Here is a 121,896-nt window from a genome sequence, read left to right as displayed (position 1 = left end):
GTTTATGTTTATATTTATGTTGAAGTAAAAAAAAACATGGACCTTCTTTGAAGTGATAAGTCTGTAATTTTAACCAAGAGATTTGTTGCGACTCCTGAGGCACGCACTAATGACGCTGCTGTGTTGCAGTCACCGCAAGTCAAAATGGAAAAGTGCATACACCGGCCTCAGACCTGTCGTGGCGATTTCATCTTTCCTGCGCTCACGATGGATTTGATAAATGCCAACCTTTGCGCAGAAAAGAACGTACACACGACCTACGCACGTTTTTCGTCTTACGCAAGTTTGATAAATGAGGGCCAATAACCCCAATGCATAGGGGTTTTTGAAAATTTCTAGGGGGCGCCACTGAGCCATTTTGCTCAGCCCACACACAATACCCTTTACATACGTACGAGGTCGTCAGGGTGGACGTGTGTACCAAGTTTCATGACTTTGAAATGATGATAAGGCTTTCATATTACAAACTTCATCACACGATTTTCACCGCCTGGCCACGCCCACACCGTTCAGAGTTTGGAAAAGTTTCTCCATGAAGTTTTGCCCTCATGTCTTAAGAGTAACCTGGCCAAGTTTGAAGATTTTAGCATGAAATATGTAGGAGGAGTTTGATCAAATAAGAGGAGTGGAAAAAAATGAAGTTTCTGACCACCATTAGGTGGCGCTGTAGGTGGATATCACTTTTTTATATGTGCACATTCAGGCTGGGTCCAGCATTCACCGTATGAAGTTTGGGAGAGATTGGATAATGTATGTGGGAGTTATGAGCGACTTAATTTTTTTATGGCGCGTCATAAATTTAAGGCGTCGCCACGGCCACGCCCTTTAAGTTTTGAAAAAGTTGGCCTATGATTTTTTCGGCCCATGTCCTAAGAGCTACCTGGCCAAGTTTGAAGCGTTTAGCATTAAATATGTAGGAGGAGTTCGATCAAATGCGAGGTGTGGGAAAAAAAGACATTTCCAACAGGCAGGAAAAAGGCTCCTAACTCAAGGGATGAACCAGTGTTGTGTCCACACAGAACAGACAATTTAGCAAAGAAGCCATTTTAAACTGGATCTTTAGGCACTTTGTTCCCAGCAGCCTGTCACAGAGACACATCATTTGTTCCCATTTCTTTAGCTGCATGTGTGAAAAACAGCTTCATAGTTTAAGCTTTTTTGTACATTTACGTTAAAACTGCTTTCAGTTACCAAAAGAGTCAAATTAATATAAGAAATTCAGTTTAAAAAAAATCCTAATCCCAAAAATATGAACGTTATTATGTCTAAAAGTAGGGAAAAAAACAGACAATAATAAGAAATTATGTTATTCAACATCAAGAAAAAGTAAATAAGATTCACTTCAAAGCTTAAAAAGGAATATAAGATATAATCTAATGACTAATTATGGAAAAATTTATATAAATTACATAATTAAACTGTTTTATGCCACCAAAAATGAATAATCTAGAAGCTCTTTGTGGGTTTTAGACTGGAATTAAGATTTGTTCCCATTTCTTTAGCTGGATGTGTGAAAAACAGCAAAGATAACAGTCTGACAGACAGAAAACAGGATTTCTGCAGCAACAAGGTGATTCCCAAAGAGCTGTTAGCTGAAAACTTGGCATATCTCAGCATGGTGTGCAGATATTCACTTTAAAGCTAATCAGAACTGAGCAAACAGTTTGTGTGATGCTACCTTTGCTTGCCTTTTCGAAAACATGGCATCTTAGATATAGAAATGAATGTGCAAATGGTTGAAATTAGGGATGATTGTGCTATAAAACTGCACAGTGAGGCTTTACACTAACATAACCCATTATGGATGCAACAATAATTAGTTTTATGGTCAAATTACAGCATATTATTATATTATATAGATTCAAGATAGTTTTATTTTCATACGCAGTACAATGTGCAGTGAAATTCTTCCTTGTCCTGCTACCAATAAAAAGATAATTACAATTAAATATGAAATATGAATAAAAATGAATAAAAAATATTAAAACAAAAATTTTAATAATTTTTTTTAATGTTTAAAAAAATTAAATAAAATGAAAAAAGTTTTTAAAAATTTTTACTTTATTTCTTTAAATGTTAAAAAAAATGTTTAAAAAATACGGAGCTTAGAATCAGTACTTTTATTAGCAGTCTTCACTCATTATACTCATTACTGTGTATTGTTGTACACACCTTGTACATATATTTTTATTCTTTATGTTTTATCATAATTGTAAGAGCCATTCTTTTGATATATTGTTTTCATATCAGAGCTCCTGAAAATGTTTATGTTAAGATTTAGAAGATTTAGATTAAGATTTTATATTTGAAGTTGGACCAAACTTTGTGTTTCAAGCTGGACACTAATTGCACCTTGTTAGTATGGTGTCATAATTATTCCCTGTAGGTGGCGGCTAGACTGCTACTAAGATGGTGTGGTGACGAGGCCCAGATGCTGTAGGGGTGCAAGGCAAAACAGTCATTGAACGTGGACGAGCCCGTGCGCGCAACTGTGCCAGCCTGAACGCGGTCTGTTGCATCAAGCCAAGCCAACCCCCATTGCATTGGACTGAACTCGGCTTTTTTTTTGTTGCATTTACAACTTTATGTTACCCTTTTTGTTTATTAAACCAACCACTCATCATCAAGGAAAAACAATACAGCATCCTCGTCCTTTCACGTGTCAAGTCTCTTGCATTCTCTGCAGTCTAGGAAGTGAACAAAATGGGAAAAGTTTAAAGAATAATGGAACCAAAGGAAACATGGAAACTCAACCTGTTTTAATCACTACAATTATATCCTATGTGATATGTTTGCACCTTACGCCGCAGCAAATTCCTAGTTAGTGAACACTGTTCATTAACAATGGCAATAAAACGAATTCTGATTCTGATTCTGATTCCGATTCCGACCTCCTCTGTTCGGACTTTTGGAGTTTCTCCAGGAACTTTGTGACCACCTGTGAAAGTTCTGGTTCTGATGGTGACTCCTGCTCCTAGGCTCGGCCGTTGTGGGCAAAGACGTCGTCGTTTCGGCCAACGAGAAGAAGAAAGGTGTACTGCTGATCCAAGGCTTCTCTGGTTGGCAAACACAGAGTGCAGAGGGTGACTGTGGTTGTCCATTATAGAGAAGAGTCTGCTCAGTGTCCTCTTCTCAGCTGTGGAAGTGAGAGCCTCCAGTTCTGTGCCTACAACAGACCCAGCCTTCCTCACCAACTTGTCAAGGCTTCCAGCATCTCTCCTCCTAATGCTACCCCCCCAGCATGTCACAGCATAGGAGAGCACACTGGCCATGACAGACTGGTAGAACATCAGCAGGAGTCTGTTGCAGACATTAAAGGGTCTCAGCTTCCTCAGTAAGGAGAGCCTGCTCTGACCCTTCTTGCATAGTGTGTGTGAGTTTGCAGACCAGTCCAGTTTATTGTCAAGATGTACCCCTAGGTACTTGTACGTGCAGACTGTCTCCACTGTCTCCCCCTCGATAGAGACAGGCACCAGGGACGGGGTGGTTCGCCTGAAGTCAGAAAACAGGTGCAGAAAACCCTTCAACACCACCTGTCAGCTGATGTGTTTGCATCTATAAAACCTTCAGAGCAGACACTGTTTCTGTCCCTCTGCGTAGAATTTATGTCATTTGTGCCTCCTGGGAGCAGAAATTAGATGCTGAGGTTTGCAACGCTGTTCGCAGGTGAGGAGGTGCACATCAACGGCATTCCCTCGAAATGTTCGGGCGACTGCAGCTTTGAGTGGTCAGAGCAGGAAACTCCAGTGGTGACTGGGATCAGCCCGTTTTCAGGTGTGTTGGAAATGAGACTCACGCATGTGAGGCATGCTTCACGCTGTGTGTGCGCGCCTATTAAAGCTGGCTAAATACCTGGCTAAATCTACGGTTAAATACCGCTGATGGTTTCAGGATTCGAGCGGCCTCGGGACCCTTCTGACGGTCACTGGGACGGGCTTCAGGAACGACAACGCAACCATCGTGGTGGGAAGAGCCAGGTGTCGGGTGGAAGAGACCACAGGTGAGTCGGCCTTACCCCGGTAACAACACAACAACATATTATTTGTATTATTTTATTATATATAATCTTAAATACAAAAAAGGTACAAAAGAACTGGACCTTATAATAGATATCACCATGAAACTTCCTCAGTTGATTACTTATACAAGTATGAAAAAAAATGTATTACAAGTTTTAGAAATTTGTATGTTTATGCAAATATTTCCGGAAGATAGATCTGACAATATGATAAAGCCAGATGCAAAATTCTTTTTCCATTTTGTTTGCACACAAAATGAAAAGAACATTACAGAGGGATTTCAGGATATCTGCTTTCATTTCCTAGGAAATCAAAATATACCGCCCATAGCCTAAAAACCATCAATTTTCGCCATATTTTTTTATTATAATGTCACATAAATCAGGCCAGAAATTATTTATCAACAAATCCTTCTGTAAATATCTTCAGAATACTGCTAAGTGTATAACTGGAAAGTTTGGTGTTAGTAGGTGCTCCATAGTCTGAGATATTGATACTGGAAAAATACAAAAAACTGATTTTGAGAAAACAGCCTTTAAAGATTTAAATAGGGGAATTCATTTTGGTAAATTTGGGCGAAACGTACTGCTACGATTAAACAAAATGTGATGAAATAAACATTTTAATTTATGTTTTGAAATGACACATATTGAAGTAGACTGGCCCAAAATCAAAAAATTGACCACTGCATGAAAAATCACTGTTTTTGCCTGCCGTGTCTCGCCTTAACAAGAGAACTATTTCCTGTCTTGCGTACAAAATAAAAACTCTTAACATTACTACAGGATGTTACGTTTCCCTGCTCAAACATCCCTCTATCCAGGGCTCATAAAAATAGCTTACAATAATAAGTCTTTATACGCTATCACGTTTCCCAAATAACCAGCAGTTGTAGTTTCACTTAACTAAAATAAATGCAGCCTACTAGCTACAATGGGTGTATAAAAAGCGGTAAATATGTTTGATATTAAATTAGCACGCTACTTTTATTTTGGCGTTACTTCCGCTTCCTGTCTGCCCGCCGTCATGTTCAAATGTAAGAAACGAAAAATCCATCCATCCATTTTCTATACCGCTGAATCCGTCGGTCGGGTCGCGGGCGGGCTGGAGCCTATCCCAGCGGTCAATGGGCGAGAGGCGAGGTACACCCTGGACAGGCCGCCAGTCCATCACAGGGCCACACAGAGACAAACGAGACAAACAACCACACACGCTCACACTCACTCCTAAGGACAATTTTAGAGACACCAATTAAACTAACATGCATGTTTTTGGACAGTGGGAGGAAGCCGGAGTACCTCGAGAGAACCCACGCATACACGAGGAGAACATGCTCCACACAGAAAGGTCCCAGCCGGGAGTTGAAACGAAAAATGAAAAAAGTAATTTCCATAAAACAAATTTGGGCCGTTATTTGATTTGGGTTTTTTCGGTTTTTTTTTTTTTTATGAAGACAGCAAAATCTGTTTTTCCATTTTTGGTTTAAAACGAAAAATGGAAAAAGGACAGCTTTTTCCGTTTTTTCGTTTTGACAGAAAAATGGATTATACTCGGATGAAGCTCTGGAAGTGATGGTGGAAATGCTTTTGGCCCAATAGTACAGATGTGGCTATTGAAAATTTGGAGAATCAGACAACAACAACCACAAACTGTTGAGCAGCTGAAATCTTGGATTCAACCAGAGTGGACACAGATTCCTCTGAAAAATAATCAGTATCCTCAGTTCCCAAAGCATTAAAAAGTGTCATTAAAGGAAGCTAAAGGAACACAAAGGGGAAATTGACTCTAGAACAACTTTTATTGAGTTTGTTGACGCATCAGATTCTACATTTAGTTTCATTTTCTTTGGTCAGAAGCTCTGAAAACCCCTTCTTCGTCTTTTTAAATAAAGGTTGGAATCATTTACAAATTACAGGTAAACATTTTGATCACAGGAATGAGGCGGAAACAGCAGATAAAATTTATGTTGTTACTTTATTTGTAAATAATATTTAGCCGGATATCGTTCTTTTAACCCTCTACTGCACAACGTTGCCTTTTGGCAACACAATGGCCCTCATTTATCAAACTTGCGTAAGACAAAAAACATGCGTAGGTCGTGTGTACGTTCTTTTCTGCGCAAAGGTTGGCATTTATCAAATTCATCGTGAGCGCAGGAAAGATGAAATCGCCACGACAGGTCTGAGGCCGTGTACGCACTTTTCCATTTTGACTTGCGGTGACTGCAATAGCATACATAACAGCAGCGTTAGTGCGTGCCTCATGAGTCGCAACAAATCCCTAGGTTAAAATTACAGACTTATCACTTCAAAGAAGGCCCATGTTTTATTTGATTTCAACATAAATATAAACATAAACGCAAATTAAATAAATAAAAAAATTAAGCAAGTACAACTCCGTAATTGGAAGAGTGATGGCTCATTATTCAACCGCCTATCTAAGAGGTGATTCTAGCGGCTCGGTAATGGCGAAACGATGGCAGATCTGGCTTTGTTAGAGGACCTGAACGCGCGCATCAGGCGCGAGAGAGTGTTCCGGGACCGCCAGGATTTCTTTCGGGAAAATGATGAGTGGCTTATGAGCCGTACAGGAGAGGCGCTTTAACACTGCGCATACGCAAAGACGTAGCTCCGACGTAGCTTCCCCCCCCCCCCCCCCCCCCCTCCGTTTGTGACATGCTGCGTTGGAGAGCTGCAAATTTCATATCGGACCACTTCTTCCTGATCTTATTGGACAAAAAGTAAAACATCGTTCCATTTTAGATTTCATTTAATCTGGAGTTTATCACATTTTATTGACCATCACAGTAGGGGAAAATACATAACTCGTCCGGTCTGCGATTTACATCGCCAACGCTGTTGACAGCCGTCCCAGCTGTCAACAGCGTTGACAGCGTTTCTTTGCCGCTTTTCGTCTATCCATGTCGCAAATTCTAGAGGTGCGGCCTCTCAACCCCCTTTTGTAGAAGGCGTGGTTAGGATCATTACGATGGATTTCGGCCGCCGGATTTATCAACAGCCGCTCGGTTTTACGATGGGATTGGTGTGGTACGCATGTTCTGTAAATCTCACTTGAGCCTCTGCGTTTGTAATTATTTAGAAATACACTTTTTCTTTTCGTTGCCAAAAGGCAACGTTGTGCGATGAGGGGTAATTTTTTTGATGTCCTGTTTGTCATTGCTTTCTTTGTGTGTGGTTGAGTTATCACTCACATGCAACGTATTTTTATACTGCGAATGGTGGGAATTAGTACATTTAACTGCTTTAATAATTGTAATAACTTATTGTACACATTTTGATAGAAAAAATGGACATAAGAGTGTTCTATGGCCGAATGTTGTGTGTGTCTCATCATGTTGTGTGTGTCTCATCATGGTGTGTGTCGCACTGAGCGGCCCTTTGCTGCATGTCTCCCCCCTCTCTTTGTCCCTTGCATTCCTGTCTCTCTCCAACTGTCCAGTCAAATAAACATTAAAATGACTATACAGATCACCAAAGAAATGGTTAAACTATAACAAAGAGTTTTCACCATCGCTTTGTTGTTATCATCAAGCGTCTCCTCCGTTGGTTCTTTTTCCGCATTGTTTGTCAGAATCTGTTGCTCCAAATTTGTATTCATATTCTCCATGTCCTGTAATCTTTTTTCTATTTGTTCATTCTCTAACTTGTAGGTACTGTTTTGTCTTTTTAGGAATTTGGTATTTTCGACCAGGCACTCATTCGTTATGGTCAACTGTTCATTTTGTATCTGGAGGTCCCTTTCCTTTTTGTTTTCGCTTTCTAAACGCTCTATTTCTTTGCGAAGGCTTTCAATCAATCTGCTGTATTCCAAGTCTTGTAATTCTCCCAAAGTCCCTTGGAACTGAGGACTTTCTTCGACCGACCTCCTCTGTTTTATCGTTTCTTCTCCATCCTGAATTTTTTCCTGGTGCTCACAAACTTCCTGTTTCAGGGCCTGATTCTCCTGACGGGCAGAAACTGTCATGTCCTGGGTCATGTCTCGACAGGTCTGTGCTGTTACTTCAAGCTCTTGGGTGATTTTCTTCATCTGATCCTTGAGTTTCGGCAAAGCAATGTCTTTAAGTTCCACGCTCTCTTTTTTCACTTGTAAACTTACCTCCATTGCTTCTTTTTCTGCATTGTTTGCCAGAATCTGTTGCTTCAAGTTCCTATTCATATTTTGCATATACTCTAACGTCTTCTCCAATAATTCTGTTTTTGCAATGTTTGTCTTGTACAAATCCTTGATTTGTTCCTTAAGGATTTGATTCTCGCTTTTGAAAGTCTCATTCTCTTTTAAGAGAGCCTGGAGAGAATCTGACATTTTTCACTTTCTGTAATACCAAAAACGTCTCTATCAACTAACAACTGTGTTGTTGTTGTTGTTCCAAACACTCAGATTTATGATCTTTGTGTATTCACTGTTAACTTGTCCAGATGTGTCCGTCTCACGTCGCTGGGGAATTAAACCAAAAACCAACTCCCAACTAACCAACTCCCCAACTGGGGAGTTGGTTAACTATTTGGCTGGGGTATGCAGTCATGACATCATTAATGATGTCATGACTGTTTGAATTTTTGCTGACATCACACTGATGTGTCTGATCTCATTATGACATCACAGTGATGACATTCTTTTGATGACTGTTCTATCATTTTTGGCCACATCACAGTATGTGGGCGTGGCTAAGCTTCAAAGTCTGACCTTTCACTAAGCCCCGCCCCTTTTGAACAGAACTGTGTATTACATTACTCCTAAATTCATGCAGGTTTAAAGTGGAAATGAAGCAGTGACAACACACATGGCAAAATAATCAGTGAACTAAAACGTCAAATTAATGAATTACAAAAACTCCAAAATAAAAGCCGTTATTCAGAATAAAGCACTAACAATTTTTAGTAATGTATGTGCTTTCAACCTGTGCGCCCCCATTGTTGCTATGATGTCACGAGAATGTTTTCGCAACCATTCTAATACTGTCAACATTAGATACACATAGGAAGGAACCATAATATACTGCCAAAATGAATGGAGAATGGGAGTGTGATGAATGCGACAGGCCAACAAATGGCGATAAACATCCTATAGCCTATGCTTTCGAGCCGGTGAGAGAAGAGGAAGCTGTGGTGGCAACCTACGCCGAGTCAGAGGAGTATGATGATGAGGAAGACCAGTGCATCTCCCAAAACCAACACTTCAAGATGTTGTGTCTGGAGAGAGAGGTGTTGAATGTCTCGATCCTATTACTCAAAGACATCAGAGCTGACACGCTGGAGCGACCAATAAACAGCAGGTAGGCCTTATAATCCATTTTTCACAACTGATCAGCATACCGACACATCGTCTACACTACAGCTACAAAAACAACCTACACGAAGTCCCCCTCAACCAATAAGCCAGCTTAGCAGTCGGACATCTCAAAGCAGCTAGTTACTACCCTCTGTTAACACTTTGCGCATACCGGTAACTGCAATAATCGGCTAATCTTTCGGGCAAACATACCTGTCAATGCATTTTCACGTAGTATGTTGAGTTGAGAATCAATCGTTTGCTGATAGCGTTGCATTTGGATGGGAATGCCCGAGATATACATTTCCTCATCCATTCTTGGCAGATAGGAACTGCAGAAGCAGTCACCTCATATAGCGAAGCGCTGAAAAGATGTGGCGCAACGCAAGTGCTTGACACACCCACTCCTCTTACAGTCTGCATTGTAGCCCCCGCAACAATAATAATAACCATGATGGCATCTTCTATTATGTGTATTTCCACATAGCCTACCTTATGCTGATATTGTCGCTGTCCAACAGCAATCTGGTATCTCCACTTGTCATTGTTTTTACATATTCATTTATAAATCACTATTTTCTAAATACATAATAATGTCAACATTAAAGTTAGTTAGGCTATTAAATAATGTATCATACATATACTCATGGAGACTGACCAGTAGTACTGATAAATATTTTATGATAAATAGAGACTGAATATAAAATAATTAAAAAAATAGTGGAGATACAAGGTTTCTGCTGGACAGCGACAATATACTAATTGTACCTTCTTCCCCCCAGTCTTTACAGGCTTACAGCATACAGGCAATTCAGCTTTTGGTCCAGGGGTTACCTGTGACGGAGGAACAAGGTTCCATTACCAGCCTGTGTCGTGAATTCCATCAGGACTGTCTACCCATCTCCTCAATACTGTGGATTTGAGTATTGCAACTTGTAGAAAACACATGTCCATTACAAATTAAAAACTACAATAAACAAATAAATAAAAATATGCATACAAATGTAATGCTGTGAATAACAACAAGTATTTTATTAATTGCCAACCAATCAATTCATTGTTTTAACAGTTTACATGTATTAGTAATTCATATTTATATATTTGTATATATACAGTATTTATGTCTCATATTTGTAATTTCTTTTTATCAGCACAAGATACTATGAACAATTCTTTAAAAAATTACCCTAAATGGCCATACACTATTACAATAATACACTCTACATGACTCTTTCTTACAAGCCTTTCCTACACCTCTGGATTTACACATGCCGATTTGAGTGCTTCATTTGCTTTTCTCCATCACTATTGGTAGCATTCTCCCGGACCACGTTGTTGTTATGGTCCCGTGCAGCCACACGGAGTCGGGCCTGAAAGCTATCTTTCAAAAACTTTTTCCGCTTTGTTGCGTACTTCGTGTAGACGGAGTGTAGGCACTCGAGTCTTCCTGTATGGATGCCCTCTGTGACGTGCTCGAGCTTTTTCAGCAGATGTTTGTCCAGCACTACACTGGAGGCGTTCAAATGCAGCAGAGCGGGGGTTGAACCATGGCCGTTTCCTCTCATCTTCTGCAGTGTACGGTGGGTGGTCACATCTCCTCATTGTCTCCCCTGATGTCCAGCAGTGGACATTGGTGATGTGGTGCAGCACAGACATCCACTTTTCCTTGAGATTGGTGGCACTTCCGTTGCATGTCATGGCACAGTACCACAAGTGATTCGTAATTATCTTCGCCCACTGGAGAAGCTGCTCGTCCTGGCACTTAAGCGGTCTCTTTTTCAAGTTTTTTGCAATGTGCCACAAGTCAAATTGGTGTTTGATGCCACCATACTCCTCCCGCATCACTTTTTGGACTGATGGATGGCAATCTGTTGCCAAGACTGAGATCGAAATGCCATGCTCCATGAGCTTGGTAAGGCATCGGTATAGTCCCTCCACCTCAAGCCAGTAACTGTTTTTCACTTAGGTGACATTTACGGTCTCCTGAGCCACAACTACCCCAGACTTTGTGTCAATGAGGGAGTATGTGCTATACGATGCATTATGACCTGGGCTGTCGTAGCGCGAATCTCTTGACACCACCAAGGGCTCCTCATTCACTGTGCTCATCACTGCCTCGTTGTGTAAGCACCATGCATCATTGACAACTGGGATGACATAGGCTTTTTGGATTATAAACCACTGCCTCTTTGAGCGGCTATCCAACTCAAGTGCCTCGCAGACCTCCATGAATGGAGTGCATTTGTTCCCAGTGACAAATACAGCTGTGGGGATGGCGACATTGCATTGCATCACACCTCTCACAAGTGGTCGGGAAGTCCAGTTGTATGCGTGGCCATCAATGCACTCTGTTTCTATTCGCATTCCAAACCCACTTTTGCTTGGTTGCACTAAACGCTTCCCACAATTCTCCCAGTGGCACACATTAAACAGCTTCAAAAGATGTTCAGTTGAAACGATGCTCTTTCGGCCACTGGAAACATTGACCTCCTCATCCTCTTCATCGACAAAACTCACTTCTGTCTCTTCTTCACTCAGTGGAAACTCAAAGTCATCTACACTCATGTCTTCAGCACTATCTTCACGGACTGACTCCTCACTCATTGAAGACAAGAATGATGCTGCACTTTGTTGTGGAGATGACGCCCTTGGCATTGCGATCTTCTCCAGGCTGAAATCTTCCAGGAATGTGCTGTAGGAGTGGTCATTAATGACACTTTACATGTTGTAAATGTCATCCGTCATGGTTCCCTCACTTCTGTATTCCACTAGCACTAGATCAGTCTGGGTGCTGGCGACCACTTTTCTGCTGATGCTGCTGCTGCCGCCGTTGCCCTGACTTCTTGGTCCCTCCACTAATGTTGCCATCATCTTAAAAAAAAACAAAAAAAAAAACACACAAACAGAATAGATTTGAACCAGGTAAAGGTAATATACATATATACTATTGTATAAATTAAATGACTTTGTTTTTCTGGATTATACATTTAAAAAGCCTTGCTTGTACATTAATTAAATACACCCCCACAGTTATTGTGGCTAGGCTGACAACGTGGAAACTTAATTGTTTTCTCCACGAAGGCGGGGTGCACGAGTGCGTAAGCGAAAGTCAAGTACGGGAGTTTGGATAATGGAGTGTTGTCTTGGTGCATGCGTAACTATTCATCACCAGTGCGAGCCCAGCGGTTGTGATGAGCGTCCACACTTGTTTGTTATCTCAATAACTAAGACGCTACATGGCTAAATGAAGAGCTCTTCTCCATCTCTTTCTTCTGAATGCACTATGATGACGGGCCGATTCTAAGGTAAACATTTGCAACCCAAACAATCAACTCATGTATAGCCTTTATCCCTTATAGCTAACTGTATGACGTAAACAACACAATTGCCCGAATTCACCCATCTCTTAGACGCGCGACAGTGAAACGCGTTTGGTCTGACTCGGAAACTTGGCTGAATAACAAATGTGTATTGTTTCATATCATTTTTCAAGTCGGTAGAATAGCTTACCTCTCTTTCCTCTGCCTGGCCAGCGCGTTTCTGTGCTCGGTCTCTGCGCCCAAGGGCAGAGTCTGACAGCTCAGATGTTGTGGGTATGTCCGTCTCTCCAACACTGTATCCACTGAAGTCGAAAACTGATGGCACAGCATCTGGTTTTAGAGGACTGGTGGGACGCCAAACAAACTGCCCATCATCCGTAAAGGATCCCTCTTTTATGTAATCACTTTCTAAGAAATGCTCACTGCAGACCCTCTGCACAGTTCCTTTAGGTGGGTGCAGGCGTTTCAGTGCTGCCAGCCATCTCTTCATCACCTCAGGTTTCTTAGGAGTGACGTGAAAATGAATTTCATTCCCACTGGCTTTAGCCCTGTAATATTCATTGGAGCATCCGGGGGCGATACAAAAAGACCCCCTCACCTTAAGAGAAACACCTGTCATATTTATTTATTGGTTGCCGCGATACACAATACAAGCTAACGGTAAGCTAATAGCAAGCTGTGAGCTAAACCATGCTCGTGACGTAAGCAAAGAACATGGCTGCGCCCTTGTGGCCAAAGTCGGTATTAAAATATAATTTTTCTAGCAAAACTATTTGAATTTGTGATTTACTGAATGGCCTCTCATTTTTTTAAAACATAGAAGCCTCTGAAAATGCTGCCATGTGCCACTGCTTCATTTCCCCTTTAATGCTGTGTTTGATGACATTCAACATCCTTCATCCTCTCACCACTGGTTGCTGACTGGAGCCTGTGGGCGTGGCAGAATGGCAAATTTCAATCCCTCACCGTTTGCATACGTTCAGCTCTAAATCACACATACATCATCTGATTTGCACCTAACTAGATAAGAATGACAATTGTTGGGGGCGCTCGTGTGCTGTAATGGAGTAGAGGTGTTTTGCCTTAGCTCCGTGCCGCTACCTCCATTTTCTTAAACTACTGCACCTGAACATTATATTTGTCGCCGTCCTGCATCGTAATCGATTGCACTTTGTTTTTACGCTATGCCTAAGAAGGACGAGGGTAAAAAGATGACATCCAGGGGAGCCCGTCTGCTGCTAACACCGATGCTATATTACCCGCTATCGCTAGCCATGGCGTCGAGCTCATCAAGATTTGCACGCTTGTGGATGACCTGAAGAAGTCGATGGAGGGGCGCCTTGACTCAATCGAAGCATGCCTATCCACTCTAAAATCTCGAAAATATATTTACAAATGTATGTATATTTATATACATATATACATTTATTTGTGTGTCACATTTTTATATTTATATTAATTATATATACATTTATAAATTCGTTCATATTTATATTCATTTTTACTCACATATATCTCGATCACATTTTTATATTTATATTAGTTATATATACATTTATAATTTCGTTCATATTTATATTAATTTTTTTGACACAAAATTTCCCCCATAGGTGTCTGCTCTGCAATTTTAGCTGGTTGGTACGCGTCAAATATACGACTGCTAGGACCCAAGGTTTTCCCAACAAACTTTGCAGTGAAACAAGGTGATCAGTGTTTTTAATATTGTGGCTGACGAGCGCAAACAACCACAGACTGTACATAAAAGATGGATGTATCCTCTGGTCTGAAATATGAAGCCTTGCTGTATTTCTGTGTTCTCTCTAATGGCCAGCAGGGGGCGACAGAATCTGATTGTGTAGGAAAACTTGTCGCTTGATTTATCACCCGAGTAAATTAGGCCGTAAGGTGAACCCCGTTTTCGTTTAGGCTCGCTCCGTGCTCTCCGAACTACATGCCCGTTAGCTGATAAAAATGACCAACTTATTTTGCACATATAAAAAAAGTTTCGCGTCACAGAATCCTGTACTTTTTTTAAACCGAGACGTTTTCTGAAGATATTTTCCGCAGGGCTGAATGACGATTTTGACGTCACAAGACACCACGTGACCGCGCTGGACCAATCACGTTGCCGATTTACGACAACAAACTGGAAAAATGACAACCTGTCTGATGCTGTCAAAACTAACCTACAGAAAGGAATCTCGCAAAATATCATTTTAAAGTGAACATAAAATAATAATTATCAACGATAATGCTCATTCATGTATTTCTGAATTGAGCCAATTTAGCCATTTACCATTCAGGTATTCATTTACTGATTTATTCACTAATAACTATACAACACATAACAAAATCAAAACAAGTAGGGCATACACATCAACCGGCATAAACTTATATACATAACCATAATAAAAGGAATGATACAAATGGTTTAGAATAAAGGTAAAAAAAAAAACTAAAAAAACGCACGCACACACATACACTATTCCTCACTGTCAGTGTCAGGGCAGCTGTCATCTTCTTTATCCTCTGTTTCCTTTGTGGTGTTTGAACAGCTGGAACACCTGCACAAGTCTACTTTATTAATACTTTATTAATCCCAATTAGGGAAATTGTTTTGTTGCAGCAGCATACAGTATATGAAAACAATTAAAGTAGTGAAAAACAAGCAAATAGAATAGAATAAAATAAATATAAAATAAAATAAAATTATATAAAATAAATAAAAATAGTGAATAAACATTTGCTATATACAAATCTACAGTATTTTTTGTTTTTTGTTATTGTTTTTTAGGAGAGACTTCAAGCCTATTGAGGTTGAAGTTCTCTTCCAGCCAGAGGGGAGGTGTTGTATATGGTGATGGCTGCTGGTAGGAAGGATTTCCTGAAACGGTCCTTGTGACAGTGGAGCTGGATGAGCCTGTTGGAAAAGGAGCTCCGCTGTCCAACCAGCAGCTGGTGGAGAGGATGGGTGGGGTTATCCATGATGGATAACAGTTTGTTCAGTGTCTTCCTCTCCACCACCGATTCAAATGAGTCCAATCTTTTGCTTTACACATGACCTTATTATTTTAGCCTGATAATTTGCCCTTTTGCAGTGCTGGTGGAGGGCATCACTTGTTGGGGAGATAGATAATTCTAGCAAGGCTGATGATGCCATACAGAAAGCTTTGTACCTAGCCTCATTGATGTTTTCTGCGGTTGGCTGATCGTACAAATGGCATACATATTTGCAAAGTAATGCAAATGTAGAGTGGTCCAAGTTAAATTCAGTCCCCAGATTTCTGAAAGCCTTCAGGTAGACATCTTTCTCGCATGCCACAGCAAATGTCTTCTTTTTGCCTTGTGGTGTCACACCCAGTGAATGTATGGATCCCAATCAAGGCTGAACACACACTGGCTCCGAGAGCTGATGACACCTTGGTAATGTCCATTATGCGTGTTCTGTTGCCCTTCCCTGTGAAGAAGTACAAGCTGCATGGCAAATCTTTCTGCAGACTCACAGCAATGACTGCTACATCAGTGTCAGGGCTCTTAATAATGACAGTCTTATGTTCCTGTGCACCATGTTGTGCATGCAAAAACACCAGTGTCACATTCTTCGTGGTCACACTGCAGGTCTTCCACAGCACGAACAGACTGCACACCTTCCAGTACAGTCACGGTGACATTGGTGTTGATGTGCTATGTACAAGCTGAGGTTTCTTCCCACTGCTGTAAGATCAGCATGTGGCCACGCATCGTATAAGAACTCAGCAAGTGCTTCTTTATTTGTTCCTTCTGATTCCTTCCATTCCACCTTGTGCAGGTGAAATTCTGTGTTTCCTCATGCTTAACAGAAGATATGCGCATGTAACAAATCTTTTGGTCGAAATTTCGTCTTCTTCGGTACTGCTGGATGATCGCGCTGCTGCTGCGGTGCTGTTTTTGTTTACCAGCTCAGCTGACATACCAGCTATCCGATTCGTCCATTCTGATGACGTCTCAACCGTGGCACCTCTCGCGAGCCAAATTGTTATTACGCCTGCCGAATATGTACATACGCCTTGCCAGGCACTAGTTATTCCTTTAAACGTTGCGAACTAAAAAAGTACTGTGTTCTGAGCGGCGAAACTTTTTTTTAAACCTCAACATAACTCAAATCTTTTTATGAGCTGAAGCGTGTTTGGTTCGGAGAGCGCGGAACAAGCCTGGTGTTCTGAAGGAGTTTTCGAGGTTCACCTTACGGCCTAAATTACTTCATGATGTGAAATTACAAATCTTTAATAAATAATTGTGTTCATCTTGTAAATCATGTTCCTATTTAAAGTAAAAGAGTCGGTGTGTTCATTGGTCTGTTTGATTGTTTCTGTCATGAGATCTTCCAACACAGGATTGAGCTGATAACATTTGAGATGGTTGCCATAACTAGATCACTATACGTCTGTTATTGTTACACACTTTTCCTTTAATTTAAGCCTGTTAGCTAAATTAGAACTGATGAAGAAAGGAAGAACTGGAGAGCAGCAAAGTAAATAGGACCTTACTGGGAGAAGTAGATTTGTACTGCCATGCAAAATGCCAATTTTAATATGTGTGACAGAACAGTAGCTGCATCGGCTGTTTGTACGAAGTTAATTTACACAAAAATTCTAGTTTTTAATAAGTAACTAAGTCAGCTGGACTTAGTGTGCATCACGTACAGACTATTTTCAGCAGCGGTAAAATGTATTTAAACTAGGGCTGGTCAACGATTAAAATGTGTAATCTAATTAATCACATGATTTCCCTGATTAATCACGATTAATCGCATTTGTACGCAAAATCCAAAAATGAATCCAAAAGTAGTGTATAGCTTTTAGCATTTAGTTTCATTTTAAATGTGCTGCCATATGAATGAAAGTGCCATAACATTTGTTGTGCAAACACACTTTTAACATCAGCATCTTTCTGTAGTTTTTATGTAGAAGCCTCGCTCCACTGTCTGTTTCCTTGAATGACTTGCTGCTATCAGTTGTGTGTTTTGCCTTTAAGTGATATTTTAGCCTGGAACTACTACGCTGAGAAGACAATTCAACTTGGCAGTGTTTACAGATGACTTTGGTTCTGTCGACCCCGCACTCTGGAAGAACTTTAAAATGAAAATGGCCGAGTAAAAGTTCCGTACCCTTCTCCGTGTTTAGTGGATCCGCCGATTAATTTCTTTTCCGGTTCCGCAGCAGACAGCAACAGACTTTTACAAAATAAAAGCCTGTGAGCAACAGACTTTTACAATAATAAAATAAATAATAAAATTTAAAAAATAAAAAAAAAACTGCGTTAATGCACCATAAAATATTTTTTGCCGTTAAATAATTACGAGTTAACGCAATAATAACGAGTGAACTCGCCCAGCCCTAATTTAAACAAACCATGCATACAATGTATTTCTGCCCAAATGGTCATCAGACGACCATATGTGCATTAATCCACAACTAAAATAGTTCCCAGCAGATATCTTTCTTCCTGCTGAAGTAACATTTGTAAAACAATTGGGGCTATTTTAGAAAATCTATTCATCAACAATGACAGAAGAATTTAGCAGAAAGCAGGTTTGAGAGCTACCGAAAGACATAAAAGCTACAGTATTAACAACAAACAGCTGAGCCAACATTGTCAATACTGTTACTACTCAAAACATATTGAACCCCCCCTAACACCCACCACCAGCCACTTGTTATCGCTAACCCTTTGATGTGACCGGACATACGGAGGTCAAAAGGTCACCTGTCAAATGACGTTTTATTACCCCCCCCCCCCCCCCCTCATAAATCACACTTTATTACCCCCCCCATAAATCTTTTTTGATTAAAGGTGTTTCCTATAACTCTCTTCAGTTACACTGGAAAAAATCAAAGTCTTACCAAGTATATTTGTCTCATTTCTATAGCTCATTACACTTAAAGGTAGGGTAGGAGATCCTGGATTTTGAGTCCAGCGAAGCTGCATTTTGAAAATACACAGGTCAAAAGTCCCAACCCTTTTCTTCACTTTCCCCCCGAAGGCACGCCTCTAGAGTACATGAACGCGCACGAGCACGAAGGTGCACGAGCGCTGTTCTGACAGCAAGCATCGATTGTTGCCGTATTTAGTATTTAGTTTATGCTAACTATACGTTTAATAATGCTAGGTGCTAGCCAAGCTGGCTCTAGTTTAGCTTCCTGCCAAGCTTCTGGACGCATAATTTGTTCACGGAGCAGGGTACGCGCACAGGGGGAAGGAGGGGGAGGGAGGAGCAGATTGCAGTTTGATAGACGGCATCAGTATCCAATCAATACTGTTTTTCCTAGATTGTATGTTCTAGAGGCCACTAAAACTTTTCATATTTGTGTCAAAACTTTTAATTAATTGGTTGCAATGGGGGTGTGAAGAGTAGACACAAGTGCCTAACAAGTACTATTTCAGCCTGATATAGGGACTTGTTTGAAGACAATACATCTTGAATATCTTGTTAAATGAAAAAGTCTTGAAAACAAATTGTTTTGAGTCACATATCATGAAACAAGCTTTTTTTGACATTTGAAGAGGTTTTTAAGCTAATTTCAAGGTCACTTTTATCTCAAAAGTCCTAAATATCACATTTTATATCAAGAAGTCTTGACAAGCCGATTTTGACTAGTTCCATTGGCAGCTTTTTTTTTTGCTTATTTCAAGCAAAACTGTCTTATTTGTTGGGGTTTTTTTACTTGTTTTTGAAGGGGCATTTTTTCCAGTGTACTGAATGAAATCAGTCATGGGTAAAACACAGTGTTGTACAGTAACGAAGTAAAAATACTACACTACTGTACTTAAGTATATTTTGGAATACTTTGTACTTTCCTTGAGTTTAAAATTTTTTGACAACTTTTACTTTTACTTCACTATATTTCCGAACTTAATTGCATACTTTTACTCAAATACATTTTCATTGTTCGGTTTAGTTACTCGTTACCAAAAAAAAGAGAGAGAGAGAGAAAAAAAACGCAACAGTGTTTTGACCCCATGCATGTTATGCCTGCCCAAAGACAAGGAAATTCTATCTTAAAGGTCTAAAAAAGGTCTTCCTCTTCAGATGCCAGATAAGCTGCAGTTCCCTCCCAATTCTTTTTTTCTTTTGTATAATGACCGGTTGTGTGTGCACCTCCTATAGCTTGTGAAATACAGTAATCGTAACAGCTTTTTTTCTTGGTGATGTTGGCCGCAATTTCTGTACTGAGTTATTTTATTTATTTTTAAGAAAGGTTTACAAAAGAGGTTTCAAACTGGACTCCCTCTTCAGATGCCAGATAAGCTTCAGTTTTCTCCCATTTTTTCTTTAAATTTTGTTTATAATGATGGCAATAACAGCAGCAGCCTCTTTTGTTTCATTTTTTTCTTAATGGTGTAATGTACGCCTCATTTTCAGCACTGACCTTACTTGAAGAAGAAAAACTTAAAGGTTCACAAAGTTTGTATTTTCTGTCTAAACCTGGTCTAAATTTTGCCTGCACTTGGTTGTGTGTAGATTTTAAGTGTATTTGACCTTCAAAGTTTACCAAAATATAAAAAATGTCATTCAAACTGCATTTGCCTTGTTTACTTTTTACTTGTACTTTTCATTACATTACTTAAGTACATCTATTTTTACAGTAATTCTCATACTAAAGTACAAGACGTTTCGGATACTTTAAGACTTTAACTCAAGTAACATTTCAGTCAGTGACTTGGACTTTTACCAAAGTCATATTTTGGAGGGGTACCTGTACTTTTAGTTGAGTGTGAGATTTCAGTTCTTTATACAACACTCTTACAGCATGTCCGTTGCTCAATGGAGAACTCTTTGGAGCGAGTTGTGACTGGGCCACATGACAGTTTCCCACTTTCTTGTACATCTTCCTCAGCACAGGTCAGTGTGGCCGCGGACAATCAATGTAGTTTATTTTCAAGCAACAGTTCCATCTAGTGGACAACGTAGTTATGACAATGAAACCAAAGGTGGAACTCAGGTGGTGTTCGAACGGAGACACAAAGTACCAGAGTCTCTTGTGTCTCTTTTATTTTGGGGGTATGTTCCTGAGTTACTGAAGACAGGCAAGAGCTGGCATAAGATGAGGGAGAAAGAGTTGAAACACCTGTAACACATCTTAAAATAAACGTCGCGGCCTTTTAAATTTCCAAATGATATATTTCCAAGAAAGGCCTTGGGTGGCAGCAGGTGGTTGTGTTCTTGACTTGCACGCACTTCAGTTGTTAAAATATATAGTTTATTTTTTCTCTTACCAACAAAAAATATGAACAAAACAATAACAAAAAATTCTTACGATTTAGATGAAAACGAAAGTTAACTTATTTGAAATGAATAAGATCTGAAAGTGGTCAAAAAAATCATTCCACCACCACCTCCCATCTTCACACCAGACATTTGACAAACAAAAAAGAGCCCCTGGTGTGTTCTTAATCTGTATCATTCAAATAATATATACACAGCACATTTCAATTCTGTCAACAAGGCTGATAAAATGTATTTGTTGTGGATTCAGTGGAATAAACTGATCGATTACTCAAAATGTCTTTACAAATATAAATGACAGACACACACCACAGGTTACAGGTGAAGTTCCCAAACCAGATGCCCTCCTCTCCACAACTGCGCTTCAAGATCCTGGTCATGCAAATCACAAACACCCTGGAGAAAACTTTCCCAGGGAAGCTATTCTGGTCCCTAAAACTGATCTATTACATTCTTTACACGGCAAGAAATCAAACCATTGGAAGATTAAGATTAAAAAACAAGATGAAAAACACACACACACACACACACAAGCAATGCTGGTTTCAAGTGGCTCATTTATTAAACGAGTTACTGTTTAACTGAGCAGATTCCAAACGTGACAGCTTTTGACCTGCCACTGTGCATCGGTTGTGACACGCTTTCTGGAGGAGTGTAGAAGCAGTCATTCTCAGAGTCCAGGCTGATGGTGTGGATATTGATTTGATCGAGGCAACGAGCCGCGTCACTTTCCCGGATCCTTGTCAGAAAAAAGCACAAGGTCGTCATTAATGGTTCGATACAAACAATTTATGTCACACAAAGCAACTGTGTTAGGACACAGATTCTCAGCTGGGTCGTCTGGCTCGGTTAATTGTGTCTTGTTGAGGGGACATTGGGGGCACTGTGGCTCCAACCAGTCTGCAGCATAACACGCAGATCAGGCTAAATGTGAACGCTATCAGGCTGGATTCCCACGTACACGATGCGCCTGATGGTTGGAGCCGTGGCCACAATCATCAGACGCAATTACTCCAGCGATTTGATTAGACAGTGCATCTGCTATTGCATGCAAAAGTTTGACTGTTTGCGGCTTACACCATAAACATTGTTCAGTATTGTAAGGCGTCACCTCAATCAAAGTAACCGAGGATGAACGAGACCCTGGAAGCCTGAAACATGCACGTTTGAAAACAAAACTATCAAGTCACACAAAATTATTTCTGAAAAACCTTCCAGGGGGGCTTAAACAACTTTCCTCAGATGGGATCTGAGGCTTTACCTCGCCGTCTCCACTCCCTGATCGTCCAGTTCCTCTCCTGACAGATGGTGGATGAGTGAGGCTCCAAAGCAGTCTCCCAGGACATTAACCACAGTGTTGCTGCGGTCTCTGAGGAACACAAAACAAACAACGGAAGGGTGGCTGTCAGGAAGCCGTTCTTAAAGAAGGGAAACGGGGAGAAAAGGCTGAGCTGTGCCAAATGACACAAGAAGTGGACTGAAAATCAGTGGCAGCAGGTCTGATGGAGGGATGAATCCTCCCCAGAGAGAAGAGCTTTGGGATGTCCTTCAAGAAGCCTGGAGAACTATTCCTGAAGACTCCTTAAAGAAGTGACAGAAAGCTTGTCTGAGAGGGTTCAGGCTCAGTTGGAGAATAAAGGAGCTCAGACCAGATATTCACTATAAAGCTCATTAAAATTGTACAAACTCTGTTTCGGTCTGATATACTGTATTTACATTTTTTTTGCCATATCTGGCCATGAATAAAGGGTTAAACTTACAGGATCCACTCCACGACCACCAGAAGACACGCATCCTTTGCTGGCAGACCGACCGCACTCAACACAAAGAGAGTGGTCACAGCTCCAGTTGCCGGGATCGCTGCTGCTCCTATGCTGGAGATGGCTGCCGTCAAGCTGCAAATCACGCACACACACTCTGTCAACTGTCATTTCAGGGCCTTATTGTGAAACTGTATATTCCATTTCTACTTAATAGCCCCATCACATGACTACATCTCAGAAACACTTTGATTTGCTAAAGAAGAGGAAGCGACTCACCCGAGTGTAATCATCTGGCTGACCGTCAGTTTGATGTTGTTTAGTTGTGCAATGAAAACAGCTGCGACCACTTCATAAAGGGCAGTTCCATTCATGCTGATGTTGGTCACGATGGGCAGTATGAAACGGGTGATCCTCTTGTCGACCTTCAGTCTGTCCTCACAACACTGTAATGTTTGTGGCAGCGTGGCAGAGCTTTGACAGGCAAGAAAAAGGTGAATGCAGTTTTTCTCTGACGATAAGCCGTGCTCATGAACGCGCGAGCAACTCCGCGATGCCATCTTACCTCGACGAGATGAGCAATGCAGTCACTAACGCAGGACAAACCCCCTCGATGACAGAATAGGGGTTTCGTCTCACACACAGGAAGTACATCAGTGGTAGAACGATAAGTGCATGACATGTTACTCTGAAAAGAACAATCAACAAACAATCAACACTCGCTATGTAGATGGAGTTCCTCACTGGGTGGCTTAAAGAAAGACCACAAGACTTCAAGATCTCCCCTTTGAAGTGTTCTGCTTTATCCCTGAACGGAAGAAGCATGTTTTTAAAGAAGCCTCCGTAACGATGCATTAAAAGTAGCCCGTGGCAGGGTGTTAGTACAGCAATGAAGAAAACGAGTTCAGGGTTTTAATGACTACATTAACTTTTTAAACTTTTTAAAAGAGGAATCATTTAGGCCCATGTGTCTACACGGCCTTGCTTTAAAGGCACCGGTCTCACAGAACACACTTTTTATTGCTCTAAAAGGCTTTTTAAGATTACGTAGTATTTCTGAAAGATGACCACTACTGCTGATGTTGATGAATGCTGCTACAGGAGGACCAGCGGTGTCATTTTGGCAACAGTGCTAAAATAGTAAATGCGAACATACCCAATAAAGGCCACGGCAGAAAACTTGCCAAGCACTAAGACGGATTCCCAGTCGTGAATCTCAATTACATAGCTTACAGTCATGAAAAGGAGTCCAACTGGCAGGTAGCTGAAACGGAAACCAAAACAGGAATTCAAACTATCTGCTGTCTGCTCCAAATGTAAATGTAAAAACTCATATCTGATTATAGGAATGAGGTTTTTTTTCACATTTCAGTATTATCACAAACATTTCACAAAACGGTTGAAAACACTATTTTAGCACTTGAGATCTTCAGATGTGGACAGAAAGTGCCATTTTACCACAGGATCCAGTTCATAACCACTTTTGAGGCCTCGTTGATGGCGACACACAGCTCCACAGTGGATTTGGCTCTTTCACCTATCATTACAAACAAGACGCCTATAATAAACGCCCAAACGATCAACCCCAGCATGTTGGTCCCTGGAATATAAGAGCCCACCAGTCGCACATCTAGATGGTCCTGTAACAAGACCACAAACAATGAGCGACTGAAAGAAACACTATGTACCCAGATTATAAACTTTACACAGAAATAGAAACAAACTTATTTACCGATGTGAGATTTACTGATGTCAGATTAGTAAATTGGTCATCCTCCTCTCTTGGAAAATACACTCTCTCAGTCTTGTACTATGAGAGAAACAAGTGTTTACTTCACAAACATAGTATGGAAAGTCTGAAAATGACCATTAGACCTGAATCAAAAACATACCTGTTGGTAGGTAGCCATAAAAAGGCTTCTAGGAGCCATGTTCCTATGTGCAGTAAAGGAAAGTCATACTAAAACTCAGCTTGTTAATGTTGACACAAGTCACAAAACATGCCGGACGATGACCTCGTGGGTCTAACAAACAAAGTATCTTATTACCACTTAACAAAAGCAAAGACGGTCCGGACTCAAAATGATCAGAAATGATTTTAATCTGCCCCAACACGAACATTTTCTTCTCACCTTACAAGATCCATCAAGGAATCCACAGCGGAAAATACCTTGTGTTCTTGTACCGTAGAATTTGCAATATAATCAGATCCCGGGTTGATTATCAGCGCCAATGCCAGTCCTACAACACAAATGCGAGGCCAAATGTAAGAAGCAACAACTGAATTCATGCTGCAGCTGTTTTAATATTTTGTTGAGATTTACTGCTGGTCAGTGACAAGTTTTAAGATGAAACAAAGATAACTGTCTCACCTAAAACCACAGCCATAATGTTAGAGGAGACGATGTACAGAATTGTACGTGTTGCAATTTTTCTGGAGGCTTTAACACTGAGATGGCTGACACCTGATAAAATAAAACCACAACATGAGCTAAAGTCCGCTAACGTTCACCTGAAAAGTACTGATAAATACACATACAGCTTACCTGATATCACACTTGTCACAATCAAAGGAATGCTAATCATCTGAAGCATCTGCATGAGTAGCTCTCCTGGAAAGGCGATGTAGCTTTGCGCGATATCAGACAAATGAACATAGGACTTGAGAACAAAGCCGAGGGCTATACCTGTGACAAAAACAACAATAACTGGGTTAAAATCGAGAAAGGGGCATGTTATGTCCATCCATCCATCCATCCATTATCTTGTTATCTTCCGCTGGTCCGGGGATCGGGTCGCGGGGGCAGCAGCTTGAGCAGAGAAACCCAGACGTCCCTGTCCCCGGCCACTTCCTCCAGCTCTTCTGGGGGGACCCCGAGGCGTTCCCAGGCCAGCCGAGAGACATAGTCTCTCCAACGTGTCCTGGGTCTTCCCCGGGGCCTCCTCCCAGTGGATTTATTTCTATGAATCGGCTCGTGGAACTGCCTCAACTGTGCGAGAGCCTCACGAGGGGCGACCAGGATTTCAAACAAGTTTGATTTTCATCCGATCGATCGACTACAGGAAATCTTTCCTGCCCACAGCCATCAGCATCTATAATAACGCCTTGATTTAATTGAGTTACATAAACATTTAATTTCCCTAATAAAGTATTTTTGAATTGAATTGAATTTCCGAATCAGGTTGTCAGGCAACAGAGAGTTTTGAAAGTGAAAGTTTTTATTAAAAGTGAAGGAACTGTTGGTGTCGTTACTATAAGCTGGCATCAAAGGTCAACCAAAAATAGGTATACTAGTTATCACTTACCCAAGATGACAGATATCAGACAAATACATTGAAACGGGTTCGTAATGGACCAGCAACGGACCCCAATGGCTTCGTACTCTGTACTGTCCATTATATTGTATATATTGTCTGCAAACAAGGCGACATTAACGAGATAATATTAACACATTTTTCACAATACCCCATTAACAGTTTTAACAGGCAGCCTTTAAACGACATTTTTAGTCAATTAATCATATTTTTGACAGGTGTCTTACCAGGGACTATGGATGAGCTGCGTGGGAGAGGCTATCTGTGTGATATGTGTTGAAATGGCACCCGATTTCAAAACAAAATATATTTCGAACTGTTTTGATTCGACTAAACAAATTGATCTGAAAGCAAACTGGTATGCAATGCAAGAAAGACCAAATGTCGTCATTTTTGGCTTCCTCGCGCTTCCGTAGTTAGCAATCTGTTTCCATAGAGATCATCTATGGTGGAGGCAACTGATAAACCTAGCTTGGCTACATCAGTAACAGGTAATAAAATGATTTCGTGGAAACAGTAGGCCTTCTCTTCTTATCAGCTGACTTGACAGTTAACAAATATTATCAATTTCAAAGGTTAGCGTCCTGTTAGCAACCAACTACTCAGGTTGTTAGCCTTTTTGCTAAACTGCAGCTAGCGAGATGCTAGCGAGGCTGCGGAATCACTGCTATACTACTTAAACCCATATTACGTTCACTTAAACGCTTGCTTTTTCCATGTAATGTTTCCACTTAAATCCCAATCAGCCAAAAAGGACGAATAATTATTTTATATCACATAGACGATGTCAGCTTTTACTTAGCTAAAGCCCCTCCTGTTGTTATGGGCAATAGTTCCTATAGATTGATCACAAATGACATGCATTATTATAACTCACAAGCACCTATTTGTGTCTGGGATCCTCAAGGAACCGCCAAGGAAGAACAAGTGTGTGTCCTGTAGTAATTCTTTTTACAGGCCAAAATGTCCTTCAGAGACTTAAGAGGTGAGTGATGCCAGGCAGCTTCCTCAGATTTTATGTCAGGAAAATAGTACTGCTTATGTAAGAAGTGTGTAATTGGAGTTGTTTCTTATTTAACAGATTTCATAGAAATGATGAGGGCCCTGGGCTATCCTCGCTTGATATCTATGGAGAATTTCAGAACACCTAACTTCGCTCTTGTAGCAGAAATTCTAATATGGCTTGTAAAGAGGTATGCTAGAGCTTTTGGAAATAATAGCATAAGCAAAAATGAATAATAAAATGCCACTATCTAGAGGCGCGTGTTTTGTTGGAATTTTTACACCACCCACTTAACTTCATGCCTATCTCCCTTTTAGTTCTGCTGCAAATAGGAAAATCTTCTAACTAATGAAGGTGTAATATGATGCAGTGATATTGTTTTGTCATTTCCCCCCCATCCTTCTCTTTGTTTCTCTTTGTAGATATGAGCCTCATGTTGATATTCCCACTGATGTGGACACAGAGTCAGACAGAATATTCTTCATAAAGGCTGTGGCTCAGTTCATGGTAACTTCCTGCCTTAAGTTTAAGGCTATGCCCTTTATTTGTGATAGTAGACAGCCTGCTGTTAGTCAGTCGGTCTGTCTTGATTATTGTCTCACCTGCTTTTAGGCAACAAAGGCTCACATAAAGCTGAACACTAAGCGTCTCTATCAGGCTGATGGCTATGCAGTGAAAGAGATGCTGAAGATCACCTCAGTGCTCTATAGTGCTATGAAAACCAAGCAGATGGCTCTGGAAGACACAGTGGAAGAGGACAACAACAAGTTCAAGTTTGACCTCGGCTCAAGGGTGAGATGCATTTTTTACAATGGGTCTAATGTTTTGTTTATGTTACTTGATCATCAGTTTTTCAAAATGAAATTGGTCAACCTTTCAGAGGTAAGGAGTTTGATGAAGAAGAATTACAGAAAGTCATTTTCAAGTTGGAAACTAAGAGAGTTAAAATAAAGTATGTACCACTAAACTGATCGGCCACAATATTTAAACGACAGCTAAAGTAATGATACATCATAACAGTGACCCATGCCAAGTTAGGGTATGAATAAGGTTGCAAATCAACAGCCTGTTCTTGAAAAAGTTCAGAGGAAGCAGGGATAAATTTTGACTCGATTTTGAGGGTATCTCTGGATTAAAGATGTTCCAAAACTGTAGGTCTTGCTCTATCCTAGTTTGCAGTGATTAGTACTCACCAAAAAAGGCCACTTAGAGTCTTCATGATTGACAGCTGACAGCACTTGTAATGCATCAGGGCTGGACAATTTAGCTAAAGTTTTTCTGTCCTAAATAATCGTGTTTTTCTATTACATCACACACCTTGGGTACATGTGTTGCAGTAGCATGGAAAGAGATAGCAGCAGGATGCAGTTTGGGTAGAATCCATGCCAGTGGATACGGTTTGATGCTCTATGCAATGTTCTACTGGGAGTCCCTTGTTCCCAGCCTTTGCATGGATGTTACTTTGATATATAAGGCCTATCTGCACAATGTGGCATACCCCATGCTCTCCTTCATTGTTGTGGTATCTGCCTCTGGCTTTGGCCACGTTTAGCACGCTAATTGTCCGCCACACTTCAAAAATCATTCAAGACGTTCATGAACAAAGAGTCCTTGTCTCTCTGGTTTAGCATGTGTGGGAAATACTGGAACAAGTCTGATCCCTACTTTGCAACATGCAGCACTTAAAAATCTTTCTGCCCAAATTTTAGTTCATGCGTTGATGGATAGGGACTGTTTTGGTGTCACCGTCTGGACAATATTTAACAGGTTGTTTAAATACTGTGGCTGATTGGTAAATGTAGTGAAGTCTCACAGTTATTAAAACGACTCACAAATTGGTTTAATCATGTTTCAAAATGTTTTCCAGTTCATTATTTTTCTTTTTTTCTTTCAAATATGTTATCTTTGAAATTGTTGCTGGAAGAGAAAAGGATGGGTTGCTGTTAAGGTCTCACTTTGTCTTCGTTGTAGATATCGGATCTTAAAGCAGCTCGTCTGCTGGCATCTGAGGTCACATCCAAAGGAGCATCTCTGTATGATTTATTGGGAAAAGAAGTGGACCTAAGGGTGAGGGACAGCACGTATTCCAAGATTTCACTCCTTTAAGTAACACGGTTGTATCTTTGTTAAAAGAAGAGAGAATTATTTTAACTTCAGTGTTGGTGAAGAAAATTCTATGATAATGTTTTTACATCTATTCATCTCAAGCTTATCAACACCATACTGGCTTAAAAACACCTTTATCCCTCATCTTATATTTCAGCTCTTAACTATCATGCTTTCTCTCAGGGGCGATGGCATTAGGTGACTTTGTTTTTGTTAAGTAAACGTCATCTCAAATGACAATTTTGATGCAGCCTATGGGAAAAGACATCAGTGACTGTGTTTATTTTGCTGTCTTTCCGTTCATTTCGCTCACAGGAAATGCGAACGGCAGCCATTGCTCGACCTCTGGAGATTAATGAGACTGAAAAGGCTCTGAGAGCTGCCGTCAAGGACGCTTTGGTCGGTATTAATCCTGGCAGGTTTTCATTTTATTCCGAATTTTTTCCCTCAAATTCTGCACTTGGCACTTGTTAAAGAATACATTTTATTAGCAGTTAAATGTTCTGAATTAAATGCCCTGAATTGGCTGTTATGTTTGTGTTTAAGGAAAGCGTGGAAAAGACTAAAGAAATGCTGAGTAATGTCGTTGCCGATGAGACCAGTCTGGATGCCAAGATAGAAAAGAAGAAACAGGATCTGGAAAGGAATCAGAAGAGGCTCCAGACCCTGCAAAGTGTCAGGTCAGTTTGTGACCACACAGGTAGCAGCCAATAAAATCAAAGGAGTTGTTTCATTTTGGCTTACGAAATATGGAACAAATCCATTTTTTAAAAATGTTTATGTATATATTGTCATCCTATAGTTCTTAAACAACACTTAGACATGTAAGAATGCTTGCAAAATTGGCTTTTGGTTTTCCTCCTAATCTCCTAGACCTGCTTTTATGGATGAATATGAGAAGATAGAAGAAGATCTACAGAGGCAGTACGACATCTATGTGGAGAAGTTCAGGAACCTCACCTTCCTGGAGTCTCAACTGGATGAGTACCACAGACTGGAACAGGAAAGGTTTGAGGTGTGTATGTCTCAATCATCCTGATAAGCTCTTCTTATAGATTTTTCTGTAAACAAACATGATCAAAAATTAAAGGAGAGTGGCTTCTCTATTGAGCCGCACACAGGATGCGTGTCCCTCTTTCTCGACCTTTCTACGTGAAAGTTTTTTCACGAACCTCTGATGAAGAGAAATAAGAGTGATGAAATTAAAAGCAACCGTTACTCCTGTAGGTAAAAGAGTGGAAACTGATCCCAAGACTGAAATTGCTGGCTTATTGCATTTACCATACATCGCCATGTCTCCCCTGCAGGAAGCTGAAAACACTCTGAGGATGATGCAACACAAACTGAGAGAAGAGGAGAGAGAGCTGATGAAGGGTTCCTGTGAGATGAATACACACGCACACTAAGAACAAGAGTTAAAAACCCGATCCAATCCTTCTTTTGTTTTTTTTTGTTTTTTTTATGGATCCAAACATTTGTTTCACTTGTTTCTGGCAGTGAAAGACGAGGACTCTGACTTGGACGTTCCAGAGGACGAAGGTTCAGACAGCGACCTTGAAGAATCTCGGCCTTCTAAGCCACGCCCAATAAGAAACGGCCTCATGGCAGGTATGCACACAGGCTGTACCAATGTTCGTGATACGATCAACTTTTAATTGCAACTTGGCACATAAGATAAGGTGAGTGTTGAGTACAGACATAATACTATTCGTTATTTTTTGTTTTTTCTTCATAAAGGAAAACTCCAAAACTTCCGTACCTATTGGGCTGTGTTTTGTATCTGGGTAATGCTTACAGATACCATATTTTGTGGATTTCTAACCATTCAGATGAGGCTTTTGAATTTGATGGCCATCCCTGTTCATTAGGATTTACATGAAACAAGTTCCTAGAAACCTTTGAGACGAGGAAAAGAGAGAGCAGCGACAACTACAGGAGGACGAACTTTAGTTGATAACATTACCTCCATTATATCCGCAGCACGTGTTTCTGTTCTAAGAACGGTGTCTAAAAAAGTTGCTCTGGTTTAAGATTTCTCCTAGTATTTTTTTCTTAGTAAAAACTATCATTGCATACATGGCGACACGCATGACTCAGTGTGTCAACAAGACTGTTCACACGCTTCTCTAGCACATCTGAAAGCATCTTTAGCACGTCTCAGTCCATGAAGTGTGGCTCTGTATTGTGTTCCCGCAGTTTGGACAAGCACAAACACAACGGCTTGCTTTTTATAAAGCCACAGTTTTTTATTCCACATCTGCGACATAAATCCTCTCTTCCAAGCACAGCTGCCGCAGCTCTCGCTCTTGTGTCGAATGTTGTCTTCCTGCAACAGTTCACCTCCCACCTGATTTCAGAGGACGACTTTTCCTTTTTCAGACACGAAATAAAAAATCTGAGTGTGTCTGTTATCCCGTTGAGTCCAAGTGCCCTGTTGAATTACCATATAGCTGTTCAGTGGTGCACATCCATGGTGTTTTTGCCCATTATGAGTCAGAAAACAAAGATTAATTTATTTTGCTTGTTCTTTTTTCTTCTCACAAGGGAGAGGGGGGCGTTTCATCGGTAACATGCAAGGTGGTGACAGTGATGAGGTTAGTAATGTCTTGCTGTTGTCACAATACTCCTTCCTTCTCTTCTCTTCTGCTCCTCTTTTACGTGCTCTAACTGAGAACATGCCAAGTTTTTTTCTGTCGATTTGTGTCCTTTTTCTCAAGATGGCGCTCGCTGTGTGTGACTTGCTGTTTAACCTTTATTTGTCAGCCAACTACCGCCTCTGATCAGTTTCTCATCCCTTTTGATTACCTTCTTATCTCTCTCATTGTCATTCACTCCTATCAAATAAGGCCAGAAGGTCAGTCCCTCATTCCCAAAAACAACGGAAAGGAAAGGTTTGTGCAGGACAAGAATCCAGTTCACTCTTTTTTTTTCCCCTCCTCGTGTATTTAAAGGAAAAATCCATCCTCAAATTCTCGAAGGACCCTCATGTGCATGCCGTAGTTTAGAATAAACGTGGGTAACGATCACACTAACAGAGTGGAGCTGAGGCAGACATTAATGGTTGTGCTGTGATTTCTAAGAAGTACACAGAGAATACTTGTATGTTTTCATCAGCACATATATACTGTAGACCTCAGAATTAGGAGCCACTGAGTGAGCAAAAAGACACGATTTCCTGGCCAGTGATCCAGATGTTTTTAACACTTTTTTGAGTTTAGGGTGGATTTTTCCTTTAAATTTGGTAAATGCCATGTTTTCATTTCCAGAAAGAATTGATTAACTGATTAGATTGTCCTGTCTGATTGGAGTAGCAGTAAGGCATTAGCTGGTTCTGTGATTAGTCAAAATGAAAACGTGCCTGTGGTGGTTAAGTGTGGTAATTTGAGAGCAAACTTTTACATATTCAATCGTTAGACTGGACGCTTTGAAACAGATTTCAGCATTCTAGTAATTGTTGTAGCTTTTGCTGCTTTCCTCCTGTTTCAGACTGAAGACAGTGAGATTGATGTGGATGAAGACGATGAGGAAGACGAGGAAGGAGAGGAGCAGGAAGGCAAGGATTTGGAAGATGATAGTTTAGAGGGTCCTTTGTCCCGGAGTAATCGTCCATCTCGAGGAGGTATGAAACCCGCTCTGATGGAGGAAAGCGATAACGACTTCTGAGAAAAGAGCGCACATACATATGTGATCGAGCCGATTTTATATTCCATCTCAAATTAAACCATTTCATCTCTTGTCAAAAATATACATTATTATGATAAATTGTCGATATAGCGTATGTTTTTGAATATTTGTATAAAGTATTTATCAGAATAAAATTTTCATTTATTTGAATATTTTTTCTGTCTGTTTTCTCTCAAGCAGGACAGCAACACAACATGCGTTTTGTTTTTGTGGTCATTAAGTCGTATATTTGGTGGTGTGTGCTCTAAATTTCAAAGAAAATGATGGTACTTTTAACTTCCCTGAATCATTTAAAGAAATACTTCAACTAATGTTGAGTCTCATTCATTCATTTACATATTTTCCTGACAATAAAGTCATAGGTTTGCACAGTTTATGTGCTCAATATGAAACTAAAAACGAAAAGCTTGATAAAAAGAATCTGATTCTCTGATCAGTGATTAGGATGAAATGATGCAGCATAGTTTCACCCACAGAACGACTTAATTCTAGAGATTCACATATATTTTTCTCTCACAGATATGACATTTTTGATCATTTTATATATAGCCAAACATAACATTTTGACCTCACTGATTTCTTTGGGTTCTTTTTATCTTCTCAGACAACTTTTGTGAAAATCTGATATGTGAGGATATTTTTAACCGGAAATATAGAACATTTCAAATGTCACTTTAAAATTTGTTATCTTGGGGGTTGTTCTATTTTCTGGATAATCTAATCTTATGTTTGTTAACCTGTATATATAAATGTAAAACTATATCATTAAGTGTTTGTGTAATTATCGTAACACTACAAAAGTAGTGTAGTAGTATTTAATTTTAAATGTAAAGTAAAGAAGTTGAAGCAGTTATTTATTTATTCATTCTTTTTTTAAATTTATTTTTGGTAAGGTATATATTTTAATTCCAGCATGGATAATTTAAAAGAAAATTAACAAAGTAGTATATACATAAATAATAATAAGTTTAAAAAGTATGCTAAGTGTTAAAATGAAATAGCTGCACGTGTAAATGGACGGTTAAAAAAAACTATATCAATGACGTCATCACTGTGCGCGCTGGTTTTGGAGAGGAGGTGGCGGATGCCTCTTCGAAACAACAATAAACTGTCGTTTACTTGCGATTTGGTTTTCCTCTCATACTGGTATGAAACTAATTTTAGATTTAAATAATTATGTGTTGTGACGATTATCTGCTTAATTCAATAAGTAGCACAGGGAACGGTTGGCTTTTTGACATCCGGACCAGTTAGGTTTATGAGGCTAAAAGCGACTAGCTAATGCTAGCTAGCAATACTGCAGAGAGAGGGTTTGTAGTAGAGATTAAACGTATGAATTTATTAACTTCTTCGTCGTAGGTTTGTCCGCTTGACAAGCAATGTGTTTGTTGAAGTGACATTTTAAAACTATTTTTGATTGCCATGAAACAAGAATATTTTGCTTTTGCCACCTTGTTTACACGTTACATTAATTTATTTTAGATAGCTTACTGTTTCGCTGCATGTCTTAACAAAGCATAATAAACGCTGATCTTTTCAGTGAAGGATAATAAACATCTAAACAAGATGTCATCACTGCTTTGACTAAATAAAGTGGCATGTTTAATGTAATAAGAATTTAGTTATATCAGTATTGCACGCCTTTCTTGGGAAAAAAAATCTGTTGCTGGTCACTTTTCTGACATTTCCTAATTATTCCTTTTGTCGACCTTAGCTAAAAAGCAGCTGTTAGGATGCCAAAGAAGTTTCAGGGTGAAAACTCTAAGTCAGCCACCGCCAAAGCCCGTAAGGCTGAGGCAAAGGCGGTGGCTGATGCCCGCAAGAAGCAGGAGGAAGACGATGCCCTCTGGCAGGAAACTGACAAACATGTGCTTAAAAAGGGCCAGAGAAAGGTGAGCAGTCTCTCCCTCCAGAGGACATTTTCAACTGTTTTAGCTGATCTTTTCTAACTGAAGTTTCCACAAATATTATATGTTAAATGTTTGGAGTTGACAAATACTCAAAACCAATACAAATGCTGGCAAAGTTGTCATATTAAAATAGGAAACCAGACCAGACTTTCAGTTTTTGACATTGACAGGAACCCTGCTTTTGTGTCCTCCTGTTAAGTCTTAAACACAACCCTTTATTTACAATGGAAAATGAAGGACATGGTAAATTGGGGATGTGTTTGTTTCAGAGAAACAAAGGCCTGAAATGATTTTTCTGCAATTGTGTGTGTGTACTCGACATGGTCTATATGGATTTTTATCCACAGTGATATTAGGGGACCATCAGTGGAATAGGGCCAGTTTTGGGCTCAAACGATATGCAGCTGTTTGCCCTGAAACAATTATCTGTTGCTGCAGGATGACAAAGAGAAAAGGAGGATGGATCTCCTTGAGAGGAAAAAGGAAAACCAGAGACTTTTGGATGAGGAGAACGCTAGAATTAAAGGCAGAGCTCAGAAGGAGGCTACATCTGGTGGAAAAGTGACTCGTGCCCAGATTGAGGAGACACTTAAGAATGAGCTGCAGGAACAGGAGGAGATCAAGCCGAGAGGTAAAGTTGGAAAAGTGTTGGTTAGAATGAAAATTAAACTCTTTCTCTGGAAATCAAGTAAAACCAAACAATGGCTTTGTCTGACAATAAAACCTATAGACCATCTTTAACTATGACACCAACTGTGCCATGTGTCATGTAAAATTCCTCCCACAGAAAAAAGCCACTTGGAGACTCCACTGGAGGAGAACATTAACAGAGTTATTGCCGAAGAAGGAAATGTGGAAGCCAGAACAATAGAGGATGCTATCGCTGTGCTCAGGTACCAGTTGTGTGTGGCTCCTGTTGACATTTTGCTCACAAGTGATGTTAACAGTTCATTATTGCTGATACTGTCTCCCTGTCACTCAGCACTGGGCCTGAGGACATGGACCGTCACCCAGAGCGGAGGATGAAAGCAGCATTTACAGCCTACGAGGAAGCAAACATGCCTCGTCTTAAAAAGGAGAATCCCAATATGAGGTTGTCGCAGCTGAAGCAACAGTTGAAGAAGGAGTGGGTGAAATCACCAGAGAACCCCTTAAACCAACGCTTTGCCACCTACAACTCAAAGTGAATTCACTTTCTCCTATAACACCGATTGGGAAAACTCTCTGCCTATGCACATTGGAGACTTTCATTGGAAATGTAATAATTTCATTGGAAAATTAGTGTTGCAGATGAGAGTTTCACCGCAAAGCACCCATTAACAATCTCTCTTGTGCCAGAGGACTCGACTCCGTTGTTCCTTTTACTAGCAAGGAGAAGCTAATTTTCTCCCATTAAATTAACAACTGAAAATCATGCCTCAGCACGTGGCCTCTAACAGGGCATCTCAGCATCTAATACATTCAATTGCATTTTTTTTTTTTTTTTTTTTTTTTTAAGCACTTCTTGGAAGATCGGTCGCCAGATGTTTTGAGAGTAAATTATTAAAATTCACCACTCAGTCTTCAACATGTCGTGTTGCTTTTAACTGTGAAACCCAAGCTGCAAGGAGGTACATGCATCAAGCCATGTCAGATGTTCCAGCTGCTGCTGTTGTGCAAATCTCATTCAGAAAAGAAGATATGGGGGGGGGGTTACAAAATGAGATGAATTATCTTCTTTCAGGTTAGCACCGTCGCCTCACAGCAAGAAGGTTCCAGGTTCAACACCCAGCTGGGGCCTTTCTGTGTGGAGTTTGCATGTTCTCCCCGTGTATGCGTGGGTTCTCTCCGGGTACTCCGGCTTCCTCCCACTGTCCAAAAAATCATGCATGTTAGGTTGATTGGCATCTCTAAATTGTCCTTAGGATTGAGTGTGAGCGTGCATGGTTGTTTGTCTCGTTTGTCTCTGTGTGGCCCTGCGATGGACTGGCGGCCTGTCCAGGGTGTACCCCGCCTCTCGCCCATTGACTGCTGGGATAGGCTCCAGCCCCCCCGCGACCCGATCGACGGATTCAGCGGTATAGATAATGGATGGATCTTCTTTCAAGAAATAAAAGAGTTTACTTTGTGCCAACCACAGAATTTTGAAATTGTGTGGCCCAATGAGACTTTAAAAAGATGGCATTGATTCTCAAAGCTGTGGCCAGATTGGGGAGATTTCTATCACAGTATCTACATGATGTGTTTTAAAGGTAAAAATAACAACAAGGCTCTTTAAAAAAAAATGAAAAGATGTGTTAAATACGAGGGAGGCAGACGTGGTTGTACTGTTACCACTGAATGTAAGTTTTTGTGTCTTTGTTCATAGCATTTTTTGGTATAGTTGAAAAAAATACCTATTCATTACTAACAACCTCATTCTCTATCTCATAAAATCTCATTTTTTGAGATGCTGTGTGGAGAAATGTCTCTTGTAGAAATAGAATGAAGTATTCCAGCAGCACATTTGAAAAATCAGACTCAAGGAAAAAACAAAGGGTTGTAGTTGTTGCAACATTTCCTGAGTACGCTTTGACGGGCTTTGGTTGAAAATGGGCAGAATTGCTGCTTTTAAATCGATTTGTAAAATCATTACTGTGGCCAACGACGGGGTGCAGTGCAGCTGCTAGTGACAAAGGTTTTCTCTAGTGCTGCAACATTCATATCCTGAACTGCTGATGCAGCAAGCAGCAGGCTTTACAGGTTGGTCTGATGCAGCTGTGAACACAGACAAAATGTGGCTGAAGCTGCTTCAAAACAAGTCGGGTATAGGTATCAATATCAACTATTTTATTTGGAAAATGGGATTTAACGACATAAACCTGACAGCACAGCGAGGGTAGCACCTAATTAGTAATAAATTCTTTGAAAAAATAAATACATTAATTTATAATATATATATATATACAGTATATATTATATATATATGTGTGTGTGTGTGATGTTCTTTTTTCACCAGCCAGCAGTTAAGTAAAAGTAGTTAACCTTTGTGAAAATGGTACATTTTGACAACTGCATGATCTTAAATATGGAAATCAAACCAACAAAGTTTAGAAGTACCTGGGTGAGAGAACAACACCAGTTACATGAAGCGAGTCTGGCTTTGAACATCAACTGAGTTGATGTGCTCTTAAAACATTTTTATTGAAAAACTGGTGTTTTTTTAATGTTTCTTTTCCCACAATGATTGCTAAATTGCCCCCGCGGTTGTATTTGTTAGATCTTCTGGGACACTGCTGATGAGGCCTTGCACTCACTAGTTTGATTCATTCAGAGCTGCGTTTCAAAATGGACACTTTTGTCCCGCAGGCTCTTGAGCCAGAAGAGATAAGAGAGTATGCGAAGGCCTTTGAACCACAAAGCTTCAATGACAAGTTCAATTGACCTTTTATTTTCCACTTTGCATTGAAAGCTATTCATTCCTTTTCTTTTCCCTTGCATCCTTCTTGTCCATTCCCAATTTACAGCTTCGTCTTTGAGCTCTTACGTGTGATGTTCCGCCTTTACACTGGTTGATGTTACAGTTTGTTTTTTTTCTTCTCTGCACCGCAGCCCGCACCCTCCCACTCCCTTCCATTTGCATGGCAACCCTTCACCAGCCAGCTGCTGCTGCCCATTTCTTTCTTGTTGAATTCTAATCATTACTTTCAAAGGAGAAGGTCTCTGAAGCTCCTTTATCAAGTGTTGGAACTGGGAGGAGGCAAGCCACTGTCCAACACCCACTCAGACTTCTCTTCTCTTCTTAAGACTGAGGTGCACTTTCTGTCTCTTCCCCGCTTCTTCACGTTTGGACAAAATAGCACATGTAAGAAGAAGGTAAGGATTTTAATGTGGTGTCTGGGATTAGGTCCCATATCACCATACTTTAGAAAAAGCAGATATATAGAGTAATCGCAGTTAAAAAATATATTATCTAAAATAACAGATTTTTTAAAAATCATATTACAGTTGTCTATTTGTTGTCTTTCTAGTATTTATGTCTTATTCAGGGGTTTCTCGAAAGTTGTCGGCTCACCTCTCCAGTCGCAGGTTGACAAACATCTGATATTTTTGGCGATATTGAGTATATCTAATCGTCTTTGTAAAGTGAATTCAAGTAGTTTCCTAAAATGATCCACCACGTCCAATATAAATATGTTAGAATCCATCTTTTTCTCTTCTATGGAGAGAAATAAAGAGTGGGAAATTGCAGAAAATAGCCCGGTAACTGATTCAAAGCTTTAGCACAATATCCCATTATTGATCGAAGATTGTCATTTTATTTCTCCTCTGTAAGTGAAGTCTTCCGTGTAACTGCTCTGTGTTATTCTCTCTGCCTTTCGTATTTACAGGCTCAGTAAACAAACACAAGAGGGAGGGCCACATCTGCTCTTGACAGAGTGTTTCATATCAACAACCTCCTGAAAACAGCCTTAGATTGAACTAATCATAACTCTTACAACCATTGTAAGCATTCTTGGTTACATAAAACAAATTGTGATGTTGGATGAAAGAAAACATTGTTAATCTTTGGAAGAAATCCACAAGCTAATAAAATGAATTAGTATAAGAATTAAACAAGCTGCAACAAAATAAATCTACACATTAATGCATCTATATGTACAATTTCAATGATTATTAGCAAATGGGCATTAACAATGTGTTACACAGATTTTTAAATGAATGGCTTTTACTCGAAGAAGAGTGTTACTAATGTGTAGATTTAAGAAAATCTGAGCTGACTCGGATTTGCTTGGATCATTCACAGATCACTTTTCAACCCACTTTTTTGTTATATTTGTTAACGACTGCATTGTGGGCATCATTAAGCTGCACGATCTTTGATGTTTTATTAGAATTCTTTCACTTTTTATTGAAAAAAACCTCTGTGACATCTTTTAAGCTTTACAGTGATGCCATGAGGTTGATTCTGGTTAAGCCCACCAATGCAACGCGACGTCTTGACTCAACAGGCGAGGTTCTGCAGGATGAGGACCGTGAACGCTGTACCTCAGGAGGTCCTAAGGAGAAGCAGGTTCCATACTCTGGAACCTCAGATGAAACATCTTCATCCCCACAGGAGAAGAGTCAGTGTTTAGCTGCGTCCTCACTCTATGGAAGATCTAATGGAATCAGTCCCCCGAGAGGATCGGCTCAGATGTCTCCACTGAAAAGCCCAAACCTCACCTTATCCCAGCTGAGTGACCAGGACTGGCTTCTGCTTTGTGGCCAGGTCAGCAGCGTAGGAGATGATCCACCCTCAGCTCGAAAAGCAGGGACCAGTGTGGGACATCCACACCACAATGAGAGATGTGGTTGCCCCTGGCCTGACGCTCACCAGCATTCAGAGGCCTCCAGTTTTCAACCGCTATCAAAGCAGAGCACAGTTCAAGACGACCTCTCTAGAGTAACAAATAAGAGAAGCCTCTCATCCCGTCATATCCAGCCTCTCTCTCAAAACCCCCACACTGGCCAGGTTTTAGCACGACAAACAAATGAAAGAGATCTTCAGAAACTCCCAACACATCATCCAAAGGATAATGTGCCTCGCTCCATTGACAAAGACTGTAAAAAGGAACATCTTTGCAGTCATTTAAAGCTTAAAGACAGCAGCAAAGCAACTCGTCTAAATTTGTTCAACATTCCTCCAAACTCCATCGAGTGTGTTAACACGAATAAGAAACTTCAGCAGCAGCCTCATCCTGCAGTCGGTGCAGACGTCAGCTGGAGAGAGCTTTTCTGTAAAGAACCCCTGTTGGTTCAGCAATGTCAAAGGAGAGACTCCAAGGGCTCGACAACCGACGATCAATCCTGCAAGGCATCTGGAGATCCGTCCTTCATTCTCAAGTGCCGCCATCTCCCTTACAGTCGCCCAACCAGCGCACAGTGGGCAAAGAGCTCGTCCACAGCTTTCAGTCAGAAAAGTGTGAAGTCTTTCTCCACCAGCCAGTGTAGCTCACTGGAAAACCAGGAGTTAGTGGAGGAGAGAACAAAACAGCAACATAATCAGGTACATTATTTCTCTTATGTGCTTCCACTCCTGCAATTTCTGGTTAAATTCAGCTGGACAATTTTCTAGGTTTCAAGTTTGAGGGAGAAGTTGAACTTTTATCGAGCAATTTCAGTTTTAAAATGTAACATCAGAGTTAAGTGATGGATTCTTTGAAGATCCCTCACCATGACAGTCTGGAGTTAATATGATAAAATCTTCCTTTGGGGAGTATTTAATTTTCTCTTGAAGGCAATCGTAAAAAAACAAGTTGAGTGCGAGACTTTTGCACGATCGCATGTCTGCAGTAAATCTGACATAAAGGCTAATCATCCTCTTCATGTTCTCATCTCTCCGTGAACAAACAGCATGTTGTCTGCTTCATCACATGACCTGTACTGACAATCTTCCTTCCTCTTCCTTTCCTTCATTTTGCCTCCTTTCGCAGGCAAACGCTCAGCATCTTAGTGGATTGAAACTGTCCCTCCCCAAACACTCTCCTCCACTTCCTGACACCTCAGAAACTGGCAACATACTAAATGGGGATGCAGTGCGACCACTGAGCAGCCAGGGCACTTTGAGATCTAGTCTTGCAGATCTTCAATCAGACCAGCAGCCCCTTCAGCTTCTTCACAGTGCCATCCTCGAGGATGCTTTATCCAAGGTCATCAGAGAAGACTCCAGTAAAGCCAACAGTGAGAACGTAATCAGCGCAGAAGCTAGCGTACCACAGAAAAAGACCAAGGACATAAGCTACCGGCTGGGTCAGCGGAGAGCTCTCTTTGGAAAGCGCAAACAGCTGAGCGATTACGCATTAGTCTGTGGGATGTTTGGAATTATTGTCATGGTCATCGAGACAGAGCTGTCAAGGACATTTTACAGCAAGGTACACTGCTGACATGTTCAGACATACAGCTTTTCATTTATACTGTAGTGCCGATTGAAAGAAAAGGCTGCACAATGACTTTCAGACTGCCGTATGTTCCCATGATTTGCTCAGTAAAGTTTTTAAAGCTGGACAAGTAGGGAAGCCTATCAAAGAAAGGTTCCCTAATCATTTTAGAATGGCTCTACTAAAAGAATTTATGCCAACCTTGCAAGAATTTAAGGTTGAAAAGATAGACCTGAACATCTAACATATATTCAATGCTCAAACAATTCACATTCTACTGAGTAAAACTATTCAGCACCAGGTATGTTTCACTTTGGTACTGTATCATAGAATTTTAAATCTGGTGTCTGTGTTGTCATTCCATTGAACTCAGAACAATCTGCAATGACTGGTTTACCGACTTACACAGTCATCGGTAAAAAGATTTAAGGCTTAAAAACCTGGGATGGGCGTATAGAAAGATTGAGCTGCTGTCTTCAGAGGAAGATTTAAGTCTATAAAAAGAAACAGCCATGTCTAGCATAGATGATAACCTCATCCTACAACACCAACACATGTTTTTTTTTTACCCATGCCCCCAATTGCACTCAGAAAGACAGGAAGAGAGCACTTCCAGAGTTGCATTTGTAAAATCTATTCAGATTCGCAGAAAGATTAGACAAATGTTCCACGCTGTGGGTTTATGTGACATTTTCCTGGCAACTTTCCTATCAGAAACTACCTACTGTAGTGCTAAGTTTAATTAGAACTTATCTTCTACAACATTTTTAGTGCTGTTCAAAGCAGGCTGCACTCACTATATTCATATTTTTGTCTCCATTATGTAGGAATCCATGTATTCATATGTACTGAAAGGCTTTGTCAGCGTTTCTACCGCCATTCTTCTTGGACTCATTCTGATGTACCACGCAAGGGAAATCCAGGTGCAGTTGTGATAAACTTATGATTTATTTCCTTTTGCTGTTTGAATGAAAATAATCGAGGCAAAGCTTGGAATAACCGATGTTGAACACACTTATTGTAAGTCGCCGTAATCTAATATAATAAAAAAAACATGTCAATTTATGAGTAATCCTTTTAATTCTTTATTGGCTTTAGTATCAATAATCTATTATAACATAAATGTCACACGCCTTCCAGAAGCTTCTTTTTTCAGCTTGATGATGATCCTGGAACAGGTGGATATAAATTGGTTTTGATTAAACCCCACTTTTACTTTTTTTTTTTATTCCACGTGGGGATAATAGCATTCAGATCAATAAATATTCCTAAATTTTGATTCTAACGCACAGGGCCGGACTATAAGATAATATTTCATCCCCCATCTCAGCTAATGACAGTATATAATGGTGCAAATAAGTCAGTAAAATTCAACTTCATTTAGATAAATGAACCAGTGCCTTTTGGGACCTTTTATATTTGCTTGTTTGGTCCAGTTTTTCATTGCTTGTCTATCCTGGGACACAAAAATCCTATTTATTTCTCACAGTGTGTTTTTTTTTTTTTAATTTATCAGAACATGTATTGCTGCTCTAAGCAACACACTTGATTAGATCATTTAATAAGCACAAAACAAAATCACTTGAAATTGAAATAATCTTTAAATCAAGACACGATAGACACCACTTCTAAACCAGTCTCTTCACTTTTTATCATTGACTGTGAGAGACTTTGACTTAAGTGATCTATCGTTCATATCAATGAAGCAAGAAGATAAAAAAAAAGGCAGAACAAATAGGTAAATCACAGATAGTTCTCTTTTTCTTCAGTTGGGTTCAGAGTTAGTGCATTTGAAAGAATCTGTGAATACCAGAAACCTTTAGTTTCTTCTTTTTCAGCTCTTCATGGTGGACAATGGGGCGGATGACTGGAGAATAGCCATGAACTTGGAGCGGATCCTCTTAATTTTGTTGGAGCTTGTAGTCTGCGCCATCCATCCGATCCCGGGTCAGTATGTGTTCACGTGGACAGCACGACTGGCCTTCAGCTACACTGCCTCGGTTGCAGACGCTGATGTCGACATCGTCCTCTCGGTGCCAATGTTCCTGCGCCTGTATCTGATTGGGAGGGTCATGCTGCTCCACAGCAAGCTGTTCACAGATGCTTCCTCCCGCAGCATCGGGGCGCTCAACAAGATCAACTTCGACACACGTTTTGTCATGAAGACTCTGATGACCATCTGTCCCGGCACAGTTCTGCTAGTCTTCAGTGTGTCCTGTTGGATCATAGCTGCTTGGACAGTCCGTGTATGTGAGAGGTATTGACATAAAACCTCTCGTTTTACTTCAGTCTCAACAATAAGTTAACATATTTTCCTGTTATTCAAGTGGCAGGCATGTATTTAAGTAAAATCCTTGGTAGTCTTCCGGTAAATCATTTTCTCTTTTCAGCCTCTCTTTAGTTTTAACACGAACTGCTGGTGTCCTGTTTCAACAGGTATCACGACGCGCAGGAAGTAACAAGCACCTTCCTTGGAGCAATGTGGCTGGTCTCAATCACTTTCCTGTCCATTGGTTATGGAGACATGGTCCCTCACACCTACTGTGGAAAAGGGGTTTGCCTGTTAACAGGAATTATGGTGAGAATAAGACTTTTACATTCCACTCAGACATGTACCAAAGGGTTATAAATTGAGTAATAAGTATAGAACCTGCTTTGAAATGGCAGGTTGCACAAATGATGCAGTGAGTACATCACTTCGTTGATGTTAACTGTTGGTCCTCTTTTCCTCAGGGAGCAGGTTGTACAGCCTTAGTGGTAGCCGTTGTTGCAAGGAAGTCAGAGCTCACCAGAGCAGAGAAACACGTCCATAATTTCATGATGGATACCCAACTCTACAAAAAGGTCTGTTTACTCTCAGAAATGCAAATTAAGTTGACAGGAAAATATCCCGCATTTTGCCTCTAAACGGCGGTCAGTTTAAGATTTAGTTTGTTTTCATTCTCAGTTATGTCCTACAAATGAACCTAACTGTCTGCTCCGCTTTTTTTACTCCCATGATTTTGCCTCCTCAGGTAAAGAACACAGCAGCAAATGTACTGAGGGAGACATGGCTCATCTACAAAAACACCAAGCTGGTCAAAAAGATTGACCATGCCCGCATACGTCACCATCAGCGTAAATTCCTACAAGCCATCCACCAGTAGGTTCTAACATACTGTAATGTGCTGTAAATTTATGAGTGAAGATGTTGCCAAGACAAAACGTCCACTGCTTTTATTTAATTGGAGACAGAAGTGACTGTGCCTTTGGTTTTTAACTTTAGGCTGCGCAGTGTCAAAATGGAGCAAAGGAAATTAACTGACCAGGCCAATACGGTTGCTGATATTGCTAAGGTTTGTGTATGCAGTTTCTTTAATCAAAGATTTGAAAAATGTTTAACTGAAACAACAGTAAATATATATTTTGGCTTTAATGCTAATCCTGAGAAGATTCTTATCATTTTTGAAAATCTGTGTATCCTTGATGTTTATTTTATCATTTTTTATAAACAAAACCTTTTTGAGTTCTGATTGACCCCATTAAATTTCCCTTTATGAGATACTAATTTTAAAAACATTCGGCACATCATTTAACTTTGATGGGGTCCCCTGAGGACCTAAAGTAATACTGCAACAATAGCTCGAGAACTTGAATTAAATGTAGTTTTCATATATCCTTATATTTCAGCCATGGCTTAATCTTTATGTGATTTGACACATAAGAAATCCGACTTTACAAATCTGACTGGTGCACAAACAATTTATTGTATTTAGCAACCATTAAAACAGAATATCAATTCAAACATTAAATCATTAATGTAAAGCTTTGTAACAACTTGGAGGGCTTTTCAGTCAGTTGATGACACTGGAAAGCCACAGTCTGAAAGCCACCACAACATGTCAGATGGTTGTGACGTTTCTGTGTTGCTTTCCAGACTCAGAACATGATGTACGATCTGGTGTCAGAGCTGCAGCACCGAAGCGGGGAGCTGGACAGGAGGATCGTGGCTCTGGAGGAGAAACTGGACTCAATGCTTCTCGGTGTGCAGTCGCTGCCTGTTGTGCTCTCTCAAGCAATAACAAAGCTACAGAAAGATTTCCTGGATGACTTGGCCTGTCGTGTTCACTTCCTTTCATCCTCCCTCAGCTCTGACTGCTGCTCAGCGCCTGCCAAGCAAATCTGCCCAGGATCCACCACACCGGAGACACCACACAGCTGATGGGCCTCACTCAGTGGTTTTCACCTTAACATGTAACTTTTTCATGCTGTGAAAGACTTTTTAAACACGGACTCTTTAACATCTTTATACACATCAAAGCTACGAGTCACATAGTGAACAACTACAGTAGGAGGGAACGTATCTGTAGTGGGAAAAATAACAGTGTAACTCCTCTGCTCAGGGTTTTACAGACTGTCTAGGGAATGGATTGTCACAATTTTAATAACAAAAAAACAAAACATAATTCAGTCCAATCAAGACAAGTCGGTAATAAACAGTATAAAGGAGAAAATGTTTTTTCTTTGTTGGGATCCTTAGGTAGACCATCTCTCTTTTATTTTGAGCTTCTGTCAATTATTCTTCACACATCAGACGTGTTGCAGTAGATAAATCAGAAAAGGCAGCTGCTCTTATTATGGAGCGAGTTAAACCAGTCCAATACATGTTGAAGATAGGTGAGAAACTGTATCCTAGACTTTTGCTGGAAACACTTTGGAGAGAAAAAAAATCAGAGCAGGAAAAATAGACTAGATCTAGCCCAAAAGTAACAATGAATAAGGAATATGTGTCATTAGAAGTATATCATGTTGAAACTGTCCACTTAATTAAACTGTGTGTCATGTCAGACAGAAATTAAAATGTAGTCAGGAAACATTGTCATCAAGCTCTAATTGGAGGAACACGTGCATTTATGTAATCAACACACACGAGAAGAGCACTCAGAGACCACAAAACTCCAAACGCCAAACCCGATAGTCCACCCTTTCTTTGTGAAAATTCACATTTGGGATAAAAGTAGTGGATGGAACATAGTGTCTCACAGTGTTTATTGAGCTGTGCCAGTGGTTCCTGTTTTACTGACATAAAATCCCACTAGAACCAACATCTGGTGGCAAATCAAAGACTTCAAAAGGTTTTTGAAATATTAGGAGGAGCAGTTCTGATGATGGTTGTCACAGCATCACAGAAGAGGGCTTGTTATCCTGTTCGTATGACTGTGAAAACTAATGAGAAAGTCTACATCTGCTTGACGGCTGAGTTGTGCAGGGCAGTACCAGGACTGAATTTGTGAGTCTTTACATATGTGAAGCAGAGTGGTCTTACAAAACAGCATGACAGAAAATTCAGAACAGCAGCCAATGTTGTGGAGTTTACCTCTATTTCAACGTTCTGTCTGTTTGCCTTAACTAATTATTGACTTTGCTAGCTGCATGCTCTTTGATGGCCAAAGCTGAGGAGGTTGAAAATGTGCTGGACCCATTTTTACGCCACCCACCCCTTTTATCAGAGCAATAGTCTGGAGTGATTTCCATTTTTTCATTAGCCTTGCAATTGTCTGGTTGTGTTATTTCTGTGGAGTACTTCTTCATGAAGCGTTGCTGCTACGTGTAACTTTTCCTTTTGTTAGACCTGGTTTATCTATAAGTAGGCCCATTATAGTCTCTTTTGTTAGGATGGCTTTGGCTCAGGTGATGGAGCCACTCATTGTAAGTTGGTAGTTAGACCCTTAGGGAAAACACTAAAAACGTTTCTTGTAAGGACAGACATGTACCAGTACTGGTGTTGGCATGTGTGTTAACGGGTCAATGAAAAGTGTAAGGATACACCAAACTGACTAAGGTTAAGGCACTTTATGATTGTTGACTTATCTTTGTAGACATTTCTATTTGTTTTGCTCTGGCTTTAACCTACATACTGATATTTTATCCTTTATGTATCTCAGTCTATATCTCAGAGAGCAGCTAGATATGACAAATATACTGAAGTATCTTTCCTAAAATGGATGTATACTTTTATAGCAGGTAGGCTACACCGTATTTTGTTTTGCAATAGAGCGATCCAGCATGTTTAAATTCTTTATAATAAAGTCTTTTTTAAGAAAAACTAAACTGTATTTTTATTTTGTAATCAAAACTGGGGTAATGAGTAATGTAGACATTTACAAAAATTAGGCAAAAACTATAACAAAGATGGAGTGAAGATTAAAGTTTTTTTTAATGATTATTCTACCTCTAATTGAGCATTTAACACTAGTAATTAACTCGGTGTAAAGTTGTCACAACATTAATAATAATTATTAGTTTATAGTAAAGAAAACCCATCCAAAAAGATCGTTTTGTCATAGTAGAGCAAAGTAAGAAATTAACACGTGAGGAAGGGAAGTGTCCTACACGTTTCTCACACCTCGGCGACACTTCCCATTTTCTGTTTTACCATCAACTGCCTTATTTACTTTGAGCTCCCGCCAAATTGAGGGCGACGCAATTAAAAATCCTTAATCAATTTATTAAAGTGCAACAAGAGTCTCTACATATAAGATGAAGTTTGAGGAAGGCATTCACTCTGAAACCAAATCACGAGGCAGACATGTTTGAGACGTAATAAGCAGCTCAACCACCGAGGTTATTTAGCAGAACCACCATCTGTCTCTCTGGGTTACCGGTTTGTGGGGTGCCTCATAATCTCGCGATAAATATCCGTTGGAGAGTTGCACCCACGAGTTGGTCGTTTCGCGCGCTGACGCTAAGCTCCAGTCAATGTCGAGATTGACAGCTCTACTATCCAATCAACTTGATATATTCAGAAGCAAGCAACCAATGGCGTAGCATGCACTTTTAGAGCAGGCGGGATATTAAAGTCTTGAAGAATAACTCATTGATCCATCTCCACCAAGGCATAGAGTTGGTCGTGCCAACCCTTCAAAGAAGTAACTTAGGGAAAACGAGCACAGTATTCCTTAAACGTTGATTTCTTGTTTTCATTTGGACGAACAAACAGGTAAAACAGTTTTTCCTACCTGTTTTGCTAACTTTTAAAATTGTATTTATTGACAACTCCACTCTGTAGCTAGCATTGTAAGGTTAGCTAACTTGACAAAGTCCTATCTCATTTTATTTTTGTTTGAAATAAATCTTCAGTCTACTAGATATCAAGTTGAAAAAGATTAAACTCAAAGTAATCCAGACAGGCTCTATGGCTTTCACTTTACTCTGGTAACCTTCAGAGGATATAGTCGTTAAAAAAAAAAAAAAACCTCTGCAACAATAAATTGTAACGTGGTTTGCTGTAAGCATTGATATGGACGGATGATGTACTTGTCTACTGAGAGCTGTTATCTTGTGTTGTTTATCTGCTACATAATGTACAACACATGGTTAAGTCTGTTAGCTTCGCCTCTGCACCGCTTCCCATGGAGAAAAACAAGTACGCTAACCCAAGATTGCTTATTTTCCTGTTCGTCCGCTTTGGCTTGCAATGAATTAGCTGATGTTTTCCTCCGCACTTTAAAACAGAATGGATGATGTCTCTAGTTTAGTGCATCATGAGTGGGGGGGAGATGTATACATGAGTATATTTTATGTTAATATAATGTTTTGTTTTCGACCGTTGGTTATTTTCGAGCCAGTAGAGGAAGAAGACCTCAGCTGAGAGCGCAAAAGTAAAAAAGCAAGCAGTCGCCAAGCTCTCCTTTCACTTCTACGACTTAAGCATGAATATCTGTGGGAAATGTATAACTCTAGGATTATAATAATTGATTCAGACGTAAACATGCTTTAGTATTTCTCCTTGTTTTATTGTCAGGGAGCGAAGGCACATTGTTTGCTAGCCGTCCCTCGCGTCCGGATGTGCTTTTAAAAGAACTGGGAGTGGCCTGCAGCTCAGTTTCCCGCACTGTATTTAAATCGGACTGTTCCCTCCCTTTCTGATTTTTCTGATGAAGTGACAGCCCACTACTATCAGCTCCACAATACAGTAAACTGAGCAGCGAGAGAAAACTGGACTTAATGGGTTGGATGATCTGATGGGGTCTCATTCAGTCTATTAAAAAAAAAAAAAAAGGGGGGGGGGGGGGGGGGGTTGGGGCGAGCTGAAAGGTTCTTGTGATGCTGGGGACGAAGAGGGAAAGTTTAATTTAAAATCTGAGGACCTCAACAGAATGTGAGTCACATTCTGTTGAAGTCCTCAGAGGTGAGTCACAGCATTAGTGGTCACTTTTAAGATGACTCACACAAATTGTACTCATTCATATTCACTATACACGCACGCAATTGGCCCGAGAAATGGGTATCATTCAGTTGCCAAATGACTTTGTCTGTGTAGTAGTGTGTTTCTATTCCCTGGTAATGAGCCTCATCTACACGTCTGATTAAACAGAACAATAGTAGATAGTTGTTTCCCATAAAGCACTATTCACTGTTGAAGGATAGGGAATTTAGTACTTTTATCTGCAAAGATTTTCCTTTGCACTCGGTTGGAATTAAACTCCTTTATAAATAAATAATTAACAGTCACGTTTTGGTTCTTATTAAAATATACAATCATTGTTTCCTGATAAATTTGGCAAAACAAGAGATGATCCAGCCCCAAAACGGCGTGATTAACTTGTTAGAAATGCATCATGAACTGTGCTGGTTTTGAACATTATGTGCCTTCCTGGATAAGAGATCTAATAATACACTAGATTGAAATCTTGGTGAACAGCTTTTGCTATAACATGGTTACAATCTGGGTGTTGAAATAGGGCAGCTGCAATGTGGATTCAAGTGCGCACAATGGATGGGAAAGAAACCCACCGGGTGGATTCCTTGTCTAAACTGACCAAGGTGGACGAGCTTCGTCTCAAAATCATGGAGCTGTTCAAGGTGGAGCCAGAGAGACAAAGGCTTTTCTATCGCGGCAAGCAGGTGAGGCGACGTGTTTTTGATGCGTTTCCTGTTTGTTTCGTATATCTTGGCGAGTCCTGAAATGCAATGATCTTTTAGATGTTCGTGGCAGTCACAAATGTAGACTATTTAAGACGTTGAATAAATGATTAACCATTAAATAAATTGGAAAGTGCTGATTTTATAAAAAAAAATGTATTTATTTGTTTTTGTTTGTTAATATTGTGTGTGTGTGTATATATGTGTGTGTGTGTGTGTTTCTAATATCAGATGGAAGATGGCCATACCATATTCGACTATAACGTGGGCCTAAACGACATAGTGCAGCTACTTGTTAGGCAGAAGACGCCCCCTGCTGATGTCGTCAAAAGCAAGGACAAAGAAGCTGAGCTCTCCGACTCTGATTCTGGCTGTGGTTCAACCCAAAGCGAGTCGGACAAGAACTCAACTCATGGTGAGGTAGAGGGTCAAACCGCTGGAACTTCGGCTCAGACAAACACCTCAGAGCTCGTCGATCCTGGATTTGGATTTTACAAGGTAAGTTTTAAAGTTTAAATTGGTGTTATGTTTAGCTGGTTAAAAGTTGATTTATTCCTGCAGAAAATGAGAAATTTGTAAATATACTGTAGTGTTCAAATCTATGCTCAGCTTACCAAGAAAAGGAATTAATAATACAAATTACTGTTGGAGCCAAAATCTGTTTATTGACATTTCTTATATTTGTACATGGTTAATTTGAAGCTTATAAGAGGTGTTTTTTTTTTTCTTTAACACTCAACAACATAATTAACTCAATGCCCTTACACAGTTCAGCTCAATCTTTGTTGCTCCTCATTTTTTAGTTCTCAGACATGTAACTTCATTGTAGGGATGATGCAACTCATTTGGTGTGCAGCAGGATGTACTTAATCAAACGTTGAAAACGACAATTTTGGCTTCAAGAACTTTACTGTCGTATTGTATCAATTCCCATTTCATGCCAAGAATGATCAGATGTGAGAAAGCAGCAATCACTTAAACTTCAGAAGTTAATATTAAGTCATTTTGATTTCCAGAGGGGTCAGGTAGCCCATCGGTTTCAAACTCAACCCTTTCTTTTGGGTGTGTTCTCTTCCATCTATGCAGCTGCATGTGTATTAGGCGATGCTGCAGATTTTGCTGTTTTTGCTGTTTTGGTGCACAAACTGCTTTCTTTAAATGCTTTTCATCCCCACCTTTTTCTGCAATTTGATTTTCGGCATCTTCAACTTGCTTTATCAATAGTCCTTTGATTTTACAAGTTTGCAATGGCTGTTCATATAGTTAACATGAATCTACAGATCATGTTGATCTGTAAAAACATATTTAAAGCCATTATGACGATGTTTAATTTGACAAGCCAAATGCAGAAATGTTTATATTTCTATGGAAATAATTAATAGTTAATTACAAAAAAACCCCAAAAACTTCTGGTTGTAAAATGCGTCTGATCCGTTTTCTAACTTTTTTTTTTGTGTGTGTCTGAAGATCAACGAGCTGGTGGATGCAAGAGACTTAAACATGGGAGCATGGTTCGAGGCCCAGATTTTGAACGTTACAAAGACAACGAAAACGCCCAAAGAAGAGGCTGCAGACACACAGCCGCCGGAGGAGGAGATCCTGTACCATGTCAAATATGAAGAGTAAGAATCCGTTGCTAGTATTCAGCATTTTATTTTCTTCAAAGCTGTCAATTATCAAATCCAACTGTGGTTCACAACAACTTGAAGTGGAAACATTTCAGATAACCTTTCATTCAATATAGTATATAGAACATGGTTAGAAAAGAACAAGAGAGCTCAGAGCCTTGGCCGGGGGGGGGGGGCAGCAACAGAACCTCAGATCCGTTCGCACTCGCAGTGGCCTCAAACTTAACTGAGAAGTAATGGGAAACGATCTCTGTTAAGGATAATGCAGGAATCAGATGGACCGTGGTGGTGAGAGGCCACCACGCCTCCTCCTCTGATCTTCTTTTTTTGCTCCAGTCAGCTCTGGGGCAGTGTACAGGGCAGGCATATGTTATTGTAGTAATACCCCAAACACAGTATGACTAAATGGTCTGAATGCTTGAGCTGAAAATGTCAGAGTTGCACAGGCAGAATGGCAAACTACATTTGATTCCTTAGTCATAAAGTGATATGATGTATTCCAAATGGAAAGAAAGGCACTTTATGACACTAATATCACTCAGTGAAACTTCTTTCAATCAAAAATTTCCCTCTTGCCATCGACTGAAAGAAAGACATTGCTCTGTTAGTTTATTAGATTAGTATACACTGCGCTAATTTTGTTCTCCAAACGAAGTAAACCGTTAATTTACTGATGCAAAATGACTTCATACAAATGACTTCATACAATCGATTGCTGGGGATGTCATTTCAGAAGTTTAGATTAAGATTTGAGTGATGGACGTAGTGACCACGGTGATGAAATGAATCCTTGCTGAACTTATTTCATGAGTAATGAGCACTAACAGTGGAAGAGCTTGTTTCTTTTACTTCACACAAATGTCTTTCTGCTTTTCCCTCTGTGAAAGGTGTTATCTTTTGCAGTTGCAAGTGCATTAGTGTTGGAGGGAGAGTTAATCTAACTGTTCCAGCCTGGTGGCTTAGCAATGGGTCTTATCACCATTCAGACATGTCTTAATACGTTTTGGTTAGACTTGACAGCTGTACTGTGTGAACTCCTGTGATGGCACGCAGCTTTTAGCTGAACTACCAAATGATACGTTATCACAATAACGGTTACAGTTACCCGGAGAACGGAGAGATTCAGCTGCTGGCTAAAGATGTTCGCCCGCGGGCCCGTACGGTGTACCAGTGGCACCAGCTGGAGCCAGGGATGGTTGTTATGGTTAACTACAACCCAGATGACCCCAAGGAGCGTGGATACTGGTATGATGCGGAGATCCAGAGGAAGCGGGAGACTCGTACCCAGCGAGAGATCTATGCTAAGATCATTCTTGGGTAAGGCCGATGTTCTGTTTTAAGATGTGGAATTATGATGTTTGCAGTTACCACAAAACTTGTTTCACACTCACAATGTTTCACTAGCTGTGGTGGTAGGTGAACGGTGTCTTTGGAGGTCTCATTGTTACAGTATCTCAGTTTGTAAGGCCACAGCAGTAGATGGGTCAAAACAGATTTCCTCCTCTTGTATCACTGGGTGGCTGAATAAAACTGCACGTGCAAGTATATCACTGTTTTTCAGGACACTGACAGTTTTTCTTTGGTTGCAGTGATGCTGGTGACTCTCTTAATGACTGCCGGATCATGTTCCTGACTGAAATCTACAAAATCGAGGAGCCTGGATCTTTGAGCGACACCCCCGCTGGGTCTGAGAGTCCATTAAAAAGTAGGTTTTTTTTTTTTTTTTTTTTTTTTCCCCCCCATCTTAGACCTGTTTATTGGCAGCTATTGATCTTAAGAGAAATTTTAACCTGGAAATCGTCACAATTTTGACTTGCATTTCAAGATGGGGTCTGATTTTTTTTTTTTTTTAAATATCTGTATTCTACAGGATCAAATGGACCAGAGTGCAAGCATTGTAAGGATGATCTGAAAAAAAACTGTCGCTGGTGTAACTGCCACATCTGCGGCATCAAGCAGGATCCCGACAAACAGTTGCTGTGTGATGAGTGCGACATGGCGTATCACATCTACTGTTTGAATCCTCCACTGAGCTCCATCCCTGAAGATGAAGACTGGTCAGTAGATTCTGAACTCTACGATGCGTTCAGTGTTTTCATTTAATCAAATGTAAAGCGTAAACAATAAACACACGAACCATCCACATTTACAACTTTTGTTTCATTGCCCAGAGGATTACCGTTATCAATATGCTGAGATTATCTTTTATGTTTTCTTCTAAGGTATTGCCCAAATTGTCGTAATGACACCAGTGAGGTTGTGCTGGCTGGAGAGAAGCTGAAGGAGAGCAAGAAGAAAGCCAAGATGGCTTCTGCAAGTTCCTCTAGCCAGAGAGACTGGGGCAAGGTGATGGCAAATCTTGTTCGTATAAGCACGTTAAAATTGGTTTATCTTTTTCACATGCATCTAAAATTATGATAAGGCGTAGGTACCTCTAGATATATGATACTTCTCTGATGTATGATGGATATGTCGCAGCTAAACACAAAAGTCTTAAAGTTGTGTCTTAAACTTGTCACCCTCCAGGGAATGGCATGCGTGGGTCGAACCAAGCAGTGCACCATTGTCCCGTCCAACCACTATGGCCCCATCCCCGGCGTCCCTGTCGGCTCTCTTTGGAAGTTCAGAGTGCAGGTCTGTCTAATAAACCTTGAATTCATTTTGGCAGTTTAGGAAATGCTTGGAATTGATGAATTCTTGTTAAAATTGTATATAAAACATGTAAATGTTACTTTGAATTTGAAATCTTTGCTCATAAATTTTCAGAGATTTTAGTTTGAACAGAAGCGACAATCATCATAGTTAATTTGGTTAATTTTTCATTATTTATTCATTTTTTAAAATCTTTTTGCATTTTTCCTAGGTCAGTGAATCTGGTGTCCACAGGCCTCATGTTGCTGGAATTCATGGCAGAAGCAATGATGGTGCCTTCTCTTTGGTCCTGGCAGGAGGCTATGAAGATGACGTGGTATGCTGCTCTATCTCCCTTTGTGTTGGTTTTCAGAGAAATCTTATCAAAGTTTCATTAAATGTAATTAAATGAATGAAAATAAAGTTTCAAATCAGGCGCACATGAAACTATGTCGTAGTGTTATCAGTAAAAGTCCCATTCTAAAATAAAACCCAGTCTTTCTTCATTACAAGTGTTTTATTTCTGATGCCAAACGATTGTTTTTTTTTTTTTTTTTTGTGTTTAATATTAGTTTTACCTTTCATTATAGGATGATGGTAATGAGTTCACTTACACTGGCTCAGGAGGGCGAGATCTGTCTGGGAACAAGAGAACTGCCGAGCAGTCATGTGATCAAACACTTACCCACATGAACCGGTATGGCTTTGAAATAACAGCATTTCTGCTTAAGTTTTTCTTTTTTTTTCTTCTGTACATTAATTTCTTGCTGTTGGCTCCATTAGAGCTCTGGCTCTCAACTGCAACGTCCCCGTCAATGACAAACATGGAGCCGAGTCCAAGAACTGGAAGGATGGCAAATCAGTCAGAGTTGTGCGGAGCTGCAAGGGTCGCAAGCACAGTAAATACTGTCCTGAAGAAGGAAACCGATATGATGGAATATACAAGGTGTGAGCGAAAACCGGATGGGTTATGTGTAATTGGGGGAGTGGAGATGTCCACATGCACACCGCAAACGCAGCTAACAAACATGAGCGAGTGACAATTGGGGAACTATACTCATAGACTGTGTGACTTAACTGTTACATTGTAGGTTTACTTTTATTTCAATTCCCTCAGGTGGTCAAGTACTGGCCAGAGAAAGGAAAGTCTGGCTTCTTGGTGTGGCGGTACCTGCTGAAACGTGATGATGACGAACCGGCGCCATGGACCAGAGATGGCAAAGAACGCATCAAGAAGCTTGGTATCATCATGCAGGTAAAGATAGGGTTACACTTTGCATGCATTTGTTTTGTTACTATGGCAATTCTACACTCACTAGTTTGCATACTCTCATTCTGTGTGTTGTATTATATATTTTTTACTCTTGTTGTAGTATCCTGCAGGCTATCAGAAAGAGAAAGAGAACAAAAATGAAGTGGAAGAGGAAGCGACGCCCAGCAAAACAAAGAGGAAGAGAAAGTCTCAGGGCACTGGTATGTTCTTTGTACAGTGTTGCTTACAGGTTGCAATTTATGTGTTTTTTTTTTTTGTTTTTTTTTTTGTCATTTCTGCAAACCACCCCAGAGCCATGCAGTCAGGTTCATATCATTGAAAGTACCACCTGTGGTATATAGAAAAAGATACAGTTGGAAGGGGTGATCATAATCTCTGGGTGCAGGTGGCAGATTATGTCTGAGCAAACCTTTCTGCCTTTACACCCTAGCAGCCTATTAAATGAAAACTGTTTCTTGGTTATTCTCAGAAACCCCCAAAACCTCCTCACCACCCAAGTCTAAGAAGGTCAAAGTGGAGGTGTACAAGCTATCCCGGGAGCAGAAAGCCCTCATAAAGAATGATAAACAAAACAAGAAACTGTGGGACGAAGCCATGGAGTCACTGTCACTTGGACCGGTGAGGATGACTGCACATTTCATCAGATTTACCAGAAGGGTTTTTTCTTTAGATATTCAGAGCTGAAAGCACAACTTTTCCATGTTAGAAACAAGCCCTTGACAGTTCAAATCGTGCAATGTTGATTTAAGCTTTTTTGTGCTAAGTGGGGTAGGACTTATCAAACCAAACTGAACAAATTTCCTTCAGATGGGTCATTTTGTTGAGACATTGGAGCTCATCTGTCATTTTTAGAAAATTATGTCCCAAGTGTTTAGTGACTCTTGCATTAACTGTTGGAGAGCTGTCACTTGATTGGGAATAAAAAACAAAACAAAATGGGAACTGATGTGTATACATTTTTGGGTTGATTGTGATTCGTTTGTTTGATTCCTACAGAAATTCTTGAGCAAAGTTGAAGAAGTTTTCCTCTGCATTTGCTGCCAAGAAGTGGTCTACCAGCCCGTCACCACAGAGTGCCAACACAATGTCTGCCGGGTACGAAACCGTTACTGTCGTAATAAACCGTCCTTGATTGATTAACGTTGCATGGTTGATTTTGATATTCTAGTTGGTAGATGATTAAGACTTTTCACATTGCCTAATAAAGATGGGATTTTAGTGCCTCTTTGTCCTATCTGTAAGCAACAGAGGAAGAAAGGGGAGGGTCAACGTTGATTTGTTATGAACAAGTAGTGGTGTTTATGTAGCTGAATCAACATGTTTGTGTGTGTGGAAGCTCATGCTTGTGCTCATGCTGCCAGCTTTTGGGTTAACAAAAATAGCACCTAAATTCACCACAAAGATGGCTCCCAACTGCCGGCAAGGGCGTATATTCGACGCCCGCACAGGAAGACATAACTTGCCTGTGCAGGAGATGGTTGTATGTTTTACAATAAGGGAAAACTGAAAACTGCAGATTTGGAAAAAAAAAACATAAACATTGCTGCTTCTTTTTTTCAGGCAATTTGATACAAAGCTGATCTTTTGAATTGATCATCAGTTTCTTGACTCTTCGTGTCCACTTTCCATCGTCATTGCTAGCTCCCTGCTCATGCACTCATTTGCTAAGCTGAACAAATAACTGGAGTAAGCTAACTCGCCAACAGAACTGACCTGGACTCAACATGTTGAATTTTTCCAAAAAGGTTGGACAAAGCTGGATGGAGCCATCAGTGCATTACATTAAATTCAAATTTTTCACCAACACTTCAGACATGCTCAACAGTAGATTGTGGCCTTGAGGAGGAGCTGGGACAGCAAAAACATGCCACTACGCAACTCTAGAAACACTCACACTTCTGCAGAAATGTTGGTTGAAATCAGATGCTCATAAACCACTTTTATTTTATTAATTTTTTTATTAATTTTTTTTTATTTATTTTTTTTGCTCAGTATGAGTAAATAAAACAAAAACTGGAATCTTCTTTACTGCGTTTGTAGCCTGATCTGTGTGGAAAAGGGCTAATAGCATTGACATGTTACTGTTGAAATATATTGAGCTTTTGGATTAGCTTTCATTCCATAGATACTTTCTGGAAAAGGGGAAAACATTTAGCAAATCTAGCAAATATGGCCTCTTTGCATTTAATCACACTACTGATGCAAAAGATATGAAAAGGGTCGGAACTGTTATCTTAAATGATGTGGTCACATAGTATCTCCTCTTTTTGACTTGTATGCATCTACTGTAGCTCTGACAAGGGTGGCTGAAATTCACCAGCAGCTCTGGTTAAGAGTAATCTGTTACTCAGTTTTTTTTTATTTTTTATTTAAAGATGTTCTGTTCTTCTTTTCCACTTCAGGAATGTCTTCAACGATCTTTCAAAGCAGAAGTGTACACCTGCCCGGCCTGCAGACACGACATGGGCAAAAACTACTCCATGTCAGTCAACAAACCTCTGCAAGATATTCTTAATCAGTTTTTCCCAGGGTACAGCCAAGGGCGATGATCATTGGCTCTGCTTGCTTAGACCTTGAGGAAACGCAATGAAAACCGTAAGGGGCATTTTCAGTAGGGGCAATAAAGAATCAGTTTTTCTTAATATATTTTCTATGATTATAAAACTACAATTTTTTGATTATTTGTTTTGGACTGAAATGCTACCATTTTCACAGTAAATCTGCTATGCTGTACTGTCAATGGAGAGACTGACCGTAACATTACTCCATTAATGGCATCAATATTCTTTTTCTTTTTTTTTTTTTTTTTTTAAACCCGCCGTTATGCTTTTTATTAACCATTGCTAATGTTGTCCCTAACCCTATAACAAAATTCCTCCGTTTGGGACTTGTCGAAAGTGGTTCTACCGTTTCCCCAAGTTGTTTGGAGATGCTTTTGTATAAAGCTATTTTTGGGCTATTATCCGTCATCTTGATTTCTATATGCTTTGCAGTTACATTAGCTGCGGTTGATCTTCATTATGGTGCAATCAAAACCAAACGAAAAATCAAACAGTCAAACCAGTTTGACTGGTTTCTTTAATTTGTTCTGGCATGATTTAGTAGATTGAAATCGCACCTTTGTGACAACTGAACGAAGGGTCTGTAACTGCTTCTTTAAATGTAAATAAGACCAATTCTGTAAGCACAAACTGAACTGAAGGAGTTCAGCATGAGAGGAAGTGTCATCAAACTGTACAACTTGCTATACTGGCTCCCCAAATATTCTCAAACAGGAGAATTTCTTTGGACAAATTAAGTTTCTCAGAATTTGATCAAACCTCCAATGAGTTTGATAAAACTTACAGACACAATGGATTGAAAAGAAAAGTGTAATCTGACAGATTTAAATTTCCTTTCTTTTGTAAAGATCTACCTTGAAATAGTCCAAAGATACGATGGACCAAGAATGTAAAGTAGAACTCCCATCTATCTAGCTCTCTAGATTTTGTCCCTAACACTTAAACCTAATTGAGCCTAGATACTTAATTTGTATTTTTGATAAAGTTGAAACATGTACTTTTGTCTTTTTATAATCTATTTACTGCCATATGTGTTGGGGCTTCAGTTTTTTTGTTTTGTATTGTTTTTTTTTTTGTCTTCCCAGTTGTCACTTGTGATACTTGACCTCATTTGAGAAAAAAGAAACAGGAAATGCTTACATTGAAGGCTGAGGGAAAACTTCGCACACTCCTCAGATTTGGTAGCATTTTAACAAAGCAAAATTTGCCTGTTTTTGCCGTTGCCTTTATCCGTTTATTGTATAATCCCTGGTGTTGAAGTTCATCAGCAGTGTGTGTCCTAATGCAAGCACTTCCTGTTTTAATGGAGACGAATATTTGCAGATACTGGGAAAATGTATATTTTCTGAAATTGTAAAATTTTTAGACCGTTTTTAGATTTGTTATGTAGTTTTAGAATTCCTTGCACATGTTTATAGTGCAAATTGTGTCTATACATTTTCAGTGTTACTCAATAAAAAGTTGATTGGGTATACTGTATGCTTATTTTTGAGTGACTATTTGTATTAATAGACTGGAGACGAATATGTATATATACATACACACACACTTTCTTGATGTTGTAGTTCAGCTGTGAACGAGGCAGTTTGTTGTCCCTTTCCTGTGTTCTAGGATAAAATGTCGGTTTTTCTTCCTGTGATAAATTCTAACTACACCAAATTTTGAGCTTACACAATTTAACATTTCTGACATTTGATTAAATTTTATACATGTTAAAGCCCACCCTCGCGCAAAGATTCACAGATCTCCTTAAGATTATCGTAAAATGTAGCTTGATATTGATATGGTTTACAAATACCGTAATTAGCAGGAAGCTGATCAGCATAGTTCACAAGATTTTGCTCCTGCCGTAGGTGTCTTATTTTTCTTATGGTAGTGGACCATTACACCCTCTTGCCATACTCGGCAGTCGGTACGTGCGTGGTGTGTGTTAAGCACAAACAAGGGTGGCAGCGTGCGATTTCATTGGTTAATATGTGTGTCAATAGATAACTACAGCAGAGTAAACCAATCATATTGCAGATCTTCTCACCAAGATAAGCCCGCCCCTACGTCAGTCAACCAATCACAAAACAGAATTTATTAAATGGGCGTAAACCCTCAACCGTTTCATCTAGCTAATGCTAGAAGAAAATCGATACTGGGAATCTTTACTAAACGAAACCAAATCGCTTGAGCAAAACAGGGAGAGGACAGTAATCTGCAGGAGGTAATATTTTCCCTACTGGTTTCATTCCATGAAAATACAGGGGCTGTTTTAGTCGTTTAATACTTGTGTGTTGTTCTGCCGTCGCGGTGTTTTGTATTTTTTTTTCTAAATGCAGCTATGGAATCGGTTAGCTGCAGGCTAGCGAATGTTATAGCACGGTGAACTGTGGCTTTTTAAATTACAATGAATGGTTTACATATGTGCATTACTTAGAAACTGCATTAGGCGTGTATGCGAGTTCCGCATTTTACTTCATGCGATGGGCCACTGCTAAGGTTTTTTGTTCGCTGTCATCTTAAATAAAATGCTAGTAGTTAACGTCAGCTGTGCAGGGCTAGCGTCAACTTTAGCATCGTATTCTAATAATTCGCATTATCACACTCGGCGCACAAGCCAATTTCATTAAACGCGTTTAAGCATATTCCACGTGTATCATCGTCTCAGTTTTTGTGTAAGAGGAACGCTTGTTGCAACAATGAATTAAGTTTCAGGCCAAGATGGAGTTAAAGGGTCCATGTAGGCCCCTTTTTGTTGTGGTTTGTCGACAGCTGGGGTCATGTGGCCTTCGAATGAGGAACCTATTTTTGAAAATGCCCAATTCATTATTGAAATTATCTAAAGGTCTGAAGGAGCAGCTGCCATTAATTGCGGAATTATAAAAACGTGTGCATTTACTCGGGCCTATTTGTGAAAATCAAGGTAACCAAGAAAGCGGGTTTCTGTCATTGAAAGATGAATTGTATGTGCTAATTTCAGCTCTGCGTGTTTAAAGTAATTCTTGGGGTGTTTTTTTTTTTGTTCGTTTAGTTTTTCTCCTTATTTAGCTACTTGAAACCTGTTAGCAGTATAGTATGGTCCCTGTGGTGAGGGCGTTTGTGCGCGATGTGAAATACTTTCTACAGGTCAACGTTATAGTTTGTTTGCTTTGCTTTAAAGTGAAGTATCAGCAGATTTGCTGGTGTTTTAACATTCCTGGAAGACTTCGTGCTGTGTATATTTTTTATGGTACATATATGTGGTTCTGTTGATTTGTTGGCTTTGTCCAAGTGAAAACTAATAACATTTCCGCTGTGACCGCCGTCCTTCAAATGCAAAATCTAAAGTTTCCCGCCCCCGTGCCAAAGTTAAACTTTCTAAAATCAAAAAGCTGTTGTACGTGGACTATACAGGGGCTTTTATTTTACTTCTGCACAGATGGTAATAAAATCCATAAAACGTAGCCCATTAGAAGTACAAGGTGTAAATTGCAAGGAAAAGGTTACATTAGTGTAAGTATTTGCAAACTTGAACTGGGAAAAATCTGAAATAATGCACAAAAGTTTATTTAATTTATGGATTATTATAAAAGCAGTATGTCACAGCTTCTATGTAGGGAATTAATGTCCGAACTGTTACATTTTGGGCTGCATATTGAATATGTATTGATCTGCTGGTTATTTTCTGGTTATTATTTGTTGCACGTATGGCTTGTGAAAATGTTGAGTTGTACTCACGAATGAAAATGCTCGATGTGCTTAAAACGCTGACATTATCGAGTGTTTTAAAAAAGAAAAGCGGCAACCTTGCTCATATAAAAGCCGTAACTGGGAAATTTGGTATTTTTACAAAGTGAGAGCTGCTGATACATTTTTGGTCAAGTCATTCACGTGTTTCAACTCTTATATCTAGATATTAATCCATGACAGCACAAAACATTAAATCTCGTGTGTTTTTTTTTTTTGTTTATGTTAAGTAAATTTGCATAGTAACTAGAAACCGATGTTGTAAGAATTTCAATGTGTGTTACTAGACTCTGTTTACTTTGCTCAGTGACAGCAACAACAATTCATCCGACTGTATGGCTGAAAGTTGGTCATTAAGCTTTCAACAGTTGTCTGTTGATTTTCTGAGGCTGTGTTTTGTTGATTCAGTCAAAGACTTCTGGTAGGGCTGTATTTAAGTCACATTTTCTGACTCGTTCTTTTGGCTGATAACAGCAAAGCATGTGAATGAAAAGGGTTATTGGGAATTCAGCTGTATTAAAGCCCAGTATAAAGCCTCATTTGCCCCAGGGTAAAGACCCAAGAGATGCCCATTAGCATCTGACTACTGTTTTCAGTGGGAAAAGGACCCTTTCAACGTCTAGTGCACCATTCAGCGACTCTACCGGCGTTGTGGATATTCAATGATGTTAACAGAACACCCAGGTTGATATTCTGATTTTGTGACTCAATGTTGCAAAAGTGAGTGTAACCCTTAGACAACTTCGTAAAGAATGAAGGTGGTTGTATCCAAAGTGACAAACAAGTGAGGAGTATAGAGATAGAGGAGGTATTGCACTGAATGAGTTTGCAAAAGTTTTTTACTTACTTTCTCCGACAGGTTTACCTGCAATCCTTCAAGGACCCAATGGCTACCGACATGCCCATGAAAACTATGTCGGCTCCTGGCCCTACCCTGGCCTCACCCCCTGATCCTGCTCCTGCCTCCTTTCCTGCTATCAGTTCCAGTTCAGGCCAAGACCAGATCCCAACCCAGGAGCCAGCAATCGCTGAAACCCCTGATACCGCAGAAACCTCAGAACAAAATGCTGCTCCACATCTCAACCAAGCTCAGCCTACAAAGTCAAACGTGGCTCCAGAACGTGGTTCGGGTTCTGAGTCACCCCTGGGCTCTCTGCCGGCAGCCTCTGTCAAGAACCCTAGCTGCAAAATCATGACTTTCCGGCCCACCATGGAGGAATTTAAAGACTTTGCCAAATATATAGTCTACATGGAGAGTCAAGGAGCTCATCGTGCTGGCCTGGCAAAGGTAAAGACACATCAACTGTACATATTTTCTCACTTACATATCACTTGAAGTCTTCTCCAAACATACGTTATAGTCTTGGTCAGGTCTTGCAGTTACATTTTAGCTCTCATAAGCGCCTTAAGGTATACAGTACAACTCTCAGCCCAATGCATGTTTCCATTTCCAGGTGATTCCCCCAGAGGGCTGGAAGCCACGCCGGTCCTACGACACTATAGAAGACATGGTGATTCCAGCTCCTATCATGCAGGTGGTGACTGGACAATCGGGTCTATTCACTCAATACAACATTCAGAAGAAATCTATGACTGTTGGTGAATACCGCAAGCTTGCCAACAGCAAGAAGTAAGTTGGTCACCAGTTATGTGGCCTCATTCATAAATGAATGCGTGAACTATCATAAGCTGTGTTTTTAGATTCTGCCTATCATCTGTTTAAAAGGGATGGAGATGATGAGATGATTAATGCTCTGGGTTGGACGTTTAAACCAGGAGAGAATATATTCTTCTTATAGGCCCTTTGCTATCCAAAGTGGTGTTGCTGTGGGTTTATTTGGGATACTCTTTTCCAACCTCTAGTGGCTGCTAAATGCTTCAGAGAGAAAGTGAATGAGAACCAAATTTGTATTAAAACAGGATCTATAGCTGCATTCGGACTGTAGGAACCTTTGGCAGTTCTAATAACCTTTTAATCCGCGGGGCCGTTTTCTCCCACATTCGCAACATACAGGAACTCGGGACCATCTCCCTCAGTTCCTGTAACCATTTCAGCTCCTTCTCCAAGGTCGGGTCTTTTCTGGGTTCTATAGGAACACATATGACGGAGGTGTTTGGTGGTCGGTAGCTACGCCCCGTGTCATGCTGTCACGGCTGAAATGTTTACTCATACGACACGGACACAACCGGCGCGTGTTTAATAAGTTAAACTTACACGTTGTCTCCTTTGTCTGCGGCGCTCTGCTCTCCTTCCTTCATGAAACGAAGAACTATCGCCTGTGCTCGATCCTGACTCTCTGTGTGCTCTTCCAGCCATGTTAGACGCCTGATGTGACCGTCCATGATTAATATCACCATCATGCAGACCATGAACACGGTGGCCTCCCCGCTCTCCATATTAGCTTCTTTGTGGTGTTTTTTCCTTCTCTCCTTACTTTTCGCAGGTTTTGTTTTGTTGTTGAGTGTGGCGCTAAAGTAACACGTCACTGTCGCAGACGGTTGCGCCGCATCAGTCCCGACCTGGTCCCGACTCGTGTGCGAATGCAGACGGAAACAGTTCCACTGGGGAAGGACAGTTATCAGAACAAAATTCGAGGAGGACCATTCTTAGAACGGCGTTCTTAGAACAGCTCTGTCCGAATGCGGCTATTGTGCTGCTGAGAAATGGTGGTAATGTGTTTTTATATGAAATTAGGAACATTGTTTTCATCAGTTTGGAGATCTTGCTGCCAAGGAAAGAGAAACTATATAGTTTTCTAGGTTATTCCCCTTGTCTTTGCATAAAAACATGATCCTGAGTGTGCAGGGACATGTATACAAACCCACGTACCCAAGATTGAACATGAGTGACTTCAGCGTCACATTCTGTATTTTGTTTTTTAGTTGCAGAAAGTGAATAGGATCCATTCGATACAAACTACAGGCAGAACAACAGAGGAGACAAATGTTTCAGTTGCTTGTAATGGTGGATGTTTGACGGTTTACTTGAAGTGCTGTGTACTGACGCTGTTTAAACGTGATTGGTCCTGTTCTGTCTTTAGGTACTGCACACCACGCCACAAAGACTTTGACGACTTGGAGAGGAAGTACTGGAAGAACCTGACATTCGTGTCACCAATTTATGGCGCTGATGTTAGTGGCTCTATCTATGATGAGGTGAGGGTTGTTTATTTTCTTTAAATATATAGCACTAGTTAAAGCTCTTACATACCTACCCATTTATTTTAAATAAGTATAGATATGTTAGTGCTTACTGATTTAAGAATGATTAGCTTTATAGGGCCTTTGGATCTGGGTTTTATTTTTAGCTGTCATTTCTATTTATTTTCTTAATTTTTTCAAAAAGGTATTAAATTAGTCTTTGGTCAGCATTTTTGTATTTCCATTTTATGATATTCGTCATCAAGACTTGAAAGACTCCTCAACATTTTTGCAGATGATTAATAAACACATGTAGGGATCATGGGTAACTGTATTATGCAGTATATTACATCGTCAATACAAGAAAGCTGCTTGAAAATTTTTTTTTTTAAGTCTTGTGGGCAGTCTCAAAAAAGATTTCTCCACCAGTTGGTGTAACTTTCACTTTTAATGTCAGGCTGAGGGCATGAGATATTATAAGATCCTACTAATCTGGCTGATTACAGCACCATCTGGTGGTCACTGATGGACCTCGCAGACCCATTAAGTGGCATCTCTGTACATGTTAGCCATGACAGTGCGTTGTTTTTTCCAGGACATTCAAGAGTGGAACATTGGCCACCTGAACACACTGCTGGACATGGTGGAGCAGGAGTGTGGGATTGTCATTGAAGGTGTCAATACTCCGTACCTGTATTTCGGCATGTGGAAGACAACGTTTGCATGGCACACCGAGGACATGGACCTCTACAGCATCAACTATCTGCACTTTGGGCAGTCAAAGTCCTGGTCAGTCACACTTTTCCTTTTTAATACACACACACACACACAGAGAATGGCCTCACTTGTAAATGGTTATAATTAGTTTAAAGATTTATAGATTGTGTATTCGTGATGGATATATAACTCGGAAGATAAGAGATTTGTAAGCTCCCTGAGGTGGACAGTGTATTCCCAAAGCAAGAGAAAACTAAATTATTATTATTATTATTATTATTATTTTTTTTTTAAACCACACAGCCCAAAAACGCCCAACCCTTCCCCTCAGAACTGCCTCGAAAGCCACACCTCTACAGGGTGCACTAATGCTCCACCTCAATCAGCTGGAGGAGCAGTGAGTTAGCCTTGGGCCAACTTAAAAAATCGTGGTAAATACAGTCATTGACTAACACACAGTATAGCTACATTGCTGCACTAGCTGTATGGTAATGAAAACAGCAAATTCCCCAGAAAACAAGCAGGAAGAGGAGCTGGAAAGCTGCCATTTATTCATTCATTTGGGCTTAATGTAATGACTGGTGATTGTTTTTGCCCTTAATTTCGTCTTGCACCAAAGACCATTGGTATTGGTAGTTACATTATTTCAAAAGCAAGCATGTAAGACACATGTTTCCATCAGACATTGCACATTTTAACTAATTGATTTAGGTTCATCATAATATCACACTTGGAAGCTGCAGTAAGTTTATTTACGTTTGCCTCTCCCTTTCGGTCATCACTGGAAGTCTGCTTCCTGAGGAAGACAACTTTCCTTCTCAACCTTTACCGTCTTTTGATTTTCCTGTGTGTGTGCGTTTTATTTTTTCAGTCTTGTATCTACCACCATGTTGTTTTCCATCTCTGGCACTACAGGAGGGGACCAGAGCCGGTCCAGCATTCTGAATTATAGCGTTATCTCTGGCTGTGTGTGTTTGTTTCTAAGCGATTCTTCTGTTTGCCTCTCACCTGTCTTCTTCTTCTTCACAGTATGCTTTCCTCCTTTCTGTCCACCTCCTGCTGTAGTGTAGGATCTCTGTGCGTTACAGCTCTCCTTCCCTTTGATGTGATCTCATTAAAATCATTTAAATATTCATACCCCTCACTGAGAGTGGGCTAACTTTGCTAAAACTCGACGTGAAAGTGTGACGTTTTGTGTTGCTGAAAATGGCATAAAAGAAGCTGCACAAACGTTTTTAGAACAAAATGGGTGAGGTTGTGGAGAGTGACGTCATGTAGCAGGCTATGCACCGATTTTATTGACAGCTTTTTATGTACAAAGATTCTTTGATGGTGATAATGATTTCAGCCTTACACCATGATTTCACGGCCGAAGTTGAATTGTGAGTAATGACCATTGCAAGTTATTATTTATTTATTTTTTTTTAATCAAGGAAGATCAATGCATTGAATAAGTAAGATGCTATCTCTGCTTTTGCTGCACTGATTTGTAATCCTTCAGTGTTTCCCACACATAGACTAATTCGTGGCGGTGCGCCACAGATTAAACACCGGCCGCCACATATTGCGTTTCGTTTTTATTATTATTTTTAACGCTATTTAAAAAATACTCGTAATCGTTAAGCTGCATTTCCTTTCCCTGCTCTACCTCCGTCTCTCTGTCCCTCGCATCTCTCTCGCATAGCCTACTCACACACACAGCCCCTCCCCTCCGTGCTTCCCTGGAAGCGTGGAAGCTTGCTAGCTTCAGCGTCGCGTTAGATTAGCTCAACCGAAAGAATTCACGAAAGGTTGGTATCACGTGCACCTTTATAAAATCACACATTAAAAAGTCCTATAAAAATATTTTATATTTTGAATACAATGTTGTCCCGTCCCGACCCATAGCAAACAAGCGATTAGGCCTTCTTTATAAAGTTAACTAGTTGCAAGTTTGCCGTTTAAAAAAAAAAAAAAAAAAAAAATGTAATTGGGTTGTCGAGGTCTAAACACTAGCAGCTGCGAATCAAATAAAGTAGTTTTTTTTAAACTCTTACACTGAATGTTTGCTGCTTCAATCCAGATGAGTATTGAAAAATATTTTCCGCGATTGAAAGAGAGACGTGCGTGTTGATGAGGAGCAGCCTGAACCGGAGGTATCAGTCTGAAACAGCTGAACAGTCCCACCAGTGTAATTAGCTATGTTATTCATTTGTGTACAATGAAGATGTGAAAATCTGCAGATAAGCCGCACCTGTGTCACCCACCGTGACACAGGTGTCACACATCCTTACGTCCCCCATAATTTTCCTTGATGGAGAAATTATCCAGGTTCTTAACTCCCAATGTGACATATATGTCACATTACAGATCTCTGACAGTGGGGGGTGGTATTCTGGAAAAAAATTCTGAAATGGACAGATCGGGGTGGTGGTCCCCCTCTTTAAAAAGGGGGACCGGAGGGTGTGTTCCAACTATAGGGGGATCACACTCCTCAGCCTCCCTGGTAAGGTCTTTTCGGGGGTACTGGAGAGGAGGATCCGCCGGATAGTCGAATCTCGGATTCAGGAGGTGCAGTGTGGTTTTCGTCCTGGCCGTGGAACAGTGGACCAGCTCTATACCCTCCGCAGGATCCTGGAGGGTGCATGGGAGTTCGCCCAACCGGTCTACATGTGTTTTGTGGACTTGGAGAAGGCGTTCGACCGTGTCCCTCGGGGACTCTTGTGGGGGGTGCTCCGGGAGTATGGAGTGCCAGACTCCTTGATACAGGCTGTTCGGTCCCTGTATGACCGGTGTCAGAGTTTGGTCCGCATTGCCGGCAGTAAGTCGGACATGTTTCCTGTGAGGGTTGGACTCCGTCAGGGCTGCCCTTTGTCACCGATTCTGTTCATAATTTTTATGGACAGAATTTCTAGGCGCAGCCAGGGCGTTGAGGGGGTCCGGTTTGGCGACCTCAGAATCGGGTCTCTGCTTTTTGCGGACGATTTGGTTCTGTTGGCGTCGTCAGGCCGTGACCTTCAGCTCTCACTGGAGCGGTTCGCAGCCGAGTGTGAAGCGGCTGGGATGACCATCAGCGCCTCCAAATCTGAGACCATGGTCTTCGGCCGGAAAAGGGTGGAATGCTCTCTTCGGGTCGGGAATGAGATCCTTCCCCAAGTGGAGGAGTTCAAGTATCTCGGGGTCTTGTTCACGAGTGAGGGACGAATGGAACAGGAGATTGACAGACGGATTGGTGCGGCGTCTGCAGTGATGCGGGCTCTGCACCGGCCCGTCGTGGTGAAGAAGGAGCTGAGCCAGAAGGCGAAGCTCTCGATTTACCGGTCAATCTATGTTCCTACCCTCACCTATGGTCACGAGCTGTGGGTAATGACCGAAAGAACGAGATCGCGAATACAAGCGGCCGAAATGAGTTTCCTCCGCAGGGTGTCTGGGCTCTCCCTTAGAGATAGGGTGAGAAGCTCGGTCACCCGGGAGGGGCTCGGAGTAGAACCGCTGCTCCTCCGCATCGAGAGGAGTCAGATGAGGTGGCTCGGGCATCTGGTGAGAATGCCTCCTGGACGCCTCCCCGGTGAGGTGTTCCGGGCCCGTCCCACTGGGAGGAGGCCCCGGGGAAGACCCAGGACACGTTGGAGAGACTATGTCTCTCGGCTGGCCTGGGAACGCCTCGGGGTCCCCCCAGAAGAGCTGGAGGAAGTGGCCGGGGACAGGGACGTCTGGGTCTCTTTGCTCAAGCTGCTGCCCCCGTGACCCGATCCCCGGACCAGCGGAAGATAATGGATGGATGGATGGATGGGTTCTATGTGGTCTAAGCAGTCTGTGTTATAACCCCCTTAATTTTCATTTAAGTAGAAATGGGTCTGGGTTCTTAAGGATTAATACAATAAAGTTTTGTGTGACCAATTATTAACGAAGGAATTATTTTGAAGAATATTTATTTTTTACACCCCCCCCCCCCCCCCCCCCCCCCCCCCCCCCGGCCCACCACCACACATTGCCTTCAGATCTGTGGGAAACACTGTCCTTTCTTTAATTGTTTATTAGTGTTATAAGCCTCTAGTAGTGAAGCATCTTGATTTGAACAAATATAGGCCTTTGTTTTTTGTTTTTTTGTTTTTTTTCCCCAATATTGACATTTTTACATTTTTCTTTCATGTTTCTGTCTTTAATATTTCTCGGGAGATAATTCGCTTTGAATCTAAAGACCGTAAAGGGACAGCATAGAAAATGTTCAGCGAAACGAGGTATTCCGGGTTGTACTGTGACTAATATGTGAATTTGTGGAGCATAAATTCCAGTAATATATGAGTTTAAAAGGCCTTCAGTGATCATTATGTCAATATGAGGTGTAGGCCACCAAAGTTTTTTTTACCCCTAAAGTTCAAAACCAATTTTCTAAGAATCAAATCACAAATGTGGTACAAACACAAATCAGGCTGTTCGGTTATATGTCAAATAATTGGTGTTACCCTGCAAATGTTCACATTTACATTACACTTGCATTTAAAAAAAAAAAAAACTAATTATTGTGATACTTCAACCAAAACCGGACTGCCCACAAGTGAGTAATTACAGGCTGATGCAGAGCATTCAACTGCTTAAAAAGAGCAATCTCAGTACAGAGGCGTGGACGAAACCCCGACTGGAAGATCGGCAACGTTTCTGTCTTTATGTGTATCGGATCTCAGTGCCGCGTTCGATACTGGTGACTCAAACAACATATTGCTCCTAAGACTGGAAACCTGGGTTTGGACTTTCTGCTACAGCATTACACTGGTTTGAAACATATTTAAAAGATGGAGACTGCTTTCGGTCTCGAGGTAAGCTAACATCTGAGAGCCCAGGGTTCGGTTCTGGCGCCTCTTCAAACTGGCCATTCTCCCACTTTTGTTTAAAAAAACAGTCATTCTTTATTTTGTCTGCCTGTATAGTCTGACGTAACCGGTGAAGTGACTGGTGACATTTATGTGTGGCATTGGACATACATAAGTATATAGAATTTCACTTTAGGATATATGAATACATTTTTTTTAAATTTGATTTGCATGTAGTTTGATTTAGGTCTTACTTGTTTAGCTCCTGTGCATGTGTACTGGCACAAGGACAGTGGTCCAATTAAATGGCAGAGCGGAGCCATAGTTGAGTTTGTATTAATTTCCCATAATGGTTTGTCTGACGAGCTGTTTACTTTATTGTACAGGTAACGCTGACTCTTGAATGTTTAAAGCAAGTATCTGCACAGTTTGACATCTCAATAATTTATATAAAACTTTTATTGTCTAAAAGTTATCTCCATCTTTATTTATTTTTAGTTTTGTCTTTACATCATCCTTTTTATTTGCGAGGACCAGTTGGCGCCCAGATTAATTTACACCTTCTCATTTTCCTTAAAATGCTTAAAACAGCTTTTTCCTTCCTTCACTCTCTGCTTCTCACTCTTGAGCTCTCTCAAAGTCCTCCCACGTTCATTTTTTTCCTTCTTCAACCAAATCATTTTCACTATTATGTTGTTGCGTGATAGTGTAATTACAGGCTGTTAAACAGAGCATGCTCTCTTAAATCACACATACATGCTCTCGTTGTCTTTCTCTTCTTCTCCTCTCGAAGTGCAACCGTTTGTGAAATGAAGTCTATTCCCACAGCAACTCTGCCCCAATCAAAGTCTGTCACCATAACTACTTCTGCAACTTACACACACTGGTGGATGTATAGAGGATTGCAGCCTTGACTGTTAGTTATGTTCTTTATTCCTCCATCATTATTTCTCTTTCTTTTCAATGCTGAAAACCTGCACCCCACCACACATCAGTTTGTCTGCCGTCAGATGAAAGATCTACCTCTGAGCATACAGGGGGATGGTGGGGAAAGGTGTAAGATGACTGAAATGGATGTTTTTAAAATGTAGCCCAGCTGCTGTTTTCTTGGAAGAGGGGAGTTTATAATGGATTCATCAGTTCACAACCACCCTTTGTAGTCCATCGGTTCTGAGCTGTTCTCATTTGAGGGTTCCCAGAGGAAAGAAATGGGGGAGCAGCTAATCTGCATAAAAGTTGGATTGGCACTGCAGCCTGACACTTGGAAGGGTTTTCTGGGATTTGACTTAATGTTTAGAGTTATTTAAAGTTCCTCTAAAGCTCCCGCAATTATTTTCGAGTTTTAAGCAAGTCCTGAGTTAGACCACCGGGGTTTTTCCGCTGGTTAATATCTTAAACACTCGTATTTATTGGAAGTAGAGAAAAAAAATAACACAATTGTATGCTGAGAGTTTCACATTATCATGAAACAGTTGGTGCCACAAATAGTATGTAATTCTGTGGGAGTCTCTGCACGTGTTTGGATGACTCTCTAATTGCACCTACCATGGTCACAGTACCCACTATCCATAAATCTTACCTTCCCTCAGATGTAAAAGTTGAAGTCTTCTTTTTCTGCATCTTGTTTTATTTGTGGGTTTCTCTCTTGGCTGCTGGAGTGACATATGTGTTGCTACCATGGTAACCGTTGTCTTAGGAAGGAAACCGGTTACGTGCTGAAAGGCTGATCTTATTTAATTTGCAGCTTGGACGGAGGTGTCGTCTAATAGCTGTTCCTTGGTGTGTGGTGTTCTGAAATGAGTGCACATTTACACCTACTCCTAGTTTCATTAGCTTTAAAGAAATATTAAAACACTTGGGACACGTATTTATTGAGCTTCTCCTTAAACTTTTAAGAAAACATTGTTTCCATGTTCAGTTTCGTGGTTCAACCTTGGCATTTGAAGTCTGTCTAAACAGAAAAACTGTGACACACTTTACTTACGACTGACATTCATTTGGCCTATAGAGCTTTCTTTTGGTCCCAACATGAATTTAGACAAAAATTACATTTAGGGCAGCCTGAGCTCTGTGCAGAATTTGTGTTTTGACTTGCGTGGGCATTGTGAGATACATTTGCAGGTGAAACGCTGCTGTACACAAATGAATGGATGTGTTCTCAACTTGCAGTTTATAACACAAAAAGACGTTGCTCCAGATAACGGCTGAAAAAATATAAATCTTAGCTTGCAGTGTTAAACTGATGCTTGTATAGCTTGATGGGTTAAGGCACACTGTGAAAGGATGAATGAGGCAGAGCGACCACTATGTAAAGACCAAGTCTGAGAGCTTGTTGTGGTCATATTGGCACTATTTGAGAATGCCTGTTGGGCACATACAGAGTGAGGTTGTTAATGAAAAACCATAACCGAAGGTCGGGTAGATATGGAATAAAAGCAAAGTTTTCAGCGATCTCTTAAGGATAATGGGACCTTCCAGTAGCTGGAAGTTATTACTTTTTATTGTCTTTGTATTACAGCCACAGGACAAATAACCTGACATATTTTTGCCTCTCCAATTATGCATAGATGCAGAAAACTCCCATTTAAACCGTGTTCACACAGAGACAAAGATCATAGAGGAAAGGAGAGTTTTAATGAATGCCATTACTTTCCTAAGGAGATCAGTTGCAACCCTTGAGATGGCAATTTAAATTCACTACATATGATTTTGTTGAATATTTCCTTTTCTCCTCATATGAAGGATTTTAGTCACAAACCCCTGATGGCTGGATGGTTGGATACTCGTGTTAATGTAATAAAACCCTGGAGCTCTGTGAAGGTCTGAGCTTTTGCCTACAGGTGGCAGTATGACTCCATGTGTAGTATCTCTTGCAGAGATGGACTTTTGACTTTCTTTCCATTTCTTTTTTTATTATTATATTTTTTCCTATCTCTCTCTGTCTGCTCTATGCTGTTGCTCATTGCTCTTCTCTCTCATTAAGTGTTGTTGCCTCTCACTATCTCCTGTCTCATCTTCTGTTTCTCTGTGTGTTTTAAACTTCTATGTTGTTCTGCACGAAAGGAAAGATGTAAAGTTTTGTTTCACCCATAGTTCATTTCCTGAATGTCTCTGGAGGGTTACACAACCCAGAGGAAATAATTGCAGTAATATAGTGTGTAATATCTTCACAAATGAACAGATTAGAGTTGAGCTTGCTGACTTCCGCCCACTCCACTATGTTACAAATAAATTTTCTTTCTAAATGTAGCATCTGACATTTTGGAGAATGCTTCATATTTTACAGTGCCTACCTCCTGTAATGCCAGCATAAACACATTCGTAATGTTACGACTTAGCTCTGCTGCGGCACGGCACCAAGGCCACGGGGTTTTTCTGTTTATACAGAAATGAGGTAGAAGTAGAAAAGAAAAGGATATTAAATTATGATAAAGGACACAAAGAGGGGGCGTTGGCATATTTGTATAGATTTTCTTGTCAGAATAAGGCTTTAATAAGAGAATAGTGTAGATCAAAGCAACGTAAATAAACTGATCTCGGAGATGGTGCTACCATCTCTCAAATAAAAGTAAGAATAGTGGTCTTGACAATGAGCACACGAATAAAAGAATTTTAAGGGAGGAATGGTGTGGGATTTGTCATGGACAATTTATTTCTTAAACCGGTAAGCGCCGAGAGCTGAAAAATGACCCAGCACTCCCAGAACAGCCATTTCTCTAGTTTCTGCCCTTCACTGGTAATTTTGTCTGTTCCATCACACCCACCCCTCTTCCTTTCAGATCATAACTTATTTTATGCAGCTTAGCATTAGATGTATTTAACACACCTTCTGGAGATGGCTTCAGATTTGTCAGCTTTAATACTTAAGATTTTCTCCTTTATGTCTATATAATTCTAATATACTTTACCACTGGGATGATTATTTATTTTTTTTGGACAGCCAATGAAACGGCTCTGTAGAAATGAAATGTAGCTATCGAACAATACAAGTGTTCCTTTGCTGATGTGTGACGGCTCCAATTCTGACTCGGAGCTTGCATGTTATTTAAGTTCCACAGGGATTCTTCAGTGCGTTTCATACTGTTGGAACATCTCTCCATCATTCTACCCGCCAAGCTTGAAACAGCCTATGAAAAAGAAGAACGAAGTGGTCACATAATAGAGAGACTCTTGTAATTTTATGAAGATCACACGTCTATATTGTTTGATTTTACATGAGAAGATTTGAATAGAATAGTGTACGACAACTTGCTTTAGATTAGCCATGATGTCAAACTGGTGTCCTTCCAAAACTGATGACCTTTTCCTATCTTATCTGCAGGTATACTGTCCCACCTGAGCATGGCAAGAGGCTGGAGCGGCTGGCACAAGGTGAGGACCTGCTTTCAATTAATATACGTTTATTTTTGTTTATTGCACACATTCAGTTGTTTCCCTGCCCTGAGACTTTTTGAATAATGTGCATGAACTGTAAAATACACTCCATAAGATAATATAAGTGCTGCTTATGTAACATTAACAGAATGCACAATGCCACACCACTGAGGTATTCATGCTGGCTCTTTAATGTATGGGGGATAAACAAATGAATCAGCAACTCTCAGCTCTGCTTCATTTCTCTGAAGCACAGCACGGTTTGGAGGGATTTACTAATCGCAGTTACCTTCCTTTTTGCAGTTTGTTTAATAAACACAGTGATGCTCACAGTAAGCAGTTAGATGTACACTGTGCCACTGACACATCTTTCACATGTGGGTGAAACATGAAAACAGAATTCTTTGTCACCTGGTGGTGCTGACATGGATTTTGAGAAGGAAGCGCAGCTTGAAGGACTTTGGGGATGCAGTCACTTGTGCCAAACAGATAAAAAGGGTTGAAGATGATGAATTTGGAGGAGAGGCAGATTGAAACAAATCCAACAGCATTAACTGTCTGTTTTGCTGATGAAATTGGAAGGAAAGAACTCTTGCACAGCCAACAGAGTTGAAGTTGAGTTGGACTGAAGTGTGAATTGATGAATGTTTATGGGATTGAAGAGCTAACATTGGGTGATGGTGCTCGCAAAACTGGCTTCGCACTTTACCTGCTAAGAGCGTTACATGTTTTTACAGGTTGGGGAAAAATAAACAGAGTTAAACCAGTGTTAAAGGTTTTCTAAGAACTAGAAATGTCAGCCAAGGCAGATGAATAAGAAGTTGCAAAGTGAAGCCATCCTGTTTTTCTTTGAGACACAAGCTCATACTCTCTCCTCCTCCTATTTTGATCAATGAGGATTATTGTGGCTAAAGTGACTACTATTGCGTAGCCTCTGTGACGCGCCATCCTTTAATACTAGAGGACTGAAATATATAATGGGTCGTCACTTAAAACACAGTGTCACCGCACAACTACTCATGCATTATTTACAGTGTTATTCATTACATCATCACGGCTATCCAAGCCTGTGGTACTAACTGCACCAAGCAAGTGTTGATATTGGCACTGGATGTTTAAGTAGTTTTATTCTTTTAAGTTAATTAGTTTTTGTGCAGTTTGTGACTCGATATTATACTTAGTGGGGAGATTGAAACTCTTTTTAAAAATAAGTTCATTAATAAGTAAACATTTGACTTGCACTTCTGATTAGGAAAACATAGAAATTACTATTAGACATGATAGAATTACAGAATTTACAACCTGCTCAGTCGCACCTTCTAAATCACCCTCCATCTTTGTACTGGATATGGCTAATGCGACTGGTTTTGTTTGATTCTTCTTTTTGAAGTTTTTCTTTTGCTCTGTTTATTACGGCCATTGACATCAAAGCTTGCATCTCAAACCAGCTTTTTATATACCCTACAAACCAGCGACTTGACATGTGACAAGTTAGTTTCAGTTTAACTTAAACGCTTTATGGCGTGGAAAGTGTGTTTTTATAGGAGGAAATGGTTTTCTTTGTGTGAATATTGCGGCGTAAAACTTAAAAACCAACACAAACGCCGCGGCCGGCTAAGACATGGGGTTTTTGCTACTGAAGACACGTCACGCAGAACTATTGCACGAATGGTGTTGTTTATTGCTCCATCTCACAAGCTTGTACATAAAAGGACACTTACTTCATTTGATGCATTTCACAAGCCGTGCAAGGATGCCTCTGACAGTGCAAGTTATTATTATGCTTACATTTACGTTTACGGTCAACAAAAAGTTTTTCCCCAAGCTCACCCAGCCGCCATGATCCAAGCTCGTCACATCACAGCTGAGCTCACCTGCTCATTTAAAGGAAAAACACACCCAAAGTGCCACCCACAGACACCGGCGACAGCCTCCGCTGACGTCATGCATGTGCACACAAGAAATAGAATAATACAAAGTAAAACAACTCAAAATCAATGTATGGCTCCTACAGTGTATATTCCTATACATCAACTTTTCTGTCACTTGCAATATTCATCGGGATTGCTGAATATTAGATCTTCACAGATTTGGGGAATTTAAGACGGGGTATAAAAATTGAATCAATTTAAATCAAATCAACTTGGAATACATATTGTATGTAGACACTCTTATCACTTAATTAGATTTTAGCTTTTCTCTCTACTTAACCTAGCAGCTGGCAGTTTGAGGTATGCGGTGCCAGCACTGCTTAACAGGAACCCTCTGACCTATCAAAGCCGTCATCGGCACACGCAGCCAACTGTTTAAATTCCTAAATAAGTGCAGCAGGAATGCCAAACGGGACTTGGTCTTTTTTCTTGAAAATTCCTCTCTAAACATTTGACACAGTGGCAGCCATATCTCTTATTTTTTTATTTATTTATATATATATATATATATATATATATCTCAATCATTCAACTGTGCATTACTTTAGTCATGGCTTCAGACCTTTTGTGTAGAGTGGGCACGATGGGAGCGGAGGGTGCAGGATTGGAGGCGGCAACTTAATTTTCGGACAGAATGAAGCCTTTAAGTTAACTTTACCCCATGGAGAGCTCAGAGAGCCAGCTGCATTTTAATGGGGATTAATATCCAGGCTCTTTTGGCACATTATTCACCTTTACTAGCTCCAACAAGCAGGCAGGCAAAGGGAGCAAAGAGTCCCTCTCTCCTCCTTTTGCTTTGTAGTGTGGAACAGAGGCCAAAATAAGGCAGCGAATGAAGGATGAAATGTGTGCTGATTATGCAGTCAGTCACATTAAAGTTTTAACTGGGTGGAGGCTTAGATGGACCCCCCCCCCCTTTCAAGTGACTGCTGCGTACAGATGGTAAAGGGTGGGAGTGAGTGATGGAGGAGAAATTTTGTTCTTTTGATTATACACCATTATATGCCATCTGAGGTGCATAATTAAGCCTTTTGTTTTAGAGCGCACGTGGGACACTTTGTCCAAAGTGTCCGTTATATTGTGACCTGAAAGCCGCCTGTGAGTACTGCGAGTACCGATCAGTGTTGCTTTTTGAATGATTGGTGTGTTTTAAGTAAACAAAGCAGGTCTGCAGGCAAAGATTTTCTCTTTGGTTGCACTTCATGGAATCACATTTTTGTGAGGGGAAAGTATCCACTTTTTACTTTCTGCTGTGGCGTTTTTTTCATAATTTCATAATGAGGTCCATCAGATTTTCCTGGAAATCCAACCCGGAGGCACACAATCAGTGCGTTTACATGAAATGTTATAATGCGATTATACTACACTTAAGGCAGTGATTTGATTTATATCTGCGTTTAGGGGGCGCAAAACAGATTTTCCTCTGCAGGTTGTAGGATTAACAGTAATGTGATAAACACACCTTATTTCAGCTAGAGAAAGTTGCTTTATTGCTGATGTCAAATATACATTTGAATATGTAAAGGGTGCATTGAAATCCACACACAGATAAAGTAGCTGGTAGTCAGACTTGTGCAACACATGTAAAACTGAAACAAAATTACATTTAATAACAAATGGCATTGTTTTGGGTTTTAGAAAAATTTTGATAAACAGTATTTGATGAAAATCAAGACTCACTTTGGGGGAAAGCTCCTCCTCAGTGAAGGCATCTGCACGTATGTCTGCAAAAGAGTAAAAAGAGTTTTTGTCCTTGTGCTCTCTGTCTCCCCCCTCAGGCTTTTTCCCTGGCAGCTCCCAAGGCTGTGATGCCTTTCTTCGCCACAAGATGACGCTGATATCTCCTTCCATCCTGAAAAAATACAGCATTCCCTTTAACAGAGTGAGTGGCAACTCATCCGTGCATTGTTATCGATCAATGTACCAGTAATTAAAAGCTTCTGTAGTTTTATTTGATTCATTACGGGATGACTGAAGCAAAACCAGTCAATAGCGCGGAATCATGTAGAGTCACTTTGAAATGATTTGATATGAAACCATTCACCGATCTTCATTTATTCATTCAGATCAAAGTAGCCAGTTATGACTACGATGATGAGATTCACACGAGGGCATTAAAGAAGCTTGAAATATCTAAATATGAAAGAGTAGGCGGAATGATGTATTTTTACCTGCTGTTCTCTGCATGCGGATTCCATAAATTGCAGAAGAGGTGGGCTTGTTTTCAGTCCAATCCAATTTGAATGACTCATCTCTGACGCAAACATGACTTACGATCGTCTCTCGTCTGTCACAAAATTTTAACTGCATCTTTTTCACCTTTCTTCTTCTTCTGTTCTGCTCCGCTCACAAAACGAACTTCCACAATACAAAAAAAAATAAAGGAAGATTGAAGGAGTGAAAAAAAGATCCAAAATTTCCCACAGCCAGGACAAACCCCTCCACCCACCCAACTTATCTCATAACACCCCCCTCCCCCAGGACATCATTATCACAGGAAACATTTTACGTGTTAAACGCCTACATTATCTTTCCTGAGTCATGTATAAAAATAAAACTTCTTGCCAGAACGAAGACAGACGTTTGAAATCTGAACGATTGCCTTTAGTTGAGGAAGTTTATCTCCTGCTTTCAGCCTCTAGTCCCTTTTTCTTTCTTTTTTTCCCTCAACGTCTGCTTCTTAGTGTGTGTTTTGAAGGGATCCACGCTTCAGAGAAGTTGAGATCCACATTCACACGTACGGAAATTTAAGTTTCGACGCAAGAGCCAAAAAAAGAATTGGCTTAAATGTGAGGAAGAATGTGCTTCCTCTCAATCTTCAACTTTTTCAGAATAACTGAGGGGGATGACTCTCAAAAATTAGGGAAAAAGTTGTTTCCGAGAAGCTTGAATCCTCGTTTAGCCATAAAACTTAAAAAAAAATCAAATGTGAGAAATAATGGATTGAAGGCCTTGCATGCAGGAGATGGCATACGATGCTAATTTCATGTGTAAAGAATTTCAGTACTCTGTTACAGTCCTTCATTTTTACCTTGACTTTTCCTTTATGTGCACAGATAACCCAGAATGAGGGAGAGTTCATGGTCACTTTTCCTTATGGCTACCACGCTGGCTTCAACCATGGCTTCAACTGCGCAGAGTCCACGAACTTTGCCACTCTGCGCTGGGTGGACTATGGCAAGAATGCCACACTGGTAAGACGAGTTTCAGTCATATAAATGTTTGTGCTAAAATTCTAGGACGTGTAGGAAATGAGTGTAAGATATTCATGTTTGTTGACCTGCCAAATGACAACATGCCAAATGTTGAAACGTACATTTAAAGTTCATTATAAGATTTGAATAGTGTCAGCAACACTGGTGCATTGGCAGGTGTTTGGGACCTGAATGTATATTTTCTCTAAATGCTGAAGATCCAGTATGAGAGACGAGGCGTGAAATGTGTCGGTGAGAGACAACAGCTAAAAGGCTTCCTATCGTAATCATCACGCAAACACTGTTCAGACAAATGGAGACTTCAAATCAAATCTTGTCCGATGTGTGATCCAGGAGCAACTCGCAGCTTTCCTGCTCTGTGTGTTTGCGTCCCTTGAGAGATGAAGTAATAGATCATATCGAAATATAAAAGCAGCGTCTAGTTCTCTGCTGCACACCATCTGTTACCAACACTAACTGCACCCCTGCATCCTCATACTGACGCAAACTGCCTCTTTGCCTGTGGGCTGTTGAGCATGAAATTGTCAGGGCACGAGTTGGTTGCAGAAAGGAGCCCAACTACAAAGTCCTTTGGAAGAACCCACCTCCACCCACTACTCTTTTTTTTAAATTTTTTTAATTATTTTTTTTTTCTGGACATTTCACTTGATTTTCCTCACCACCCCTCCCTCTCTTTCTCTTTGCATGCCTGTGTCCAATTCTCCCTGTTTTCTCTCTACTTGGCTGCATGTTAGATTTATGAAGTGCCAGTCTGCAGAAGTACATCTCACGCTTTCTCATTTTTGCCCTTCCTACTTTACCCATGTGGCCACTTGTAATTTAAGAACCAGTAGTCATGACTTTAATGCACAGGGGAGCATCTCTAGCACACTTTGTCTCGGTTTGATAAAGAAGAGTACTCCATTCTGCACCAGTAACTGAGGCCCACAAATCTATTGTGCAGCACAGCACACAGTCAGAGGAATGTGAAATAAAATCCCAGCAATACTCTCTCCTCCTGTCCAGCTTTCTCCTTCCCTGTGCTTCATAGGCGTGTGAGAGGTTAAGTAGCATTGTTGTTACAGTGATTGTCTTGTTAACAGAGAGGAATAATGAGACCCAAAAAAGGCTTCGTAGTAATCTCAATGTCTTCGAAACGTATGGAACTTTTTTTCCTGTTTATCTGCCCTAAATGGGATCTAGCCTAAATTGGATCAGTGGCTTTCCAGGCCTTAATATCCAGAGTTTGAATACTCAGACTTTATAAAAAATTATATTACTTTTTGACTGAACTCAGTTTAATTGCAATTTCTATTTGTGAATTAATTAAAAATTTTTTCTGCTTTTGTTTCATTTAAGTAATTGATGATGGATACAATATTTCTACATAACTCGCCCACGCCAGCCACTTGCTTGGCGATAATTAAGCCTCTCATTTTCTCTTGGTCTTCCTCTTAACTCCCTCATCTTTCACTGTCTGTCTTTGGCTCAAGCAGTCTTTCGTAAACTCGTTTGGCCATCTCTCCTTCTGCTCCCGCCTACTGAGCCTCACTCCGTCAGCACCAAACAGGACAGTGAACGATGGGGCACAGTATCAAATTTGTCACCGTTTTGGGGCTGCCAGCACACTACAGTGAGGAGGTACGACGGAGAGCTTGACTGTGCTTTGCTTCCCGGTCTTATTGAATGCAGGCTCGTCAGCTGCTGACCCATCTGTCTGACTTACTAAGCAAACACACACCTGCATTCGAAGCAGGCCCGTTGTCAGCACTTTCTGCACACCACATGTATGCGTGTGCTTCTATCATAAAGACATTTCAGTCTTCTTTAACCTTTTTCTCAACCTTCATGGTTTGGCATCACACGAGGTATTCACTGTCCTTCTGTAATTCATAGGTTTACTCTTTCGGTTTTTAAGCACAAAGTGTCATCCGGTGTTTAGACAAACTCTTGGTGTGTTTTGGATGGTTTGTAAAGAATAACCATGCAGGTAACTTGCATAAGGAATCGCAGAGCAAGTTTTGCACATGTTGCCACAGTGGTTTACAAATGCTGCACAGTTCTTTGGCATGTTTGTTTTACAGCAGCAGAGCGTTGAGCCCTCCGCAGAACTGAAGACGTTAAGAAGGCTTCTCCAGATTATTGTAGTCATGTCTACCACACCGTTATGTTGCTTATGTTGTCTTCTGAGTCTGCTGGATTCACAGTGAAAGCCTCTCTCTGTTCATCCGGCGCTCAGTCACCGTTTGCTACTGCTCCTCGAGGATTCCAGGGTGATTTCTCTGTCTGGGAGAGGAGCTGAAATCATCCTCCCTGTTCCCAGACTAAATCACACCGCTTTTTCATCTCGAGAGAACAGCAGATGAGTCGCCCCATATTTCTGTATTCGGTGTCTTGACTTGCCCTGTGCTGGCGAGACTAGATATGCTGTGAATGCTCAGCATTAATTTTTCTCAGGTTTTATTTCCGACTTCCAGTATGATCATGATGACTATTTAAAAAATGTGCTGTTTGGTTGTATTACGCATTGTATTAACTTTCCATTGATGAAACAATACAGCAACATGCCAACAGAAAGTTGTGGTTATCTATATATGGTCAAACAGTTTGGCCCTTGACATCGTGGCCATGTTCAGTCTGGCATAAAACACACTTTCAGAATATTGACTGCCTGTTTTTGCAGCTTGCAAAGATTACTCAGTTGGCAAGGCAGTATGACGGAAGCAATTTAAGCATTATTTAATATTGGTCAGCATCTTTTTTTTTTATTTTATTTTTTTTTTTAATATATATTCTCATTGGAACATTTGTGGAACGCGTTTGTCTCATTGTTTTATTGTAGGTTTTCACAGCTGGATGTTCTACAGGCCTGCTGTACTGTAAGATGCACAGCATTTTCTATCTTAATTTGTGACAGCCTCTTGTAAGCATTGCTCTTTTTATTTTTGACTTTGATAGTTTTCAGGCTTTCGTGGGTTCACAACACACACAGCTAAACCCTAGTTTTATTATTATTATTGTTGTTGTTGTTGTTATTATTAATTCTTGTTCTTTCATTGAGTCCAATGATCCATTGAGAGTCCTGAGGCTCCAAGTTTTCTTGGAAGCAAAAATGTAGCTTCATTAGGAGCCTAAATATACTTCAGGCCTCATTGACTTCCTGCCATTGTGTGACTTTTTGTTTTAAAATATCTTCTGTATCTCAAAACTTGTTTTCCTCTTATTAAGTTTTTATATGACAATAAACGTATAGCTTGTTCTTACCCCAGTGGATTACAGCGACATCTACAACCTGTTAATAGTTTAATAACAATAAGGACGACCTTCTTATCACTTCTAAATGAAAATGGCACATTTCCCAGTTATAGTCCTCAAAAGATTTCATGGTTACCGTCAGCTGTTCTCATACTTGCCCCTCTCTGGCCTCCCTTTCATAGCTCCATCACCCTCTGCCCAGCTCCATATTTTAATGTTTCAGCCTGTCAAGTGGTGCCAAGATGAGATGTAGGCTGGATATTGTTTTGCTGTGGAGGTTTGAGCTGTTTTGTTTGCCATAATTGAACATAAGGCTCCAAGTACAGCTCAGAGGATGATGGGGCCAGGATGTAATACAGCAAGCAAGTTACAAAATGAAACATTCTCATCTCTCCCTCCTTTTCCCTTTTTTCTTCTGTTGTGATATTCTTTAATTTTGTTTCTCTTATTCCCAGATTTCTTTTTCTTACACCTGCTATTTTTCCACTCACTTATATTCTGTGTTGTTGCTACATTATACAGCTCGTGCCTTCTAAAGTCAGCAGAATGATACATCGGTGTGAAATGTCACCGTTAAGGTTTGTGGAGACATTTTGAAGCGAGATGGGTCACCAGATGCAGCTGCCACATTCTTTTTGACAACCTATTTGTGTATTTTTCAGTGGGTTCTAGAAACCCCAAAGATGGATATAATAGTGCTTTCACATCCATATGTTTTTGCCCTTTTTGTCCTCGACGCAGTGCCTTTTTTTTCACGTCTTTCTTATGTGTTCAGTTTTCACACTGTTATTAAACATGGTTGTCAGTCTAAATGGTTGCTGCTTAAGGGAACAAAGCATAACATTCTGTGATGCACAAAGAAATGGAGAATTGCATTCATTTTGCTCAATGCAGTTGTCCCACATTTAAACGTGATGATTTAATAGTCATTAAACATCACAAATTCTTCTTATTAAAGCATAATGACCATATTGAACACATCTTTCTAATGTAATTTTTGCTGTTTTGCTGCTCCTCCCTGCTGTTTTTCACTGTCCTCTTTCATTCTGGCATCGGCATTCTTCATTAATTTGCTAGAGGGTTACCTCCTCGTTCAATCCCTCACTGCACTGAGATTTCACCAAAAAAAAAAAATCATAGGTGTCATCTGCAGCAGTCTGAGTAGAAGTGGACTTTATTCTTTACCTGCAGCTATATCCCACTCTAACATGGAGTCCTCCCTCTGCGCTTGTTTTTATTTCCAGTGTTCCTGCCGAAAGGACATGGTGAAGATCTCGATGGACGTGTTTGTGCGATCCCTACAGCCCGATCGCTACGAGCTTTGGAAGCAGGGCAAAGACACTACAGTGTTGGATCACCTAAAGCCCACAGAGCTGGACAGTCCTGAACTGGAACGTTGGAGGCAGCATCGAATCACCCACAGGGAAAGCGTCCTGCGAAGGTGAGTCGTCATCGATTTTAAAATGTTGATATGCTGGAGGTTGATGGGTTGTCAAGAACAAATGAGGTAAAAGATACCATCAGTGTTGGGTATAACATAAAGGACTTTATTTATTGTATTTTTGCACTGCCCCCAGGGCGATGCAAAAGATGAAGCAATTCCGTCGTCTAAAGATGGAAGAGGTAAAAGTGCTGGCGGAGGAAGGAATTGAGCTGAATGCTGTTGAGTACCAGCGTCAGGTGGAGGAGCGCGAGGCTCAGCGCAGGCAGGAGAGGGAGGAGCGTTTAGCCAGAGAGGCCATGATGACCCTGGAGGCCATGGAGCGCGAAGAGCAGGAGGCTGCGGAGGCCGCAGAGGCTGCTGCTAAAGCCGCAGAGACTCCTGTCGTAGAGGGTGAGTAGAATATGAATATTAAGAGACTGAAGTTTCTGTGTAGGCAAATATCCCAGCAGTTATTCCAGCGCATTATTCAGAACATGAATGTAATCAGAACTAGCACAACTGTTTTATGTTGAATCCCAAATCTTAATCCCAGTATCCCAAGCAGTGTGCTGCCTCTTGATGAGCAACCACTCTTTTGACTTTTTTTTTTTAATTTGTCAGCACAAGAACCAAAGGCCAAGCCACAGAACTTGTTGGATGATGTCGAGAAAAAGAAGGTGAAAAAGCAGAAGAGGATATCTAATATCCAAAGAGCCATTTCTGGATTTGAAGAAGCATTTGAGCAGTTTGCTACATCTGGCCTCAAAAATTCGCAGAACGTTGTCAGTCATTTCGATCCTACGTCGCCAAGACACAGGGACGTTCCAGCCAACAACAAAATGGATGTGACTACCACTCAGGTGACTGGAATCCGATAGATTTTTCCAAATTATTGTGTCTAAGAGGAAAGCATTTTTACCATTTGTAAGCCACAAATCATGGATTTAGCAACAGTTCATTACACAGAATAAATTAACAAAACGAAGTCTCTGGATTTATGCTCTACTACTTGATAAATGCGTGTTGTAAACTTAAACTGTGTTAAGTGAAACTAAGACGATCTGGAACAACCCTGTTTTGTTAGACGAGCTACTCCAAGACGAAAATGCCAACAGAGGTGAAGAAGAGCCGGCGCCATCCGCTCAGCAAGCCGCCCATGCGCTCTCCTCTGTCCATTGTCAAGCAAGACCCAACCAGCGACAAAGGTATGCACTTCTAATGGGTCATTGGACATTTAGCGAACTTTAAAAGTGCTCTTTTTATTGATTTAAGATTATTTTCACTTTACACTTTTCTTTGGGTCATCTTAACAAAACCATGGGGGAAAAATATGGTTTTAATTATTGATCCGATGAAAAAACAAGCAGGACTAAAGCTCACTGTGGAGGTAATGAAATCAAGACGACGGGGCTCCTTTTCGCTGCTCTCCCTTCTGTGTTTTTCTTTTCATCTTCTGACTGACAATTATTGATCTTGGGATCATGACTTCCAATTACCTGCTTTCAAAGTCACTTTAGGTTGACAGCCAGGGACCCGACTCAGCCTGAGTCATCTAGAGTGGTTGAGTGGGGGGTGGAGTGCAGACGAGAGTTTAAGGGAAATCTTGTGAAAGATATTCTTAATTCTGTCCGACAGTGTGGATCACTAGCTTGAGTGTTTCACGGCAAAATTGATTCTGACCTAAAGCTAGCAAATTATCGAAGTTTGTCCCGGTTGTGTTCATCTGCCAGTTAAGTAAGAAGTGGTGGTGTTTTTGTCCTCAAACACAGTGTTGTTCTTGTTTCTGGGCAAGAGTTGCTCTGAAAATGCTTCATTTCTATGATTTGGAATTATGACCAGAAATGAATATTCAAACCTCTCCCTTTGGAATAAATGACCAAAGATGTGGCTATCTACTTTTATACCGGCACTCCTATGTATTTTCTTTTTTGTCCACAGAGCTGTCGTCTGTAATGCCGCTGGATAGCGACATGAAGAAACAGGAGCACCTGTGGCAGAATCACTCACCCAACTTTGTGGCAGAGACGTCCTTCAATGCTGCCGTGGCTGCACTTCAACCATACTGTGCTGTCTGTTCACTCTTCTGCCCCTACAAAAAGGTGAAGACGCACACTGCTGCAGAAGCCCATGTCAGTTTAGTCTTAATCATGCATATGAAACCAGTTAAAAGCCATTTATTTCTGCCATGTAAAGGATTCTTTATTTTTTGTTATCTCTTACCATTCAAGTCACAGAAAGAAATCTCTTCTGCAAATGATAGCCAAGACACCTCCCTGCCCCGTCATGGCAGTGCAACTCGTCCACTGGTCCCAGAGATGTGCTTCAGTGTCGGAGCAGGAAACACAGAGCCACCACCCACCAACTATCACGTTGGGGAGGATGGAACTAGTCTTCTGATCCGCTGTCCATCTTGTTTAATGCAGGTTCATGCGAGTAAGTTCTCACTCCATAAAGAAAGACGGGTTTTTATTCACATGTGAAACAAATCTGACGTGAGATTTTGAAAAGTTGCAAAAAAGGAATGTGAATCAAGCACTTGCATGAGGAAGATGTAAAGTTCTTCTTCTGGAATTACTTTGCTCTCTTGGAATATCTTGGATACTATATATATCTGGGAAGACTCCAGTCTGCCTTGTGAGTTTGTTGTTTGCTGGCTCAGAGCAGAAACAGTTGGTGCATCACTTCGTTTTTTATCTACAAGGTCAGGCATGGCTTGCAAAAGTGTTTCCATGCCCCCTCATGCTTATCAAATCTTCTTTTCAACAGGCAAAAACTACCTCAACGGTGTATCAGCGTTTTTTTTTTTTGTTTTTTTTTTTAACTTTGGTGGAGGTTTTTATCAGTTTTCAGTGTTTCCATACAGCGTTACTTCTTCACATCCTCTGAATGTGAATCAAAAGCAGCAACGGAAACCTGGCTAATGGCTGTTGGTGTCAGTGTTACACTGCCTAACACTTTAAATGCACATTTAGAACTTTACAATGTAACTAACATCACAGCATTTACAACCATAGGCCGTAGAAGCTGTCTTTTTATTTTTAACCCCAGCAGGAAAGCACAAGAACGTTGTTCGACAGTAAATCCAATGTGACACAGGAGAGTATCGTCTTGGCCAGCTACAGGCCCATGCATGGACTGGGAGGTTTTCAGCCTTACCCCTCTGGATATATCACTTTGTCTTTCTGTTCACAACTTTTTCTACACTCAGGCCCCTGAGAGTATTGTACTTTGAGGCTATATGACTTTTGTAGAAGCAAAGTGTGAAAGAATAGGCTGCTTGTTATCATGCGCGAGTGGATAAGCTATCTCTGATTGCCATTACTTTTTATTGCCAAGTTTAAAGAGAAACCATTCGTACAGAATATTTTTATTATTTAAGAGTAAATAAACAAATGCCCTCTTTGTCTAATTTGTAAAAAATAAGTTTTAAATGATCAGCATCTCATTTTCAAGAAAGAAATCCGCTTGAATAGATTTTTATTTATTTCATTTTTGTTGCCGGTCTGAACATAAAAACACATAAATCACACCACTGACACGTGCTTACATGTGTAGTACACAACACGCACATCAACCCTCCTGGGCTCTTATTACCTAAAGCGAAAGCTGGAGTGCACCTTCAAAGCCAGTTCATTAGTCATCCAGGGATGAGCCGGACTCGGCTGCTGAAACAGCACTGCTATTGATAAGAAGACTTGAAGCAGAAAGAGCTGCTGTCAAAAATGCCAGGTCTGCATCCCATGCCTCTGCTCCTCATTGTTCTGGATTGGACATGGAACTAAGGAGCATTCAGACACGGCCAGGTGTTGCACAGACCCGCAGGCCTCTCGGTTGAAATGCTCAATTTGAAGATAGTGGGGTTAAGGTTGTGCAAGTTTTGAAACAAAAAAAAATCGATAGAAATTGAACTTGCTAATGGAAAACATTGGAAAATGGATGTATACAACTCATGTCGCCATGCAGACCACATTGAATGTGAAAACACTGCACGTTAACAGAGCTGAAATTCAAAATGTCTCCTTTCTTACAGGTTGTTATGGCGTGAAGCCAGACTCTGTCAGTGACTCCTGGAGGTGCTCCAGGTGTTCAGCAGGAGCCTGGACTGTGGTGGGTAGTCGCCTTTTAAGCGATGCTCTCACACACATCTGAAAAAAGATATTTGTTTTCTCAGACTAGTGTTTGGATTTACCCTAAAACTAACTTCACATACAACCTTTATAGACATGCACTGCCTACATTAACACAAATTGTTACTGTTGGAAAGAGAGCTTAATCGTGTTGCCTAGCATTAATCGGAGAAAGACTGAGTTTGCTAAGGTGCGAAAGGATCAGGATGTCTGTCTAAACTTAATCTTCATTTTTATCTCTTTTTAGGAGTGTTGTCTCTGTAACTTACGAGGAGGAGCTCTGAAGACGACCACAGACAACAGGTTAGTGCCTTTACAAATAGATAATTTTACACAATTTAAAAATGTGGAGCATCATTTTATTTTGGACACAACGAAATGGCAAATAAAATGTAACTTTTTTTCAAATGGCGTCTTCTCTTTCTGACCTTGTCACCAGGTGGGTCCACGTCATCTGTGCCATCGCTGTGGCGGAAGCTCGCTTTGTCGATGCCATCGAGAGGGAGCCGGTGGATGTCAGCGCTGTCCCGGAAACCCGAAAGGATCTGGTAAGTTTTTGATTTACACTTCCTTCAAAGAACAGTGTGATATCAAACATGCAGAGGTCAACATTTGTATCCAATCAGACCACTTTTTATTGACAGTCCCTTTCCCTTGATCTTCTAGTCTCTTATTTCACTGAGGTAGTTGTTGTCTTTTCTGTTCATTGCCTGTGTATCTGTCACCCCCCCTCTCCTTTCCTAGTGGATGGATAGATTTTTTTTCTTTCTGAAAAGTAGGATAAAACAGACGTGCTGAGGGGAATGGTTGAATAATCAGCTGTCATTTCTCACTGCGCCAAATGAACTGCATTGATATTGTGGGTTGGAGGCAATTTCCCCATTGCTGCCGCATCTTTGCACTCTTCTCTGCCTCCCTATCCTTCCTTTCCCACCATCCCTTCTGAACAGTCTCTGCTTTCATGGCGAGTGATGGCAATACTTGCATGTACATTATGACAAACACACAAATACTGTCACCTCTCTCCTTCCTCTTCTCTCTGAATAATCTATCAAAGACGAGCTGGGTGACATTTGCATCAGAGTGCTGTCATAGCAGGTTTCTTCCATCGCTTGTTAAAAGGCTTTGAGAGGAGTCTGTGCAGTCTAATGATTCGGGTGACCGGGCTGATCAAGCGTGAACACGCAACAGTGGAACCAGTTAATATTGAATAGTGTTCAACAATCAGTGCGTTTCCTCGCACCCTTTTTTTACATAGTTTTTTTTTTTTTTTCTGTCTTAGTTATTTCAGAATTTCTCAGACACAGTAACACTGCTCGAATCCTTAAAATATATACTGTTCGCAAAGTTCGTTTCTGTTTGGGAACTCGGTCTCAAGCTTAGAAAAGCAAGCGGCTTAAATAAATCATTCTTCTGAAATGTGTTCCGGCTGCCATTTGAGACTCATGCTCCAGCTACAGCCAAAAATAACAAAAACAGCCACTTTCTTCTTTTATTAGTCGGCCAGTTAACTTCTCTGCTGATTAACTTTATCCAAAGGTTTTGTATGTTAGACCAGTAGCTTTAGGGTTGTTCCACACTGAAATCCCTTTAAAAATCCCATCCAGAGCTGTTTTCTTTTTTTTTTTAATGCATTCTAACTGTAGTATGGAAGCATAATTGTCAGAACAATTTTTCCATGGAAAAGTTTCATAGTGTAAATGCTGTTTGATTCCATGTCATGGTCCTTCTTTAGAGGGATGCGAAAACAAATTCCCATACAACTCAAAACTTATTCAAAAGAGAAAAGTTGAAGTTAAGGAGCCGTTCATTTCTTCACTGCTGCTCCAAATGAAATTCTGTTCATTAGACTTTGCAGCCAGTGTCCTTTTTTTTTTTTTTTTTTTTTTTTTTTTTTTTTTTTTAAAAAGAGTACATGTTGAGTGAGCTTTATTTTAACTTGAGCCAAAACTCCAACTAAAATAAGATAAAGATAATGAATGTACTTTGTTGCTGAGTTTTGCAGCTTTGCTGTTGCAACTTTACTTTAGTTTGAAATGAAATATCTGTGAAATGTATGTCCTGCACCGGATGATAAAAAAAAAAAAATGAAGCATCGACAAGATAATAAAAAATGTGTGTCTTTATTGATCGATGCTACAGTGGCTAACAATGTTTTTCTGCCGAATGAGGGGATGCAGAAAAGAGGGATAAAGATGGTGTGAGAGAAAGGGACTGGACAGACATGGCGTGTCAGATTGTAGATCATCCCAATAGTCAAATAAAATGTAGTTCACTTCTTATGAGTGCATTTAATTAACATACAGCTAAGCTGCCAGCATATTGGTTAGTTACTTCTAAGTGAGGTAAAGGTATTCGTCCGTCTTGCTTGTTTTTTTTTTTTTCTTTCAAGGTGCCTTTTGTTGAGATTGCTGCAGTCAATCTGGTTTTATTAACTAGTGTGAAGTTGGTTTAAAAAAAACAACAACTTGACACCTCTGACTCATTTAAAAACTACTCATTAAAAACAGAAGGTATGTTTTCTGCCTTTTTCTCTGCCAAGCTTTAATCAATGACACCAGAGTACAACAGAATCCAAGATCAGAGAGACAAGAAAACTAATGCATTGCTAATTCTCTCACATCTCCATTTCATGAGATGCCCGGCAATTACTGCAATTCACACTTTGCCAAACAAGAAGAGTGAAATGGTTTGATTGGATTCTGTAGTTTTAACCCTCTCTGGGTTAATTATATTAGGTCAGCTACTGAACAGGGTGATGGTCAGTGATATCCGACCATTGGACACATTGTTTTCTGAACCTCTTGTGGTAATAATCATGGTCGTCGCAACACTCAAAATAAAGCTATCGAAGTAAAGTGGAATTTACCTGTAAGCTGAAAGAAGAATCAGAGTTTATGTGCTTTGTTTTCTTTGCAGAAATGTGTGTTCTGCCATAGCAAGAGTGCTAATCAGAACCGTGGCGCCTGCATCCAGTGCACAAAAGAGAACTGCGCCACCTCTTTCCACGTCACCTGCGCCCAAATCGCTGGAGTGGTGATGAGTCCTGCCGATTGGCCCTATGTTGTGTCTGTTACCTGCCACAAGCATAAAAGGGGTGTTACGAAGGTAAAGCACTGCATTTAAAAAACAAACAAAAAACATAACCCTCTGAAATACATATTCAGAAACATTACATTTTCTGTGCTAGAATTTCGTTCAGATAGTATTGTTTATTTAGATAACAGCTTCCTGGAGTAATGTAAACATTTCCTGTTAAATATCAGTTCTGATCCCGGACTGTGGGTTTATTTTTTTTCCCTCTTAAGCCTCGAGTAGCACCCAAAGCCTCGCAGGGTGTGGACCTGGGCCAAAAGGTGATCGGTCGCAATAGCGACGGCTGGTACTACCCCTGCACCATCATCGGCATGGCAACGCAGACATTCTTTGAGGTCAACTTTGATGACGGCTCATACTGCGACAACTTGCACCCAGAGAACATTGTAGTGAGTGCTCTTCACTGTTAAATCAACTTCCTGCCTGCGTACAACTCGTGGATGAAAAATCTTATTTTCACTTGAGATGCCTTGAAAAATCCTAGCAACTGATTTTAGAAGTAATCGCTTCATATAAATGTAAATGACCTTTTTATTAGATTTCAAGTTGGTAACAAACAAAAACTTAACAACAATGAGTCGTAAAAGGAATCAAATCTACCCATGAGCAGTTTGAACTAAAACTATCTGAGGTGATATTCCAAACATAAAAAAGATGTATTGAACCAATTGACCTGCTCATAAACTCAAAATTCATATCGTATCGAAATGAGTTTCAGGTCCAGGTAATTAATTTTCTCTCTTCTCTGCTTCCTCTACTTTCTTTCTTCTTTTCTCCCCTTCCCCCTCCAGAGTCATGACTGCCTGCGTAACGGTCCTCCCGAGGTGGGGGAGCTGATTGTGGTCAACACACCTGATGGCCAGATCCTCAATGCTTCCTTTGTCAAACCGCATATCCACAAGCTCTACCAGGTGAGGAAAAGACCATTAGCCTTGTTTGCTGACAGGTTACTATCCTTTTGTCTATTGTGGAGTCGAATATGGGATCAAGAGTCACCATTTAGGTAGAAGTTAATCAGTTAGGTGTGTAAGTGGACGGTGGGTCTGAGCAGCCTGAATAATTCTCTGGAGGAAGTATCTATACATCTGTGTATCGGATGAAAATGTATCGCCCTTTCAAGGTCAAACCAAATCACTCACTTCACTCTAAATACAGCATTACTTTTTGTGTTTGATCTTATACTCCCTCAGAATGACTTTAGATCACTCAACCTGTTAACTTTTGCCAACACTTTTTCTACCTTCGGGTTAGGCACCCAGATTTGATTTTTAATGAACGTGTAAAAAGTGTTGCTGCACACCATAGATTGTGGTGGAGCATAATGATACAGTGTGGATTCAAAAATACCACTGGTGCATTTTAGGAAATGTATCGAGCAAAAATCTGCATGTTAGTACTGGAAAAAAACACAAATCCCTGCCGGGTGCAACATAGGATTTTAAAGGAATCCTTCTGGTTGTTGTTGGCGTTCGTTCCAGACATGTTTGTTTAAAGGATAAGACCGGTTTTTTGACATTGGGCCCTTGATTTCACATTATAACATGATGTTCTACTCACCCCTGCTTGTTGTTGAACATTTGGAGCTGTTCCGAAGATATTCGCGAGGCGTCTGGCTGCTCTCTTGAGATATTCGGCCATGAAACGGTTTCCTATGGGCAAGCTTATACAGGCACAAACTATGCTGTTTATAATTTATTAATTACTCTACACTAGCACTGATAACGTGGAGGTGCGTCGCTTACTTAAAAAAATCCGGGTTATTGTAATTTTGATTTTTTTGTCGTAAAGTGGGTGTAACTGACGTCCTCGTCTGCTACTGCCACAGACAGCCCACAGACCTGCTGCCTATTTATTCATTCGGCTAAAATTCAAAATTAGTAACCCGGATTTTTTTAAGTAAGCGACGCACCTCCACGTTATCAGTGCTAGTGTAGAGTAATTAATAAATTATAAACAGCATAGTTTGTGCCTGTATAAGCTTGCCCATAGGAAACCGTTTCATGGCCGAATATCTCAAGAGAGCAGCCAGACGCCTCTCGAATATCTTCGGAACAGCTCCAAATGTTCAACAACAAGCAGGGGTGAGTAGAACATCATGTTATAATGTGAAATCAAGGGCCCAATGTCAAAAAACCGGTCTTATCCTTTAACGTTTCCGTCTTATTTAGTCAGATGGCAAGTGTGTCGGTTCACTACAAACGCAGTTTTATTTTTCAGTCTCTGTCTTTCATCTGTTTGAGATGCTACTGTGTTGTGCAAAAAAAAAAAAAAAAAAAAAAAACAAGCTTCCAGCTGCTCAGTGAGTTGGTCACCACCCTGACCTTATCCCCTTTGAATACCACTTTTTTAAATCTGCATTTAGATATTTATATTACTCATTCAGTGAGCAGCTTTGGTTAAGTGCTGCGGTCAAGGACACTTTGATGAGAGCGCGTGGTTGTTGATCGAGCCGGTTGTTGCACTCAGACAGGCGCAGGCTACCTCTTGAGCAGATGTTTAAGTTTTTCTCTCTTTTCCACTAATGGATGTGTCCCCTTTTGTTATGCAACAGTATTGTTTCTTGCACGTGTAGACTCATAATGAAGTGTATTTTAAATTATTCTTATTATTTTTTTCAACCCCTTCTTTTTTGCCCAACTTTCTCTCTGAATTTACAGATGGAAATAAATCCTGGAAATGTGATTTGATTAATTCATTGTTTTTATCATGTCTGTGTAGGTTGAGTTTCAGGACCAAAGTCAGCTGATCCTCAAACACTCGGAGATCTATCATCTGGACCATGAATTACCCAAACGGGTCAAAGCCCGACTGGTGAGTATTTACCAACACTCTGCTTCCCGCTGCCCTCACGCACCAATCTTTCTGTCTCGTTTCAAAAATAGACTACGCTTTAGCAGGAGAAAAAACAGGAGGACAAGGCATCTCAATCATGGCTTGTATTGTGTAGTAAAAGGAAATTAAAGAAGCTGCAGTTGAAACGGCCGTTCAATCAAACAACCAACAGAGGATGAATGGCCTGTGTGTGGAAAAAATGTGTAGGTTGTTAGTTACTAGTTAGTTACTTTCTAGAGGATATCTACAGAGAGCTGCGAGAGTCGCTTTCCATCAGCATTTTTTTGTCAGAAGAAGTGCATGTTGACTCGAGATTGACGATTCTCAAGATTGACTTGAGATTGCAATTAATTTTCTTTATAGCTTGCACGTGTCATCACAAAATTCACAGATTTATTACTTATGTTTAAGTAATAAATCAAATGATGTATGAATGAGCTGGTTGAGTCGATGTGGACGGACTTGAGCGCACTCCTCCAAAAACCTAACTACGTATAGCCCTCAGAGATGGTGCCGATGTTCCGGAAAACCCAAATTATTTCAACTCTTAGTTTCACTCCATCACAAATACAATCTTTGTCCATTAGTACTGTTGGTTTATTAATCCTTAAGGTTTCAAAACACTTGTCTGTTAATAGCTAGGGGATGTCATGGTGGTCATGTGCACCAGTTTTTAATGTAGTCATTGCTGTTAAACCGCCACGTTCTTTAAATGCTGATAAGGAGGAGAGGGAGGCTCCATCGTTCTTGTGTCTTTTTCATCTCTCCAAGAGAAACTACGATACAAGGAAGAGACACAAATTAGAGGAAGCAACGAGACATGTTTAGCATAGGGAAAACTCTCTCCTTATAAAATGTGGTCTGTCTTTCAGGCTATACCGGCAAAACAGGAGGAGGTTTCCTCAGCAGATGAAGCCCAAGCAGCTAAACGCCCTCGCCTGCCCTCCGATTCAGCTCCACCTACCGATACCCCCATGGAGATGATCAGTGCATCCGTTTGCCCTCAAACCGCGGCCCCGTTAGCAGCACCAGATCCAGATCATCACAGTATTTGTACGCCACCAACCTTGGTGTCTCTGTCTCATCCCACCATGACCCCGCAGGAGGCCCCTGTCCCTTCCAGTGGCAGTCGGATGGCTGCAGAGACCCCTATGGACACCCTCACCAACGCTTTTGCACAGTCGCCTCTGGTCTCTGACCCCACGCTGACTCCACAGTCCACCCCTTTTCAGGCCACTTTGAACTCTGACCCCCTTCTGTCTGTCCCGTCCCCTCCGCCTCCTCACCTGCACATGTCTGACAGCTACACACCCAGCAGTGGCTACGTTTCCTACATGGAAACACTCCTTCACTCACATTTTCCTCAGGACAATGGCTCCGGCTCCCTGTATTAAAACCAGCTCCAATATGTTATTACTCAGCCATTGGAGGCTGAGCCAATCAGGAAGTAAGCTAATGGAGGTGGACTCTGAGTGCTGTATTATTGGACAAATATTTCCTTCACCTGCTCCAAGAGCTGTGGGCAGGAAGAGGAAACGACATAGATTCACAAGCACTCTTTTATTGCATGTTACTTTTCTATTTTTGAGTTGAGGTATTTGCAGTGGTGCTTTAGTCTGAGCTGAAGCAGCAGCTAAAGAGCACATTTTTATTTTTTTTAAATTTTTTTTTTTTTTTTTTTTTTTTTTTTTTTATACTGTATTGCTTTTTGTTTTTGGTCCGCTGCTGTGTGTTCTTTTCCTTTATTTTAATATAAATATGTCTTTGGGTGGCATCAACTCCATACCTCGTTGCATTTATTAAGTAACAGCACACTTTCAGTCTTCTTTCTATAGGAATCTTATTGTTTTGTGGCCTCTCCGCAATGAGGCCACGGTGGAGACAAACTCTGCTTTTCTTTTCTAAATCAAGTAACCAGCAACAAGATATCTATTTTTCAACGCAGCCAATCATGGCTTGGAAACTTGTAGGATCAGTGTCACATCTACAGGACGTTTTTCAGTGAGGCGTTTTCTTGACAGACTGCACGAGGTAAATGGAGAAACTGGGTTTAAAAAAAAAGATAAATATATTGTAGCGGGAACTCAGTATTTAAATGTCTTAGTCGAATATTGAAAGAAATATTTGTAATAGAAGAAAACCGTTGAATGCAAACACTAGTAGATTTGTCTGCAGAATGCATTACATTTTGTGAAGATGTCACAGTAGTTACCAGATGGCATCTTTATGTATTGACGTCATTTGGCGCCTCCATTATTATATATATATATAATTATTATTATTATTTTTTTTTTTTTACACCAAAATCGTCTCAGGGTTCCTACATGTGGAAGATGAATTTTGACACCCAGGTCTCCACACAGTTTAGGACATGCAGGACTACCCAGAAGTGTCCCAAACTCATAATTAGCTTGCGAATGTCTGTTTCTTACCAGTTTATATTTGCTCCTGTTGTTCTGCAGTTTGTCCACTGAACTAACTGATGTATGTCTACCGTCACATAGCTACTGTTAGCACTTCAACAGGCCCGAAACGATGCGTCTGTTTAAAGAGTATAAGGATATAATGAAAAAGGAAAATATGTAGGAACCCGGAAATCTGGATATACGGCACCCTTCTTGGTTGATTTGTATGTACAAATCACTATTGTAATTTGCTGTACAATGTCTGTTTTTTTTTTTTTTTTTTTTTTTTTTCTATGAATTGTTCCCTTTACATGTTCTTTTTCTGAACTGAACTCACAGATTTAGCCATGCCATGAATATTCAGAAATTTCTTCTCTGCAGGTTTTGCAGGCATATAAAATGGTTTGTACTGATAAATGTTGTTTTTTTTTTTTTTTGTTTGTTAATGATATAGAAGGAAAAAAGAAAAGTACCCCCCGGTATGGCCATTCTGTGTTATACAGGTGCTACAGACATACTCCACTACTGATACTATCCCCTTGTACATACCGCAGTCCTTGTGTTGTGAGTCAAATTTGTAAATGCTACACATTTCTTCTCCCCATTTTCAAGTTGAAACTGAAATATTTGAACAGAGATACGTTTCCAAACTGAGATCCAAAAGGACAAGTGGGTTGCTAGTTGCCATCTCTTGTGTTTTTCATTTTTTTTTTTTTCTGTCTATTCAGTTGCTTCAAGAAAAAGTAGTCGGGAGAAAACTACTTACATCTTCTAATTTCTGTTGTAATATGGGTGGTCACTGTATGTGTACAGTTGTATCAAGCTTTGACGTTAGTTTTAATTTTCTGGGAATTTAAGTCTTGATAAATTATGCAGCTCACATGTCAGTGAATTAAATAAATCATGGTGCAATATTGCCCAGTCCCCTGTGTAACATCTGCACTTGTGATCTATAAATCTAATCGCCTCAAATTGACGGCAGCTGCCCTGCGATTTGCTCAGAAGTGATGCCAGCAAACTCCAGAGCTTTGTCAGGAACGGCAACAGTTGCCTCTCCCGTATTTCATGCGCCTCCTCCTAAATCAGCACATCCTGCCTCTTCAGAACACCTCGTCTCTGGTAATTAATTTCTCACACCTTTGATAGATACTTCTTATCACAAAAAGCACATGCTAGGTTCACCTCAGGTTGTGGGCGCATGACTGCAAAACCTCCACATTACCGGCAGGAAAACGACACGCATCAGCCTTAAAATTAGGAGATTCGATATATTCCAAGTCAAAGTAAGGTTTTATAGCTTAAGGTATATTTTTGGTTTAAAATTAAAAAAAAAAAACTGCTCTCGAGGCTCTTTTAAGAATGATGCCCTGTGGATTTAATGAGTTTAACGGGCATTAGATTGTTTTCAGTTGTTGCGCTGCTATCTGTGTAATAAGCAGTGTCAAATTTACTATGTATGGACAGAAGAATTTCTCATCTATTAACAAAAACAAAGCAACAGTATATTTATATAAGTGATAGCTAAGGTTGCACTTCTGTATGTCAAAAATAATTACCTCCAGTATTAGATTGCTTTGGTGTTTCAGTCACATTGATTTGGTGCTTTTGGCATATTTGATATTCATTTAATCGGGACAAATAGGTGAAAATAAGTTTGAAAGTTTAAAAAAAAAAAAAAAAAAAAAAAAAAGGTGCATTATTTCACATCATGCCCTTTACATTCCACCTTATTGCTCCAAATAAATGCGTTCCCCGTTGATTTATTCAGTAATGGTGAAAACTGATGGGAACGGACGTTACCTTGTCTGAAAGGCAAATGTACATCACAAAGAAACATCTTCTCCCTTCTGAGATGCGTAAATGGCAGTGCAAACACCAGCCCTGCAGTGGCTCATTGGCAGGAATCGTGTCACATTAAGCACACAGCAGGGAACCATGTCGTTGGGCTTTCTTCCTGGACAAGTTATTTATACATGGTATATGTAATTAACAGGAATCTTCTGCTATTTGCGTAACGTGAAACTTCTACCAAATTAGGGGCAAAAAAACCTACAAGGTTTCTGACATGGAAATACGATGGTGCGGATGAACGGAGTTGGCTGCCTTTTTGAGCCTGGAGATGTTTCTTTCTATTCTGCTTTTTTTTTTATTTTTTTATTTTTTTATTTAAGTTGAACAGCCCGAGTGCACAATGTGAACATGTTTTTATTCAAAATCCAAACAATGATATGGAAATACAAATTATCAGTCATGAGGTTTTCTGTTGCACAGAGTGGCTCTTTCATAGTTTCATAGAATCCGGTTCATGCTTAGAGATATCAATGTTTTTTTTTTTTTTTTTTTTTGTCTGCCTGTTGCACGCCGCCACTTATATCAAGGATGCAGACAAAGATGTACATGGGCAGGTGATGCTCCACTTGTCAAACTTTTTAACCCACAGTAGTTTGAGGGCTTCATGCTGTCAGCAATAATTTGTTTCTGGGGCTTGTTTCTGAATCGATTGCAAGGAGTGTTTCCTTATTCATGAAAAATGGATGCAGCATGAAGTTTCAGAAATAAATTTGTTGTTGTATATTTAGGCATGTCCTACAAGGCTATGACCTGGATGATTCGTGAATTATGTAAATCGAAGGAAACGAGTTGCAGATGACAGCTGGCATGTCGCAGCTTTGTTAAAATTGGTTTGTTCATTTGCTGGTACTTTCCATGCAGATGGATATTTAACCGATCCAAGATAGACATTTTAGACTGATAAAATGTGAAAATTTACTGATTTGGTTATCACACCAAAAGTTAGTGTGGCGCAGAGGGGAAGAATGACATTAATACAAAAGTATAAACAATTCCAACCATTTTCTATCAATGTTTTCTTCCTTGTGTTCTGACACAGAAACATGATTCACTTAAAGTCTCCAGAGTTGAGAACGTTTAAGTTTGAAAGAAACACAATAAGTGAAGAAGTTAAAGGGAAGGTCACTAATGGAGGGGACGAAATCTTTGTGTTTTGGGCAATTTGTTGATATGGGCATTAGCTCTCCTTCACACACAGAAACTCACATTCTAACACTACTAGCTGTGCATATGTCACGCCTGCATCGCCCTCGCTGGATCAGGGTGCCTATTAACATTCTGAAGTGGCTGCCATCTCTTTGCAGAGGATCTGGGGACGTGCCAGCTTGGCAATTACTTTAACAACTCGAGAGTTTGATTTCTTTTTTTCAGCTGAACCCAGCCAGGGGTAAAACTAAGGAGAAACACGAGGAAGGGGACTCCAAAGGACAAAAGTTTATGCCTGGCCATCTGTGGGAGCAAGAAAGTCTCTTGCTCCCACAGATGGCAAAAAAAAATTTTTTTTTAGCAATAAAAACCAGACTTTTAGAAGAACAGGATGTGTTACTGCTGCTGGAGAGACCATACATGCCTGTATGGGCAGAGTGCGTGGCACCTGGTGCTGGCGTGTCCATGAAAATGTCCTTCAGACTGACTTTAAAACCTCTAACCTAATGGTTGACTATCAGGCTGCTGAATGGCTTGCATGAAAATGTAAAGCACTGAATGCAGTGGGATCTAATTGCAGTTGAAAGTAGCAATTATGTTGACAAGCTGGTTGATATGACAGGCTCCATTATGGCCTTAAGCTTTTATTACATTTCTGCCTGGTAAATCACATCACTGAAGCAGTATCCCCATAATGACTTAGTCGAGCTCAATCTGTCTGCACTGTCTTTCAGAGGATAAGACTGAATAATTGAAGGAGCCTCATCTTTATGAACTCCAAATATCAAAGACTTAGCAGGGACTTGACCATGCATGCCTCGTCTCTACCATATCCACAAAGAAATTCCCCCCGATGGCAAGAAGCACCTACAAAAACTGATGTAAACAGTCAACTGATCGCTTTTGCCAAAACAAGCTCTACCGTCATATAGTTGGAGTGTTAGTCAAGTTATCAAGAATAAATGTCAGAAAAGCACAAACATACTCCAACCTTGAGGATACATCGTAAAATTTTGTTCATGGATAAGACCAAGTCCAGAATTAATCCAATGGTCAAGGTCAAAGGCCGAATCTGATTTAGATAGCATTAAGTTGGCCATAGTAGTTTATGATTACATTAAATTTGCAACTAAAGCAACAAAGCAGTAAGAGTCCCTATAAAAAACCATTGAATAGGAATAAATGTTCCATAGAACAGAAAAGCAGTGCAAAAACATTACAAAACAATTTATTTGGGTGTCATACCTGGATTTAAAAGAGGAGGGGAGGTGATCTTAAGCAGCATTGGGAAAATGGTCCGAGTGTTGGTGTATGGAGAGGTAAACTGTTCCACAGTGTTTACCTCTAGATCTCAGAACATCTAAGACCAACAGTCTGGTTGAGCAGTGCTCTCACTGGAGGGGGAATGTCAGGGAGATCTAAGATGGCACAAATCCATTAAACACTTTTAAAGTAAGCAAAAGATACTTAAAATTCAAGCTGGAAACAGACAGGAACCAATGAAGGGATGCCAAGAGAGGGATGTTGTCTGTTAAAAGACAAGCTCCTGTGTTCTGAATTTGAATACATAGAGAATGTAAAACAAGATACGCTGTTTTCAGGGGGGAAACGAGCTGATAATAAGCATTAATTATACTCTCTTTGTGGAAAGATATTGCCACGATTACAGACTTGACAGCTGTTAATCAGCATGCTCTTCTTATTACATCTAGTTTTGTGCCAAGTTATTACCTGGCTCCTCCCTCCCCCTCATGCATCGACTCATTACTCCATCAACTTATTTCTCTCTCGCCTCCTCTGCTGGCTTCACAAGTAGGAGGGTTTGACACAGGAAGGAAGATGGGGAAAGAGATAGGGGACTATCCCTGAAAATGATCATAAAATGATTGAAATACTATGTGAATTCACACATCTCTTCATCAACAATTGTCATGTGGGTTGACTTGCCAACATAAGTGACAGGTGGTGCTAAACTTTCCTGCAAAAGAAGGCAGAACAAGACAAATAAAATCTCTGAAGTCAAAAATCCTACGATGGAAAAGAAACCGAATAGATTAATGTCATGAAAAGCCTTCAGACAGAGCTTGGTGAGCAGTTGAAATTTTGAAAAGTTAGTGGCTGGTGGAATATTTCCAGGACCATCACTGTGTGCACTCAGATCACTTAATCTCCATACATCATCATCATTCATTCAACTTGCTTCCACTCCACATAATTACATTCACATTATATGCCTATCCCAGTTTTACACCTCGCCTGAGCATAACTAATGTCTGCTCCAAAGATAGTTAGTTTGTAGGTAACGGTTACACAGCTGGAGCATTACTTCACTGAAAGAAAACGGAACCCAACCAATACAAGGACCTTCTTTGTGGAAAACATGTTTTTGTTCTTGTTTGATTTTACCAACTGGCTCCACTATAAAGATCAAATAGGTTATAATTGTGATGAAAACGTCTAATTCCATTTCTGGCCTGGTGTTGAGGTCAGTCCTTCATTTGGGTAAACTTTACTGTGGCGAGCCAGTACTTTTCAAAAGCTATCTCCCATTTCTTCATATTTTGCTTCCGTGGAGCCAGATTTGTTCGGTGTTTTTTTAAAGTGGTCTTGAGCAATAGTTTATCAGGCTTTCTGAAGTATTTCTTTGGACTCTGGCTGCTTTTCATTCATTTTCCAGTCATTCAAATTCATTCCGTGTCCAGTCCTTGTACCTCACCATTTTCAGAGGAGTATGTTTATTTATGACAGCCACTTAACACTAACCTATGAATCATTAAAGCATGAAAAGGGCACCTAACTCAAGGAATGTTTGTGAACTAGTGTTCTGAAAACTTAGCAAATAAATTTTGATTTGAACCTTTAGGGTACTTTGTTCCAAGCAGCCTGTCACAAAGACACCTGATGTGTTCCCATTTCTTTTGTTGTTTACCAAAGAGCTACTAGCTGAAAATTTGTCATAGCTTACTTAGCATGGTGAACATTATGCTCTAAGGGAAAAAAAAGAGAAAGAAAGTAGATTCTGGGGAAGTGAAAAAACTAAAGAAAACATGCCAAGCCCACAGCAGAATAGTGTCTAAAAGTTATGCCCATAAAAAAAAGCAAAAAATGGGTAAAAAACAATCCAGCAAAGGTCTGACACAGGACCTGAAAGATGTTTCGGCTTCTTCAGTTGATCCATCTTCACTGAAGCCTCATAAGAAATGGTCTCTGTGGAAGGGTAGCTGTCAAGAAGCCGTTTCTTAAGGGAGGGAAACAGGGAGAAAAGGCTGAGGTATGCCAACATGGAGAGTTAAATCCTCCCCAGAGCCCAGACCTCAACACTATCGAAGCAGTGTGGGACCATCTAGACAGAGAACGAAACAAAAGGCAGCCAACATCCAAAGAAGAGCTTTAGAGAGTCCATCAAGAAGCCTGGAGAACTATTCCCAAAGATTACTTAAAGTAATTACATGAAAGTTTGTCTTAGAGACTTCAGACTTAGTTAAAGAATGACAGTGGTCATACAAAATATTGACTTTCAAGCTCTTTAGAGTTATAGAAACTGTTTTCCTGTTATATACTACATTTCCATTTATGCTTGTATTTCAATACAATATGTAAAGTATTATTTCTGGCCACTTGCACTAGGTGAGCTTCTGAGTGTGTCCAGTTACACCCTGATATCATTGAAATGAAGGGTGATTCCGTACTACACATATTTGTGTGTGTGTGTTCTATACAAAGTTCTATACAGGATAACACAAAGCAAACTAATATCAAACACAATTCATCGACACCAGCATTAAAGGCACTGAAACTGCCTACAACCTTTTTAAAATTAATTTACTTAATTTCTTTATTACTTACATCTCACGCTGGATTGTCAATGCCTTTTATGCTATATAAAATGGATGTTATGCAGTTGCAGATCAGTTTTATACCACATCACTTTCTCCAAATGTGTTAGGTTTCTTTTATTCTGGAAGGAAACTATTTGTCCTAAATATCTTAACTTTGAGATGCAGTCCTCCTGCTCTTGCTCCTGATGCAATTAACTAAAAAAAAGGAGGTAGATGCTTGTTCGAGAACTAAATTAAAAAACAAAAAAGCGGTGCCGGTAAGTGCCGGGCCACATTAATGAAGTGAATCTTCATCCAGTCGCACACAACAAATAAATGGCCACCCCTTGAAGCTCTTAATCGGCCCATTAGTCTTTGAGCGACCACAGCCTCGTCTTTTTTCCCCCTCAGTGTCTCATTCCCTTTAGACTGGACCACATACATCCATCACCACGTATTTGCATGCCGACCACACACGCTGACAGAGCTGAGTGCACAGCTGGAGATGCTACATCATATTTACTCCTTTACTGGAGTAATAAACACGGCTCTCCTCATCTCGAGCCACTTGTGTCCCTCTCTCCATCATTTAAATACCTTGATTAATCCTTCTTTCCACCACTAACCTCAAAACTCATCCTTTCAAGTAACTGTCACATCTTCTCATTTGTATTCCCCCTACTTGAACTGATTGTGTCTTCTTGTAACCTCTGTTTTGCACATTTAAGTGAATTTGTTGTTCCATCTGTTACTTTTATTTACTGATGTATGGATTCAATATAAGATGCTCTGCAGAGGGGGTATGTCTAAATGACTGAAATGAAAGATGAAAATGCCAAGTTATGGCAGGTTTGCTCCCCTAAGTCAGCCCAATTAAACACCAGCAGACATCCTGTGCGACTTTAAGAGCTGCACAAACACAGAGTCAGACTCTTGGAGCGCTGATATGCTTATCTCTATGTGACCTGCTCCTATTTCCCCCCTATTTCCCTTCAATTTCTCAGCTACCTTTAGCTGCACCGTCTGCTAATTCAAACGCTTAAAATCAAATTTCAGACACAATTAGCCTTTAGCCCATCTGAGTCCCATTGCCAGTGGCGTTTTTCCATCCTTTGTGAACATTCTCTCATTCCCAGATAAAGATCATTGAGGTTACTGAGAAGGGAGTTTGATCATTTACAGAAGAAAACACATTAAAGGGCCTTTTAGCAGACCCATTAGGAGACTGTTAAAACCTCTGCTTGTTGCCATGCCAGGGTTATCAGGGCTACAGGGAGCCTTTAATTCATTCCTTTGCAAGAAGTTTTTTAATTACATTTGAATGGAGACTTTCAGTACAAGAGAGACGGGCCCTGCTGCTGTTATTTACTCGCTATGAAACTCCTAAGTGCAAAGCTTGCAAATTGAGGATCCTCACCATTTTTACTTTGCAGGCAAGTCACAACATAATTTCACTGCGGCCGCTCTGCAGCTGCCACTAAATGGGTTTATTTTTCAAATGCGTGTTTAGGTAATTTTTGTTTGCCTAAGAGCATAAATTGAATGTTTGTGCACATTATCTGATATATTTTTTTAAAGTTTCTGTGGGGAAATTCATTCAGCTGCCTGATAATGTTTGTTATGTGGGGGCATTTTGACTGACTAAAAGCTGTCCTAATATCTGACTTTAAAGCAGGCGATGTTTATCGATGATGTTTTATCAGTCGGTAAGACTGGCAACCTGTCCAAGAAGTACCCTGCCCCCCCACCGCAATGAAGCAGGTATGGAGAATGAATGACTTCATGAATTAATGAATGTTAATTCAATTTTAACATCTTTAAGTGAGTTCTCTAGTGTTACTAACAAAAATGAATATGAGAGTTACTGAAATACTAAAAGTCCTGAGGCAAAAGCTCAAGCTGAAATGAAATTAAACAAAAGTTTTAATGTATTCGTTTAAATGTCTATTAACGCCACGACTTACACACAAATTGTTTTCTTTTTGCCCTCAATTTTTAAGTTTCCAAAAGGGTGTATAAAAAAGTCTTTATATTTTTTTCAACTTAAAGAAAGTGTAAGTGTTAGACAGAAGAACTCTTTAAATGATCAAGGAAACCTTTTATGAAGTTGTCAGTTGTTTCACTATAAATGAACTTCAAATTAAGCATCTTTAGTCATTTTGGATTAAATCTACTCCTGTCAGTCATAATGTTGTTAACTCCCATCTGATATCAAGTGGTTTATCCCCATGCCACCAAAAAGTGCTGATGTCCAGTCAGGGTGTGGGCAAAGAACATATAAGGCTTCCCCTAGGCCTAGAGGGCATCAGGACATTAGCAATAGGTCCTCTGGGCCATGATCCAATCAGATTGCTATCTGGTGAGTTCCCAGCGGTTTGTAAATGGGACTTATTGCTGTTCTGCTGGGCTATTGCCATGTCACATATTGTATATTACATTAATCCTGTACCTACAATGTGTGTTCCCAATTCTGCAAAATAAATGTGATGAAATAGCATTTAATCAGGAATTCATTCAAGATTTTCAAATTTATATCTAAAAATTCAATTCTTCAAACTTCACTCAGAGTTTGAAATCTTAAGTCCTCCTCAACCTGACTTATGACTCTCATTTCCTGTTGCAGTTGACAGGGTGTTGAGACAGATGGAAGCATCTCGGTGTGTGTGATTGCAAAGCTGAGGTAAACTATGCATTGAAAGCTCAGCTTCCTCAGATTCAGCCATCAATGGGCCACCACAGAAGAAGATGAAGGATGTGGATGGTTTAAGGGACCAACAACAACAAAAAAAAAAGCTGCTGTCGGTTTGTTTCAGCAACTGGACACTGAAACTGTGCCTGATATGACAAAGAAAACAGTATTTATGAATGAACAGCTTCCCTAACCCTTTTTCTGTATACGTCCATGCGGAAGTATGGAAATATGTCGGCGTGTCTTTTGCTGGCTGTTTGTGCGGTCCAGTTTACATCTGCTTTTCTTTTTGCTGAAGTAGGCAATCATTCAGTGGTTGTATCAGCATGTGTGTTTCTACATGTGTACTTATTAATGTGAGAGAGTGATGACTCTCAGACAAGTTAAAGCTAACACCATTTATTCAGTGATTTAGCAATGATTTTCTTTCTTTTTTCAATCTATTTTTTTTTGTGCACCCAATTAATTCAAGGGAACTAATTAGAGGGGATTTTTTTCACATCAAAGTCTGTTTACATGTCTTGGGGAACATTGCTACATAGTTACATGGAAAAACAAGGCTCTCGAAAGTCTTGCAAAATTAATTTAAATTTCCTCAAGTGAACACCACGACTAGTTCAAATAGAAAAGTGGAGTAAATAATTCAACTCAGCCTCACTTTGTACCCTGCTCCTCATCTCTGCTGGAGATTAGCAGCCGGAGGCTACTTTACTTTACTACTTTAATTCTGCCATAACACTGGCCATTCTTCGACTGTTTTCAGTCAAGTCGCATTGTGGGCTCCTGGATTTCACAAGCATGTGGCGTTTCCAGAGTGAATTACTTCTGTGCACATTTAAACGAAAAGAAAAAAAAAGGCTGAATCTGTGCAAATATATGGAAACCTTGTTTTGTCCTCGGTGGGTTTATTGGAAAGTGCCAAAAATTCAGGGAGAAAATTCTGATGAATTTTTCTTCCTCCTTTTTAACTACACACTTAGCTGGACATAAAAAGTAAGAAACTTGCAGGGATAAATTAAGCCAGCTGAGAAGTGCCTTAAGTGCTCTAAAATGTTTTGGGCAGGCCCCAAAGAAGAAACAAAAAAACAAAAAAAAATCTGATTCCTATGGGATGTAAAAAAGAACAATACGAATCTTTACGGACACTATTAAAATACCTGCACATGCTGGGTGGAAGTGGAGTAATTGGGAGTCTGCATGCCATTTAAACAGCGTCAACTCGCCACTCAGCCCTGTATGTCTTGCTCTAGTGGAGAAAAAGTGATTTAAGCCCAAAGTCTTTGCTTGCAAGGTTAACACAAATAAAACATGTCCGGTGACCAGCTGGGATATTTTTCAGTCCACCTTGAAATCTAACGTCTGGAAATCTTTTGCATTTTTGGAGAAGAAAGGAGCATCGATCAAGTGCAGCCATAAACAGCTCGGATCTGAACTTTCAGGTGTGAGTCTTTAATACAGCTTTTCTTTTCTTATATTTTATCTATCATATCTAACTGTATGTCGTCAGTGTCACATTTTTAGAAATGTCTCTTTTTGCCCAAAACTCACACATACAAATATTTAGCATGTGTTTAATATGAACAGTAAACATGTTAAGAGCTTTATCAGGCTGCATCAAACCATCGTGAATAAAAAAGTATCATCATTTAGTCACATTACATCATATTGCAGCGTTTTGATACATATCAAAACTTCTTACAAGGGAAAGATACACACTCCTCTTGATTCCATTAGACTCATTTAAAACATGTACACTTTTGAATAAATTATCTTCTTCTTACAAGAGCTAAATTAATTCATTTTCAGCATCTGGCGATCATGTTGAAAATAATTATTCACCTAAAAAGATATAAAGGCCTCAAAAAAATAACGATTTTGTTCAGTTAGCTTTCAAGTACCATCATGCAGCTCCACCCTCTTGTCCAAAATATGATTATTCCTGCTTTCAAAAAGTCCAAGACGCAATAGCCAAGTTCCAAATTGGAGGCTTCAAAACAGCGTTCCCCAAACCACTGCAGTGTCCCTGTGGCTACATCTTAACACCGTGTGTGATCAGCTCCATTATTCTGGAAGCAGAGGTAAAATCTCAGATAAATGGCAGATCTTGTAAGAAACATCTGATCCATGCATAAATGGATTCCCAATATGACCCCAGCTGTTGTTAGAGACATCTTGCTCGTCTGTCTGTTCAAAGCATTTTATATTCTCTACAACTCCAGATGGTACCGATGATGGAGAGACACAAAGAGAGCCCAAAAATCTGACACAAGTGCTTCCGAGGAGAAACCATGGCCTGCTGATTTGATTTGTCCTCGATGACCGTGCCTATTTCATACCACATCCAACCTGCCCCCCCTTCCCAATTATTATCACATCCAACTGCCCAACCTCCACCTCCTGGAGGTTGGAGTTTAGTGTGAGGAGTTCCTTGTGTGCTTTTCTGACACCCCCAAACTTAGGCCTTGAGTTCGTTTACAGTGAAGACGTTGTTTGGGGAAGATTATGTACAGGAAACAAGATAAAAACTTGATTATTCATTCAGGTGATGGGATTTCAAGAGATTGTGACATCACACACCATTCACACTTTGAGAGGGTCTCCGATTAGTTGCAACATGGCAGTTACTCCTTGTCCTCATATTTCTTTGGTCCTTGAGCAAAACCCAACAAAACACCAAAAGATTCGGTAAAACAGAGAGATCGACCTCGACAGAAAACATAGCAAATATCCAAGAATTCTTTCAAACCTGTACTTAAATCCCAAACATGCAATATAATGATATACTTCTTTCTAATTCAACCAGGGAAACAGTTGCTCTTGAGATTAAAGAAAAAACATAAAAAAGCAACTCAGGTCAGAAGGAATAACTAAACACATCAAAAACAGCACACCACTTAAACATTACTAAAGCAGAGCTGTTACACCAAAGCAAAAATAATCAATCTGATATTTTCTGTTTGGGAATGTGAATAGAAATGAAATTCTGGGCATCAACCAAAACCACTCAAATCCAGCTCATTCCCAGGGTATCAAAAAGTGTTGTTGTGAATCATGTAAAAGGTGTCCTTTGATGTGAGCCAGAGCACATTTGACATGGAGATCAAAGACTGCATAATTAACGAGGAACAAAGTCCATTTAGGAAGTTGGAGGAGTGATGAAAGGATCCACATCTGAGTCCCATGTGTGACAGTTTTCCATTTAGTTGCCTTGGAGACTGTAGTTTGAGTCTCTTGTCCTTGTCAATTCTTTAGAATTAGTCATCAAAACTGCACGGTCATAATTAGGTAGAGATCAGATTTGACTTAAAATACACTTTTTCCACAACTGTTAACTGTTCTTGTACACATGTGTGAAGCCTTTGTGTCAACTGCAGCACAAACAATGCACTTTTCTTTCTATTTATTTACAACAAATTTCATGATTATTTTCTCAGTGTCAGTGGATGTGAGGATTTCCTTCTCAGTACACATTAGCATGAAGGTCTTAAAGTTTTCCTGAACTGGAGATCTCGTGATTAAACAGCTTCACCCTATTAATGAGCTTGAAATAATAGGTATAGAGGAAACTAATTAGGCTAGACTACCTGTCATGATTAACATGATAGACCCCTGTTGTCTTTGTAAACATCAAAAGCCTCTTTCGTGTACAATCCATTTGTGCGCCTTGTGTATTTTCTACAAAACTATAATCGTCAGTGGTTGAGTGTAGAAGTGGTGGAGAGGAACCACAAGCAGAGTCAGGCTTGTTAGACGGGCAGTTGGAGGGGAAAATAATTAACTCCATAATATAAAACAAAAGGCGCTGCAAAAAAACAAGGAATCAAAGGTAAAGGAGAACAAGAAAAAATGGAAAAACACAAATAACTTCAGCAGAACAATAATGAGGACCTGACAGTAATTGCATAAAGCCAGGGAGTATTTATACAGAAGAAGCTGATGACAAATGAAGTGAATGTGAGGTAATTAGGTAACTGAATCCAGGTGTGCAAGGGGGGAGCCGAAAGCAGGACCAATTTAAAATAATACCAAAAAGTGACAGTGAAGAGACTGAAAACAAGAAGACCAAACCAGTGAGATGGTAAACCCAGACAAACCTAACGAAATCTAACGCAGACCCCAACAAGAACCATGACATGGAATACATTATTTTCAAATATGTTGTTTATACTGGTAACCAATCCCACCTGTCCTTTCAGTCATATTTATCAAGACTCATTCTCAATTGCAACTCAAAGACTGCAAAAGTAGAAATGAAGTGTAGAAATGAGTTATCTATGTGTTTAGTTATTTATGACAGTTATTTTACTGCAAACGCAGATTGTGCTTTAAATATCTTCTGTACGTTTTTCCTCAGCAAGCTGACAGCGTTACATTCTATCTTGAATATCAGACTCATAATAATCCCTTTCACCATAAATAGCCAGTTTTGTGCTTGTTTGTCCCTCTGAAAAATATCTGCACTGCACTACACTGCATCACTCTTCAAAACTTTTTTATTCTTTATTTTTACAAGCCTCTTTGAAACTTTATACTAACCATTTTCTTCTTTTCAAAATGCTTTTAACCACCTTGTCATGAATGTGGATTTAAAATCTTGTGAAATCATACTGCATTGTGTCAGGGGAATTACTGCAGGTGGCAGCATCTACGGTGCAAAGTTATAAGTGTAGAAAATAAAATATGTAAAGCGGCCTAATGATGGGCCAACAGCTAAATGGCTCTTTATGAATGATTCTGAGGCTCCTTATTGCACCTCAAGTTAAAGGGTTTCCAGTGCATTGTTGAGGGGTCTTTGCAAAGTGTTATTTTGTGAGAGAAACCAGGTTCCTACAACTATAGACACAATTAACACTGCAATAACTTTAAAACCTTGCTAAATTATTCATTTAAATAATATAATTTCAAGTCAAATCATCACAAGGGTTGCATGAGTTGGTGTACTGTATTGAACCTGTTAAAATGAGATGTTTAATGAATTGTGACACATTAACGGAATTATCAGAAGTGAAGAAGTATTCGTCAAAATGATTGGGAACCAGTGGTGTTGTATGGTCTAAAGCCTGTATCAACCGACCTTAGGTGGGATAATAAAGGACTATGAAACGACCATGTACACACATCTATGGCCAATTTTTAACCACCATCTAACCTAATGTGTGTCCAAAACATCCAATAACTCTGCACAGGGGGTAAAAGTTCATTTGTTAGTTTCTTGCTGACATTTTAAACCGCAGTGAATGTTTGTGTCTGCTACATGACAAACGCATTTTAGCAGGAGGAGTCCCTTGACTGAACCTTCAAAATAAGATGCAGAAGTGTCATCAGCTCCTCCAAATAACAGCTCTTACCCTCTCTTCAAAAAGAGCCAGTGACTAACATCCCCCTTGCAACTATCCTTTTATCACACTGATAGAATCACAGCTGTTAATGTCACTGAATTCAGCTCTTGCTCATTGATCTATGCTCAACTTTGGCCTTGTGAGGTGACAAACATACCTCATGTCTCCCTCTTCCTCTTCCAAATAAGCTGTTGCTGCCAGGAGGGTCTGAACTGTATTTCTTTACCATTAAAACTAAATTCATTTATTCAGCAAAAGGCCACCGCCTGTTTTCCCTCCATGTCTGTCCCTGCAGTGCTTCTGCTGTGTGTGACACCAAACAGTTACTTTACAAATGGAGCCAGGCATTCACATAATTAAAACCAAGATGCAAGGACATAATTCTTAATTAAGCCCTAATGTGATAAAGTGTGATGGCAGGACAAAAATCTCCTTTAAGGGAAGAGAGGCCTTTGTAATGAGGTGATTAATGGACTTAAGAGGGGAAGAAGATGTAATTGGCTGGTCGTCCCTCCCAGCTGAAAAGCAGGATAGAGCTAGCCGTCTGCTGCAAAGGGCTCCTTGCAGAACACAGATTCTGTCTGGAAGTGAGGAAGGGCTTATTCAGATGAGATTGGTCTGCAAGAGACATAACTTTAATATCTAAACAGATAATGAATCTTTCAGCCAATTTATTTTCAGTCCAATCAGACTTTTAATGCACAACACTCGTCAGGATTTTACTGCTTGTTTGAGGACACTGCATTCTGCTCAGAAGAGAGGATCACTTCAAAAGGCAGTGAACCACAGAACAGGATCAGGTTTAAAAGTAGGAATTGGAAAAAGGCTCACCACACTCTTATAGTGTGGATGCTACCACTGTGCTTTCAAAACACAGCGTCCTCACTGTACCATATAATGACATATTTTTTACCTTAATCCGACTTTATAAGTCTGTTTAACAAGTTTCAGCCCTCTTATTTCCTTTATTTATTAAACACTAACTAATTTCATCCAGTGTTGCTTAACTGGCTTTAAAAAATAAATTCTAAGGGCGTTTCCAAGCAGATGGAAATCGAGCTGATCTGCAGAAATGTTTCTGTTTTGGTGCTAAATTTACACCTGCAATAAAAAATAAAGCAGCTTGAAATTACAGGCAGTAAAATTACAAGCGACTATTTCTCACTGCCTCATGAGGGAAACCTTGGATTTAATTCTAGTAACAGTTTTCATTAGAGTCGTGAATAATGCAGCACTGGAATCACTACTTGTCTGCAAAGAAATACAAGAAATGTCTGCACTGTTTTGGTAATTGCCATGGTAGAATCGGACAAAAAGACTTTTAGAATCTGCCCTCAAGTGACTTCCATCGTGTAATGATGCATCTGTGGAGCAGGTGTTGGTGGACCTGGACCTAAAATATTTGCTTTTACAGACTATGGCCTTTTCAACATTTTATAGTAGAGCAGATTGTAGCTGCATAAGAACATCTAGAGTTTTTCTCTCGCACATCAAAGCTGCAACAAAGTTCAGGTGATGAGGAGGAGGTTGCCGCTGACTTTTGTTGACTCGTCACTGGTTTTAGCAGTACCACTTTCATCTTTACAATGCATGAGGTGATTAATGCTGTTTTTCTAACTATAGACTACTGCTTTTTTGGGACTCTGTAAAAGAAAAGCACCTGGATTAATTTCAGTGGAGAAATGCCCTTGTTTTCTCAAACGACCCATCACAAGCATAGATTTCCTTTTAAAGTTTTGTGTTTTTCTAGAGTACAAAACAGCATGGAAGCCACAGAAGCCCTGCTTACCATTTCAAATGGTTTACAAGTGCCACTCAAATTCCTTGCCCTCTCTGTTCTAATGAAACATCATTTAGCAATGCGCTGGAAGGAGTTTTTGAGGAAAATCCAACTGCAACCCCTCAAATCCAGGTTTACGAAAGAACAAAGCTGCTCAATGTTGCTCCTGTTTCTGCCTGAATATTCTGCAGTTTGAAAGGATAAAAAGGAAAAAGATCTACTCTTAGGAACAAGGGCAATGATAAGCTACTGGATTTGCTGAATTTTGCTGAACGTCCCATCTGCTTTGAAATTTATATCATGAAAGATCCTTGGGTATGATGTCTTTAAAGCCAACCAGCAGAGTTCAGGAAAAAGTTTCTACCTGTATAGCCAATTTAGTCCGAATGCTACAACGATTTATCCTTCTACTCTGTTGGAAAACACTCACCTGAGACATGAAAAAAAAATATTCCACTTTCAGGTAATATTTTATTCTATAATCCATAATGTTCCTGATGTTTTTTTAAAGTAATAGCATTCATTTCTCAGCATTGTTTGTTTCTTACATAAAATTTTCTGAAAATACAGTATATCCTTACTATTTGAGATAATTTTGCATTTATTCTTTCTGCGCCCATCCATACGTGGCAGCACTGCACTCTAATTGTTGGACTCACGTAGCCACCCATACCGCCCATTTATGGTTTTGTATCAGCTGCATGCAGTCGTAGTAGAACACTTTTGGTAGTACTGTAACCCTTTTTTTTAACGGGGAGCCGTGGACTAATATATACATCAATATGCACTTGACTTGGGAAGTTGTGGCGCATGCTTGAAAATAAGGCTCCCCCAAAAGCCCCCGTGTAATTCAAACTGCTCTATAGCCCAGAGAAGGCATGCCAGATTGCATTTTGCACAATATTGCCATGAACGAGGGTCTCCCACTACCTGAACCAGCCCATGCAGACCAGAAGGTGTGGCGCCAGAAGACCCCCTACATGGACCGCCCTATCAAAGTGCCATCATGATGAGACAACAACTGATTGCACGGCTTTAGTTGCAGTCATCGAGCGCATTTTTAAGCCATTTTCATATCAAACCATTTCTTCTTTCTTTCGGTGACATTACGAACTACAGGTGACATTGAGTTAACAGCACTCGTAATAACTTCCCATTTATTTGCTTTAGCAGGTCCCGTAATTCCACTGCTGACACTGCTAAAAATGACAGATTTTCCTTTTTAGATCTCTGAAAGCGGAACTTCAATCTCAGAATCCGTAAACTAAAGTTGTTCTTTTTGCACCTTGATGCCATTCTCATGACTCAACATTCCTGGCACAGGAGAGAGGAAGCGTAGCCTTAAATGGTATAATTTTGGGCGTGGAGTATGCAAATCTACTATCCTCGTGCACGTGCACTTAAATACGCACGGGTGGCATTCATCATTTATGCAGGTCGTTTACACACTTTTTCCGAAGTTAAGAGTGTTTGTTGAATCCGACGTGGCGTGTTCATACGAGACCTTCTTACGAAAAAAGTAAGAGAAATTTAGAATAAAAATATGTAAATGTTCTTGCATGAGGCCCATTGTATGTCAATCTTAAGGTAGTCTTGCTTTACAGCTTGTCCTACGTTATGGTCTATTTGGCCATAAATGAGGCATCACTTTATAGATGATTCCTACAGAGTGTGCATAAAAAGAAGGTCCCTGAGGTTAGTGTACAGGACAGCCAAACTAAAAACAGAAATTACATAACATGGCATGCAAAACAAAACAATGAACCCCAATTATCCAAAGTTTAACATGTGGTGATATCAACATATGATATCTAGGCAGACATCAGAGGCTCCAAAGCTTTGTGCAGGAACTATATTTAGCCATGGGTTCCTTCAATCAAAACGCATGGAAAGTACACGAGTTCCTCAAAAGGTTCTTGGCTCTCTGGGGAAGCTTTTATGGTTGCCTTGAAAGCTAGTTTTAGGTATTTACAGACACCACTACATGTGCAGTTGATGGCCCAGGTAATGGAAAACACTCTAAGAAAGCATGTTGTATTTCTTTTTCTATTTTTTTTTACCAGGGACAGCACAGCCTTCTGAGACGTCGTCATAAAAGTTATAACGTTGCTGTCCCTTATAGTCTTTCTCATAAGCGTTTGTCACAACCACTTTATCTGTCCAATTTGAACTAGGTCTTCAACAACTAATATATGCATTTTGTAATGTAGTTTGTAATTAATTCCAGACATTGTTTGTAGATTTAAAAACAGCTCAGACAATTACACTTATTCAAGCCAGACAGACTCATGGACAACTTGACTTCTTTGGGTTTGTATTTAGAATTCACCAGCAACCAGGAGCCATGACAAAACGCTTAACTGAGAATAATATCAGGAAGCCTGAATTTAACAGTTGACAGAAAAGCGCTCCTGTCTTCTAACCTTGTCAGCGTTTGTCCACAAGTGTGAAAAAGAAGCTGTCAACTACATATTGCAGAGATTGACCCGACATCATTGTTTGGTTGTACAAAACATAACTCAAACTCAAAATCTACTACCTATAATTTACACGGGAAGATGATTTATTTGAGTTAAAACTGTTCATTTCTGCTTCATCCATCATTATACTGTTGACACTCAGCAGCTGACACATTTACCTGTTCACACATTTACTGCACAAATCAAATCTTAAGGGAAACACCTTCAAATTACGGTTTGCTGTGCAAGACAAATTATAATAAAGTGTACGTGGTTACGTTTGATGCAATAATGTCTTTTCATCTGAGTATAAAGGCATCCTACCAGGCTGCACTGGTCGTAACATGTTAGTTCTGATCCCAGGCAGAACATAATGTTCCATGAGGTCACGTCAGTCAAGTGCGCACTCTCTGCTACATCTGTGTAATTGCTGCAGACTATCCAATTTACATAAAGATGAGTTCAGCTCCTTCCTTTGGCACCAATCCACCTCTCTTGGAATTTTTTGACGTTCCCCTTCACCTTCCCATAAACCTTCTGAAAATGTCCGCATCTGTTCTTGCGTTGCTGAGGCCTGTGAACAGAGCTGCAGAGATCTCTCACAGCCACGAACAATGGATGATTAATACATCTGTGTGTGTGCGTGGCACACATGTTAACATCTGTGACTTGTGTTCTGCTCTCTGTATCCATCTGCTGCTCAACCTCTCATAGCCAACACTGTGGGTCAACACATTTTTTATTAATCCCTTAAATGCAAAATCTAAATTCCATCACTTTCCATCTGTTCACTGTCTGCTCGCCTTTTTCAAAATCTACACATGATATGTGTTGATACTTTTTATTTTTATTTTTTGTGGTATTTTACAGCTCTGACTCATTTTAGGCACACACTGGCTTTTTTTCCTCAGCTTCTCTTGCCTCATTCGATATCCTGCCGTTTCTGTTGTATTCACATGCAATGTAACTGCACTGTGGAAAAACATAGGCAGCAGAGGAACAAAGTTTAATCACTCACACAATAACCCAGTCTGTATCTCTTCTACTACTATACTGAAAGGGATGAAATCACGCGGTCACACCCCGCCTGTCAGACCGGACAGATTCCCTATTTCCGTCTGACAGAAGCAACACTGCTGAATGTTTGCAAAGTCACTGACCAAACCAGTATTCTGACAGTCTTTTCTGCCTCTTTTACATAGTGTGTGCATACGCCAATTCATCCTAACGCCTACCCACCCACACACTCTCTGGCCATATCTGTCCATTTGCTAACACCAGGGGGCAGTAAAACTCCACATGTCCATACATGATACTGTCGTGTCCACCTACCCTCTCTCTCACACACACACACACACACACACACACACACACACACACACACACACACACACACACATGCATGCACACTATTAATGCAAAGACTAAGCACTTAGAACTTTATTCTTCAGAGTAACAGTCATGTTTTACATGTCTCATCATCTGGTCGTGTTTCCACTTCATGTGACTTTCATTTATACACTGATTTGTATTTTTTTTTAAAAACATGAAACCAAGCTGTGTTGATTACAGAAGTGAACGATGACCCTCTCTCTTTTCTCTTTGATAGAAGCATTCTCCGGTGGGTTTGCCTCACGCTTTCTGAATCTCCGAGACATCCAGAATATAACTGTCAGCTGTTTTAATATTAATCCTGTAATGAGTTGAATGAAATTGTAAACAGTACAATCTTCCTTAAAACAAGAACCTTACTGATCTGGAAAGACTTGCTTTGTTTTTTGTTTTTTTGTGTGTGTGTCTGGAAATCAAATCCTATTATCATGGTATGATTTAATGAAGATCAATTGTTAAATAAAAAGAAGAGAACCTGAACTCAAATTTTTCAAATTTCCAAAACAGTTTTTCTTTTGGACATTTATTACATAATTGCCTTTAGTTCCAGTATCACATAATCTTCCATGAGTTGCCGGTTGCTATTTTACTAAGTGATATCCTCTTGTTTTGTTCATTGTTAAAAGTAAGACATTCAGAGAGTGCATCCAATTCTGTAATTCACTGTTTTAATGGAAGTGATTCCCATCCCCACAAAGATTTAATGGGTTCTTCTATTTGCCTTTATTCAAGGTCTCCACCAAATTTCATCCCGACTGTTTTCAGAGCAACATCTCGATGGTTCCTGCTTGTCTGCTGCTTGTGACGGTTGTTAAGAAGAGATCATTTTAACAGTCAAGGCATATGTGTTACAAGATACCAAATAAGATGTAAACCACTTTTTTTCTTCAGCATTTTCTCTCTGCATCCCTGATATGGATTGTTTTGCATTTCTCTCTCTATCTTAGAATCTTAAATTCAAAAATATATATATCTGCTGTAAGCAGCCTCCACTTTGGCTACAACATGGATCACATTCTTAAGAGGTGGAATTAAAGCCAACTGAAACCTAATTCAGGCGTAACACCACCCCCTCTCCTGTCGCATTTTATGAAAGTGTAGAGGAGTGAGATAAATTAAAAGAAAGGGTGATTTTAGGGGTAAAGGTGAGTAGATACACGGAGTAAGGAGAGATAAAAACATGAGATTAATGCAGTTTACCGACACTTTTTACATATAAAAACCAAGTAAACAAATAACTTGAAATAACTTACATATTCAGATACTATGCACTTATGTGGAAAAATGTTTGATCAACAGTAATAAGAATAACATACATGCAACACATACATAAACAGAATGTTAGGACTCTAGAATATCGCTTTATCTTTTTTTACAATAGCCCAACTTCGACTAACACCCAAGGCATCAACTAGCGCAGTTTTATCAAAACTCTTGAATTAGAGTGCCTCTTGATGTGTTGCAGTTGTCTATGTTCAGCATTTATTTGCTCCTCATGCTCTTACAGAGCCGGAGTTAAATCCAAAAACTTTTGTTTTCATTCACCATTGCTTCAAGCAGTGGTATGAAACCCCACTGACACACAGTTGCACAAATGTAACCACTGACAACGGTGTGGGTTAATGAAGTAAGTTCCTCTGTAGGCTCTGCACTGATCTAACAAAGAAACATGAACCGAGATTTAAATGCCAGTGCGACAGAATGATGCAGGAATACTCCATTTCACTTTGTTTACTGGTTGAGTCGCAAAATGACATTGAAGATAAGTAATGCCTGAGAATGGCAGTATATGTTCGATAAGAGTGAGAAGGTGCTTGGTAATCACAAGTGAAATGCACAGAGTTCACCCTCCAAAGTAACATACCAGGAATTTTCTCTTCCATGTGTTTAACTGTTCACTGTGGTGACCTCCTGGTTCAGCTTTCTTGCCAGTGAACGTACACTGTTTTGCAGAGCTGCCTGTAACCCCTTTTAAAACGTCTATCCATCCATTTTCTACACCTGCTCCATCCTGTGCAAGTGGGGCTGGAGTCCATCCAGAGATACAGACTTTGATATTGTCACAAATAAAAAGCATAGCAATCAGTTTGACCTGATCCACACACAGACAACAACAAAGTGGCATAACAACAGCTTGATGCACCACTGATCACTGTAATGAGCAGCTGCAGTGGAAAGAATTGTGGCACTGTCTGGTTTGTGTCACAGAGAGCATTTTTCTCAAAAAATGTTATGCACACACCTCATTATCACATGTGAAGATAAGTCTGGGCTTAGGTATCGGACATGTTGACATGAAATCCACAGTGAGAGCCACCTGAGGCCCAATTAGATTTTAATATAATTTGGTTATGAACCTGTAAAACCACCACAGCTAAGGACATCTTTTTTCAGCTCAATGGAGTCTTTAGTAGAGAATTTACCGGCATACCAAAACTTTTCTAACTTGTGGGCAATCAAACTGGTTTCATGGTAAATCAGGAAATAAGCATCAAATGAAAATAATTTATTCATTTAGATGTACATATCAGTTATTTTATAACCTCCTGATCCATTTTAGGGCAAGTTATGATTTTTTTTCCAAACCATAACCAAATAGTTTATAAAACTAAGCAAGTTGTTTAGGTGCGTAAACATAACCAAAATATCAGTGAAACTAAAGAGTGAGTTACAACGAACATGAAGTGTCAAATGAAATGAAGTTTTATGTCTGGAAGAGAGACAAACCCCATCCATATGTCTGGATGTTGGACCTCCATCCCTCTTTCCTCTTAATGCAGACTATCCTCCCTTTTAAAACTAAGCTGCCCTGCATGTAATTTCTTCTTTTTTTTTTTTGTCCACACAAAAAGAAAAAGTTGTGTCCAAGACATATTTCCTGATAGTTTCATGAATTTTTGTGTCATTTTGTTTGTGTAACTAGATGTTCCCTTGTTATCTCATTACAGAAAAAATGCAATAAAGTATATGCCAAAAGACAAGGCTTGAAAAATAAAAAACAAAGTGAGAGGACAGAGTCAATTTCTGCAGGGATTGTAGATGACAGAGAGGTCTTTTGTGAAGGTCACTAACATTGTGCTCTTCTGATATTTAGGCTGTCAGGGATGAGATCCAATCAGATCGCACTAAATCCGTTTTCCCCAAATCCTCATCACATTATGTTGCAGCATAAGCCCTGTTGAATCAGCGGCTATTGGACTTGCAGTAATCAGCTTAGCTTAGCCCCACTGTAAATATGCAAATAGTATTTGATGATTAATTGACCCCTGTTGGCAGTGCAGCCAAGCAGATGGAGGGAGGAAGGGAGAGTGCATGTGGGAGAAAAAGAGACTGATAGTATGAAATAAGAGGAAAATGTGAGGTATGACGGGGAGAATGTCAGAGAAAGTCACAAGCTAATTGATTTTTTGTGTGTCAGTGCGATCATAAAATAGTGAAGACATTCTCGGTTAAGACATAAGCGTATTTACAGAATGTGTTAAAAGCCCAATTAGTGATTTCTGACCATAAAAATATAAAATTTAATTAGAATTTGCTGCTTTTAAGGCACCCCTACTGACTTGACACCCGCATTTGACATATTTTAACATTCAAAAATGCATCTGGTACCATGCTCAGTGATTGCTGTTTTCCAACTGAGCAACTTGGAATTAAAAATAGGGACGCCACTTTTCTCTGCAGCAGCCCCCAAAAAACACTGCAAGCATAGTTTAGTGCAGCTGTAGGCTACAGGTCAGTGTAAGTTGGCTTTCACAAATAATGACTCTTCATCAACACACTCCTTGAACTGATGTTGTGAAACATCCAGCTGGATCTAGGCTCTTGTAATTTAGTGTGTGCATCTTTATGTAGTTTTACTTTCTACATTTTAAGATCAAT

General features: G+C 40.1%; 6 protein-coding genes across 10 annotated transcripts; 5 read left to right on the top strand and 1 right to left on the bottom strand.

Annotated features, from left to right (window-relative positions):
• Positions 1-21,010: 21,010 nt before the first annotated feature.
• Positions 21,011-25,415, bottom strand: LOC142399859 (excitatory amino acid transporter 3-like). Its single transcript, XM_075484403.1, has 12 exons — positions 25,201-25,415; positions 25,027-25,119; positions 24,787-24,895; positions 24,547-24,589; positions 24,387-24,464; positions 24,113-24,294; positions 23,811-23,918; positions 23,220-23,342; positions 22,934-23,128; positions 22,655-22,789; positions 22,156-22,263; positions 21,011-21,633 (listed from the first exon to the last, which is right to left on the bottom strand). Exons 1-12 carry the CDS (start codon positions 25,409-25,411, stop codon positions 21,465-21,467), a joined length of 1,554 nt encoding a protein of 517 aa, XP_075340518.1. The 5' UTR covers positions 25,412-25,415; the 3' UTR covers positions 21,011-21,464.
• A 970-nt stretch (positions 25,416-26,385) lies between these two features.
• Positions 26,386-33,013, top strand: cluap1 (clusterin associated protein 1). Its single transcript, XM_075484402.1, has 13 exons — positions 26,386-26,460; positions 26,877-26,954; positions 27,051-27,162; positions 27,395-27,479; positions 27,585-27,764; positions 28,944-29,039; positions 29,394-29,477; positions 29,625-29,758; positions 29,952-30,093; positions 30,386-30,458; positions 30,576-30,686; positions 31,623-31,672; positions 32,565-33,013. The coding sequence occupies exons 2-13, from the start codon at positions 26,933-26,935 to the stop codon at positions 32,739-32,741; spliced, it is 1,266 nt and encodes a 421-aa protein (XP_075340517.1). The 5' UTR covers positions 26,386-26,460; positions 26,877-26,932; the 3' UTR covers positions 32,742-33,013.
• An 800-nt stretch (positions 33,014-33,813) lies between these two features.
• Positions 33,814-36,239, top strand: ccdc124 (coiled-coil domain containing 124). The gene is made up of 5 exons (XM_075484401.1): positions 33,814-33,908; positions 34,477-34,654; positions 35,111-35,303; positions 35,460-35,565; positions 35,655-36,239. The coding sequence occupies exons 2-5, from the start codon at positions 34,496-34,498 to the stop codon at positions 35,857-35,859; spliced, it is 663 nt and encodes a 220-aa protein (XP_075340516.1). The 5' UTR covers positions 33,814-33,908; positions 34,477-34,495; the 3' UTR covers positions 35,860-36,239.
• Positions 36,240-37,651: 1,412 nt separating this feature from the next.
• On the top strand, positions 37,652-47,644 carry kcnn1b (potassium intermediate/small conductance calcium-activated channel, subfamily N, member 1b). Of its 4 annotated transcripts, XM_075485609.1 has the most exons (12): positions 37,652-38,506; positions 39,022-39,136; positions 39,573-40,679; positions 41,107-41,544; positions 42,378-42,473; positions 43,389-43,807; positions 43,987-44,128; positions 44,284-44,394; positions 44,565-44,692; positions 44,816-44,885; positions 45,467-45,572; positions 45,679-47,644. In XM_075485609.1, the coding sequence occupies exons 3-12, from the start codon at positions 39,588-39,590 to the stop codon at positions 45,801-45,803; spliced, it is 2,727 nt and encodes a 908-aa protein (XP_075341724.1). In that variant the 5' UTR covers positions 37,652-38,506; positions 39,022-39,136; positions 39,573-39,587; the 3' UTR covers positions 45,804-47,644. The 4 variants fall into 4 exon arrangements, with proteins under 4 accessions (XP_075341724.1, XP_075341722.1, XP_075341721.1 ...); XM_075485607.1 differs by having other exon boundaries at positions 37,652-38,495; positions 45,467-47,643; XM_075485606.1 differs by having other exon boundaries at positions 45,467-47,643.
• Positions 47,645-48,414: 770 nt separating this feature from the next.
• On the top strand, positions 48,415-60,036 carry uhrf1 (ubiquitin-like with PHD and ring finger domains 1). The gene is made up of 17 exons (XM_075485605.1): positions 48,415-48,529; positions 50,274-50,436; positions 50,686-50,952; positions 51,922-52,076; positions 53,184-53,399; positions 53,672-53,787; positions 53,953-54,139; positions 54,305-54,428; positions 54,609-54,716; positions 54,946-55,050; positions 55,304-55,410; positions 55,497-55,659; positions 55,831-55,968; positions 56,087-56,186; positions 56,456-56,604; positions 56,983-57,081; positions 58,389-60,036. The coding sequence occupies exons 2-17, from the start codon at positions 50,284-50,286 to the stop codon at positions 58,533-58,535; spliced, it is 2,334 nt and encodes a 777-aa protein (XP_075341720.1). The 5' UTR covers positions 48,415-48,529; positions 50,274-50,283; the 3' UTR covers positions 58,536-60,036.
• A 616-nt stretch (positions 60,037-60,652) lies between these two features.
• On the top strand, positions 60,653-98,477 carry kdm4b (lysine (K)-specific demethylase 4B). 2 transcript variants are annotated; one of them, XM_075485603.1, is made up of 22 exons: positions 60,653-60,756; positions 63,118-63,546; positions 63,713-63,888; positions 65,300-65,414; positions 65,995-66,188; positions 75,228-75,277; positions 78,990-79,093; positions 80,268-80,405; positions 84,905-85,101; positions 85,238-85,494; positions 85,705-85,943; positions 86,168-86,288; positions 87,022-87,182; positions 87,312-87,516; positions 89,114-89,190; positions 89,458-89,513; positions 89,650-89,758; positions 92,130-92,318; positions 92,519-92,695; positions 93,098-93,217; positions 95,025-95,117; positions 96,011-98,477. In XM_075485603.1, exons 2-22 carry the CDS (start codon positions 63,145-63,147, stop codon positions 96,530-96,532), a joined length of 3,702 nt encoding a protein of 1,233 aa, XP_075341718.1. In that variant the 5' UTR covers positions 60,653-60,756; positions 63,118-63,144; the 3' UTR covers positions 96,533-98,477. The 2 variants fall into 2 exon arrangements, with proteins under 2 accessions (XP_075341718.1, XP_075341719.1); XM_075485604.1 differs by lacking the exons at positions 93,098-93,217; positions 95,025-95,117; positions 96,011-98,477 and having other exon boundaries at positions 92,529-92,652.
• Positions 98,478-121,896: the final 23,419 nt, after the last annotated feature.

Source organism: Odontesthes bonariensis, chromosome 15 (assembly GCF_027942865.1).
Source record: "Odontesthes bonariensis isolate fOdoBon6 chromosome 15, fOdoBon6.hap1, whole genome shotgun sequence".
NCBI classification, from domain to species: Eukaryota; Metazoa; Chordata; class Actinopteri; order Atheriniformes; family Atherinopsidae; genus Odontesthes; species Odontesthes bonariensis.
The sequence above is the reverse complement of the archived record's forward strand: the minus strand, read 5'-3'. Positions and strand labels throughout refer to the sequence as shown.

What these genes read in the sequence shown, in the direction of transcription:
- cluap1 (XM_075484402.1), top strand. Translation starts at nt 26,933, where the DNA reads ATGTCCTTCAGAGACTTAAGAG. An exon ending in GAAAAGAAGTGGACCTAAGG is followed by an intron (nt 29,040 to 29,393) that starts GTGAGGGACAGC and finishes TTTCGCTCACAG; the next exon opens with GAAATGCGAACGGCAGCCAT. An exon ending in AGAGCTGATGAAGGGTTCCT is followed by an intron (nt 30,459 to 30,575) that starts GTGAGATGAATA and finishes TGTTTCTGGCAG; the next exon opens with TGAAAGACGAGGACTCTGAC.
- kcnn1b (XM_075485608.1), top strand. Translation starts at nt 39,588, where the DNA reads ATGAGGTTGATTCTGGTTAAGCCCACCAATGCAACGCGACGTCTTGAC. An exon ending in CAAAACAGCAACATAATCAG is followed by an intron (nt 40,680 to 41,106) that starts GTACATTATTTC and finishes CTCCTTTCGCAG; the next exon opens with GCAAACGCTCAGCATCTTAG. An exon ending in CGGTTGCTGATATTGCTAAG is followed by an intron (nt 44,886 to 45,466) that starts GTTTGTGTATGC and finishes GTTGCTTTCCAG; the next exon opens with ACTCAGAACATGATGTACGA.
- ccdc124 (XM_075484401.1), top strand. Translation starts at nt 34,496, where the DNA reads ATGCCAAAGAAGTTTCAGGGTGAAAACTCTAAGTCAGCCACCGCCAAA. An exon ending in TTAAAAAGGGCCAGAGAAAG is followed by an intron (nt 34,655 to 35,110) that starts GTGAGCAGTCTC and finishes CTGTTGCTGCAG; the next exon opens with GATGACAAAGAGAAAAGGAG. An exon ending in GGAGGAGATCAAGCCGAGAG is followed by an intron (nt 35,304 to 35,459) that starts GTAAAGTTGGAA and finishes TTCCTCCCACAG; the next exon opens with AAAAAAGCCACTTGGAGACT.
- kdm4b (XM_075485603.1), top strand. Translation starts at nt 63,145, where the DNA reads ATGGCTACCGACATGCCCATGAAAACTATGTCGGCTCCTGGCCCTACC. An exon ending in TGGATGTGACTACCACTCAG is followed by an intron (nt 85,944 to 86,167) that starts GTGACTGGAATC and finishes CTGTTTTGTTAG; the next exon opens with ACGAGCTACTCCAAGACGAA. An exon ending in TGCACCCAGAGAACATTGTA is followed by an intron (nt 92,696 to 93,097) that starts GTGAGTGCTCTT and finishes TTCCCCCTCCAG; the next exon opens with AGTCATGACTGCCTGCGTAA.
- LOC142399859 (XM_075484403.1), bottom strand. Translation starts at nt 25,411, where the DNA reads ATGGATGGATGGATGGACATAACATGCCCCTTTCTCGATTTTAACCCA. An exon ending in CATCAGTAAATCTCACATCG is followed by an intron (nt 24,295 to 24,386) that starts GTAAATAAGTTT and finishes GTCTTGTTACAG; the next exon opens with GACCATCTAGATGTGCGACT. An exon ending in TCTGCCGTGGCCTTTATTGG is followed by an intron (nt 23,343 to 23,810) that starts GTATGTTCGCAT and finishes TGTTCTTTTCAG; the next exon opens with AGTAACATGTCATGCACTTA.
- uhrf1 (XM_075485605.1), top strand. Translation starts at nt 50,284, where the DNA reads ATGTGGATTCAAGTGCGCACAATGGATGGGAAAGAAACCCACCGGGTG. An exon ending in ATCCCTGAAGATGAAGACTG is followed by an intron (nt 54,140 to 54,304) that starts GTCAGTAGATTC and finishes TTTTCTTCTAAG; the next exon opens with GTATTGCCCAAATTGTCGTA. An exon ending in AGTCACTGTCACTTGGACCG is followed by an intron (nt 56,605 to 56,982) that starts GTGAGGATGACT and finishes TGATTCCTACAG; the next exon opens with AAATTCTTGAGCAAAGTTGA.